Source organism: Trichomycterus rosablanca, chromosome 4 (assembly GCF_030014385.1).
Source record: "Trichomycterus rosablanca isolate fTriRos1 chromosome 4, fTriRos1.hap1, whole genome shotgun sequence".
NCBI classification, from domain to species: Eukaryota; Metazoa; Chordata; class Actinopteri; order Siluriformes; family Trichomycteridae; genus Trichomycterus; species Trichomycterus rosablanca.
The window spans coordinates 32,516,100-32,658,137 of NC_085991.1; the positions used below are offsets into that span (position 1 = coordinate 32,516,100).

General features: G+C 38.0%; 9 protein-coding genes, 1 long non-coding RNA gene and 6 other non-coding genes across 21 annotated transcripts; 3 read left to right on the forward strand and 13 right to left on the reverse strand.

Moving 5' to 3' along the window:
* The first annotated feature begins 1,046 nt into the window (after positions 1-1,046).
* badb (BCL2 associated agonist of cell death b) lies at positions 1,047-10,216 on the forward strand. Its single transcript, XM_062994184.1, has 4 exons — positions 1,047-1,333; positions 4,618-4,766; positions 6,142-6,350; positions 8,624-10,216. The coding sequence occupies exons 2-4, from the start codon at positions 4,628-4,630 to the stop codon at positions 8,762-8,764; spliced, it is 489 nt and encodes a 162-aa protein (XP_062850254.1). The 5' UTR covers positions 1,047-1,333; positions 4,618-4,627; the 3' UTR covers positions 8,765-10,216.
* Positions 10,217-10,230: 14 nt separating this feature from the next.
* On the reverse strand, positions 10,231-13,520 carry zgc:101765 (uncharacterized protein LOC450036 homolog). Its single transcript, XM_062994183.1, has 2 exons — positions 13,504-13,520; positions 10,231-11,820 (listed from the first exon to the last, which is right to left on the reverse strand). Exon 2 carries the CDS (start codon positions 11,785-11,787, stop codon positions 10,921-10,923), a length of 867 nt encoding a protein of 288 aa, XP_062850253.1. The 5' UTR covers positions 11,788-11,820; positions 13,504-13,520; the 3' UTR covers positions 10,231-10,920.
* Positions 13,521-13,607: 87 nt separating this feature from the next.
* On the forward strand, positions 13,608-21,635 carry LOC134311569 (membrane-anchored junction protein). Of its 3 annotated transcripts, none has more exons than XM_062993206.1 (11): positions 13,608-13,647; positions 15,534-15,654; positions 15,880-15,928; positions 16,489-16,564; positions 18,084-18,206; positions 18,298-18,323; positions 18,696-18,838; positions 19,056-19,104; positions 19,441-19,504; positions 20,640-20,712; positions 20,825-21,635. In XM_062993206.1, exons 2-11 carry the CDS (start codon positions 15,554-15,556, stop codon positions 20,862-20,864), a joined length of 744 nt encoding a protein of 247 aa, XP_062849276.1. In that variant the 5' UTR covers positions 13,608-13,647; positions 15,534-15,553; the 3' UTR covers positions 20,865-21,635. The 3 variants fall into 3 exon arrangements, with proteins under 3 accessions (XP_062849276.1, XP_062849274.1, XP_062849275.1); XM_062993204.1 differs by lacking the exon at positions 13,608-13,647 and adding an exon at positions 14,088-14,185; XM_062993205.1 differs by lacking the exon at positions 13,608-13,647 and adding an exon at positions 14,136-14,185 and having other exon boundaries at positions 15,539-15,654.
* Positions 21,636-28,299: 6,664 nt separating this feature from the next.
* ppp2r5b (protein phosphatase 2, regulatory subunit B', beta) lies at positions 28,300-67,971 on the reverse strand. Its single transcript, XM_062994185.1, has 13 exons — positions 67,581-67,971; positions 45,564-45,760; positions 44,962-45,063; positions 42,956-43,048; positions 42,327-42,457; positions 40,789-40,848; positions 36,567-36,675; positions 32,281-32,334; positions 32,006-32,056; positions 31,741-31,860; positions 30,430-30,557; positions 28,880-28,981; positions 28,300-28,691 (listed from the first exon to the last, which is right to left on the reverse strand). The coding sequence occupies exons 1-13, from the start codon at positions 67,774-67,776 to the stop codon at positions 28,523-28,525; spliced, it is 1,512 nt and encodes a 503-aa protein (XP_062850255.1). The 5' UTR covers positions 67,777-67,971; the 3' UTR covers positions 28,300-28,522.
* Positions 67,972-73,648: 5,677 nt separating this feature from the next.
* On the reverse strand, positions 73,649-77,426 carry batf2 (basic leucine zipper ATF-like transcription factor 2). Its single transcript, XM_062993568.1, has 3 exons — positions 77,346-77,426; positions 75,881-75,985; positions 73,649-73,936 (listed from the first exon to the last, which is right to left on the reverse strand). The coding sequence occupies exons 1-3, from the start codon at positions 77,424-77,426 to the stop codon at positions 73,649-73,651; spliced, it is 474 nt and encodes a 157-aa protein (XP_062849638.1).
* Positions 77,427-83,145: 5,719 nt separating this feature from the next.
* On the forward strand, positions 83,146-91,376 carry arl2 (ADP-ribosylation factor-like 2). Its single transcript, XM_062993207.1, has 5 exons — positions 83,146-83,372; positions 89,909-90,019; positions 90,198-90,360; positions 90,442-90,522; positions 90,899-91,376. The coding sequence occupies exons 1-5, from the start codon at positions 83,308-83,310 to the stop codon at positions 91,031-91,033; spliced, it is 555 nt and encodes a 184-aa protein (XP_062849277.1). The 5' UTR covers positions 83,146-83,307; the 3' UTR covers positions 91,034-91,376.
* A 1,397-nt stretch (positions 91,377-92,773) lies between these two features.
* On the reverse strand, positions 92,774-96,498 carry LOC134311571 (uncharacterized). Its single transcript, XR_010011447.1, has 14 exons — positions 96,460-96,498; positions 95,885-95,915; positions 95,381-95,416; positions 95,144-95,206; positions 94,924-94,961; positions 94,696-94,731; positions 94,483-94,525; positions 94,269-94,312; positions 94,046-94,097; positions 93,841-93,870; positions 93,523-93,565; positions 93,281-93,331; positions 93,057-93,103; positions 92,774-92,855 (listed from the first exon to the last, which is right to left on the reverse strand). It is a non-coding gene; the product is annotated as an uncharacterized LOC134311571 (long non-coding RNA).
* On the reverse strand, positions 92,961-93,033 carry LOC134313002 (small nucleolar RNA SNORD31). The gene has a single exon (XR_010011909.1). It is a non-coding gene; the product is annotated as a small nucleolar RNA SNORD31 (small nucleolar RNA).
* On the reverse strand, positions 93,181-93,241 carry LOC134313003 (small nucleolar RNA SNORD31). Its single transcript, XR_010011910.1, has one exon. It is a non-coding gene; the product is annotated as a small nucleolar RNA SNORD31 (small nucleolar RNA).
* On the reverse strand, positions 93,413-93,487 carry LOC134313004 (small nucleolar RNA SNORD31). Its single transcript, XR_010011911.1, has one exon. It is a non-coding gene; the product is annotated as a small nucleolar RNA SNORD31 (small nucleolar RNA).
* Positions 93,640-93,766, reverse strand: LOC134313005 (small nucleolar RNA SNORD22). The gene has a single exon (XR_010011912.1). It is a non-coding gene; the product is annotated as a small nucleolar RNA SNORD22 (small nucleolar RNA).
* On the reverse strand, positions 93,939-94,007 carry LOC134313001 (small nucleolar RNA SNORD30). Its single transcript, XR_010011908.1, has one exon. It is a non-coding gene; the product is annotated as a small nucleolar RNA SNORD30 (small nucleolar RNA).
* Positions 94,381-94,445, reverse strand: LOC134313000 (small nucleolar RNA SNORD29). Its single transcript, XR_010011907.1, has one exon. It is a non-coding gene; the product is annotated as a small nucleolar RNA SNORD29 (small nucleolar RNA).
* Positions 96,499-99,604: 3,106 nt separating the features above from the next.
* On the reverse strand, positions 99,605-104,049 carry sb:cb1058 (uncharacterized protein LOC394209 homolog). 3 transcript variants are annotated; one of them, XM_062993210.1, is made up of 4 exons: positions 103,974-104,049; positions 101,673-102,143; positions 101,506-101,597; positions 99,605-100,454 (listed from the first exon to the last, which is right to left on the reverse strand). In XM_062993210.1, exons 2-4 carry the CDS (start codon positions 102,112-102,114, stop codon positions 100,311-100,313), a joined length of 678 nt encoding a protein of 225 aa, XP_062849280.1. In that variant the 5' UTR covers positions 102,115-102,143; positions 103,974-104,049; the 3' UTR covers positions 99,605-100,310. The 3 variants fall into 3 exon arrangements, with proteins under 3 accessions (XP_062849280.1, XP_062849278.1, XP_062849279.1); XM_062993208.1 differs by having other exon boundaries at positions 101,506-102,143; XM_062993209.1 differs by lacking the exon at positions 103,974-104,049 and having other exon boundaries at positions 101,506-102,447.
* Positions 104,050-111,158: 7,109 nt separating this feature from the next.
* On the reverse strand, positions 111,159-115,739 carry b3gat3 (beta-1,3-glucuronyltransferase 3 (glucuronosyltransferase I)). Its single transcript, XM_062993212.1, has 5 exons — positions 115,524-115,739; positions 114,137-114,293; positions 113,091-113,442; positions 112,314-112,604; positions 111,159-112,211 (listed from the first exon to the last, which is right to left on the reverse strand). The coding sequence occupies exons 1-5, from the start codon at positions 115,609-115,611 to the stop codon at positions 112,113-112,115; spliced, it is 987 nt and encodes a 328-aa protein (XP_062849282.1). The 5' UTR covers positions 115,612-115,739; the 3' UTR covers positions 111,159-112,112.
* Positions 115,740-118,855: 3,116 nt separating this feature from the next.
* naa40 (N-alpha-acetyltransferase 40, NatD catalytic subunit) lies at positions 118,856-131,164 on the reverse strand. 2 transcript variants are annotated; one of them, XM_062993214.1, is made up of 9 exons: positions 130,841-130,844; positions 130,050-130,123; positions 127,862-127,957; positions 127,708-127,760; positions 127,134-127,229; positions 124,486-124,644; positions 124,227-124,310; positions 121,345-121,422; positions 118,856-121,148 (listed from the first exon to the last, which is right to left on the reverse strand). In XM_062993214.1, exons 3-9 carry the CDS (start codon positions 127,898-127,900, stop codon positions 121,004-121,006), a joined length of 654 nt encoding a protein of 217 aa, XP_062849284.1. In that variant the 5' UTR covers positions 127,901-127,957; positions 130,050-130,123; positions 130,841-130,844; the 3' UTR covers positions 118,856-121,003. The 2 variants fall into 2 exon arrangements, with proteins under 2 accessions (XP_062849284.1, XP_062849283.1); XM_062993213.1 differs by lacking the exon at positions 130,050-130,123 and having other exon boundaries at positions 130,841-131,164.
* Positions 131,165-142,038: the final 10,874 nt, after the last annotated feature.

A 142,038-nucleotide genomic window follows, 5' to 3' on the forward strand; every position in this document is an offset into this window, starting at 1 on the left:
TGTGTTGTGCTGGTATGAATGGATCAGACACAGCAGTGCTGAGTTTTTAAACACCTCACTGCTGGACTGAGATTGGTCCACCAACCAAAAATATCCAGCCTACAGCACCCTGTGGGCAGTGTCCTGTGACCACTGATGAAGGTCTAGAAGATGACCGACTCAAACAGCAGCAATAGATGAGCGATCGTCTCTGACTTTACATCTACAAGGTGGACCAACTAGGTAGGAGTGTCTAATAGAGTGGACAGTGAGTGGACACTGTATTTTAAAACTCCAGCAGCACTGCTGTTTCTGATCCACTCATACCATCACAACACACAATAACACACCACCACCATGGCAGTGTCACTGCAGTGCTGAGAATGATCCACCACCTAAATAATACCTGCTCTGTGGGGGTTCTGACCATTGACGAACAGCATGAAGGGAGCTAACAAAGCATGCAGAGAAACAGATGGACTACAGTCAGTAATTGTAGAACTACAAGCGAGTTCTTTTGGCTATGTAGTGTGTATATGTAGTGTTGGCTATGTAGTGAGTATTATATGTATATACAGTATATGTATGTATATACAGTATGTATATATATATATATATATATATATATATGTGTATGTGTGTATGATGTATGTACATTTTGATTTTGTAGTAAATAATATTCTAACCCGAAGAACATCTTAATCTCAAATAATTAGAACTAAACTGACAGGGGAGCAGCAAAAAATAGTTGTACATATACAAATAACTGAGTACATAAAAAACGTAATAAATGCTCAACATATTCATTCAGTAATTCACTTTAAACTCAACTTTAACTTCAAACAACCGTTACTGTACATATTGAACTGCTAATAAAGCACAAAACTGAAAAATAACCTAATACATTTTGTGTTGTCATAATGTTAAGGTCGCAGATGGTTATTTAAAAATGATTGGCTTTTCTAGATGTATGAAAAACGCATCTAAAATTACCAAAGGCATGTATAAACGTGGTTAAATACAACGTTAACACAGCATTATTAAGATACACAGTTATTTAACTGTAATCAATCAAGTACAGCTCATTTAAGCACTTTGAATATTTTTATATAGCTTTTTTTTTTAAAGTCACATAATAACATCATTACATACACTTAAACTTTAAACTTTTTAAAGAATTAAAACGAAACCATACGTTACTAACCGCTAGAACAAATAAATTAGGCAAAGGTAGCACAGAATTATAGGCGTTCCCCGCAACGAGTCAAAACCGATGTGCGCATGCTCAGTAGGACAAATCGATGGGTAGGATAAATCGACAGAACACCTGTGTGGTGTTACTCTCCTGAATTCGGTAAGATATCTTACACATTATATCTAACTTTAAACAAACATAGCATAACCCATTGAGTATTTGAGTAAAATGTGTAAAATTAAATAGAACTCAAAAACAAAACATTACATCAACTAACCGAGCAAGCTAGTTGTTTGTCTTTGCCATTTAGCGAACAAGTTTGCGCGGAACCTGTAGTTTCTGCTTTACTTAGCTTATTAATTGTAAATAGTTAGTTGTAACATATCTGTATTTACGTGTAATGATAACAAACCTTTACATGCATTTCATTTATTTTAAAAGTTAAATAATTTAATGAGACTCGCACGCTAAGGCGGAAGTAGTTCAGCTAGTTAAATGCATAGCAGACATATCAAATGTATTGTGTGATTTTTACCACGTAATGCGTGTTATGTAAACACACTCATATCTACACATTGGTATTATTGATTATATTAGTATGTAACATGTGGTGTTGAATTACTTTACAGCGTCTGTGACTGGATAAGACGTGTTTCCTAATATTGTGTCTGATTTTTATGTGCCACTACATTAAAACAATGCAGTTACAATTGTAAGAAACATGGAGGTCAAAGGCTCATGTACTGTAATATTGATCAGAAGATTGTTGGTTCAAGTCTTCCCGCCACCAAGTTGACTGCTTGGGCCCCTAAGCAGTCCCTTAACCCTTAGTTGTTTGCGTTATATCCCATTTGTAACTGTCTCAAATGCAGTAAATTGATGATTTTTGTAACTGACTGAAACACTTTGAGTGTTTTGTTTTGGATTGAAAAAAGAATTATTTACAAATCTTTCTACCACATTTACTTTAGAGGAGTGGTCTCCAATTTCCTCATTTGTAATTACAGCTTCTGGCTTTTTTGACTGGATATAAATTGGGCTAGTATGACTGAACTTAAAGTACATAGAATCATCAGAAGATTAAGATAGGTTGATAGAAACCAAATGAGAACCTGCTGGTAGACGTCTGACTGTTTACAGTCAAATAAGCTTTACATTACCATGGGTTTAGAGCAGACCTGGGCATTGTACGGCCCGACCATGAGACATCCCCAACCGGCCTGCATGAGGTTCGTGGCAATTAAAAATTAGATGTAAATAAAATAAAACTCTGGTTAACGATCACAATTTAGGCTTTAAATCGTGGTACTAAACAGAAATACAACAACATGAACGATGTGGAGCGTCACACCTGAAGCTTCACTAACTAAACTGCAAAAGCAACAAGGACTTTTATAAAGTTTAACACATCCAGAACTGAAGCAGTCAGGACCAGCTTAGTGATTTTAAAAAGAATATCCAACAATAACAAAGGACTGAAAAACAGCAAATGAGGTAATTAGACTCCAAACAAAATAGTGTAAAGTTTAAAAACCTGCACATTTTGTTCACATTTGTTTTGTTTTTTTGCATTTGTTTGTTTAAATAGTGAAATAATGTTGATGTTTTTACCCTGCCTACTTCTAATATTTTGATTGTAACATCTAAACATTAACAGCTTATTAGAACTGTACAATTTACTGCTTTTCATAAAGAGTGGACAGTTGTAGCCTAGTGGTTAAGGTACTGGACTAGTAATTACGAGGTCGCTGGTTCAAGCCCTGCCACAGCCAGTTTGCTGCTGTTGGGCCCTTAACCCTCAATTGCTCAGACTGTATACTGTAACTGTACTGTAAATCGCTTTGGATAAAGGTGTCTGCTAAATGCTGAAAATGTAATGTAAATAAAGATATAAAATTAATATTGAGCAGAATTAAGTTCACCTTATTGGTCCGGCCCTCCACAACAGTCCCAGTTTCTTATGTGGCCCCTTGGAAAGAGGCTGCCACAGATAATGAATAAGGCCGTCACAACCAAGAGCAACACACTGTGGAAATAAAATGTCTTTTTTTCAAAAACAAATGGCCACTACAGCTGGCAATTAAGACAAATTGGATTAAAGCTGAAATAATAAAAAAGCTGATTTATCTTTTTATTAACATTATTATACGGAAGCGAAGCATGTTCCTGTTTACATTTACCTTCCTGAATTCTTGTCATCTTTTACTTTTTGTTGTAAAACAGAACCAGTTTCACCCTGTCATTAATCAACAAAAATTATTAGAGAATACACAAATACAATAAAACAGAATTGTGTATTTACATAGACACCTTGTATCTACACTCACTGTCCATTTAATCAGCTCCACTTACCACATAGATGCACTTTGTAGTTCTACAATTACTGACTGTAGTCCATGTATGTTTCTCTACATACATTTTTAATGTGCTTTCACCCTGTTCTTCAATGGTCAGGACCATCACAGAGCAGGTATTATTTAGGTGGTGGATCATTCTCAGCACTGCAGTGACACTGACATGGTGGTGGCGTGTTAGTGTGTGTTGTGCTGGATCAGACACAGCAATGCTGATGGAGTTTTTAAACACCTCACTGCCACTGCTGGACAAAAATATCCAGCCAACAGTGCCCCATGGGCAGCGTCCTGTGACCACTGATGAAGGTCCAGAAGATGACCAACTCAAACAGCAGCAATAGATGAGCGATCGTACTCATACCAGCACAATACACACTAACACACCACCACCATGTCAGTGTCACTGCAGAGCTGAGAATGATCCACCACCTAAATAATACCTGCTCTGTGATGGTCCTGGGGGAGTCCTGGCCATTGAATAACAGCATGAAAGCGGGCTAACAAAGCATGCAGAGAAACAGATGGACTACAGTCAGTAATTGTAGAACTACAAAGTGCTCATATATGGTAAGTTGAGCTGATAACATGGACAATGTGTGTAGAAACAAGGAGATGGTTTTAATGTTATGGCTGATTGGTGTATGTACACTAAATTAATTATTCTTTTTAATGGTTGTCACAATGGATCATTCAATCACAGATCTGATTTGGTACAGTTTTATGCAGGATGTTCTTCCTGACACAACCCTCCTGTTTATTAGGGCTTGCGTTCGGCACTAAGGGTACACTGATATGTATCTCAACATGTGCCTTCTGTATATTTGAGCCTAGCTGGGAATTCGAACCCCCAGAACTCAGGCATTGTTTGTAAAATTTGGTATTCTATTTAATATGGTACTATTCAAGTACAGACTAATATTTACTAAGCAGAGAAGTTAAATATCCTCCATTCAAACATCTTAACTAACCAGTCACTATAAAGGTGGGAGGAAATTTCAGACTCTTCTGGTTCACAAAGAACACTTTGATTTTGATCTGGCTGTTACCAGCGATGTAATTCTGACGCTGTCTACTTTGGTTTTGTTTTAGTTGTTCCACAATGGCTAAAATATGCACAATATCTGACAGTGAGTCTGATGCGTCAGAAGATCAAGAAAGCACTGAGGTGGCAGAAGCCAATCATGGAGCTAAGGTGTCTTACGCTAGGCACCACCTACCTGGCTCAGAAAAACACAGAGGTGAGTCAGTGTCTGGGGCCTGTGGGAAGTGTACAGGAACATTCATCTATGTCATACTCTGTATCTAGGAGGCATAAACACAAATCACCATAGTCCCTAATTAAAAACAAGTCGTCTGTTTCTGTAAATAAAGAAACACCTGTGTGGAGAGGTAAGGTACTATTCCAGGGTAGATAAATGAATACATTTCTGATAAATAATCTCCATACCAATATGAAAACCTTGGCAATACATACTTTTTTTACTTACAGCAGTGTAACAAATGGCTTTGATGTTTACAGCCTTTTAGTTGTAGCTAACAGAATTGACATATAATGCACTTGCTTATGTTCTTCCAGACTCAGTTTACCCTGTTACAGTGCCTATAGAAAATCTTCATATCCCCTTGAAAAAGTCACTTTTTGTCTTACAGCTTGAGACCCGTCAAAAACAACCTTTAAAAATAGATTCAGGTAATGAGGAAAAAAAAGGACACTTCTAAATTTATTTTAATGAAAAAATCTAATAAAAGGGTTGGAAAAGTGAACAGTTAATTTCAGCCATCACTCTGTTTGAATGTGACCCTATCAGCGTTACACACCTAGATTGCAGAATTATTTGAGTTTACCAGCAATGCACTGTTCTCTTCAAGTCCATCCACAGGTTTTCTGTCAGATTTAGGTCAGGGCTATAACTTTGCCATTAGAGGACATTCGCCTTCCTATCCTTACTGTTTTGCTTTGTTTTTTTGGCATCATCATACCGTACCTCTTGCACATTTTAGCAGAGGGCTTACTCAAGAATTTGGATGTATTTAGCAGTATCTATTTTCTCTTCAGTCCTAGCCAATTCTTGCTTCAATTCTTCCTAAGGAGAAACATCACCGTAACATAATGCTTCCACCACCATGCTTCACAAACGTTATGGTGTATTTTTGGTGGTGTGCTGCTGTGTTGGTTTTCTTCAAACATACCACAGAAATTTTAGTCTTGGTCTCATCTGACTATAAAATCTTAGACTTAATTCATGTTGATGGTATAATGTGACAAAGCAAGGATTTCCATAAGGTACGCTAATTTTCTACAGGCACTGTGTCTATAAAGACAGATAAAGTTAATCACGTTGCTGAAACAGCTAAAATCACTGTTTTTAAGCACATAGTGTGGTATCTTAAAGCTTAATAGTAAAAAGTTAGATGCATACAATTTTATACACCTGTTAACAATGGGTGTGGCTAAAACCCCTGAACTCAATAAATAGGAGCTGTGTCCACATACCATTGGCCATATACTATAGTTCAATTTCAATTCATTGATCTTGCTGCCACTGTGAATTTATTGATATTTATTTTATTTGGCAGAACGTTCTACTAACAATAAGCTATTATTGATTGTAGGACCACAATCAGCAAGGCAAAGAAAGTACTCCATGAATGAAGTGGTCTTCCATGAGACGGCACCTGGAAGAGATGAAGTTGAAAGTGAAGAGGGATCTCCATTCCGGCATCGTTCCCGCTCAGCTCCTCCATCCCTATGGGCAGCCAAGAAATATGGCAGACAGTTGAGGAAGATGAGTGATGAGTTTGACGTCATACTGGGCAAAGGGGTGAGAGATTTTATTTAAAATAGAAGTAAAAAGACTTGGTTGAAAAATTGGTTACATTTAACCCTTCCTGTTAGCTTGAACCAGAGTAGCCATTCTCTACTCTCTTAACAACAAGGCATTATTAAGAAGAATAAACATTCAGACAAAAACATTCAGTGAATTGCAGTTCTACTGTTGCTCTGATGTTCGATGTGAACCCCAAAGCTCTTGGCTCATGTTTTTTATGATTTCCCTGCATTGTGCTACTGCCACATGAGTGCCTGATTGAATAATCACATAAATCTTCAATCACTCTTTACATTTTTGCCATTTCGCGGACCTGGCAGTAAAGGCTTAAACCAGTGATCTTTTAGTTAGTATTTCAGTACCTTAACTGCTGAGTCACCACTGCCATAAATAAGCAGGTGTTTCCTATTACGTGGGTAGTGAGTAAATATGTAGGTCATAATAGTAGGTAGAACATTTGAGATAACATTTAAAAACTTTTGCATTGTACTTAAGGGTACTTGCAGACACCGTTTAGCCATTCAATGTAAAAATTGCATTCAGCTTTAGTGCTTATCAGTAGGGCCCTACTAAATTCACAGGAAAATGTGCTTAATTTCACAGACCCTGTTTTTCAAAAATCACGGATTTGTAAATTTTAAATTAGTCATTAAATAAATAACCTTATTAGTTGAATGTAAACCTAGAGCATTCAGTGATGGTATAAGTTAACCAGTAAATATTGCAAATTAACCAGTAAACGTTAACCACTTAAACACGTCGCGAATAAAAAAACGTTACATGGCTAAATACAAACCTTACATTTTTAATTTCTCAGCAAATTGCATATTACACAGGAAAAGGCTCATTTCATGGTCCGTAACACGATTTTCATGGCTGTGAATTAGGTAGGGCCTTACGCAAAATGTGTGCGCTCATGTAGTGTAATGGTAAAAGCCACACTGCTGCTAACAGTTTAAAGTTCTGGGGGGTTTGAATCCTGGACTGGACTTACAAAAACATAAGTGCATGGCACCTTTGGGTGATGCCGGTCCCAAGCCCAATTAAATTGGAGGATGGGGTTAGGAAGGGCAGCTGTGCCAAATCAAATCTGAGGATGAATGATCCACTGTGGTGACCCCTAACAGAAGGAACCAAGAGGAATCGCTCATCAGCAAGACAAAATCAAACTTTGGACTCCAGATGTTTTTGATAGCAAACATATTGTGTTGAAACATTTTTATGTTTTAATTAGAGATGGGACGATCGGGGTTTTTGGCACCGATTCCGATCTCCGATCTCCTTTCAGGGACATCTGCGATAGCCGATTGCGATCGGGGTGGGGTGGGGGGGGGGGGGGGGTTTAGCAGTAAATAAAATAAATAAACTTAAAAAGAGCCTCACAGTGAAGATAAACCGGAGCAGCGCGCGTGTGTGTGTGTGTGTGTGCCTTTAGAAGAGACGCTTTGTTCACTGTATCGGTATAAGTGATTCATTGATTCACGAGTCATTTTTCGCGAAGCGTAAGTTTGTCTTCTCAGTTATCTCTCCGTGTTTACTGTTATTAATTAAATGTCGTGGTTTTAAATAAACACCAGCTACTACAGAACATTTTGTGTGACTCTCTTACATTAAAAAGCTTCATTAAAAAGCTTAATTAAACTGCTATTACCACAGAGCGGTCACCGAGTCAGACTCGTTCCGTCTAAGGAGCTAAAAGTTCAGCAGATGATCCTGAACTAACGAATTTGGTAATGAATAAACTTTTGCCTCTGATTGGCTCTGTAACGTTTTCTGTTCTCATCTACATCACAAGTAAGAACCGCTTACGATTTACCAAAGTGAACCAGGAGTTTATATAACGTGCTGATAGAATCGACTCAGATGTGACCGGGTTGTATTATCTTTTTAAAGTAAATATTACAATCAGCAAAATTACATCGTATGTATGATGCACAAAGTTAATGATGTTATTTTAGGTCATGAAGAGCTTTCACTGTGGTTTCTGTACGATGGTTGATGAATGGTGATGTGATGGTTGGTGCTTCGTAGCTCAAAGTCTGGATCAATCCACTGAGCTGTTAACTTAACATGGTCTTTATATATCACACGATCGGATCGGTTACTTTTAGGAAATATCGCCGATCGCCGAAAGCATATTTTGATTAAAAATCGTCCGATACCGATTCATAGCCGATCGATCGTCCCATCTCTAGTTTTAATGTGTATCAATAGCTCCAAAATACTAAAGTGTCTTTCATCTAACTTTCAAATTGCACCGCTGACAGATGAAGAGAGTGCAGAGTGCAGGAACACCCCAGCAGATGCACACCTCCCCCAGCTGGTTGCAGTTTTTCTGGAGCGTTAGGGAGTCTGATGCTGAAAACACTAACAGTCTGACGTCACAAGACTCACGTCCTTCAGAATAAAGCAGTACTGGACAACAGGACTAACAAATTCACTGTACGTGTAATAGTGGATAAAGCATGAAGAACAAGGTCTGAGAGGCTCTTAAGGTCTGATACTCTTTCTGTACCAGCTGTTTAATTAAAGCCTTAAAGTAGGTGGAAAACGAGACCTAAGCTGTCCAGATTCATCAGATCCAACATGCTGCTTTTGAGAGATTTTCTTTCTGGATATCTTCTCCAGGGAAAGACTATGCAAGCCTGTCTGAGTGTGATTGATCAGTCTGTGAGATTCACAATCAAAATATGTGGTGCATGAGGAAGGGTGCAATAATGTTAATTACAGGGCACTAATAGTCGCACATTTTATAGATGACCTAAATGCATGAATGTTTTTAATGATTGCCTTTTATTAGGTTTATAAATGATATTACTTTAATTGTCTGACTTTCTCGATTAAATAAACAAACTTAATGTTAGAGGTTTATTATGAGTGAACATTTGGTTAAATGACAATTTCTTTTACTAATATGAATTAGCAAGCAAACTGCTGTATCTTATTTGTTGTGTGGGTGTTATCTATGTCGGGTTTTTAAAAGGACTTTGAACAGTTTTACATCTTCTTATCTTTATCTTAATACAATAGTACTCAGACCAGGTAACATGGGAGCTACATACCTAGAAGAGACACATTTGTATTCAAAACACCAGCAAATTGTATTTCTTACAGTAGTTTTCCACACTATATGGCCTAAAGTTTGTGGCTGTTCCATTTGCTAACAGATTTGTGGCAACAGATTTATCTTTCACTTTTCCAGCATGACTAAAGTGAAGTCCATGAATACATGGTTTGATGGGTTTGGATGGGTGAAATTCCAGTATTCTGTACCAAGCTTTAACCCCAACCACACTAAACATTTTGGGATAAATTGGGTCGTCGATTGTAGGCCAGGCATTGTCATCCAACATGGTGCCTGACCTCACAAATCCCATTTGTACTGAATTGACACAAATGGCTACCAACACTGACTGCCATTAATAGGTTGTGTGTTTTGCTGCATTTTCGTCACCTACTAAAACAAAAAGAATGTGAATTGGCTGCAAAAATTGCCCCTAAGAGTGAGTTATTGTGTGTGAGGGCCTGCACTGAATTGGAAAACCTGTTTCCAGGTGATGTCAGACCCAGTGAACCTTACCAGGATATACTGAAAGGTAAAAATGTATTCATTTTCCAAGCCATGTTTTAAATGAAAAGAGCCCCATGTGTTTGTGTATATGAGTAACTGTGCTTTACAGAGCAGTCAGCAATCTAAGAACAGAAGATAAGATTACCACAACAATGGATAAAAACCTTTAAAGAAATAACATCAGGGCTGTAATAGTGCTGATATTACTTGAAAATGTGAAATACTTTAATGTTTTATACAAATGTACTGTTAACCAGTTTATAAAATAAAAATACTTAAACTAAAATGATTCATTTTCTTCTCCAGCTTTTATTTATTCTTGTGTTTACACTTCTGTACAAGGCCTAGTGTACATACAAATCTGAATGTTTAACATTTTTACATTGTATAGACAGTATTTAAGCATGCACAGTTTGGCATGGACAACCTTGTTTACTAACAAATGACACTCCCAATTGTGTTAATAAATAAGCTATGTCTATTTGAACCGTTAAACAAAGTCTGTTCTTTTCCAGACCCCACAACTATGTGTGTGTTTGTGCATGTATTTTTTCTGAGACTGATCAGTGGGGACTGGAGCAGTGGTAGCTCAGCAGTTAAGGAACTGGACTAGTAATTAGAAGGATGCTAGTTCAAACCCCATCACTGCTAAGTTGCCCCTGCTTGGTCCCGCAGTGAAACCCTTAACCCTTAATTGCCCAAACTGTATTCACTTTGGATAAAATCATCTAAAAAATGCTGCAAATGTAAATTATCAGTTAAATCATCTTTGATTATTGCAATTTATGTACATAAATAAATGCCCCCGACAGCAACATCAGCCACCATCAGCATTCTATAGCATCAAACACTGAGAACTGCTAAGAAAAATGCAATTTTCCCTTTCCTGACATTACACTTAAATGTGGTTGGTTGACCTGCATGTGTTCAAAAACATGCAATATTAATACAAATACAAAAGATGATCATATTTATTCTTTAATCTAAATATTGTTAGACCACCGATGAGGGATTCCAGCAAAATTTCTCCTCACAGTCCATAGCGGAAAGCTTCACCATGTCGTTTTCACTGAGCTCAAAGTCAAACAGTTGCATGTTATTGTGCACTCGGTCAGGCTGGCATGTTTTTGGTAACACGGGCACATTTTGCTGCACAGCCCATCTTAGAAGCACTTGAGCTGGAGTCCTTCCACACCTTTCAGCAACCTCCTGAACTACTGGATCAGACAGGAGGACGCCGGTCCCCAGGGAGGAGTATGCTTGAAAACACACTCCGTTCTCTTCACACAATGCCCTTAGCCCTCTCTGAGCCAACCGGGGGTGAAACTCCACTTGCAGAACTGCTGGAACCACTCTGCAGCTTTTCAGAAGCTCCTGCATATGCTTCACAGTGTAGTTTGAAACCCCAATGGCTCTGAATTTGCCTTGTGCGTAAAAATCCTCCAAGGTTGTCCAGCTTTGAGCACGACTGGCAGGGTTTCGCTTATCACTTACATCAAATCCTTGTGTGCCAGGCCAGTGGATAAGATACAAGTCAATATAATCCATGCCCAGCTGTTGCAGGCTCTTTAAACAGGCATCCCTGGCTTTAGAGCCCTGGTCCTTGGGACTTAGTTTAGAGGTTATAAACACATCAGCCCTGGAAAGTCCATGCTTTGGCAGCAAGGTATGAAGGGCTTGACCAATGTCCATCTCATTGCGGTAGACTGCTGCTGTGTCAAAGGCTCGGTAGCCTGCTGTTAATGCGGCATCCACATTCCGGTATGTGTCCTCAGCTCCTTGTAAACGGAACGTGCCCAAACCCAACAGGGGCATCTGAGTCCCGCTGTTGAGTTGTATAGTGGAGGTGTGGTCAATCATTTCAAACCAAAGCTACTAACCACTGACACTGATCTGTTTGGAAACACATAGTTACAGAGAAATTAGTTTTAAGTCATATTAACAAAATACATTAAAGTTGTATATAAATTCTATATAAAAAAGAGAATGCAAGGGTGTGGGTAATTAAAAAAGTGTTTTTACAAAAGGTTTAATATATACACTTTATGGCCAAATACTTGTGGAAACCTAATTATTGCATTTAGATGTTTCAACCACACCCAACTACTAAAATGTGTATACAATAAAATATATACAATTAGTTTTATGCTTTCAACCTTGTGGCAGATTTGAAAAATGTGATAAGTTTAGGGTGAAGTACCCAAATCCTAATCTCAACCACATTAAAACATCAAGCTAAGCCTCCACACTGTATAATGCCAATGACATTGAAATGGGATGTACAACAAGCTTGGACAACAAGCTCGGACAACAAGCTCAGGTGACTCAATCCAATGCACCTAGTGTATATGACAGAGAAAAAATTGGAAGTCAGCCTTACATGGAGAAATAAAAATTGCAATTTAGGTTAACAGGTCAAAGGGAAGAAATCAGACAAAGGACAATCCAATAGACCCTCATAACAGGTACAAATAAGTGTACCCTATTAGAATTTGAAATACTGTGTCCGACCCTGAGCCAGGCCTGCGGGTTGGTGTTTGCAGACAAACGTCTACTCATCGCCTGGTGATCAGGCTTTATTCTGCCCAAAATATGTGGCACCATTTTGTGGGGTTACCATCTACAATGTGCAAGAATGGGTCAGGTTCTATGCCTGTCATGGGGCAAAAATATTTCAGACAGGTCAGAATGGACTATAGATCTAGGTTTGGGAATGTGGATTTTCTTTCATTTGGCTGAATTTCTAATGTGCAGTGTGTAGCGCTGTCACCTCACAGCAACAAGGGACTGGGTTCAATTATTTCTGTGTGGAGGTTGCATGTTTTCCCAGTGTCTGTGTTGGTTTCCTCTGGGTGCTCCGGTTTCCTCCAACAAGTCCAAAGGCATACAGTCAGGCCAATTATAGCTACCATGAATTGCTCTAAGTATGTGCCCTGTGATGGACCGGTGACCTGTCTGGGTGTTTCCTGCCTTTCACCCAACTGAATCAGTTATTGAATACAGCAGGTATGAACACCACATGTACGATACAAGAATATCCATTGCTTATAGATTTTCAAACATCACAAGGCATGGAGTGTTATTTTCTGGTAATAGTGTTTACTATAATTTTCATTTAATTTTCATCAAATAATGTTTGCTCTTTTGATCTACATTCTGTTATAGGCTACCATCTGAGATATCTTTCGGTCCAGGACACAATAATGCTTAAAGTGGCATCACTCACACCTATGGGCAATTTAAAATAATCAGTCCACCTTCTGCACTGTTGGGAAGTAGGAGGAAACCAGAATAACCCAATGATGCGCTATTGAGCCTAATAAAACGAAGTCATTTAAATTTCATTTCTATGCCACATTCATACAGTACATGTGGATTCGTTCTACTGCATACACTAGTGCCTACCGATCAATCAGTGGCGCAAAGCAGAGATCACAATTAAAGTTCAAAATACTGATGTATGTTTATTAAGTAGAATAGTACAAACTACGAGTCTGATATGATTATTCAGCACACAGATTAAATGATCAACACAATTACTAAAACATGTTTTAATGACTGTCGTCTGTAACCTACTGCCATGTTAGTCTTACCTCAGTCACGTGTCGGCATGGGCGGAGCTCTGGTGTTCGTCACTTTGAGGTATGCCCGGTTAGTAGGGTCATTTAAAGTGAGCACTTTCCTCACTGTGATTTGGAACGTTTCTTACAAACTGCTGCTGTGAGCAAATCCACTCTTAACATATTTTCGTTATCGGGATAATTCCTTAAAATGTACAAAGCATAAATAATGTGTTAAACTAAATAATACGTAATTCTTTTTGTGGTTGGAACTTCACCACACTATTTATTAAACATAGTGGGGTTTGGGACGCAACCATGGATTATCGTTGGTGACTGCGTCCTAATCCCTCTGAAGGGTACATACTTTGTAGTGAACGCTCTGAGAGGATCATCTTAAAAGGGGAAATAAAATAAACTGAAGAAATAATGCAAGAAAAAATACAAGTTACAATGTAATATTGTTAATACATCGATAATCTCGGCAGAACAACTATTCGCTGTAGATTAAACGATAGCATAATTGAGGTTGTGTCTCAAACCGCATTCTACCATACTACTGTAGTAGTAGCACACTTAAAAAGTATACTAATACGACATACTGTTTAGTACTTTAGTATGCGGTTTGAAACACAGCCTGTTGACGCAATTTAGTGTTCCTGTCACAAACTAGCGACTAAAATACTCGACAATATACGGTATATGTTGTAATATACTTTTATGAAAAGTTTTACTTTGTTTTAATGTTGATGTGAAAATGTGTTTCATGAGTTTTGTCGTCGAAAATTTTCATTCTATTAAAATATGAACATCTATGATGCTAGCTAATATCGCATCATTATTATTGCATTTTGTATTTTAAAATACAGTGTTCCAAACAGTTGACCTTTATTATCAAATTTTATATAAAGAGAAGAACTTCTCTTTTTACATTTAATAATGTTTTTACGTTATGTTAGCAGTTGAGAATACAATTTAAGTAAAATATTATGATATTATGTCATGGTATTCATGGTATTCTTGTATATATACATATATATATATATATACACAAGAATACCATGAATATATATATATATATACATATATATATATATATATATATATATATATATATATATATATATATATACTGTATATATATATACAGTATGTATATATATATATATATATATATATATATATATATATATATATATATATATATATACAACCTTACAACCTTATATATATAGGGTCCTTGAGCAAGGCCCTTAACCCTCAATTGCTCATTGTGTTCAGCTCATTGTGTAAGTCGCTTTGGATAAAAGCGTCTGCTAAATGCTGAAAATGTAAATGTAAATGTATATACAACCTTACAACCTCACCTTACAATCTAAGTTAATTGATTGTTCAAAAACATGTAGTCCAGTGTTCTTCAAGATGCACCAAACCACGTCAACTAGAAAAGTGTGTAACTGTCTACAATCAAGCTTTCATTGCCATAATCTTGACAGACATTTGTTGGTCCAAGAAGAAGCAGGAATGGAGTTTTTTTCTTACACAGCAGTTTCTATGCACATGTCTATGAACTTGGCTATGGGCAGTGACATCTGTGTTCTTGCAGGTCCTAATTCATGGCAGACCTGTTTTTTTTTTTTTTTTGCAGCTCTTGGAAAACAAATGGGCATTTTGAAACATTTCTATTTAACATAAGGTGACAGTTTGGATTTTATGTCTGACCATGGCAAGAGACCACTGTTTCTTATGTTCAAGCTGTAAAATTAACTATATTTATATAAGCAGTGAAAGGACTAACAATGATTTTGGAGCCCATGCCACAAGGTTAAATTGCATTACAAACTGCACAACCTAATTCTAAATCTTAGTTTTTGCATGTATATCTTCAACACAGCATATTTTAGAAACCCACAGTAAACACATGAAGAAGTAGAAACAAATAAAATGTCCTGGACAGGGATATTAGTCACCAGGAATTAGAAACACTACATAATAGTTCTAGATCCATTTTTAAAATACTAATAATGTTACTCTTTTGCTCAACAGACTAGAGCCTAAGGTGAAGTATGCCAATCCAGTGCTTCTCATTTCCTATTCCTGAAACCAGATTCTTTCAGGTTGGCCAACACATCTACAAGTTTAAGATAAGACCAGGAAGCAAAATCAGGCAAGATAAATAACAAACAGCATGTTTTCCTTTTAATGTTAGGCTTGTAAAAAATATTAATTCAGTTGCCTGTTAACTAAGACAATTTTTCACCTACAATGAAGGTTCACAATAATTAATGTTGGTTTTCCAATTAAACTTTCTTCATAAACAAACCCTTGGACATTAAATTGTTTGTAGTTGTAGTTTGGTAGCTTGACCTTGGTTTGTTTTTTCTTTTTTTAGTGGCAAGGATGAGATGTTGGATAGTGAGCTTGTCAGTGAAGAACTGGAGGTAACGATTGAGTGTCTGAGAAAGCGAGAATCAGGACAATCAAAGAAAGGGCATGTGTTAAACAGGGGCAATTTTAATGGAGACAAGCTAAGACTAAGAGATGTAGCTGTAGCTGACTTAAGTACAGTGACCACTGTATTATCAAGCATTTAAAGTATCTCCTAGTAATTGGCATGATTACTTGATTTGCAAAGATCATTAATAAAAATTCATTAAGTTCAGTGTTTAGCAATGATGAGTTGTAATGGGGTGGGTCACACCTTGTCACTGAGGTACCAGATGTAGCCATGTACCTGCACGATTTGAATATCAACCCAGTTTACAGAATGCTTAATCAAGGTAGAACAATACTTTGACTAAACAGCCATTAATAACAAGCCAAGGGGTATTAATAACAAGAAAGTTAATAGAAAAGGCAAGAGTAAGTACTTACATTTAGTTACTATGATAAGTGTTTTACAAGTACAGATGGTAGGTACGATATTATTAGAAAAGCATATTGTGATTGTTAGCCATGCACTGTGCTATACATGGATGCTTTATTCTTTATTCTGTTACAGAATGCTGTACGAGTTGTGCTCTTTAGCCTGGACAGTCTTCACCCATTTGCCACCCAACATTTCATCATATTTCCATGTATGCTGTGTTCATGTATAGTATGACACTATATACACACTGGATTCAGGAAATATTCAGACCGTTTACCTTACCATACTACACTTTATTATTCATAATGATGATATAGAAACGTGTTTTTAGAGTTTTTCAGAGATCTTTTGTGTAAGCCCCTTTTGGCAGCAATTATAACTGCAAGCTTTGGAAAAAATACAAACTTTGAACATTTGGCTTTGGGATTTGGTTCTGGAGAGGGTGTTTCTGTATTTGGCTAATATAATCTGCTGCTCAATTCTTACCAATCTTGCTGTCTCTGTCGGTAGGAAGCATCTCCGTAGCATGATGCCTTTACCGCCATGTTTCACAGTAGAGATGGTATTAGTCAGATGATGAGCAGTGCCTGTTTTTTTTTTACCAGTCATAGTGCTTTTTATTTATAGAGATCAGTGTGGTTCTAGGAACACCTGAAAGTCTTATGTATTGTTTTATTTTCTTTGTCTTGATCCATACATTGCCACAACTTGATTGCAGAGAGCCACACACTGTTTGTGGGACTTCATGACTTTAGTCCTGACAATGCAGTGTTAATTGTGGGTGCTTATAGACCAAGGTGTGTGCCATTCCAAACTATTCCAATTCAAATTGCACACCACACAGCACTAATCAATCTCGGGGTGAACACTTAAACTTTTGTGAACTATTCCCACAAAAAACAGGGTTCCAAAAGAAAAACCACCCAGACACACACTGTATTAAAGGCAGTAAAATAAAGTGCTAATTCAACCCAGGATTTCAAGAACCAATTTGCATTGAGACACCCACACTAACATATGTACCACCACACTGCCCCACACTGTACCACCACACTGGGCTGTGGTAGCTCAGCGGTTAAGGTACAGGACTAGTAATCAGAAGGTTGCTGGTTTAAGCCCCGCATCAGCCAGCTTGCCACTGTTGGGCCCTTGAGCAAGGCCCTTAACCCTCAATTGTTTACGATGTATACTGTCTCAATTGTAAGTCACTTTCGATAAAGGCGTCTGCTAAATGCTGTCAATGTAAATTTAGAGGGCAGTTGTGGCCTAGTGGGTAAGGTACTGGACTAGTAAGCAGAAGGTCGCTGGTTCAAACCCCAACAATGCCAGGTTGTCACTGTTGGGCCCTTGAGCAAGGCCCTGAACCCTCAATTGCTTAGACTATAAGTCACTTTGGATAAAAGCGTCTGCTAAATGCCAAAAATGTAAATGTAAATGTAAAACAACAAAAAACCCTTATGGCTTATTAAACTCATATAAAAATGGTGTTTGGGATCAGCTATAAAAATGAATCTTTAGTGCGCCTCACTTATCATCTTAGCCATTATCATTCAGCCCTGATATATAATAGCCAGTCATCCAATAATATGTGTATTGTGGTAAATCTGTTACCAGCTGGGTTTGAACTTTGTTATAACGTAATAACTGTTATTGTATATGTCTAGTTAGCTTCAGTCTAAAAATGGCTGTGAACTGTATCTCAGAATGAATCATCACCCTGCTTGCAGATAAGAATAGGTGGGAGCGTGTGTCAGAGCTGAGATTCAGGAAGGGAGACAGGAACTTATTTGCTTACCCCTTTCTTATCACACTGTATGTGGAGACAAATATTCCCATTCCTCCACTCATAGGTAAGAAACCCTTAACAACATACACACATTTAAATAAAAATAATAATTATTTATAGAAATGGCATATGCATCTCTTCTTGTGTTCTTGTAGTGCATGCAACGGAGCAGATCCCTCCTGTGAGTAAATTTTGGTGTATACTATATATATACAGTATATATATATATACACACACACACACACACACATAAACATAGATCATTCTCAGAACTGCAGTGACACTAACATGGTGGTGTGTTAGTGTGTGTTGTGCTGGTATGAGTGGATAAGACACAGCACCGCTGATGGAGTTTTTAAACACCTCACTGTCACAGCCGGACTGAAAATAGTCCACCAACCAAAATTATCCAGCCAACATTTCTAAGTGGCAACTAATGTAAATATTCCAAATAAAATGAATCTACTAATGTTGTGTTATCATGGCTCTTCTCTCTCCATGCATGCATGTTCAGTAATGATTTATACTTGTATTAAATGTGTTTACTACTTAGGGTAGAGAATCTGCATTGGACAGTCCACCGCCTACTGCTTTCTTTCCCCTTTCCCCAGCAAAACGCAAAAGAACAGAGCAACCACAAGAAGGAGCTTTGAGCCTAGATGACCATTACGACAACTTGAATACACCTCACAGAGGGTAGGAGGCTTTGGAAGCTATCTGTGTGAAGGTTAACAGGTGTAGTCTGGTGTCCTCTCACTTTCAAACAGGGCAATACTTTACTACTCTATGCACTCCTGCCCTGCCACTCTTATAGGCTACTGTAATTATGTAAACGTGTTGGAAATGGAAAGCTGAGTGTGTCAACAAAAAATGAACATATACATTTCTATTTTTGCCTCTCTTTCTCTCCCAGAGCATCACCGTGCCTGGCTAATGGTGCAGGAGCAGTTTGTGGCAGGGAGGTGGGTATTTACCAAGGGGGTAGGGTTTGTCTATTTAGAATGAATTCTGTAAAATCCTAGTTGGCACCAAATACCGTGTTTTCCGCCAGAATTTTTAGTGTCTTTGGTGTAAAGCAGTAAGTCTTGTCAATTGTCTATTTTTGTGCAGAAATCTTACCTCTGTGTCTAAGTGCTTCATCCTGTAGGGCAAACAGCATGACATATTAGCCCGATTAGCTGATTAGATGGCTTAACAAGCTTAATTACTGAGAAAAAGAAGAAAGCATTAAAGTTTTAGATTTAAGAGCCAAATGTCCTTCATCAGCGATGCATTTTCTCTCAAACACCATCTTACAGATATATCCTGAATCAGAGGAGTCGTTTCAATCTACACCAGGTGCCAAAAACATAGAGTTGGATGGTGAGTCACATAATCAGTACAGACATTAATGAAACACCAGCATTTTATATTCTAATCACTGTCTACCTCAACTGTTATGTATGAGAAATTTACATTAATATTCAGATGTTTGCTAGAAGTTACGCTAGCCCACTACCACTTTGGTCCAGGGTTGAAATCTTCAGCAGTGCTATCAGTCAGTTGGGCGTTGACAGCCAGATATGATTGGCTATGTCTGGTGGGAAAGGGGGATGACTGAGGCCCTGCAATGAATTATAAAACATGAAAATGAAATGCAGTAAAATATCCTAGCCCATTACAGCTGAAATCTGGGGTTCAATGCACTTTTCAGACTTTTCACTTATTGTTTGTGTCTGGAGATGCATACAGCCTAACAACTGGTAAGTTTAATTGTCTGCGCTTTCTGTGTCAGACTCAAGCCCAGATAAATAAAGGAGGGTTGCATCAGGAAGGTCATCTGGTGTAAAGCTGTGCCAGATCAGGTATACAGACCAAAATGTGATGACCCCTAATATGTAAGCAGCCAAAAGAAAAAAAATCTCCAAGAATCATGGGGCAGCCAAGGTGTTTTTTTTTCTGTCAATAAATGTTCAATTAGGGCGGCCGAATGGCAGTACAGTGTGTTAGCCCACCACCTCTGAAATGCCTCTGCTGTCTGATCGAGGCATTTGCACTGTATTTGTTTGTAGTTCATAGCATATCATATCTCTCCGTAAACGTACAATTCTCAAGTTACAAGTTAAATACAGTAATAATGTCAAGACAATCAACACAATGTTTCCAGTCAGTGTCCTTAAAAGGCCCTTAGACTAGAGGAAATTCTTGCATGCAGTCTGTACCTTTGAGTTTGTCAGGTTTTTCCTACACAAGACTCAGACTTATACTATATCAAATGCTAAAATTAATGCAAACATATGTTAAAAGTGCTTGTCTCTTGTACATAATAAAACAGTTGACCATTATAAATTTATTTTGAATAAAAACAAATCTGTACTGTTTTCAGCTCAGTGAAACCTGTTGCTGTGATTGTTCTTGCTTGCACATGCACTACAGATTCATTTATAGAGATAAAATGAACACTTATAACTCTTGTTTTCTAATTTGTAATGGTCAGAATGGTTACTCTATTGCTTAGTTGACCAGGAGAATCCTGATACGCCAGTGTCCACAGACAGTGAAAAACTAGGAGTTTTGGCTAGACTGGCCAGGTGAGAAAACCCTCAGCATCTCAGCACCATATGTGTCTGTGTATGTCCACTGCTTTGTATTAACCGGTTGTACTGTTTTTATTGTTTATGCTTTTGGTTTCTTTTTTTGCAGTGCTGTGTTTCCTTTCTCCTTACTTTTCCACAGGACATAATGAGACGTTATTATAATGCAAAAGTGGAAACATGTATTTACCATTAATTCACAATTTCACATGAGTTCAAGCTTCAAATATCAAATTTCTTTGTTTTTTTTATGTAAATAAGCTGTCATTTTTGACACTGAATTCTGTTGAACTTAGACGAATCCTTAACTGATTCTTTCTTCTTCAAATGACTTTGTTATAGTTTTCAGTTTGTAACTTTGAAACATATTTTGTAAATAAATACTATTTATGATGGAGACTTCACTTGTGCCCGTCAACTAACCAGAATACCCTTGTTATTGTAAATTACGTTGTTTTAAAATAGTCCAAAGCTTAAACACCTTAAATTGAGTGTGTAAGTGTAGAAAACCCAGTCCATAAACATTTACATTTTCAGCATTTAGCAGACACCTTTATCCAAAGCGACTTACATTTCTATTACAGTATACGATCTGAGCAATTAAGGTTTAAGGGCCTTGCTCAAGGGCCCAACAGCAGCAACCTGGCAGTGGTGGGGCTTGAACCAGCAACCTTCTGGTTACTAGTGCAGTACCCTAACCACTAGGCTACCTTTACATTTTAATAAGCATTTAGCATATTTCTCCATAGTCTATTTGATTAAATCCAGAACCTAGTTCAGTGGTCCTCAGAGTACTAAGAGTACAATGTACATTTTAATACATTTAATTTAATACAAGCCTATGTACATTTGCTAACTGTAATTTACTTTTTCTTTTTATTTCAATGTAAATAAAAATAAGTATGCCTCTGTGTTAATAAAAATGCTGTTAGATTACACTAACACTGTACTTTACTACAGCAGTTTTCCAATCTCTATACTTTATAGATGTATCTACCAGTTTTGCCAGAAGAAATGACTTGCAAATGCCAGGAAAAATAATGCCAGCTCTAACAGATCTGACACCCCTGTTAAATGAGCAGGATGACAGCCATGCATCATCCGATGTGAAACTTAACACTGCTGAGTTTGCAAGTGTTGAAAAATGGCTCCATAAAAAAATAATTGTCAAATAATATGCTGTAGCAGCAAAATCTGAATAAGTCAAAATTGAGGGTGGCCCCATTTGTTGGCTTAAAAAATTTAATTAATAAATACGCACACACTTATGTGGCAATTTAAATAAATGATTCCACCCTATGTATGGTTGTGAGAAGCTCCTTACAGTCACTGGAATGAAGGATCAAACCCAGGTCCTCAGGACCAATGTTGCTGTTGCAAGGAGCATTCAAACACACCATGTTTTTTGATAAATTAACACTTTTTGTTCCTTTCTTTTGATTAGTGGGCAAGATGAACATTGTGGGTACACAAATAATGACTGTAACCAATCTAATGCTGTTACCATTTATAGATTTATCAAATGAAAGAGACCCTCCATCAGGTCATTAAGCAGATCTTATCTGAGTGGTGGATCATTCTTAGCACTGCATGACACTCACATGGTAATAAGATGGTAATGTGTGTTGTTTTTGTATAAATGTAGCAGGTGCAGCAGTGTTGGGATTTTTAAACACCTGTGTCTGGGTGTTTAAACCCAATGCTGGGAGAATAGTGATTAAACCAAAAATTTAAAGCCAACAGTATTTAAACATCCCAATAATACTGCTGCACCCGATACACTCATACTGTATTATAACTATGTTGTTTCCTTATATATAGAAACACATTGTTTCACTCTAGCAATAATTAACTTAGTTGTGAATATAAATGTTAGAGCTTAAATGTTAGCAACCTGTCATCATGTTTGTGTTAGTCTACCTAAAATACCTAAACATACAGGAAGGTGGTCGAAATAACAGAAACATACACATAAAATAACTAATTAATATATATACCAGACAGGTGTACCTAATAAAGTACTTTATAGTCTAACCGACAGCCACCAAAATGTATGTACACCTTCAGTGCAGGTCATCAAGCTCTCATCTACAAACCTACTGCCCCACACTCCTCCATTACCCTTTGTTCACCCCCTCTTCCTCCCATTTACTCCCATTCATCACAAACACACTGACATTAAACATATACACATTCAGTCAGATATCTGAGGGAAAATATTTACCCCCACATACATACACTCAATCAATAACATGACCAAAAGTATTCTGCCCCACATTCATACAGTGTATCACAAAAGTGAGTACACCCCTCACATTTCTGCAAATATTTCATTATATCTTTTCATGGGACAACACTATAGACATGAAACTTGGATATAACTTAGAGTAGTCAGTGTACAGCTTGTATAGCAGTGTAGATTTACTGTCTTCTGAAAATAACTCAACACACAGCCATTAATGTCTAAATATGGTGGCCAAGGTCATACAGCGGTTTCCCAGGACAGGTTCCACTCGGAACAGGCTTCGCCAGGGTCGACCAAAGAAGTTGAGTCCACGTGTTCGGTGTCATATCCAGAGGTTGGCTTTAAAAAATAGACACGAGTGCTGCCAGCATTGCTGCAGAGGTTGAAGACGTGGGAGGTCAGCCTGTCAGTGCTCAGACCATACGCCGCACACTGCATCAACTCAGTCTGCATGGTCGTCATCCCAGAAGGAAGCTGACGCACAAGAAAGCCCGCAAACAGTTTGCTGAAGACAAGCAGTCCAAGAACATGGATTACTGGAATGCCCTGTGGTCTGACGAGACCAAGATAAACTTGTTTGGCTCAGATGGTGTCCAGCATGTGTGGCGGCGCCCTGGTGAGAAGTACCAAGACAACTGTATCTTGCCTACAGTCAAGCATGGTGGTGGTAGCATCATGGTCTTGGGCTGCATGAGTGTTGCTGGCACTGGGGAGCTGCAGTTCATTGAGGGAAACATGAATTCCAACATGTACTGTGACATTCTGAAACAGAGCATGATCCCCTCCCTTCGAAAACTGGGCCTCATGGCAGTTTTCCAACAGGATAACGACCCCAAACACAACCTCCAAGATGACAACTGCCTTGCTGAGGAAGCTGAAGGTAAAGGTGATGGACTAAACCCAATTGAGCACCTGTGGCGCATCCTCAAGTGGAAGGTGGAGGAGTTCAAGGTGTCTAACATCCACCAGCTCCGTGATGTCATCATGGAGGAGTGGAAGAGGATTCCAGTAGCAACCTGTGCAGCTCTGGTGAATTCCATGCCCAGGAGGGTTAAGGCAGTGCTGGATAATAATGGTGGTCACACAAAATATTGACACTTTGGGCACAATTTGGACATGTTCACTGTGGGGTGTACTCACTTATGTTGCCAGCTATTTAGACATTAATGGCTGTGTGTTGAGTTATTTTCAGAAGACAGTAAATCTACACTGCTATACAAGCTGTACACTGACTACTCTAAGTTATATCCAAGTTTTATTTCTATAGTGTTGTCCCATGAAAAGATATAATAAAATATTTGCAGAAATGTGAGGGGTGTACTCACTTTTGTGATACACTGTACATACATTTAATCACTGATCTGAGCAAAAGTATTCACACCCCTAAATACATGCTTGCACACACACAATCACCTGTCTGTGCAAAAGTATTCACACACCACCAACTACAATCTTACACACATACAATCACTTACCTGAGCAAAAGTATTCACACCCCCACCAAATACATGCTTGCACACACACAATCACCTGTCTAAGCAACAGTATTCACACACCCCTAAATACATGTTTGCACACACAGAATCACCTGTCTGAGCAACATTATTCACACACCCCTAAATACATGTTTGCACACACAGAATCACCTGTCTGAGCAAAAGTATTCTCACACACCCCTAAATACATGCTTGCACAAACACAATCATCTGTCCGAGCAAAAGTATTCACATCCCTTCCCACAGATACATACTTGGACACACTCTAGCAACTACACACCAGCACCCAAGCAACCACCTAATACACCTTAGTTACTACCTTGCAACAAGAGTAACCCCACTACACCTCGGCAACTACCTAGCTACCCCTTAGCAACTGCTTTACTACATCCTCATAATCAATCCATTACCATAAAAACTGCCTAGGAACACCCTAGCAACCACCCCCTATATCTTACTACCCATCTAGCAACACCTTAGGAACCATCTGGTAACAGCTTAGCAACCACCTGATATGCCTTAAGACACGAATATGGGTGAACAGTGTTATTGCAACTTTAGTCAGGAACTTGGGTGGTACATCCATGAGACATCCACAAATCAGGTACGATCACTGCTACTGTCTAAGGGACGGGGCACACCTCACACAATTTGGTAATGAAATCTTTTATAAACAACTTCCAAGTAGTATTTAGTAGGTTTTGTTGAGTTTAAGGGTTTAGCTTTTGTCCTAAAGAATAATTTGTTCATTTTGGGAATCTTTTAAGCTGAGCAATCACTCTGTAATTTGTTCAGGGATTTAACTTTGCTAGTTATTATCATTATTTTTATGTTTGGGTAGATGCTTGGTTGGCTGATAGCACTGCTATCAAATTTGAACCCAGATCTCAGAGTTGGAGGAACTGCTGCACCACATGAACATCAAGTTTAAATCTTCATATATTAAAATGTTAATTAGCAGAGCTTCTGTGTAGCTAATGCATGCTGTTAATTATTAATCATCCCAATATTACTCATCTATGCAGCTCTGTTCAAAGTTGTGATTTAGTCACTTCAATGTGATGCTCCTTTTTATGCCCCGTTTCTGTTCTTTTGTTAACCACCTGCTTGTATTTTCTTATCTTTAGACCTAACAGTCAGTTTCTGTAAAAGATAAAGTATAACTGAGCATGGATCATCTCACACTAAAATCTAGAGCTAAATAGGTAGGTAGCCATTTCTCTGTGTTCATAGTTGTGTGGCTGCTGCCTGGGTAGCAAACTATTCTCTATGTGAAACACTTCAACATACAATTTCATGTTTATATCCTTTTTATACATTCATATCCCAAAGCCATTGGTCCCCCAAAAATACATTGCTATGTTTAAACACAAAACATCAATCAAGAGGACAGTGCAATTCTAGCTGAAGTGATGCTACGTATGCTTACATTTCCAGTCCATGTATTGCCTTCACTATTCTACTGAGTCTCTTACTCTTGCACATCATGTTCTCATTATGGAAATTACAGCCTTCAAAATTAAGAACAACATGAGTGATGGAGATTTTTTTATACATGATTTCTGTAGTTTGGTGAACAAAGGCAAATGATGGAATGTGCTGGTATAGAACCAACAAACAACATCAAGAATTTTACAATCCAGAATACAATCAATCTCAATTGTATGTTTGTTTCAAACCCTGTTGTTTCTTTAGCCTAGGCTTACATTAACACTTTTTTTGTTTTCATTATCAGTACTGGCAAATGCATACCATACAGACTATATTTCCCAGACTCAAGTCAGACTAAGCATCTAGTCAAGTCCAGTCTTGTTCATCAAGCTTCTGCTCCAAAAAGGTACTTCAAAATAAATATTAATAAATATTAACAGTAAAACTATCATACAAAACTTAAAATAATTAAAACAAAATGTAAAAATACCAACCCCATCTTTATGTTCAATTATCTGTACTGTAATTAGACCTTAAGGTAGCATGAAGTAGGCTGAAATAAAACCTGCTGACACATTTAAAATAGATGAAGATATTGCTAAAGTAACACATTTTGGATGTCTTTTAAACCCCCAAAGAACGGACTAGATTAATGTATTGTGACAGAAGAACAAGTTTAGTCTAGCAGCATACTTTTGTCATGTTTAAGAGGTGCTACACTAGAATACCCCCCACCAACACTATAATCAGACATAGATATTATATTTATATATATGTATATATAAAACCATCAGTTAAAGTAGCAATAGAAGTAGTACTTATAGAATAAGCTGTAGTAAGAACATTATAGTCATTACTTTTACAGAGATTTCTTCATCATAATTCTTCATAATCATCAGTATTTTAGCATTCTGCTTCATCTTTTGGGACTGAATGTGAGTCTATTGGTCAACATGTAACAGGGAACAGGGTTGCAGAGAGTCCTGGATGAAATCAGACCAGTTCCAAAGTTTAACCTATGACAGTGTGTGAGATGTCTGTGTGTATGCTTGTTTAAGTGTGTGTATGTATGTGAATGAGTTGGACTGATATGTCATGTCTTCTTCCAGACTCGATTTATATGTATATGTGTCTTTATTGTGTACACTTTCAGAATAAGATAGTGAACTTAGCATTTTAAGGTAAGAATGATTATTACTAATGTGGTTCTCGATGCTATGTCTTTTGTCCATGATTTTTCAAATGGTTTAAATGGTGATATATGATGGCTAACTCAGATTATACAGATTGGTCAAATAAGTCATTACAACACTAATACTAAACTTACAGAGCCCCACTGGTATAAATAAAAAAAAACGTGTGACCATGTAAGAGATCCTAATGCATGGCCATGGCTGTTGACAATATAAGGCTGCAGGCCTAACAACACACTGAACACTACATAGTACAGTGGTACTTTGTAACTCAATGTCCCCTAAACTCAAAATCTTTGAAACGCAACGCCCTTCGTCGATATATTTGTATCCTTAAACTCAATGTTTCCCTTCAACTCAACGTGTTCAGTTTTTTAAATTGTATTTATTGAATTTCAAATTAACAATGAACATTTGCTTTGTTCAGCACCGTCAGATTCACTCTGAAAGCGTCCACATGTATCTGTGTTTAGCTGGATTTTTCTCACTGTTTTACTGTTAAACTTGCGTTACAGCTCGAAGTTCCGAGATATTGTAAGAATCAGCTTTTTATTTCAGTGTTTTATATATTTGTGTTATTTTCAGTTTAAGTGTCAAAAACAACCCTATTAATTTACATAAGCCTAAAATATTTGCAGGACGGGAACATGGAACGCATTAACAGGTTTTCCATACATCCTTATGGGAAAAACTACCTTAAAACTCTAGGCCTTTTAAACTCAACGCCACTCCCAGAACCGATTGACGTTGCGTTTCAAGGTACCACTGTATATGAGAATTCTACGATGTTCTTCTATACTATATACTTCTTCTATACTATACTGTATAGTAGTGTATTATGCATATAGTATAGTGCAATATGCAGACACATAACTCATGTTATATGATTCAAATGTTATATAACTCAAAATTAAAATGTTTCTGTCCAGTACCATTTTCTGAAAGTGTTATTTTCTGTGTGTATGTGTTGTGGTGCGTGTGTGTAAATAATAGAGAGAAAAAAGCAGACTGACAGGGATGAATAAGAAGTATGAGTAAGACAGAATGAGAAACAAGTGTTTATGATATGATAGTGGATAAGAAAAGGGGGCATGACGAGGTGTCCTCATTGTTCTGCATCATTCAGCTTACTTTTATATGACCTTTAAATCTATGAGTGTAGTGTGTGTGTGTGTGTGTGTGTGTGTGTACTTCAACATCTACATATAGACAACCTGCTGTTCATTTCTTCTGTATAGTATGTGTATATGTGTATCAAGGTGTCTGTGTGTGTGTGTGGGAGGTGAGTATATGTTCCAGAAGGGTGAAGGTTTGTTCCAGAGTAAAAACAAGTTGTAAAACAAATGTGTGTGTTATATCTTTTATGTTTGTATATCTGGGCTTGTGCATTTGTATGTATGTGTTGATATTGATGTGTATGTGTGTGTGTGAGTGTGTGTGTTCTAAGTGGCATTGGCAGCGCTGCTCTCTGGCTCATTCTTGCACAGGTTCTCTCTCTCTTGCAAGTTCTTCTGGTTGCGACTTGCTTCTCCCAAACTCTGCAGCCTCCGCTCCTGCTGCTCCTCCAGCCCCCTCCACAGCTCAGCACGCTCCCTCTCCCTCTTTAGCTCCCTATCGAGGTACAAATGCAGGGAAGAGCAGACAGAAACAGATTTGACAAAGAAGGTTAAATTTATCTAAAATGTTCAAAAATAAACTAAAAATAAATCATGTAAATACAGTGAATACATAAATTAGCAGATAGCTCACTGTGAAAGTCACATATGCAAATATGCTCAAGTAGTGAGAACTGGACTTACTTCTGTTTCTCCACCTTGTAGGAGGCAGTAAGATCATCAAAAAGTTTACTATTCATCTCCATAAATGTCTTCAAAACATTGTAGATGAGAGACACAATCGTTCTAAGGGAATATAAAGTGATTTAGGGAAGAATATATATTTTAGCCATATAGTGTAATGACAGACAAGACATAGAGTTAAAGAGTCTTATTTTTAATGTGTTTTAGTAAACATATGGTGGCATAATTATAGGTGGAGATCGGCTCCTAGTAATCTTGTCTTTTTTCCTGTGATAGTGCAACATTTTTTTTTATTTATTAATAGTTTCAACCTCTTCCTCAGTGGGCCTGACATAGAAATCAGGATTTATATCTATTTTGCCATCTGACTTTCAGAGCTCTTTTAGAGTGACTGTGGTGGTCTTTCCTTGCCCAGTTGTCTAATTTCTAATTTGTCTAAATGTCTGGCAACTCTAGGAAAGTTTAAGGTTGTACCAAAATTATTCAGTTTCAAGATTAAGACCACTATGGGAACAGTGGCAACACTCTTGGGAACACTCAAAGCCTCATATTGTTTAACATTTTTGGCCCTGATCTACACCTTCCTTCTACCCCTCTAACCGACAATTCCTTAGACTTCATGGTTTAGTTTTTGTCCTGACAATGCAGTGTAAATTGTGGGCCGCTACAGACCCAGGTGTGTGTCTTTCCTGTAACTATGTACATTTAATTCAAATTGCAACAGGTGGATTCCAAATGAGGCCTAGACACATCTGAAGGGTAATTAAAGCAAACAGTGATTAAGTGATTTTAGTTTTAGCCCCCAAAAAACATAATTATGTACTTAACTGTGCAAATGTCAAGAGGTCTGAACACTTTCTAAATCCACTGTAGTATTACAGTTATTCTGTCCTTCAAAACTGAGTTCCTCTTTATGAAGAGGGCAGTTGTAGCCTAGTGGTTAAGGTACTGGACTAGTAATCCAAAGGTCACTGGTTCAAGCTTCACCACTGCCAGGTTGTCACTGTTGGGCCCTTGAGCAAGGTCCTTAACCCTCAATTGCTTAGACAATGTACTGTCACTGTACTTTGGATAAAAGCGTCTGCTAAATGCAGAAAATGTAAAAAATAGCTACCCACCTTGTTTCATGTGTCTTTTTGCTAACCTGCACTAAAGCCACACATTCTACCCATCAGGTAGTCCAGGGTAGGACTATTAGGCATCCTTGTAGCATATATGTTCAGTCCTTATCTTCTTCTAACCTTTTTGTTGCTCATTACTTTTCCATCTACAGTAAAGTAATATAACCCCCACACACACTCCCATTGCTAGATCTGCCTCAGCTCTTTGTGACATGGATTTCACAGGGTTAAAAATATTTCTTTAAGATTTTGGTTCATCACACAAGTGCCATTGTAGAAGAATTCAGTTCCAGTTTTTGGGAAGGTCATTGAAGTAAACTTAACCCATTGTTTTGTTAATGGAACTAGTTTGAGATGTGTTTTGAGACATGGCATATTATCATGTTAAACATAGCCATTATAAGATAAGTCACTGTGATGGGTACTTACTGGTTCCAGTGCTCTTTGGAGACTCGGTAGAGTGTGCCGAAGACCAGAGGCAGGATGACCTGACAGTTTTCCTCGATCAGACTGAGAATGTACTCATTATTCCAGAAATACAAAGCCCGCTCTGCAACCTGACACAAACAATGAGCAAGGTCAGCACTTCAAGATACGTTTTACTGTACTAGGTCTTAGCTCACTATGCTACTCAAGGGATATTTTCATATGCAATAGTTTAATCTTTAAGAGATTCAGCAAATAGTGATTATATCTGTAACCCAATTCCCCTGACCCTTCAACAGGCGAACAGTCACTGACCTCTTTTTTTCACCTGCCAAAAACAGAGTCTTACAGAGAGCAGTGTTGTGTACTGAGAGCCCTGCTCCACTATCTGTGAATAAACCATCTCTGGTACAGGCGCCTCGACCAACCTGCAGAGGTTGCAATTGCAGCAGCAATGAGAAGGCCATTCAACTGTTCTTCCCTTAGACACAGCCAATCGTGTCTTTGTGGGCGCTCAGTCGGTTAATAGCACGGCTGAGATTTGACTCATTGACTTAGCAATAGTTATCAATTTCAAGCAGCCATTTAACTTACTCTTGTTCGCTTTTTCTTACTGATTAAAAAAAGATGGCATGGATTACTTAATTTTAGTTGAGATCTAAACATTTTAATTCAGACTGAGCAATAAATCAGATTATTGAGGGATTATAAGACATATAAAAGTAATGGTCAACGAAAGTCTTGAGTGGTCAATGCTGTCAAGACGGTTTTTTTTTGTGTGTGCATTTTTCCCCAAATTTTCCTCCCAATCTAGTCGTATTCAATTACCGATTGCATTAGGCTTCCTCTCCACTTTGTCTGAGGAGAGCCGTGACTAACACACGCCCCTTCCGACACGTGTGCAGTAGCCGAGTGCATCTTTTCACCTGCATGCAGCAAGTTTATATGTGTATCAGCTTGAGAGACACACCCTGATCCTCGTAAACCCTCTTTCCTGTGCAGGCACAATAAGCCAGCAGAGGTCCTAATTGCATCAGTTATGAGGAATACCTCCAGCATCCCCCTTGAACAACAGTCAATCGTTGTTCATGTAGGGGTCCAGCCTATGAATAGCAGAGCTGAGATGTCAGCTCTGGTGTGCTAGCGTGTTTTTTACTGCTGCACCACCTGAGCGTCTATGAAGGAGGTTTTAGATGTATTATGACTCATGTATTATGTATTATGTTCACCCTGGAAGGATTTTAGTTAGTGTAATGAAGATAATAGTTGATAGTTGATAGTGACAAGCAGATAATAATAATACAAGTTTCAGACCTGGAAGTGTGGGCTGGAGATGCAGTTGGCAATCTGCTTAAAAAGTGGCTCCTGCACCCGGATGAACTGGGAAGGCTCAATGACGTCCAGAATCTCCTCAATCTCACCCAGAAACATTACCTAAAACCAAAGTATATTAAAGATCACACATTCATAGTGTATGTATGCATTTTGCAGCTTTATGTAGCTGCAAAGTAAAATTTTCTTTATTTTCCACCTACAGCATCCATGTAGCCATCCACCAATGTGCCCAATTGTCCCTTACCTCTTTTTGGGTGCATGTCTTGGGCCAGTATTTCAGCAGCCCTCTGATGATCTATAAATGTGTAAAAGGAACAGACTTAAGTTAATAATATATATAAAAAACCAAAGGCATATAGTACTGTGCAAAATGTATTTGTAAAATGGGTTTGTTTCTACTTATACTCTAATGCATAATCAACATATAAGACAGATTTATTATGAACAATATTGAGTTTAGATTTAGAATTTAGACTGTAACGTTGCCTTTTTTCTTGTGTATATCATACAGTCACTTACATATTCTGTAACGGTGGCGTCTTTCTCCATAAACTGCACAACACAGTAGGCCAGCTGAAAACAGAATGAATATAAAATAGGTTTGTGTAGGCCTGTGTGTGTGTGTACTATCACGGTGTTAGATTTCATGCACGTGATAGAATAATTGCTCTAGGTTGCTGAGTCGAGCAGTACTGAATGTGTACACTAATTGAAGCACTGCTTCTAACTCACTAAACTCTTGGAGGCTGATTGAATGTCTGAGCCTCATATCAGCCAGTCACTTTTAGCTTCTATTTCACTAAAAGCTTCCTTCCTAACAACACAGCTCAACCCCCACTGCAAAGAAACAGTGTATCAACATTCATCAATAATGAATATTGTAAAGCAAGCAGTCTTTGGTGTTAGCATTAAAACTAAGTCCTGAATTTCAAGAATAAATTACTAATTAACTGTCTGGTATGTATGTAGTTTGTGTTGAAAGTCAAACTTTGATCATTTTTAACTACTCAAACATCATGGGCTATGTCTGGGGGGTAATTGGGAGACTAGTCATTGGGAGGTGCACCTGTCAGTGCGCTCTTAATGCCCGTCTCAAGCCTGAATAAAATAAGGAGAATTGCGTCAAGAAAGGTATTCGACCTAAAACTGTCTCACATCAAGTATGCAGACAAAATGATTCGCTGCAGCGAACCCTAAATACAGGAGCGGCTGAAAGAAAAATAAAAGAAAGAGTTAACACTGTTTAATGCTCCATTAGTGCAAGTCTGTGCCAACAATCTAGCTGGGTGTTTAAAAGACACAGTTAGCTGAGTATAAGGGCGCACTAGCCTAGACCAAACTTCTGCTTTTAGGTCTAGACACTGACACAAGTGGCGTTAAAATCCTCAGGGCATAGCATAATCCTCAGATTTGTAGCTGTAAGAATCTGCTTCTGGCTGGTGTAAAGAAGCAGGTACATGTATCAAAGGAGGCATGAGATAGCATTGCGATGGAATATCGGTTAACCCATCGTATAACCTGTTCAGTCCATGGCAACGTGTTTGGCTAAACCAAACATTTCTACATCCATACTCCTACAGAGTGTTAAATAAGACGCTATGGCTTTACTTGTTGTGCTCTCTAACTCCATCTGTTGGAGTTATAATAATAAGAACAATAATAAGAAGCTGTTGGTTCGAATCCCAGCTTTGCCATGCAGCCACTGTTGGGCCCTTAAGCAAAGCTCTTTTTTTTTTTCCCCCAATTTTCTTCCCTAATCTAGTTGTGTCACATTACCCTGAATGCGTCCTCTATACTGATTCGACCCTTCATCGCTGACTGAGGACGCCTCTCAACTGACATACGCCCCCTACGGCACGTACAGTCAGTACAGACTGCATTTTTCACCTGCACGAGTCGTGTTCATACACCGACGGCACTGTGTGCAGAGGGCCACACCCCCATCAGCATTATTCCTCAGCCCTGTGCAGGCGCCATCAGTCAGCCAGCAGGGGCCGCAGTTGCACCAGTTATGAAGACCTATGATCCGTCTTTTTACCCCTAACCCTATAAACAACAGCCAATCGTTGTTCATGCAGCTGCCCAGCCCAGTCAGAGCTGAGATTCGATACGATGTATTCGAAACCCCAACTCTGGTGTGCTAGCGTACTTTACCGCTGCACCACCTGAGCGGCCAGGGGCGCCGTACAATGGCTGTCCCTAAGAAGCTGAGATATGCTGATGAAGAATTTCATTGGGTGTACATATGTACATGTATATATGACAAATAACGGCATTCCATCTGCCCTACATTAACCTTATTGTTATCCTTATCCATATGAATGCACTTTGTCATGGAATCTCTGATCTAATAAGTCCATTTCTCTCTTGCTTTTATCTTCAATGCCCAAGAGACAAGACAATCAGCCATCAGTGCCATAATGTTATTATAGTTTGCAGTCTGTCATAGCAGAATTGTGTTTAGATTTAGGTACAGCAGTCTTATAAAAGAGAGTGTTTGTCTCAGTAGAACTGATGTCATATAGACTATATCTCTTGAGGGCGACAGAGACAGGTCTAATTAACCATCTTGCTGCTCGCCCTAGTCTCTTCTTAATCAAACTCTCTTGCTCAAACCCTTACTCTTGTTTCACTTAAACTAAAGATCTTTACACTGTAATTACAAACTAGTCTTGAACTCTCGTATATTTATTACACTTTTTCTTATCTTGTTTATTTACTTTGGTTTTCTCTGTAGAGGCTACTTTTGGAAAGCATGTGTGCTTTAGCATTGTAATGCTGACACACTCCCACGGACCAACTGGAGGCAACAAACACCATAACCAGTTCAAGGGTAAGATACATAATATGTAATTGCTAATTGCTCATTTCTAAATCGTTTGTTTAACATTAATTATATAGTATAAATAACTGCTGTTTGGACATTCTATTGTCTACAATTATCATCTTTCTTATACAGTTTTGAGACTAATATACGTACCGATCAGCCATAACATTAAAACCACCTCCTTGTTTCTACACTCACTGTCCATTTTATCACCTAAAGTTACCATAAAGAAGCACTTTGTAGTTCTACAATTACTGACTGTAGTCCATCTGTTTCTCTGAATGCTTTGTTAGCCCCCTTTCATGCTGTTCTTCAATGGTCAGGACTCTCCCAGGACCACTACAGAGCAGGTATTATTTGGGTGGTGGATCATTATCAGCACTGCAATGACACTGAAATGGTGGTGGTGTGTTAGTGTGTGTTGTGCTGGTATGAGTGGATCAGACACAGCAATGCTGATGTAGTTTTTAAACACCTCACTGTCAATGCTGGACTGAGAATAGTCCCCCAACCAAAAACATCCAGCCAACAGCGCTCTGTGGGCAGCGTCCTGTGGCCACTGATGAAGGTCTAGAAGATGACCAACTTAAACAGCAGCAATAGATGAGCGATCATCTCTGACTTTATCTACAAGGTGGACCAACTAGGTAGGAGTGTCTAATAGAGTGGACAGTGAGTGGACACGGTATTTAAAAACTCCAGCAGCGCTGCTGTGTCTGATCCACTCATACCAGCACAACACACACTAACACACCACCACTATGTCAGTGTCACTGCAATGCTGAGAATGATCCACCACCTAAATAATACCTGCTCTGTGGGGGTCCTGACCATTGAAGAACAGGGTGAAAGCAGGTTAAAAAGGTATGTAGAGAAACAGATGGACTACAGTCAGTAATTGTAGAACTACAAAGTGCTTCTATATGGTAAGTGGAGCTGATAAAATGGACAGTGTGTGTAGAAACAATGAGGTGGTTTTAATGTTATGGCTGATCAGTGTATATTTGGTTAGAAATAGATTATGATACTGACAATTCTAACAATACCACTAACAACAGGCCTAATATTTATTCTTGCACAGAAAAAAGCAATCTGTGGAAAGTGAATCATATACACAACAATAAAACACATGTAACAAGTGTTTGATATTTGACTCTAAATCCTAAACAAAACTGTTGTTGTTCAGATAGGGTAAAAAAAATGTCAATTAACATGTGGTACACTATATTAAATGGAGCAGAACTCAGGCAGTAAAATGCCAGTGCAGTGAGATACAATCTGGCTATTTCCAATAATAATAGCACATGAAAGGCTGTCGTTTGCAATTTTTACAGAAAGTTAAACGTGTAGTTCAGCTTTGCAGGATTTTATAAAAGTCTGTGAGTCATTTGTCTACTTAACACTGCCTACAGCATTGAGGCCAATTGAAAGTGCACTCAACATACTTTTAATGATATAGTATATATTATCAATATGCGGAGCTCAGGTAGAAATAAACAATTATGAGGGATCTTCAAAAAGTTTCCACACTTTTATATTTTGGTTGGAAACGGTGAGGGCGGGAGGAGTAGTAATTGGTCGTGTCTGAGAGAGCTTATAGTTTGGATTTAGCACCATCTGATTTCCACCTTTTTGGACGCTCAAAGAAGCTTTAAGGGGAAGAAGATTTTCATGTGATAATGATGTGAAAGCAGTGGTTCATTAGTGGCTACTCAACCAAAAACATTATTTGCCGATGGCATTAAAAAGTTGGTACGATGCTGGGAAAAATGCATCGGAGGGTGACCATGTAGAAAAGTGATGTCATTTGTTTTTGTAATTCTTAATAAATAGAGTTTTAAAAAGTGCAGAAACTTTTTGAAGAACCCTCGTATTAAGGTGTGTGCTGTATTTATAGTTTACAACAGCAGATTTTTAGAATAGCCTTAACAAACTTTACAAAGAACTGTGTGTGTGTGTGTGTGTGTGTTTATCTAACCTGTGCATGAAAGATGGAGAGAGATTTGGCAGTGTGCAAAGGAATCAGGACCCGCACCAGGAACTGCTTGTGCTCGGACTTCAGAGGCAGAGCAAAGCCGTTTATGATACTGAAAAACAGGAGTAAAACAGGAGGGACAAACAGGAGAGCAAAGGAGAGGTAACGAGATGTGAGGAGATAAAAAGAGAGAAGATATGAAAAGAGAGAAGATGAGAGAATGAGACACAAAAAAGAGAAGACGAGAGAAAACAAGATTATAGCAGACAGGTGGAGAGATACAACATGATAGAAGATAAAGTGAGATGAGACAAGAACAGACAAAGAGACAAAAAGGACAGGAGGGGAGGCAGGAACAAGGGACATGAGAAGAAATGAGTTGAGGCAATAAAAGAATAGACACAAATATGAACAAACAGAAGAATAGATGAAAAAAAAGGCAGATAAAGGAAAATGAAAGGTTATGAAATTAGATGCAATGAGATTGAATAAGAAAGGATTAAATTAGGACAACAGGAGACAATATAAAATGAAATAAGAGAAGAAGAAATTAGACCAGGCAAGACAGAAGGAAAGAGAGTAGACAATACAATAGCAAGTAAGATTAGATGGAAGGGAGGAGACAAATAGGAGAAAATAGATGATGAGAGATAAGGATAGATGAGAAGAGATAATGTGAGAGGACATTAAATGAGACATAATAAGAAAAATGATGAAAATAGAGAGAAGACAACAATATAAGATCAGAGGAGACAAAATCAGGTGAAAAGGGAAAGAAGAGAAAAAGAAATGAAATGAAACAAGAAAGACAAGACAAGAAGATAAGTAAGAGAACGGGGGAAATAAGGATAGAAGGATGAATTGAAGAGGTAACAAGAAATGATTGAGATGAAAGAGAGATGAGGAAAGGAAGCATGGAGAAAGGAGAGATGATGGACGATAGATGAGAAATAAAGAGAAAAGAAAATGTGAGAGGAGATTAAATAAGACATAATGAGAGAAAATGATAAAAATAGAGACATGACAAGAGGAGATAGGAGTAATGACAACAAGATTAGATAAGAGAAGACAAAATGAGAGGTGAGAAGGGAAAATAAGAGACAAATAAATAAAATGAAACAAAAAAGACAAGACAGGTTGAGAGGAAAGAAGACAAGATGAGAGGAGGCAAGAGGAGAGAATATGAGATGAGAAATAGGGATAGAAGGATGGATTAAAGGGGTAACAATAAATGATTGAAATGAAAGAGAGATGAGGAAAGGAAGCAAGGAGAAAGGAGAGATGATGAAGGAGAAGCAGAGTCAAGATGTGAGAGGAGAATAAATGAGACATAATAAGAGAAAATGAAAATAGAGACAAGACAAGAGGAGATGGGAGTAATGCCAACAATATAAGATCAGAGAAGGCAAAATGAGAGGTAAGAAGAGAGAAAAAGAGACAATGAAATGAAACAAGAGAGGATGAAAGAAAACAATAAAAGTAGAGGAGAGAAGATGAGATGAGAAATAAGGATAGAAGGATGGATTGAAGGGGTAACATAAATGATTGAGATGAAAGAGAGATGAGGAAAGGAAGCATGGAGAAAGGAGAGATGATGGAGGAGAAGCAGAGACAAGATGTTGGAACAGAAATAGAACATCATGTTCGAGAGAAGACAGCAGACAGAGGGAAGTCAGTAGGAGGCAGGGAAGGAAGAGAAAATAGGATTAGTATCAGAAGACCTGATGAAGCTTTGTACACACATATGTATTTGCTACGCTTATGATCAATAGCTAAGCATTAACGCCCCCCTTCCCATCCAACCAACCCTTGTTCTCCTGTTTCTCATTTCTTTTACACTACACTCTCATCTGATCTGCTCCGTCCTCATTCCTCGTACTTCTTCATCTGGAAATATGAAATGTCTTGTCTTTTGATATTTCGTCCTTGTTTCATCTACGTCTGCTGCAGGCTGTCTTCCTTCTTGTTTACTTCATTTTCATTTGCCTCCTTTCCTTTCGTGTTATTGTTTCTGCTTTTTTCAGCTCGTTTTTCTATTCAGATACCTTCTCTTATTCCTCCAACTGATTACCTATCACGCCTCTTATTTCTAATTAATATTTTTTCTTTGGTGGAGGAGGCTATGAGCAGTGACAGACTGTCACAGTATCAAACTTTTTTCACTCGCCTTGTGTTTTTCTCGTTCGCTTCCTCTCTTTTTTTGTTGCTCGGTTATAAGAGAAAATATGTGGGTGGAGGTAAAAATACCAGCATCAACCTCAATGTATCCCTAGCCCCTCTCTGACTCATCCCCCTGCCTCTTCTGCTCCTTTTCTTTATCTCTTGCTTCCACTCTGCTCACTCTGGCAACGATATACCATGTTTTTGCTTCTTAATGTTCTGAATTAAACCCACATTTTTATGTTTTATGAGGCCAGATTGTAGAATTTGCATCCAAAACATTGTATAGTCCTTCTCATTATAGACGAAAATCCCAAAGTGCAAGGCACTGTGGTCGACTGGACTAATGTTGTTGTTTTTTTCCATTTTATTTATGCATTTTCTCCCAATTTAGCATAGTCAATTAGTCTTCCGCTGCTGGGGTATCCCTGATTGCAGTCGAGGTGGGTATATTGCTCTGACCCGCGCACAGCCCTTAGCCCTTTTTCACCCATGCATTCTGCACAGGCGCCTCTCTATCTGCTAATCAGGGTCCTTACACAGCGTTTGAAGACCCCACCCACATAGTCCGGTCATCCCACCCTAGCAGAAACGTGTCTGCCGCAGATGGCGCCCAGCCGACCTGTGGCAATGCCGAGTTTCGAACCGAGGAGTTCAGAATCTTGGCACTGCTGTGAGGAATATCCCGCTGCGCCACCTAGGCACCTCCACACCGGACTAATGTTTAAATGTATACATTTAAATTTCCTTCCCATATGGTTGTGATACTGTCATTTTAAGCATTTTTGAGGAGAAACATAAATTGTGTGATTAGTCATGTAAAGTTTTGACTCTTGCACAAAATACACAAGTCTATGATCAGTATTGACAGTAGATAATATTCTTAGAAAAATCTCGTTCAAGTCAGGTAGTATTTAATCAGATTATGGTAAAGAATGATGCACACCTGTCTGACACCTGAGACTATAAGACGACTGGCTAAGCTTTTCGACCATATGATATTATACATCATTTGCCATCTGATGTGATCTAGAACTGGTTTTAGCTACTCAACATTAAGTAAGGAAAAGAAGACGTATTTGGATCAGGACTAGGGTGGCAAAGGGACACGGCAAGAATTAGAGGCCAGATCTAGTATGGTCCTACACACTTAAAGCTTATTACTAAGTTACACAATGGCTGCACTCAGGCTAATGGTGTATTGAGCCATGTAGCCTAACCATTGATTCAGAAAGTGTTGCCTAGCATTAGTCATTAACACAATAGACAACTGTTTATTTATTTCAAATGTATCTCCAATGCTTTTTTTTGGTCTGAAAACAACAACGTGAAAGTCCAACTCATTGGCATGAGGACATCACACTCACTTGTAACTGTAAAGGATGGAGTACCCAAAAGAACTCCTCTGTTCTTTATAATATTTATTTAATTAATGTACATTATTACCTATTTATTTAATTTATACTTTACCACTGATTAATACTGATCCATAATTAGAATAAAGCCTTTCAGTCCACGCTGCTTACTTTTATTTAAAAATAATGCAGTGTTTTATTGACTTTTAGTCCCTTGAGTACAAATGCAGTCTTAACTTAATATTTCAAGAAAAGCAATCCATTTACGCTCCAACAAACACAATCTATTACCCACTGTTGCGAAACTTGAAATAGAAAGTAATGAAACAAGTTTAATCAATCAAATAATTTTACAGCCAGTCCTAGAAATAGATTGCTTTTTTTATACAATGCAGATACGTGAAGCAAAAAACAGTTCCCAGAAATACACAAGGTTTTGAAAACAACTTTTCTATTTGTTCAAACATCAAACTCAGAACAAAAGTGCAAGTGTGAAAACGTCTTGTGTCACCCTGATATCTGAGTAATTTCTAAGCAAACGGTCTACCAAGGGCAAAACGAACAACATAAAAGAAAATCGTACAATAAACTCACAACCATTATACCAGTTTTTCTTCTTAATCATAATAATTTTCATGCAAACACAAAAATATGACATATAAACTTAGAAATGCTACATTTCATTTTGTGTGGCAGTGATGAACATGTACCTCCCCAAGATCTCCAGCAGCTCGGCCACTCCGTTGAAGTGCTCAGTTTCATATATGAACCTGCACAGTTAAAATATATATCAAATTAAATCCCATGTAAACTAGTTATAAAGAATATTCATTTAGTCATTTAGTGTATACAATTATTTATTGCACAATTATTTTAACAAGCTCATAAACATGGTCTAAAGGTTATAGATTATTGTTATATATTAATATAACTTTAGACATCCCTGTACAGTTACCTTAAACATCACAGTGCATTTTCATTGCTTTTTTAAAATACTAATTGTTTTATTATAAAAGCATAATTTAAATGATGGTAAATTCAGACCTAAATTGCCACCCCTGTGTCCACTGGTGTCTAATGCAAGCTAGTTTTTTAACACTGGATTCTGAGAAGCATAAAATGCATTATTAAGTAGGTCACAGTAGTAATGACACCATGAGTAGTGCACTTATTTAACATGCTATTAAGCTGTATGTGATTTTCGTTAATTCTATTGCTTTGGACAGAAGTCAAGTTCATAGATGCAAAATACACCGATCAGCCATAGCATTACAACCACCTCCTTGTTTCTACACTTACTGTCCATTTTATCAGCTCCACTTACCATATAGAAGCACTTTGTAGTTCTACAATTACTGTCTGTAGTCCATCTCTTTCTCTGCATACTTTTTTTGCCTGCTTTCACTCTGTTCTTCAATGGTCAGGACCCCCACAGGACCACCACAGAGCAGAGTATAATTTAGGTGGTGGATCATTCTCAGCACTGCAGTGACACTGACATGGTGGTGGTGTGTTAGTGTGTGTTGTGCTGGTATGCGTGGATAAGACACAGCAGCACTGGTGGAGTTTTTAAACACCTCACTGTCACTGCTGGACTGAGAATAGTCCACCAACCAAAAATATCCAGCCAACAGTGCCCGGTGGGCAGCGTCCTGTGACCACTGATGAAGGTCTAGAAGATGCCCAACTCAAACGGCAGCAATAGATGTGCGATCATCTCTGACTTTACATCTACAAGGTGGACCAACTAGGTAGGAGTGTCTAACAGAGTGGACAGTGAGTGGACACGGAATTAAAAAACTCCAGCAGCGCTGCTGTGTCTGATCATCTCATACCAGCACAACACACACTAACACACCACCACCATGTCAGTGTCACTGCAGTGCTGAGAATGATCCAACACCCAAATAATACCTGCTCTGTGGTGGTCCTGTGGGGGTTCTGACCATTGAAGAACAGAGTGAAAGCAGGTTTTAAAAAAGTATGTAGAGAAACAGATGGATTACAGTCAGTAATTGTAGAACTAAGTGCTCCTATATGGTAAGTGGAGCTGATAAAATAGTGTGTGACAGTAAGTGTAGAAACAAGGAGGTGGTTTTAATGTTATGGCTGATCGGTGTATAACATAAGTATTAATGAGCATATTTACATTATGTTCATATTCAGTGATTCAGTTTTGAGATCTTATGATTTTTATAGATCAATACAGAACAAGAAACATATAAGCATGTGTTTATTTGCCTCTAACCTGAGGAAGATGTTGTTGATCTGTTTGCGAATATATGCTCTTAAACCAAGCAGTTTTCCATAAACACGATGCAGGATGGTCTTCAGATATTCCCTTTCTCTGGGGTCCTCACTGTCAAACAGCTCCAGCAACTTTAAATATAACAACATGTTCACACAAGTTATCTACCGTACATAATGACCAAATAGAACTATAGAATTTACGTTGCTAAAAACCTAAAATATAGGCAAACGGGTGAATTAAGTACAAATACGATGTTTCTATATGTGACCCTACACTCACTTCAGGGAGTGACAAAGTGACTGGCGCTTATTCAGCAGCAACTAAATTAGAACAGGGCAGACAGGTTGTGAAAATGTAAGAATTAGTATTTCTACATTCATTTAGGAAATACTAAGCAATGGCAAAATTGCACCAGTCCCAGCCAGTAGTTTTGTGTGTGCCCAAACAGGGTCCTAAAAGCGATTTGTGTGTGTGTGTGTGTGTGTGTGTATTTCTGTTAAAACTCAAAATCACAGTTTGCCTTCCTACTAGTGTGAACTAAAATAAAACAAGTGACATCAGCTACATGTACAGAAAAGCCAACAGACAGACACACAAACAAAGTGGTTCACTCAGATGCACTTTACCTGCAGGACAAATTTCTGGTCCACATAACGTTTGGCCATGGAGGGCTGGAAATCAGGACTCTCCAGGAAGCGTAAAAAGAACTCGTAGACCAACTGAAGGGAGAACAATTTCAATTTTATTGAATTACTAGGCTGCATAATAGTAAAAATACTAGACTATGTGTCTAGCCCTATTCAGGCTGGATTAACTACATCTATTACATACATGGATACACTACATTAATTCCTTTCCAGTAACTGCTTTATCCTTAAAGAACTGAGTACAAAGTGGAAATACAATAATCTATTACAGAATTTCACACTCATTCTTTGCCACATTTATTATTTATTGTAACCATGTTATTTAATTTATTACAACTAGGGATGTGGCGATTAAGGCATTTTTTAACTGATCGGTATCGGCTTTACTAAGGCCGATCCTAAGCCAGATTTTTCGTTTTACGTCAGCATGTCCGCTGTGTGGAAATACTTTAAACTGGAAAGTGAAACAAGTTCAACAGTGAAGTGTAATGTCTGCAATGCGAGCGTTTCACGAGGCGGAGCAGAGCTGCGTTCATTACTGTAGAATTTTACTGTTTATATGGTGTGTGAGTCAAGGATCACTCGGTTTACAAAACAATAACTTTTAATCCGAGTATGAAAACTTCAGGACCATAACATACAGCTTTTACTAGTTTACGTGTTACAAGCACTCTGATTGGCTTAGTTATGTAACCGAGCGTCGTAGTGATGCACTTGCTAAATAAAGAAATAAATACACGGTATATTCACAAATTGTCGGGAGCAAAACACTTTATTAACTTCTTCTGTTACGATACCAAATAGCGGACAGCTAGAGTCATCGCGTTAGCCAAGCACGCTATTCCATGCACTATGAAAGCCCCAAAGGGTCAAAACACACTCACTTCGCGTAGAAACGTCCATCAAACCATTGTCACAATACAACCACAGAAAAGTTTGTTACAGTTACAACACGCATACAAGTACGGTGGCTCATAAGAAACAAACCAGATATCATTTAACCAAACGATCTACAATTACTACCAATTTGATACGGCACCTAAAAAATAAACACTCAGCCGAATACAGCGAGTTTATTATTATATGATGAAAAGAGGAACCGGCTGTCCGCTAACACGGCAGAGATGCTGATTTTCCTCAAAAAGAACCTTCACTTCATTTTGAGTGTTCTAGTTTTACTACTACAATGCTGCACTAAGTTTGTTTACTTTTATTTTGTAAAAATAAAAGAACATTAAGCAATAGCTTGGATGCAGGCAATTTTTTTTCCTACAGCACTGTAGAGCTATTCAGTTGTTAAACATATACACTGGATTAATTTGAATAACTGTAATGTACTTGAAGTGTGCACTATGTGAACAGTATTATCTAGTTCTTATCTAGACAATATCTAGAAAATACAAGTATCGGTTTGAAACTCGGTATCGAATCAGGATCAAAATTAATGATCGGGATCGGGAATAAAAAAACTTGATCGGGACATCCCTAATTACAACCATTTTATAGTCTATTGCAAGACATCACACACTCACTCACTCATTTACACTCCAATTTATGGCCAATCTGATGAACTTACTATCATGTAGGTGAAAAAAACAAAGCACAATAGAGCAAACAAACATGAGAACATACTACGTCCACAAAGATAGCAACAGGAGCTAAGGATTAAATCTGAAGCTACAAGGCATTAACTTTAGCAGCTGTACCACCATGTCATCTAGGAAGAAAATGTGATTGGCAAGTAAAAACTCTAAGAAAACTACTATCAGTATTTTGTCAAGACCTTTGCAGGTACAATTAATCCAGCTCAAATGTGATGATATTCATATCATATGTACTGTCAAGTTGGCAGTTTGTTAAATTTGGAGTATTTAGTCACTGTCATAGAGAACTCATCAGCTTTGCTACTAAACCAAGATTTCAACATTAAAAACAAGTCCAATCCCACTAGGCAATTACTTTTATTAATTAACATGAGTAAGCACCTGTAGATGTGGCCAAGAGGCCTCCAGTGTGGGTTCATCCTCCTCAGGATCAAACTCTGGATTCTCACTGGGCGGAAGAGTACGAAAGATGTTCACTGAGATCTAGAGACATGAATTAGAGAGAGAAAATTAACTCACCCGAACCTTCCGGCACAGGTAAAGTAATCGTTTACAATACATTTCTGTTGTGTGATCATACCAATGTGTCACCAAACTTTACAAATAAAACATTTTAATTACATTTCAGTTCATTTGGACAAGGTTAAAAATTTCTGCTGCAAATACTTTTCTCAAGCCAAATTTTATGTACATTTTAAATTTGGCGAATTATGATTCATGGATTGCATTAAAAACCAATACCCAACTGTTTGTGGCATTGACCTTTGAGCAGAGTATATGTGAAATACAACAAGCACCAACTTGAGCACCATACAGGCCAAATTTTGTAAACAATACTGATTAATACTGGTCTCCCAGTCTCTTCTTTGTCATTGTAGTTTCATGAGTAGAGGCAACTGGTAAATGTTTAGTATGACTTGTAAGTTTCTTTTATCTAATGAAATATTCTAGCCTGCTTATTTCTACTGAGATGTAAAGCTTACCATCTTGATGGCCTCTGGATAAAGGGGTTCGATGAGGATTCCGCGGCTGGTGGCTACGCTTTCTACCAGTTCATTCAGTGCTGCACGTTTGATCTCTTTCCCCTTCAGGTCTGCCACACAGTCCAGAAAATCAAAAAGTACACAGCACTGCTGCAGCTTCTTACAAAACAGATCATGCAGCTCCGCCACTGGGGCATCTGGAAAAAAGACAGAGATTAATTAAGAGATTGATTATAAACGGATCATAATAATGCAATCATTAAATAATTTATCAAAGTGACCAAATGCAACCCAAACAATTAAAAGCCTTGCTTAAGAGCCCAACAGTGGCAATGAACCAGAGACCTTCCAGTACCTTAACCACTGAGCTATCACTGCCAAGTTAACTGGCACACAAAAAGTGCACATGGGGGTGTACAATTCATTTTGGTGTAAAAATATATGTTTCTACATAGGCTTACACCAGCATTTTCTGAGAGGACATTTATCATTAACTACATTTCTAGTCTTAACTTTTTACATCTGTGACAGAGCCTGACAAATAGGCCATTTTCTATTCTATTACTTAAACTAGCATTATTGTGTACATACTTACAGGGCTTTTTATGTTAGGATTATTTAAATTGTGCATATTTAGATGTACTACAAATTATGTCAGGTATAAATAGGGTAGACTGTAATCTGAATATACCAACAGCATGGTGAGACATACTATGGCTTAGTAATGGCAAAAATAGATTAGAAGTAAAGACCACACCTTCAACTACATTGGTATGAGTAGTGATTGTGAAAAAGTTGAGAAGGATTTTGTGGCTTCGCTAATGCTAGAAAGCTTGCAAGTCAGCCATTAACAATTCTAGCTTGTCAAACATCTAGATCTGAGTTGCCCGACTGGCAATGAGTGCTATGTCGAACAGCCAATGAGAACGCAAGATACGGTGTGCAAGGAAACGTGGGGGAGGAGTTGTAAAAAGGTGGGGCAGGGGCCTAATATAGTTTATATCAGAATACATCGGCATACATTTACATTTACATTTACATTTTCAGCATTTAGCAGACGCTCTTATCCAGAGCGACTTACAGAAGTGCTTCTATAGTGAACATTTCATTTCTCAAGTTTAGGAAAACAACAGTCAAAGAACACAACTCTGCTAAAACCTGTTAAAACCAAAGTGCTGCTTTTTTTTTTTTTTTTTTTTTTTTTTTTTTTTTTTTTTTTAATGGAAAAGAATGGAACAAAATGTTAGTAAATAAGTACAAGTCAGCCTAAGTGTTTAGTAAAAAGGTGGGTTTTTAATCGTTTTTTAAAGACAGCAAGAGACTCAGATGTTCGGACAGACAGAGGAAGTTCATTCCACCACTTCGGCGCTAGAACAGAGAACAGCCTTGATGCTTGTCTTCCTTTAGTCCTGGATGGGGGCTCAAGTCGAGCGAGACTAGAGGCTCGGAGGTTGCGTGGTACAGAGCGGGGTTTGATAAGGCCACGAAGGTAGCTTGGGGCTGGTCCATTTTTGGCTTTGTAGGCGAGCGTCAGTGTTTTAAACTGAATGTGGGCAGCTACAGGAAGCCAGTGAAGAGAACGCAGCAGTGGGGTGATGTGGCAGTGTTTAGGTTGGTTAAAAACCAGACGGGCAGCTGCATTTTGAATGAGCTGTAAGGGTTTAATCGTGGACATGGGAGCTCCAGCCAGGAGGGAGTTGCAGTAGTCCACACGTTTTACAGCATACACACGTTTTACAGTATTTCTGACCTCATCGTTCTCTACAAAACATAACACCAACGTTGCATTGCAAAAATATTTATTAACCTCCAACTTACTACAGAACAATCCATGCTGTTCGTGTTGCCAAATCCACTCAGATTCATTTATTTTTCCTATTTGATTTTACGCTGCACATCAGCACACAAACTTTGATCGCTCGCTACTTGTTGACGTGCATTTTTGGACGTGATATCATTAAACCTTTCGTCACTTCTCGCGTTTGTTTTCATGACAAAACGTAGTTCAGGAGACCAGAGAAGCTCGCCTGTGATTCCAGTTGGTGATAGGTCGTGTAGTGTGAAACCCCCTATCGCTGATCAGTCGTGTAGTGTGAAAGCCACACCCACTTGAAATACTCCCGATTACAAGAGATCCAGTTGTGTAGTGTGAACTGTACAGCGACCTGACGACTTGGCATTACATGTCTTTAGACTGAGGGAGGGCAGTTATCGGTTAACCGTCACATAATTTGGGATAATTTGCATTCCTAGTAACACCAATGTAAAGTAAAAAGTAATTACCAAATTTGATCACAAAACAAAACTACTAACTACTGCTAACCACTCTTATGTATATATGTGTATATGAATTATAAATTAAAGTGTCAAAGGTAACTCCTTCAAACACAAACTTTTACACAGTGGGTATTGGAGTTGTGGAGTGTTACCGTTTCATGTTAGGGTTTAGGCTTAGTTAAACAATGAGCTGAAACTGGACTTGGAATGGAAGTGTAAGTGTTATTTAGTGTGATGCACATGGGGAGTAGAAATGTTTAATCATCTTAGGTTGTATCTAAAAGGCAGAGTCTCAACAGTCAGTAGGAACATTGCTTTAGGTCCATGTACATATAGAACCTTGTATTTCATTCAGTTGTGCATCGCAGTTTAATGGTTTCCATGATAAAACAAACCAGATTTAATTCACCAAGTAATTACCACATTCAGTTGGGACATCACTGAACTGTAGCAGACTGTCCCCCATTTCTTCCTATAATTCATGAGAAAGTGACTACCATAGGAATACTACTAGCTATTGTTTGAGCCTTCTTTACTAGCCTTCATGTCCTCTGGCAATAATAAGTCTTGGCTGCCTATTGGTTTGTGACTTGTACTGCTTGTACTCTGTTATTGGGTACTCAAGCTGACTGCCTGTGAGCACTCCGGTTTGAGACAACCCAGTCTCTTGTCCCTTTATAGCTGCCCGTATCTGCAGCATTCCATATGTGAACTATGAGTAATTCTCACCACTCCCAACATTTTATAAATTCCAGACTGTGACACGCACATTTTTAAAAATAGGTGTTGTCATGCGGTCCTTATATTTTGGCCGATCAGTGTATACACACACAGCCAATATTCCAAACATTTCCACATCTACACTCACAGTCTATAAACCCAACATGTACGCTTATAGTCTATAATCCCATCCAAAGTATTTAAATATGCAAAACAGGGGCATTTTAATTAGAAATCTTTCCACTGTACTTACACATAACCCATAATCCTAACATCCACATAGAACCCAAAATCTACACTCACAGCACACAACCCCCACTAAAATAAGTCTCTTACCACTAGGGCTGTCACGCTAACCGCAATTTTGAAATATCGCGGTATAGACCAGCCAACCGCAGGGCATGCCAAGCAACCGCATCACCGCGATATTCACGTTTTTTCTTTCTTTCTTTTTTTTTTTTTTTTTTTTGTTGCAGGGTCCATCTTGTTTTACGCTTACATTCGGGCGTAATAAATGTTAAATAAATTCATAATGAAAATGAGCTAAGAGCGACATTTTCCTGCCAACTGTTCGCATCCGTTGCTGCTAAGTTTCAGGCTTTGTGTTTTAAAATGTAAACAATCGCAACATGAATTATAGGCAAGTTTATTAATGATTAAATTGAGTTCACACTCAATAAAATACTTGTAATTTAGACTATATTCAAACAGCCTTGGTGTACTAAAACACTTAATGACAGTTAATATGGCATTGCATCCTGCAAATATTCTCTTGCTGGCTTGCTGGAATGATTTAAATGAATTTTTTCGTTGAATAAAAATGTATTGAAACGAATAATAACTTAAAATGTTATATATATTGTTATGTTAATTATACCTACTAAATAGATAGTTAATAGTGGCGCGATAACCAGGCTAGATTTCCTCTGCTGTGTAAAGTCGCATGCAGGTACAGTACACGTGTATTAGTGCAACATCGGTAACGTCGGGAACATCACTACCCCACTCAGATCCTCTCTAAACCACATCAGGTGAACATGTTGGTTCTTCTAGCGCGCATGATAACGCAGGTTTAAACTCTTACAGACTTTATTCTTTATTCTATTTTTTTTACCATATTTTGATTAGATGTGCATTTAAAATATTTAGCCTAAACTCTTTTTTTTTTTTCGTTTTACAGTGTATATCTAGCCTAGGCTAGAAGCTTAATTGAAAGCTTTTTTTTAGCTTGTCACGCATGGGTCTAAATAGGATTAGGATGTGCCTTCTATTTAAATAAACCTACAGTCTGAGCCTTACTGAGACACTGAGACCTTGGAGCTTTGGACCCAGGCCTTCAGGGAACCACCCATTTCTTAATTAGCTCACTGCAGAAACTCTCTATTAGCAGATCAACAAAACATTATCTGCTGATTATAACAATGTTATTTATTCTTTATTAGCTCTGTTTTGCTTTCTCTCTTGTCCACTCTTTATACATGTTTCTGTCTTGTCCTAGCATGACAAATCACCATACAATTACAGTTACAATTAAAATAGAGTTAGAGTTAACCTGCATGTTTGCTAGTGAGTACAGAGTGAATGTGGAATGGAGGAGACATGAAAGAATAGAAGTGAGAAAGCATGCATTTTCACATATGTAATCATCAGATGTAATCTTTGTAAAAGCATTAACAGGACAGAACACAACTACAGAATGTAAGCTAAGGTGAGTGCACAGAAGTACTGTTTTCCCACTGCAGGCTGTGTTGCCAAATGCATGTTTTTATCTGCAAAATCAAGCCAATTCTGTACTACTGTGTCATGGCTGGACAAGGTTGGATGTTTTTTGGATGTTTTGTATTCTAAATACACATTATTTATATATATATATATATATATATATATACAGTATATATATATATATATTTACATTTACATTTTCAGCATTTAGCAGACGCTTTTATCCAAAGCGACTTACACAATGAGCTGAACACAATGAGCAATTGAGGGTTAAGGGTCTTGCTCAGGGACCCAACAGTGGCAACTTGGTGGTGGCGGGGCTTGAACCAGCAACCTTTCGTTTACTAGTCCAGTACCTTAACCACTGAGCTATCACTGGCCCTATATATATATATACCGACAAGGCATAACATTATGACCACCTTCCTAATATTGTGTTGGTAGACCCCTGAAGGTGTGCTGTGGTATCTGGCCAGGCCACCTTCTTCCAGTGCTCCGTGATCTAGTTCCAATGCTCATGTGCCCATTGTTGCCGCTTTCGGCGGTGAACAGGGGGCAGCATGGGCACCCTGACTGGTCTGTGGCTATGCAGCCCCACACGCAACAAACTGTGATGCACTGTGTATTCTGACACCTTTCTATCAGAACCAGCATTAACTTCTTCAGCAATTTGAGCTAAAGACCACATAGGCCAGCCTTCACTCCCCACGTGTATCAATGAGCCTTGGCCGCCCACAACCCTGTTGCCAGTTTACCACTGTTCCTTCCTTGGACCACTTTTGATAGATACTGACCACTGCAGACCGGGAACACCCCACAAGAGCTGCAGTTTTGGAGATGCTCTGACCCAGTCGTCTAGCCATTACAATTTGTCCCTTGTCAATTTTCATGAAAATTGTAATAAGATGTAATAGGCTTATCTGTATTAGCAACCCTGCCAATTTTATTGAAGAATATTGCAGCAATGTTTTACGTGCGCTTTTTTAAAGATATAAATAATTTTTTTTGATTTTTTACTGGAATATGTTATTAATAGATTCAGAAAAGCACAACATTAAGTTATCTGTTTTAGCAATAAATACTTTTTTAAAGCTTTCTGCTCAACCCTGATCATGAACATACAGCATTCAAATGCGGAAAAAGACAGAAGGCTGAAAGCATAAGAGCATGACACTGCTTTAGACACAAACAGAAGAGCTGAGCTCTCCAGAGACAATGAATAAGAAAAAAAAGGCAAAGCGATAAGGAAGTAAATGATAGTTACATTTATTAATGTCCAAAACTAACAAATGGAAAACAAATCACATGAATTATTAAAAGACTGACAGGGGCTTAAATGTATATAATATTTTAAGATCTGAACTTGACAGCTGAATATAATTTGACTTATTAATGTGTTAAAGGTAAAGTCTTTGTGCAGCAAAACTAGCCATTACTGAATTAAACACCCAATAATATCTACAACTCAACCCTGGAACTAAATATAGTGCAGCCAATAAGCAACACAGACACTGAGAGAGGGAGCAGTATGAGAAAGAGAGAAAGCAACCAAGGGAAAAGAACTGTAGGAAAAGCCGGTGCAGGAGAAAGTGGGGTGGAGAGAGTACCATGGATGATGTCATCCCTCCACCAGATCTCTCTCTTCCGCTTCTTCCACCACCCCACCCTATCTCGCATTCCCTATAGGTACCTCTCTCACACTGCCTCTCTCAAACCTCTTTTCACACAGAGAGTCTTTCTCTCTTTCCCTTGTTAAATAACGTTTAAAGTGTTTGGGTGGCTGCAGAACTGCTGCTCTATTTTCAGGGTTGCCAAAACTGCCTTCTGTTTAACTGTAAAAACAACATCACTGCATAACTACTAAAATAAAACAATTTTATACATAAAAAACATAAAAGATAGAATCTTTATGTAATTAAGATATCTCTTCTAATTATTGAATTCTGGTGTTCAAGCCATACCCTTTGCTACCATTGCTTAGTTCAGTTATACAAAATACATTGTATGCTTTTAACCTTGTGAAAGATTGGAGAAGACCACGTCCTGTTCCATCATGACTATGCCTCTTTATTTTTGCCACTTAGGGCATTTTGCCCATCCCTTTGCAGCTACGATGAAGATGACTGGGACTGAGGTTAACACTTAGTGAACACCAACATTGTTTTTTTTGTAGCCCTCATTTATCTGGAACTAACTGTACAGTATATACAGTGTATCACAAAAGTGAGTACACCCCTCACATTTCTGCAGATATTTAAGTATATCTTTTCATGGGACAACACTGACAAAATGACACTTTGACACAATGAAAAGTAGTCTGTGTGCAGCTTATATAACAGTGTAAATTTATTCTTCCCTCAAAATAACTCAATATACAGCCATTAATGTCTAAACCACCGGCAACAAAAGTGAGTACACCCCTTAGTGAAAGTTCCTGAAGTGTCAATATTTTGTGTGGCCACCATTATTTCCCAGAACTGCCTTAACTCTCCTGGGCATGGAGTTTACCAGAGCTTCACAGGTTGCCACTGGAATGCTTTTCCATGACGACATCACGGAGCTGGCGGATATTTGAGACTTTGCACTCCTCCACCTTCCGCTTGAGGATGCCCCAAAGATGTTCTATTGGGTTTAGGTCTGGAGACATGCTTGGCCAGTCCATCACCTTTACCCTCAGCCTCTTCAATAAAGCAGTGGTCGTCTTAGAGGTGTGTTTGGGGTCATTATCATGCTGGAACACTGCCCTGCGACCCAGTTTCCGGAGGGAGGGGATCATGCTCTGCTTCAGTATTTCACAGTACATATTGGAGTTCATGTGTCCCTCAATGAAATGTAACTCCCCAACACCTGCTGCACCCATGCAGCCCCAGACCATGGCATTCCCACCACCATGCTTGACTGTAGGCATGACACACTTATCTTTGTACTCCTCACCTGATTGCCGCCACACATGCTTGAGACCATCTGAACCAAAAAAATTAATCTTGGTCTCATCAGACCATAGGACATGGTTCCAGTAATCCATGTCCTTTGTTGACATGTCTTCAGCAAACTGTTTGCGGGCTTTCTTGTGTAGAGACTTCAGAAGAGGCTTCCTTCTGGGGTGACAGCCATGCAGACCAATTTGATGTAGTGTGCGGCGTATGGTCTGAGCACTGACAGGCTGACCCCCCACCTTTTCAATCTCTGCAGCAATGCTGACAGCACTCCTGCGCCTATCTTTCAAAGACAGCAGTTGGATGTGACGCTGAGCACGTGCACTCAGCTTCTTTGGACGACCAACGCGAGGTCTGTTCTGAGTGGACCCTGCTCTTTTAAAACGCTGGATGATCTTGGCCACTGTGCTGCAGCTCAGTTTCAGGGTGTTGGCAATCTTCTTGTAGCCTTGGCCATCTTCATGTAGCGCAACAATTCGTCTTTTAAGATCCTCAGAGAGTTCTTTGCCATGAGGTGCCAAGTTGGAACTTTCAGTGACCAGTATGAGAGAGTGTGAGAGCTGTACTACTAAATTGAACACACCTGCTCCCTATGCACACCTGAGACCTAGTAACACTAACAAATCACATGACATTTTGGAGGGAAAATGACAAGCAGTGCTCAATTTGGACATTTAGGGGTGTAGTCTCTTAGGGGTGTACTCACTTTTGTTGCCGGTGGTTTAGACATTAATGGCTGTATATTGAGTTATTTTGAGGGAAGAATAAATTTACACTGTTATATAAGCTGCACACAGACTACTTTTCATTGTGTCAAAGTGTCATTTTGTCAGTGTTGTCCCATGAAAAGATATACTTAAATATCTGCAGAAATGTGAGGGGTGTACTCACTTTTGTGATACACTGTATGTATACCTTGATATATACTGTATATAGATACCTTGAATCAAAAGCATCCTTGCCAGCAAAGCAAAAACAACAGTAAACAAATTCAGATACATTGTTACATTTACTTACATGGAAAAAAAACTGGTTCATATACTCCTAGAGTAATCTCACTTAGTTACAGCTCATCACCATTACAGCTCCAGATCACATACCAGGCTAAGTGTCCCACACGTGACATCAATCATAATGGCTTTGATTACTTCACAATAAAATTAGCTGTTCATTCCACTACTAGTATTGCTGTTAATACAAAGACCTCACCATGGTTGAATAGGTGAATTTAAAAGGCCTCCTGAATTGGGTTTTGATTTAATATCTAGTACTTGAATGCATCCATGATATCATGTATTCAAACAAAAAAACAGCCCCACATAATATTACAGCTCCACCATGCTTCACAGTGGGGATGTTCTGTTCTGTTTGACTTAGATGATCAAATAGAACACAGTCCAAGGTGCTCAGGTGGCAAAGTGGTAAAACACACTAGCACACCAGAGCTGACATCTCGAACTCACAATTTCGAATCTCAGCTCTGCTACCGCCAGCTGACAATGATTGGCTCGTCCGTTGGATTGGATGCCTCACAACTGGTGTAAGTACGACTTCTACTGGCTGATCGATGGTGTCTGCACTGCGATGGGGGATAATGGAGATCATTGTTTGACTCTCTGTACACGAGACTGAGCCCCATATGAACTCACCTCGTGAAGGTGAAAAGAGGCAGTCGGCTACTGCACACATTTCGGAGGGGGCGTGTGTTAGTCAGTGTAGACTGAGAATAAAATTGGAGAAAATGCAAAAAAAACATTGAACATTGCTTGAACATTGTTTGGCAAACTGAAGATTTGTCTTCTGGTAACCCTCACAAGTAATGGGAAAGATCTGAAGGATAAGCAACAAAGAATGTTACCACAGCTCATTATGTTCATGTTTGAGAAGCAGAATAGCAGGAAGCAGTATAAAAGTAAAGCACTGAGCCACTAACTAAGGGAGGCTTGATCCTAAACTGATCAATCAAATTACAATTACTCTGATTACATGAACAGAATTATACTTATAGTCCTTGTAACTAAAGGATGGATTAAGACGTGTAGGGGGAAGTGATGTAGACATGATTAAGACATCACAGATCCCCACATTTGTGGTGAGTGTGACATAAAGAGAGATTTTAGAAATCTCAGTTTAACAACGGACATTTGTGAGAAACATCTTTAGTGCTATTAGACATTTCTGCAGCAAAGCTTCTTCTGAATCCACCAGCTGTACCATCTTTCTCTTTCTGCCTTTGTATTGATTCGAAAACAGCAGTGAAAGAGCAAACCTTCTGTCTGCCTGTAACCCTACACCACCCTGTCCAGCTGGGTCTATAAGAACAAGCAACACTGGTATATACTTACATTCATGCTCACTCTCTCTCACACACACACACATCAACACACACATGCTTAAGGGGGTTAGCAATATGCACATAAAGCATTGCAGATTCCACTGCAGAAGAACATTAAGAGTCCCACAATTCACTCAAAGCAAAACAGCATGCAAAAGGGGTTCTTGCTTTCTCAACCAATTACTGACACTTCACAGCACCAATTAGGCAGACCAAATAGTAAAAAAACTACACTGCCTAAAAAACCTGACTTTATGACTCCATGAGCAGTCAGGAGTAAAGTAAGAGAGAGTTCTGTGTAGTTTATTGTGAAAGAGAAGCTTAGCTTCAGGCTAGAAAGGCTATTTACAGGAACACACTCGCTCACGAGGGTCTGATATGGCCGAGTCACAGCTGGTGTGGAAATAGCACTTATATCAATACATACCATATAGGATCTAATTCAGTCGATCACTATTAACAATTACTCTGCACTTATGCTCTCTATCTCAGTGGTATTCAAACTGTGGGTTAAGGGCATAGGGAAGCTGCCAGGGGAAATGAGCAAAAAAACCTATTCACTTAGCTTTTCTTAAACTTACATTTCAACATTTAAATTATTCTAATAATGTATAGACAATTTGTATTATTCGTCTATGCCTCGAATTACATAAAACAAGCCAGTGCACTGTTTAACTCCCATGATTGTAGAATTAATAGTAAAACATCAGTCATTTTAAATTGATTGTTGTAGCTTTTTTGTAAGAAAACTGTGGATTTTATTAACTTGTTGCTTATAGACACATGCATATACAGGGGTTGGACAATGAAACTGAAACACCTGGTTTTAGACCACAATAATTTATTAGTATGGTGTAGGGCCTCCTTTTGCGGCCAATAAAGCGTCAATTCGTCTTGGAAATGACATATACAAGTCCTGCACAGTGGTCAGAGGGATTTTAAGCCATTCTTCTTGCAGGATAGTGGCCAGGTCACTACGTGATGCTGGTGGAGGAAAACGTTTCCTGACTCGCTTCTCCAAAACACCCCAAAGTGGCTCAATAATATTTAGATCTGGTGACTGTGCAGGCCATGGGAGATGTTCAACTTCACTTTCATGTTCATCAAACCAATCTTTCACCAGTCTTGCTGTGTGTATTGGTGCATTGTCATCCTGATACACGGCACCGCCATTGGATGCACATGGTCCTCCAGAATGGTTCGGTAGTCCTTGGCAGTGACGCGCCCAGTATAGTCTAGCACAAGTATTGGGCCAAGGGAATGCCATGATATGGCAGCCCAAACCATCACTGATCCACCCCCATGCTTCACTCTGGGCATGCAACAGTCTGGGTGGTACGCTTCTTTGGGGCTTCTCCACACCGTAACTCTCCTGGATGTGGGGAAAACAGTAAAGGTGGACTCATCAGAGAACAATACATGTTTCACATTGTCCACAGTCCAAGATTTGCGCTCCTTGCACCATTGAAACCGACGTTTGGCATTGGCACGAGTGACCAAAGGTTTGGCTATAGCAGCCCGGCCGTGTATATTGACCCTGTGGAGCTCCCGACGGACAGTTCTGGTGGAAACAGGAGAGTCGAGGTGCACATTTAATTCTGCCGTGATTTGGGCAGCCGTGGTTTTATGTTTTTTGGATACAATCCGGGTTAGCACCCGAACATCCCTTTCAGACAGCTTCCTCTTGCGTCCACAGTTAATCCTGTTGGATGTGGTTTGTCCTTCTTGGTGGTATGCTGACATTACCCTGGATACCGTGGCTCTTGATACATCACAAAGACTTGCTGTCTTGGTCACAGATGCGCCAGCAAGACGTGCACCAACAATTTGTCCTCTTTTGAACTCTGGTATGTCACCCATAATGTTGTGTGCATTGCAATATTTTGAGCAAAACTGTGCTCTTACCCTGCTAATTGAACCTTCACACTCTGCTCTTACTGGTGCAATGTGCAATTAATGAAGATTGGCCACTAGACTGGTCCAATTTAGCCATGAAACCTCCCACACTAAAATGACAGGTGTTTCAGTTTCATTGTCCAACCCCTGTATGTTTACAGTAGGGTGTGGCAGTTGGTATACCCTAGCATTTAGTGAAAGGGTCACATGTCTTACTGGGCACATCTATTCCACACCCTTTATGCTTTCTGCTGGCTCAGTTGAGTTAATGGACTCAATGGACAAATCATTTTTCAAGGCGCCATTGGGAAGTCACATGGTGTCTTTGTCATTATCAGCAGCCAATCAGGACTCTCTTCTTCATTTAGAGTCACCTGAATACTTACTCTCACATCTGTTTCCCATTTGCTTGTCAGTAGAGAATTTAAGCTCAGCCTTACATTTATAGCATTTAGCAGACGCTTTTATCAAAAGCAACCTACAATTATATTCGAATACAGTTTAAGCAATTGAGGGTTAAGGGCCATGCTCAGGGGTCCAACGGTGGCAATTTGGTAGTTGTGGGGCTTGAACTGGCAACCTTCTGATTACTAATCCAGTACTTTAACCGCTGAGCCACCACTGCCACTTTAGCTAACTTCTTTGTACAGTGTGGTTGACATCTGCTTGTTGGGTATTTGGTGGTTTCTTCATTAGTTTACCATCCTGGGTATGATCTGATATGTAAGACACTGATTTTCTTCCTTTGTTTTGTTTAACTGAGTTACTCATCTCTGGTAACTGATTTAGCTTCTGTGTAACTAATCTTTCGGACACCCCTTGTAATTTGCCTTTTGCTTTTTCTGATTTTATCTTGGCTTGAGCCAAGTTTAGGATTGCTCTCTATTCAAGTAAAGCCATTTGTTGTTAATTTGAACTCACAAATATCTTGTTTGTTTCCTCAGCCTAGCATATTATACCCAATCTAGATTTAAAATAGTTTAAGATTTCCTGTGTACCAACAGTTAAACAGGTTCTAAGTCAATGGCATTCTAAGGCAGACACTATGGGTTTTTGCCAGGCAATTCGTATGGCAGGGTGTATTTGCCTTGGTGTTTTATATGTTAAGACTGAGCCAGTAATTGAAATCGATACACAGCTGACTTTTTAAAAAGTTAAATAAACCTCAGATAAGTGGATGATGAAAAAATGCAAACGTAAAACTGCTGACAGATTTCTTAATCACTTAAGCCTTATAAAAAAAAAACACTTATACATGGGTTGCGAGTGCAGAGCAGGTTTTCAAAAATACTGGTGTGTCTTTTTTTAATAAACAGTTAAGACTTTGGTCTTTTCACACTGTGGCAACAAGCAGTATTAAATCCTGCCCCACAGGTCTAACAATACTCCATAATCTATTTTGTCATAAACGTCATGTTTAAAATACTGTAGACTGATAGCTGTAATAAAAAAGTTTCAATATTTTGTATAATTACTTAAGCACTATATATTGTCAGTACATCACAAAGCCATGCTTCAGCATACTTTGTTTTATTAATTTGCCCAATCTAAATTAGCTAGTAAAGCTATAATTCAAGTTTAACATTTTATTGTAGCTGTACGTATTTGTAAATTCTAGCTATAAAGGCTTTTGTTTTGCTGTGTATGCTAAATAGTGACAAACAGAATTGATATCCAGTAGAGAGGTTCTAATTCTAATAAAGCCTTTATTTTGTTTTTGAAAACGAACTGTATAATGATTATTACCTTACACAATAATTCATTCTAGGGCTGGGCGATATGGATCAAAAATTATATCTCGATATTTTTTAGCTGAATGGCGATATACGATATATATCTCGATATTTTTTCATCCCATAAGGTAATAACAACAAGACACTTCTGAGACAAAGCTACATGTTCCAAATTTTTTACAGGCACTTTTATTAATATTCATGCTGGGGAAGATTTACACAATAACTATTTTTCCTTAAGAAAAAAAATAACTATTGTAAGAAAAAGTTTGTTGTTTTCTAACGTCTCACCTGTCCTGTAATGTGAATTACAAATATATTGTCTGGCCCTTTAAGAATGTTAAGCGTACTATAGGGCACAGGGAGCGAGTGTGTAGGGAAGATAACAGAAATTGACCGTTTCCGGTTGTGCTTGTGTGAGCTTGCATGTTTTGCACTGAGCTTGTATGACATTAAAAGTCTCGTTAAACCCCCCCTCACATGTTTGAACTTTATACATTGTTTTACATCAGTCGCCACAACATTAACATTTACATTAATATTTTCTTTTACCATATAGAACTCAATTCTGTAATCCAGGAAGAACTAATCGTACATGTTACTGTGTAAATATTACAATATATAATGCATTTTAATCAGCGTTCTGCTTCATGCACTTTATCATTATTTAACAGCTTTATTTGTTGTTTAATTGCTGTTTGCTCCTTGTTTACTGCAGAGTTAGTTCATGCAATTTTATTAATTTTTGGATGTTTATTGGCTGAGAACAAGAAATACTATAATAGAAGATAAATAAATAAATGAGTCTCGGACGTCGGGATATCCTCCAGTATAAACTAACGTGCATGTCAGCCCGTGCATGCGCTTGTATGTTTATATTGGTTTTTGAAACGAAAAACGACTCGTTTTCTTGTTTTTCAACTTTGGGATTTGAAGTGAAAAACGAATGGTACACGGAGCTCGAAGATTTTATCTGGACTTGTTTTCGGTTTTCTCTACAGAATACATTATTCTGCTGCTCATCTGACACTTTGAATCCGAACCATCTCCAAATAATTGAGTCATTATTATTCTTTTTACTAAGCAGCTCCTCTTCGATAGCTTCTGTCATGTCTTTATCCGTCTCCATGCTATCGCTGCCTGCAGGACTTACTGGTGAAGCGATGGGGAGGGGTGAGTTGTGTTCAGTGAGGGAGAGGGGCGGGGCAGGTGAACATGTGCAGAGACAAACTGGGAGAAGAGAAAGACGAACTGTCGGATCTAACTGGAACGCAACATCTATATCGATATACGCGATATTGTCTTATCTTATATCGTGTATGAAAATATATCGATATATTGTAAAATCTCGATATATCGCCCAGCCCTAATTCATTCCATAAATAATCAGCACTATTGGTCTTGCTTTCTGGTGCTGATGGTACCCTAAGATATCTGTGTGCTTAGTAATGATACCTGTTCAGGCGGGTGCTTGTTTTAAATGAGAAACTGAGGTGCTATTTCTATACTTGCGATCTGAGAGAGATTCACCAGGGGAAAAATTGGCAACCTCAAGGTAGTTAACTGTATGCAGGAAATGTTTATCTGAATAAGCCACAAAGAAAGGAACTTTACACTGATGCAGACTACAAGTCTAAATATGAACGTCTTTTCCTAAATATATATTAAATTTTTTTTATTTTTAGGTGATGACAATGACAAAAGCTTATTTTTATGGTCATGGACAAAAAAAAGTGGTGGATAGGCATTCTAGGTTTTCCATTTGACCTACAAAGACAGTATTTTGGAGCATCGGTACACAGCTCACAGTGTGACTCATTACTCCAGAGAACATGCTTAAAGACTGAGAGTCAAACTGGCCATGATGTGCCAAAAATTTAAGTCTATCAGCAAAGTCCTTTTTGGACAGAAAAGGATTTATTGCACACCGTTTTTCTTGAGCGTTCTTCTATTAGTTCTTCTTGAAACAGCTTGATGTTCTAAATTCCGGAACTCTTGAGCTAATTTTGTGAGCATTCTTACATTTCTTCAGGACAGTCATTATTATTATTATTTATTAGGATTTTAACGTCATGTTTTACACACTTTGGTTACATTCATGACAGAAACGGTATATACTCGTTACACAAGATTCATTAGTTCGCAAGTTTAATGTTAAACACATTTGTCATGGACAATTTTGTACCTCCAATTCACCTCACTCGCATGTCTTTGGACTGTGGGAGGAAACCGGAACTCCTGGAGGAAACCCACGCAGACACGGGGAGGATCGGACCCACCCAAACCACTCCTCAGGCTCAGCATGACAACACACAGAAGTCAGAAAAGTAACTTACACTGATCAGACATAACATCCACTGACAGGTCAAGTGAATAACATTGATTATCTCATTACAATGGCATGTGGCAGTAGGTGGGGTAGATTAGGCAGCCAGTTAACATTTTGTCCTTGAAGTTGATGTTTCGGAAGCAAATGTAAGAATGTGAGTGACTTTGACAAGGGCCACAGACAAGTAATAATGATGAAAACAAAATATAACGGATGGAGGGTACCTCATTTTTGCCTAGAAGTTTACAGAAGCTCACTTATGAAGGCCAATAGTCTTATGGGGTGGTGAGTGCCTCATGAAGAGAGGCATCAGGTGCAACTCAGCTGTGATCTTGTGAACTTAACCAAGGCAGAATAATACTGTGGCTAAAAGCCAAAAACAAAGGAGAGGAAAGTTAAAGCTGAATAATAAACAACCAAAAAACACAAGAAAGCTGTCACGTCTCAAACTTGAGAACACGAATGATGCCAGTGGAAGCTGCAACACAGGAATGCTATCACTGTCCACCGACTGAGCCCTCAAAAACCAGTACAAAAGAACACCAGTCAAAATGCCAGCAGGGAAAGCCAGTCAGGTAGCAAGAGTCTGACTCTCAACCACGCATGTCAGACAGACATATAAACAAAGGACTCAACATCATAACGTAGACATGCTTATAAAGCATTGACCCCAAGGGTTGAAAGTAATATTTGATTAGTCATAGGAAATGCCGTCAACCTGCACCTCCGATGGAATGGCAGGTGGGTACATTACAGAACTCTTTACTAAAGAAATGACTCCCAACATTTCAAATACTGTCCAAGAACCACTGGGAAACATCCTCATGGAAGCTGGGACCCAAGAATTCAAAGATGGTGTGGAAGGGAATAGAACAAGCACTGCCACATTTGTTGCACCCAAGCATTTGCTTTTAGTTGCTTTCCTGTCAAATGCTTGGAGGTAATGAGGTCGCCTGTCTTTTCTATTCTCGATTCCTGCTTTGAGCTGCGGCTTTGGTTTTGATTAGTTGTATTAATTTCTTGAGTTTTATTACTTTGTAAAGCCGTTCACATTTATATTAGGTTTATATATTTATAGTTTAATTTTGTGCCACAGCATTGTGCTGCTTTGGTTAAGCCTTCTGCACTTGGGTTTATAGTTTTATTTTGCAGGCGCAGGTTTACACCTACCTGGCTCAGTTGTCATGAGGTGTTTACCCATGAACAGTAATACTAGTTAGTGTTGTATAATTATGTAATTAGGGTTTAAATGTTCTGTAGTAGTATTAACTTGTCTAAAGTATTGTATTTTACATACCTAAGATGTTTCCTTTTTGTGAAAATTTCAAGCAATATTTGTCCAAAATTGTTTTTTAACAGGGCGGCACGGTGGCTCAGTGGGTATCACTGTCGCCTCAAAGCAAGAAGGTCCTGGGTTCGATCCCCAGGCAGGGCGGTCTGGGTTCCCCCCGTGTCTGTGTGGGAGCTCCGGTTTCCTCCCACAGTCCAAGAACATGCAGTCAGGTTAATTGGAGAAACTGAATTGCCCTATAGGTAAATGGGTGTATGTATGTGTGCGTGTCTGCCCTGCGATGGACTGGCAGCAGGGACTGGTCCAGGGTGTTACTGTCTGCCTTGCGCCCACATACTGTGCCCCCCCCCCCACAACGACCCTAATTGGATAAGTGGTTAAGACAGTGAGTGAGTGAGTGTTTTTTAACATGTATAGGTAGCCATAAATCTTTAAAATGACTTTAAAATGTCACTTTAACTTCTGCAGTCTAACTTTATTAAGTACAATAGTCAAAATCTGAGCCATGAGTGCAGGAAGTAGCATGAGGCGCCTTGTTGCACTCAAAAAAGGGTCAGCCAATAGTAGAGTATACTGGGCATTATTGTTCAGAAATATTTGAGCTTATTAATTCCTGCCAATCAGACAAGGTACCAATCCATCAGCCCATCATGTCTGAGTGGACACCCAACAGGCACTGTTGAAATTTGTGCCATGATCTCAGCTTTAGTGGGCAAGTGTAAAAGAATGCTGTGCCATCAAGCCCCCTAATAGCAAGAAATTTTTATCATAATAGGAAAAAACAGCCATAACAGACTTATTTAGATGTCATTAGTGCTAATTTTAAAACATTAGCACTGATCGTTTTACCAGGCCTGCCATATAATACTGAAGTCAGATATAAATAAAAACGAGAATAAAGTACAGCAGATCAAGTGAAGAACTGATCTATCTTTTATCTACAGTGTTCGCCACTAGAACAAGGTGATAACAGTGGTTAAGGACACAGGTTCAATCTGAAGCTCCAGAGTAACATACACTGACAGCACACTGCAGCACATCTACACTTTCACAGTAATACTGTCAAATTCTGCTGCACTAAAATCTAACTAAAGCAAATCCCAAACGATTTCATATAGAGCTGAAGTGTGAATCACAAGTGTACTAGAGGTTGCCTAAATTAAAAAACGCCCTTATGATCAAACTTATGATCAGTAAAAAAACTTAATTGTATTAATCCAGTCATGATTTGGTGAGTCATTGACAAATATGTTTAATTTCCTGTGGAAAGGGATGCTATTTCCTGTTTTATAATTCTACCCCAGAGTTCAGAGCAATGACGCTTTTAAGCAACAAAGATGGCGAACAATTAAAGGGTGGTTTTATACAGAAACTTAATAATATGGTGATCTCCTAGACTAAAACAGTCTATACACCAACCAGGCATAACATTATGACCACTGACAGGTGAAATGAATAACAGTGATTATCTCTTCATCACGGGACCTGTTAGTGGGTGGGGTATACTTTCCATTACCAAAAAAAAACTTTAAAAAAAAGAAAAGAAAAAAAACCCACTTTGGTTCTAACAGGTTTCAGCAGATTTGTGTTCTTCAACTGTTGTTTACTTAAGCACAGTAAGCACTAAGCACAGAGAACATGTTAATCTAGTTGTGAATTGGTAAGTGAATGAGTGAGTGTATGCTTTTTGCCCAGAACATACATATACACCGACCAGGCATAACATTAAAACCACCTCCTTGTTTCTACACTCACTCTCCATTTTATCAGCTCCACTTACCATATAGAAGCACTTTGTAGTTCTATTACTGACTGTAGTCCATCTGTTTCTCTGCATGCTTTGTTAGCCCCCTTTCATGCTGTTCTTTAATGGTCAGGACTCTCCCAGGACCACCACAGAGCAGGTATTATTTAGGTGGTGGATCATTCTCAGCACTGGTATGAGTGGATCAGACACAGCAGCGCTGCTGGAGTTTTTAAATACCATGTCCATTCACTGTCCACCCTATTAGACACTCCTACCTAGTTGGTCCACCTTGTAGATGTAAAGTCAGAGACGATCGCTCATCTATTGCTGCTGTTTGAGTTGGTCATCTTCTAGACCTTCATCAGTGGTCACAGGACGCTGCCTACGGGGCGCTGTTGGCTGGATATTTTAGGTTGGTGGACTATTCTCAGTCCAGCAGTGACAGTGAGGTGTTTAAAAACTCCATCAGCGCTGCTGTGTCTGATCCACTCATACCAGCACAACACACACTAACACACCACCACCACCATGTCAGTGTCACTGCAGTGCTGAGAATGATCCACCACCTAAAAAATACCTGCTCTGTGGGGGTCCTGACCATTGAAGAACAGGGTGAAAGCAGGCTAAAAAGGTATATAGAGAAACAGATGGACTACAGTCAGTAATTGTAACTGCCAGCTGATAAAATGGACAGTGAGTGTAGAAACAAGGAGGTGGTCAGAATGTTATGCTTCATTGGTGTATGTAAAACAGGCACCACTGAGCGTCACTCACTTTTACACACACATTAAATAATAGTAATATTTTTAGGGGGCACTTCTAGCTGCCTAATATACTGTAGATCATTTTAACATGTAAGAAAAACATAACAGAATTTCAACCAAAGCTCAGGGGCTACATCCAGACTAAACGTTTTAGTCCCAGAAATAAAATGGGTATAAATGACTGACATTACCTTGTTGAGAGAACCATGAGATATGCATTGATTGATTTGCTTACTGGATTTCTTAAACCTAACGCTGGTTCAAATTCCTGAGAAGATTTGGTTATATATAGAGCCTGGATGGGTAAATACATCAGTAGTCATGCCTTGTGTATTTAATAGGTTTCTCTGAAGCATTCATTTCCAAATACACTGTTAGAGATTTTAAGCCTTTATGATGTTTTTATTGTAGTTGAAATCTTATACAAAAGGAAATAGGAAGAATTAACAAATGGGGACAGAAGCAGGGTCTGGCATCCCATGGCTGACACAGTAGGGCAGCCATGCACTAAGGGCTCTAGGCTATCCAGACCTTGACTATACAAAGAAAAATATGGGTGTTTATCAAAGAGTAATGTCTTATACTAACAGAAGATTAGTATTCCAAATACAAAAATTAAAAATTCTATTCAGAATGCTAAGATTAAACAATTATTCCGTTTAAGATACAATTAAAGGCAATACTCACAATATAGTTTATTATTTAATGCATAATTTAATATGCACATTTTCCATTTCTAATCATTTTCCATACTTAAATAATTAACCCTTTAATAATCCTTAGCCTAGTGGTTACAGTACTGGACTAGTAATCGAAAGGTCGCTGGTTCAAGCCTCACCACTGCCAGGCTGTCACTATTGGGCTCTTGAGCAAGGTCCTTAACCCTTAATTGCTTAGACAAAATACTGTCACAGTACTGTAAGTGGCATTGGATAAAAGCATCTGCTAAATGCTGAAAATGTAAATGTCTGTAACTATTGAACTGGATATTAGCCTGTGACAGACTAATGCTGTAAATAATGGGTTAGACTATTAGACCATGTTAGTGAAAGTGAAGAGATGCAAATCACAGAAGGTCTGATTTAATCCAGCACACCAGACAAGGTTGCCAGATGCACTGTTCGTGCAGAAATAAACTATTACAGAATTGCTATTACGGGTAATTGTTGTCCATGGATTAAAAATGGAATGTACATATTTCTTCATGTATATGTTTTCATTTACGTACAAACCCCAAAGTTGGTACATTTTGTACAATGCAATAAAATCAAAAACCTCTGACTTGTTAATTCTCTTGAACCTTTATCTTTAGTTTGTAAGGTTTTGGCTGATTGTGTTTTGTAATTATAAATAATGTTTGAATTAGATGCCTTCAATACTCCTAAAAAATTGAACAGGGCAAAATAAATTTGGAAAATACTCAAGTTACATTGTTTTAAAACATTCCACAATAAGCAGATGAACTGGAAATAGATGAGGGTATCAAAAAAAACATTTCTCCTGCAAGTGTGCAAATATGCCTTTCACTATCTACAATACATAATATTGTGAAAAGATTCTAGATACTCCGGAGAAATCTTAGTTCAGAAACCACTTCTGAATGTGCAGATCATCAAGTTCAAAGGCCCTGCATGGTAAACCATCATGCTACTGTGATAAATGTAGCAACATGGGGTGCAAAGTACTTTGGAAAACCATAGTCACTTAAGATAGCCTAAAACAAACAAAAATATACCCCCTAAATGTACAAACTACATTTGGAAGTGTACCACTGCAGTGACTAAGTTGTCGCCTAGTGGTTAAGGTACTGGACAAGTAATCCAAAGGTCGCTGGTTCAAGCCCCATCACTGCCAGGTCGCCACTGTTGGGCCCTTGAGCAAGGCTCTTGACCCTCAGTTGCTTAGACAATATACTGTAAGTCGCTTTGAATAAAAGTGTCTGCTAAATGCTGAAAATCTAAAAAGGTACACTTTGGTACTTCCATTACTGAGAGTGTATGAATCTGGTTTACTTACTGAATCATTAACCACTCACAAACATACTCATGTTTAGTAGGTAGAAAATTCTCCACAAGGAGTAGCACATAACTAGATTTGTGCACTTTGGAAGCAGTCCAACTGGTGCTTCCCATCAGTGACCTTGGTATGTACTGAAATGGAACACACACTGAATACACCCCGAACAGTGAATATAGAATTCATCCATTTGTCAACTAATTCTGCCCAACTGTGAATATGACCCACACAGTGTGTCCAGGGCGGCCTACCTTTGAGCAGCGGCAGAGGTGTGAGCTCCACCTGTGAACTCTGATAGCGGAACTGCGATGAACTGTGGGACCTCCGCTGGCGAGCCCTGCGCATGGAGCGGCGTGGAAATCCATCCACCTTCTCGGCGCTGGGCACGGAGAAGGCCGCCGTGGGTGAGGACGGGCTGGAAGGGGGAAGCTTGGTGGGCTGATCCATGGTGGCCGAACGGAGGAGGCAGATGTCCTTAGAAAGGAAAGAGGACCGGTCCTTCAAGAAATGTCTTCCTTTGCAATTTTACCTAAGGGGTGGTAGGCCTATGAAACTGAAATGAAGCTTGCTCGGTCAGGATGCGGATGGAATGATCAATGCTGGATTTGAGAGTGTTTTCCAGAGAAATCCAGTGCACACAGATTCAGTGTTGGAAATAAGCACATCTCTGAGACAATGAGCAGTGAAGAGGAAATCTATACAGAGCTACTTACAGAAATATGGGGGTGTACATAAAGAGCTACTAGAAAGAATGCACTGTCTTATTGGCGTCATTGATAAGTCATCAGTCTAAATTTGGTCCTTATTTGAATGTTTACAACTCGTGTTTACAGATCGTCGAAGGAACTTGGCATTAACTATTCGTTTTGATCAATCAATGTCGCTTCATACTGAAGATCTGGGAAACTGGGTGCGGGGGGGGGGGGGGAATCCTTATAGAATGAATTGCATCAGTTATTGATACAATCTCGTGTTCTTCAGTGCTAATCCTGTTCTCCACCTTGTTGTTTTTTCCCCCTGATCGTAGTGTGATCCGGTTCAGCTCTGCGATCCAGTCAAAGAAACAGGGAATCCGCGCTGCAGGGCGGAGAATGGCGCCGTTACACCCGCCGACATGTGTGCATCAGCAACGGCAAGCGCCGTTCCAGCCCTGCTACCTCCTATCCGTTCTTACAACGACTGCAGTAAATATCAGCAAAATCTATATATACATGTATATAAATCTTGCGGATCTCCGATCGACCGATCTCTGTTTCTTTTTCCTCTGATGGCTTGTTTTTGAGCTTCTCCTCCTATGCCAGTGTCCGCCGCTGCACCGTCGCTCAGGTGCTGCTGCTGCTGCTGCTGCAGGAAGATGTAGGCTAAGCTAACACACTGCGGATGACGCTTTCCTCCCGCTTCTCCTCATTTATTTATTTATTTACTATTTAACGCGTTTGCGCTATCGACCGCAATATGGTTTAATCTTAATTGTTTGTGCTTTCCCGTTCGATCTCTCTTCCGATACACCGAATTAGGCTTTTTTCTAATTCTCTGTAATAAATTCGAGAATTCGAGCTGCTGATGATGCTGTCTGGTATGGTCTCAATCTCTCTCTCTCTCTCTCTCTCTCTCTCTCTCCCTGTCTCTCTCTCTCTATCTTCCCCTTTCTCTTTTTATTTTCTCTCTCTCTCTCTCTCTCTCTCTCTCTCTCTCTCTCTCTCTCTCTCTCTCTCTCTCCCTGTCTCTCTCTATCTTCCCCTTTCTCTTTTTATTATCTCTCTCTCTCTCTCTCTCTCTCTCTCTCTCTCTCTCTCTCTCTCTCTCTCTTCTCTGACTCACTATTCCCTCTTCCACAAAATCCAAGAAACACCATATCAAAAGTTGTGTTATTTACTGCAGAGTTACATTCGATTGGTTGACAAGCATTACCAATTGTATTGCATTATAATACACTGTCTGGCCAAAAAAAGGTCACCACCTGTATTTAACTAAGCAAATAGGTAAGAGCCTCCCATTGGATAATTACTGCATGGGTGATTTATGTTTCAGCTGGCAACAAGTTATTTAACCCTAACTGATGCAGTGAGTAGCTTCTCATTTGTTAAACAACCATGTCGAAAGATACATCCTGTGGTCGTGGAAAAGGGTCAAATTATTGGCATGCATCAAGCAGAGAAAACATCTAAGGAGATTGCTGAAACTACTAAAATCGGGTTAAGAACTGTCCAACGCATTATTAAAAAGTGGAAGGACAGTGGGGAAACATCATCTTCGAGGAAGGAATGTGGTCGGAATAAAATCTTGAATGATCGTGATCGGCGATCACTTAAACGTTTGGTGAAATTAAATCATAGAAAAACTACAGTAGAACTCAGGGATGTGTTTAATAGTGAAAGTAAGAGCATTTCCACACGCACAATGCGAAGGGAACTCAAGGGATTGGGATTAAACAGCTGTGTAGCCTTAAGAAAACCACTTGTCAGTGAGGCTAACCGGCAAAAACGGCTTCAATTTGCTAGGGGGGGTTGGTAATTTGCCCAGCACAAAGAAGGAGCCACCCTAAACTTCATCCCAACATTCTGCTGCATTTCCTTACAGTCTAAGAATTTCTTTTAATACAGTGGAAGGTGTAGCCTCTACTTGTAAACTTTTTGATGGATTTAAAGGTGACAGGAATTCATGTGTGTTTTTATCTTCGCCTCTTACTGTAAATAGAATATCATATAATATACTTCGTATCATGGAGAGTAAAATTCCTAAAATCCCTACAATCATTATTTTTGAAAGATTTGGTCCTAAACATATGGATTATTTACCAAGCCATTTTTGGCAGCGTGACAAGGCTCGACCTATCCTTGCTTATAAAAGGCTATGCATTTCCTGGATGGTGCTTTATACCCAAGCATAATTGCCTGCTAAATTTTTTAAACATTTTGCAGCTTCTGTTTTTAAAATGCACTGTCCCAGCTTTTTTTTTAATTAAGCATATATTTGTCTTTGTATTGCTTTGTTTTAATACAGGACAGAGGTTGTTTTATTGTTTAATCAATAAAAAGTCTAGATGAACAAGTGACAAATCCAAACATCTCAAAAGTAAAACATTTTTAATAACATCAATATTATTTAATACACAACTTTCTATTTACAAATGCTGGAAATACAGTGCTGTTAATGTTTTATTTAAAATCATTGTGGACAAAGCATCATTGTTTAGAAGAGGTTATTGCTGGTAAACGTAGTTTAATATTTATAGGTTTATAGTGATTAGATTAGGGGGTTACATACTGCTTTATGCTTCTGCCATAATTTATTAAAAGTGATTGCAATGTTTATGATAAAGATCAGATCACTTGTATCAAATTGGAGTAGTGAGTTCACAAGTCAAGGTCCATTTCACACATCCTTCATGTGACATTGACAAAAACATGTTCAGTGAATCACAATGTTATATTTTCAAGTACAGTACAGTAAACACTTAAAGTAAATATGTATTAATTAAATGTATAAAATTTGATTATACAGGTATACACAGATGAGGCATAACATTAAGACCACCTTCCTAATTTTGTGTTGGTCCACCTTTTGCTGCCCCATACACAACAAACTGTGATGCACTGTGTATTCTGACACCTTTCTATCAGAACCAGCATTAACTTCTTCAGCAATCAGTAGCTTGTTTTTTGGATCGGACCACACAGGCCAGCCTTCACTCCCGACATGCATCAATGAGCTTTGGCTGCCCATGACCCTGTCGCCGGTTTACCACTGTTCCTTCCTTGGACCACTTCCTTGACCATTTTTCCTGCTTCTAACACATCAAGTTTGAGGATAAAATGTTCACCTGCTGCCTAATATATCCCACCCACTAACAGGTGCCATAATGAAGAGATAATCATTGTTGTTCACTTTACCTGTCATAATGTTATGCCTCGTCGGTGTAAATTATACGAAATTCATGTTCCTTATTATAAAGATTAGCAGCAAGTTGATTTCCATTTAAAATAAAGGCATTTCTGTGTCGATGTGTTACTTGAACACATCACATTTCCTCAGTCATCTGTCATTCTAAAGCTATTCCAACTTTTAGCCAGGCCCAACTTGAAGACACATGAAAGGAGGAGAGTAAGAGTGGGATTTTAGCTACACATCAATTCGATTTTTGTATTTAGTTTTTTTCATTTATCAAGTAATCTTTAAGTAAATAAGTATTTATTTAAAAAGCAATCTGTACTGTACATAGTAATACATTAAATTACATACACAAAATCATAAACATACCAAAAACCATCACAATCATTCAGAATGATCCAAGTCTAACTAGTAAAAATAGATTTTATTTACATTTAAAAGCAGCAGTGGAAGATACAGACTTAATGTTAAGGGGTAGGCTGTTCCAAAACTCAAACCAATATCCAGGCAACAGTTTAGCACCTAACAATTTCACCTTTTAATTATTAAAATAATCCATACAAATGTTTATAAATAATTTCTGTACAGTATACCACACAGATGTTTTGTTAATAAGCAGTTGGTGCCTTTTCTGGGGTGGTATATTTTATGTGCGTACACACTATAATGCTACAGTGAGGCATAAGAAAAGTCAGCAAAGCTATAGGGCTCTATCTCTGGCATAGTCTATACAAAGAAATACTTCAAAATACTTTCTAGTCTTTCTACATCACATAGTGTTTTGTGTGATTATAGAGGAAAGCAGTTTCAACAAACCGATTACTTATAATTGATTTTATCGGCATAAAGAATGATTATGCGAAGTATTTTCCTTAAAATTTCAAAGCTTGTGTATGTTATTGGGTGATAGTGCATACAATTTAAGCATGATAATGCATCGTTGCATACTGTATGATCCATCAACACAGCACCTTGGCTGAGATCATTAAAAACAGGCCATTTTTAACAGATTCCAAAAATTTCCATGTAAAAACCATGTTAAAATCAAAGTCTAAGTGTAACCACATTGTTCATTAATTTTCTCCCTTTTAGCACATCCAGTTGCCTAATTGCGTCATGCTTCCTCTCCACCAATGACGATCTCCGCTCTGATTGAGGACAACGAAGCTAACCCACGCCCCCTCGGACACGTTGGCAGCAGCCGTATGCATTTTGTCACCTACACTTTGGCAAGTGCAATGTGGATCAGCACTGTGTACGGAGAGACACACCCTGACAGCACTCTTTTCCCGTTTCTGTGCAGGCACCATCAATCAGCCAGCAGAGGTCATAATTGCATTAGTTATGAGAGAGTCCCTATCCAGCTTTAATATCCCACCCCTGTCTGAACAACAGGCCAATCATTGTTCATGTGGCTGCTCAGCCCAGCTGGGAGGCAGAGCCGAGACTCGTTATATACTAGATGTATTCAAGATCCCAGCTCTGGTGTCAGAGTGTGTTTTTACCGCTGCGCCACCTGAACGGCTTGGCACCAAAATGATTAAATGACCAGAAATGTAAATGTTTTTAAGTAACTCATTTTTCCAAGGCTTCACAAATCTTTTTGGGTAGACATAATTTTAAGCATGTAGAGATGTGAGATATAGAGATATATAGAAATTGGGTTCTACAGAGGTGATGAATGATTCTGTTCGGCTGCTCCCGTTAAGGGTCACTATAGCAGATTATTCTTCAGCATATTTGATTTAGCATAGTTTTTACAATGGTTTCCTTTTCTGATGATACCCTCCAATTTATCTGGGCTTGAGACTGGTACTAAGGGTGCACTGATTTGAGTCCACCCTCCAACAGCTAGGTTTATGTAATGCCATGCACTTTCAAAATACGAAACTCAGGCACTGTTGTTACAAGCTCTTACCATTATGCAATATTAACTCAAATGAGACTGAAAGAAGTACATATAATGAGTTATAGACCCATTCATTTACATTTAGGTATTTAACAGGTGCTTTAATTCAAACTTATAACTTGTGACTTAATCAAATCCAAGCAATTAAGGGTTAAGGGCCTTGCTCAGTGGCCCAACAGTGGTAACTTGGCTCTGGTGGGGCAAAAACAATTTAGTCACTAGTCCAGTACCTTAACTGCTGAGCTATTACTGCCTTCTTATTTCACTAATATAAAAATATAGATTTTGTATTAATTTCTTAAATACAAATGTATAATGCTGAATGTTACTACTAAAAAGTATTACTCATCCAAACCTAAAGAACCACCCAACTGTTCAAGCCATGTTAGGTTTAAAAAGAAAATATGTAGGCACTATCACATTCTGCAGCATTGTTGACTGTTAGTTGTCAAGCTTCAGTTTTCTGCTGTAACATACACTTGTTTTCACAATGGTGTCTTCTCATATGCCCACTGTGTCTCATGGCAGCCACTCATCTAGGATTTCAGCAAGGGAAAAGTCCTCTGTTGCTGTATCTTGTGTAGACAATAAAAAAAGCTCTTCACTAGGGTTTGGGTTTTGAATTAAATTTGAGGTAGACTTGCTTGGTCCTGATGCAGTGACAGGCACTGAAGGTGTAGGCCAGTGTAGTAGTGTACAGTGAGTTTCATGTTCGTTTAAGGCTGTGGTGTAGTGCTGCAGTTCTTTCTTTAGTTCAGCAATCTCTTTCACAAAGGCAGCATTGGAACATTCCAGTGTCTGCAGTTCCTGTGTGAAAATGCAAAAATGAGGTTATCACAACTAGTGAGTACAAGAAAATATGTTTAGTTTAGTGGGTGGAACAGAGGAGCTAAATGACTTTAAAGTGGCACTGTTATAGGACACTCTTTTTCGACAGGACTAGTTAACTGCTGCTTTTGTGAAGTGAAATCAGCTTGGCTAAGTAGCAAGTAAGCCACAGAGGATCAAAAAGGTCTGTCTCACTCATCACTAGGTTCCAAATCAGAGAGTTTACAATGCTGGAGTATAATATATTAGGTTTCTGTGGCCAACCCTATGCAATGTACAGTAAAGCGAAGTGCCATTAAACTCTGGGTTAACAGTGTAAATATGTCTATATTAATGACTATGGTTTTGAATTTTGTATTTGGGTCAAATTTTGAAGTAAAGTGTACCTAACAAAGTAATAAAAATTATAATTTGTTATAAATCACTTTGGGCAGCAGTGCATAATGCTGTCACCTCACAGCAAAAAAGGCCAGGGTTCGATTCCCTGGGCAAATAGCCAGTGTTGTGTGGGCTTCCCCCGGTGCACTGGTTTTCACCCAAAAGTCCAAAGACATGTAGTCAGGCCAACTGTGTAAAACATGATGTTAAAATCATAATAAATGGTGCCCAGGTGGCGCAGCGGGATATTCCAGTAGCACACCAGCACAGAGATTCTGAACTCCTCGGTTCGAAACTCGGCATTGCCACCGGTCGGCTGGGCGCCATCTAGCGGGCATAATTAGCAGTGCCTGCAGGGAGAGGTGACTGGAATATGTGGGCGGGGTCTTTAAACACTGTGTAAGGACCTTGACTGGTGGATAGAGGTGCATGTGCAGATTGCATGGGTGGAAAAGGGTTCCGTTAAGGGCTGTGCGTCGGAGGAGGAGGCGTGAGCAGCAATATATCCTCCTCAACTGCAAAATATCAGGGATCCCCAGAGGTGGAAGACAAACTGACTACACTAAATTGGGAGAAAATCGGAGAAAACGCATAAAATATATATTTAAAAAAATTATAACAAATTAAATAAATAAAACAGGCCAACTGGAGCTACTGAAAAAGAATCACACCCACTGCAGCCCTGACCAGGATAAAGAACTGTTAAAATAGACAATTAATAAATGATTGAACAAATTATTCTGTTACATTAACCACTTTATCCTGGTCAGTGTCAATCACCATCAGAAAAACTAGGCACAATGCAGGAATATATACTTGACTGAGAGCAAATCCACTGCGGGGCATCACAGACTCATATGTTCACTAATTTACTCAGACTTAAGGTAAAAATGTTTTTAAAAATGAGGAAAAAGACTGAAGAACCCAGAGAAACCCCACGCATACTTGATGATGAAATCAGACTGAGTGGAAACTCCAGGATTTGAATGAGCTCAAAACAGAAAGTAAAAGTAAAACAAAGTAGTACTTTAAAAACAATACACTCTTGTCCACTAAGATCTCACTCACAAAATGTAAATAAAAAAAGCGAATCATTTGGTAAGTTGACAAAAGACTTTACAAATACTTTTTTGTAACTGTTGCCCCCTGAGGACTCAAATGAGCCATAAGTGACGCACACAGATGAATCTGAACTTTTTTTACCCTCACCCTTCCCTTAACAGAGCAGGCTTCCAAGAAATGCCTACCAGGGCAGGAACAGTTTATTACTCTCTCTCTCTCTCTTTCTGACACACACACACATTCACACACCTGCGCACACACACAATTATTACATGTGCAACTCAAACGTAAAGCAGGTATAAGTTATAAAAGTTAACTGTCTTCATTTTACCCACTCAAATAAATTTACAGTTGATATTTAAGATTTATGTGAGTGTTTTTGAAAGATGACAATGAGACTAGTGCTCAAATGAGATAAGTGAACAATTATATAGCAGTAATATTAAGAACTGTAAATAATTATATGTACATATGCATACTGACCTCATGGAGAATGTCTGCCCTCTCTGTCTGCTTTTTTCGACTTTTGCGGGCTGCATCTCTGTTTCTTTGTCGTTGCTGGTATACTCCTTTACCCGTCTGATTGCCCTAACATTTCAAACAAGGTGCAAATAAGCATATAGTAAGCATGCAGTTCTTAAGAATTTACTGATTTATTTATTACAAAAGCAAATAACTTCAGCTTCTGCTACTACAGTTACAACTTATTATAGGAAGTATTTCCTTAGGGCAATTTACTACTACTCCTCCAGGAGTAGTGACAACTACTGCTAGTAATAATAATATAAGTTTTCATTAATGATGGAATCTGTAGATTAGTATTTGCCTCTTTCCAAATATACAGCATACTGTACAATATTGTGTTAGGTTAGATATTGTAGTTTAAATGTAATAGTCACATCACTGTCAGGTGCACTACTAGGAATCTTGGACACACTTGCATAGGGTTCCTTGCCTCATCACCAACAACCAAGACTTACTATATTTTATAGTTAACTCACAGCCACCTTACAGTTATATAAATGTGTTTTAAATATAAAAGAAGAAAAAGAAGAATGCCTTTTTTTGAAGCCATTGTATGCACTCAAGAGCCCAACCTTAGATGCATAGCGGAGCCCAAAGCTCTACCCACTAGGCTATCACTGTCCCAGATAGATAGATAGATAGATAGATAGATAGATAGATAGATAGATAGATAGATAGATAGATAGATAGATAGATAGATAGATAGATAGATAGATAGATAGATAGATAGATAGATAGATAGATAGATAGATAGATAGATCACTTTATTAATCCCAGAGGGAAAGTAAAGTATTACAACAGCTCAAGGTACATCAGAAAAATAAAAATAAATAAAATATATATATAAAATATGGGGCGGCACAGTGGCTCCGTGGGCACTGTCGCCTCACAGCAAGAAGATCCTGAGTTCGATCCCCAGGTGGGACGGTCCGGGTGCTTTCTGTGTGGAGTTTGCATGTTCTCCCCGTGTCTGCGTGGGTTTACTCCGGGTGCTCCGGTTTCCTCCCACAATTCAAAGACATGCAAGTGTGGTGAATTGGAGATACTAAATTGTCCATGACTGTGTTCGATATAACCTTGTGAACTGATGAACCTTGTGTAATGAATAACTATCGTTTCCTGTCATGAATGTAACCAAAAGTGTAAAACATGACGTTAAATCCTAATAAACAAACAAACATATAAAATATAAATCAGTAAGCAGTAGAGAATCTGCAGGTTTTAAAGCATGAATGAATTATTAGTCATTATTATTATTATGTTTTGTCAATATTGTATAACTGGTGTATAAAATTACATCATTTTAAACCAAATTATTAGTAAAACTGGTCTTAATATTAATATTGCTGTTAATTCACACTGGCATTCTCTGCACATTACAGTATGCTTATATTAAAATAAAGTGCTTTAATAGTTGCATTACCCAGTCCTGTGGACTTTGAGATTCACTTCCATAACAGGAATTTGTTTCCTCGTCTAGTCCTTCCATTACAGCAACCGGCATTTCGGAAAAAAACCCCAAAACAATTCACTCTGATATTTTAAAGCAGATAAAAGCTGTTAGGGCGATGCTTCCATGTTACTCTATTCAGTGAAGAACGTTTCTTGTCTGGTGTCCTTATAAATCCTCCAGGCTGGCTGCTGTTTCTGTGGAATGAGTGAGTAGGTGCAGTGCTGATGCAGCATACAGTAATGTTAGCAGCATGTCAGACTGCACTGTTAGTGCTGGGAGCTGTGATTGCGCTTTATAACACTGGGACCAGACCCAGCAGAGATTCTTTCACTTTCACATTATTTGAAACGGGCGCGTTCGCGGAGGTGGAAGGAGGGAGGAAGGACACATTGCGCCAGGTCGATTTCCCGTACTCTTTAAATCTTTCCCGTCCTTATGCTTACATACACACACCCACCTCCTGCCCCCTGGATCTGTACACACACACACACACACAACGCAGGGAGAAACTATTTTAGCTACAGAACAGGCTCAGTCAAATACTGCTGCACACATAAGAAACACCAATGGTTAAGATACTATTCATAAACATGACAAGCACCAAATGAATAATAACCAGACACATTCAGAAAAAGGGCTAGACAGACAGTCGTCAGATAAATCTGAACATATAATTAACAAGGGAGTTTGTTTGTTTGTTTATTAGGATTTTAACGTCATGTTTTACACACTTTAGTTACATTCATGACAGGAACGGTAGTTATTCATTACACAAGGTTCATCAGTTCACACAAGGTTATATCGAACACAGTCATGGACAATTTAGTATCTCCAATTCACCTCACTTGCATGTCTTTGGACTGTTGGAGGAAACCGGAGCACCCGGAAGAAAACCCACGCGGACACGGGGAGAACATGCAAACTCCACACAGAAAGGACCCGGACCGCCCCACCTGGGATCGAACCCAGGACCTTCTTGCTGTGAGGCGAGAGTGCTACCCACTTAGCCACCGTGCCGCCCCATCAAGGGAGTAACACTGAACATAGAGTATAACAAGGATTAGATGGATGAAGCTAAATTATATACATTAGACGAATAAAATTATACATACAGCTGGACGAAAATGAAAATGCTTCAAAGCAGAGCTTTGACATCAACACACCAATGGTTTTAACCAGATTTAAGATATTACATCACATTTTAGGCATTTAGCAGATGCTTTTATCCAAAGCGAGTTACAGTATACAGTCTAAGCAATTGAGAGTTAAGGGCCTTGCTCAAGGGCCCAACAGTTGCAACCTGGCAGTGGTGGGGTTTGAACAGGCAACCTTTTGCTTTCTAGTCCAGTACTGTAACCACTAGGCTACAACTGCCCTCGTGCCCCATATTAATTGTGTGCACATAGTATTATTGTCCCTGTTTGCATTAAATTATTAAAATATACCTTTTCAAATATTTATTTTTGGTCTGATTACAAATAGGTGTAACAAATAATGACATCCCTTTATATTTTCGCATCGTATTCAATTACCCAATTGCATTGCGCTTCCTCTCTACTGATGCCGATCCCCACCCTGATTGAGGAGAGTTATGACTAACACACGTCCCCTCTGACAAGTCTGTATCTTTTCACCTGCACGAAGCAAGGTCATATGCAAATCAGCTTTGTGTACGGAGAGCCACACCCTGATCAACACATTATCCCTTGTCTCTGTGCAGCCAGCAAAGGTGATAATTGCTTCAGTTATGAGGAGTCCATATTTGGCTACCACCCTGTATGAACAGCCAGTCGTAAGTTCATGTAGGCCTTCAGCCTGCCAGTGTGGACGTGATCCTTTTAAATAAATATACTTAAATAAAACACCAGTAAAAATTTATTGCAGTCGTTCAGAAAAATAAAAAAACTTAAAATAATAGTGATAATGTGCATTATAATATGGATAAAGCTGGACATTCTACAGACACATAAAGTTGGACAAAACAGTGTCAATATAACACATCAGAACAATAAAGCTGCACATGCACTAGACACCGGACAAATAAAGCTGGAAATAGACACCCAGCTTTATTGGTTTTATGTTGTTATATGACCAGCTAGCTTTATTTAATTTGTCAGCTATATAGGTTTTTCTTGTATGCCTTGAAATGAGTAACCTGCTTTATGTCTTATAACCAACATAAGATTAATAATGCTGTACATATCACAGGCATCAGACAAACAAAGATACAGCCTACATATAACAGACATAAGATGAATAAAGCTAAACAAAGTTATAGGCTGTGTTATAGACTCTCCTATCTTCTTTGCTTCCTCCTAGTTCTGTATTTAGTTACTGCCTGCATCAGCACAACTGTTCACCTGACTCTACACTATTCATGTAAATCGTTTTTATTCATAAAAAACCAGGCATGTTTAAATTTGGGTGATGTTCCAGAGAACTGAGAAACAGAGGGAGAGGTTAAGAGGTTCCAGACCTGGAAATTTCCAATCCGTTCTGTTATAAAGAACACATTTAATTGAAAAAAATCTGATTAGGAATTCATGTATTAAAACAGCCGGTTAAAACGACTATGAATGATGACTCGATGTCTGGGATTATGGGCCACGGCTGCTGCTTTTCAAATTCCGCTTCCTGTTACGTAAGATTATGGGAAACAGGGAAAACCCTCGGAGCTGAGCCAAGAAAGAGAAAGACTTTTTTTCCTTTCATTTCTGGTACCAAATGTTATTTTATAACATTATTATTGGGTTTTAAATAATTGTGCTATTTATTTTATTTACAGTGTGACTTAACCATCAATCTTCACTTAATCACCCATAATGACAAAGCAAAAACATGTTATAAAAGGATTCTCTTAATCACAAAATTATTTTTGACTTTAATTGGAGTCCTGTTGCATTTTGGAAAAAAATGAAAAACAGATGGAAAACAGGTACAGCATATTAATTTGCTAATACCATGAAGAAACATGATGGTGTCAGCATTATACTATGTGCATGTTTTTTAGCGCCTTGGACAAGGAGGCTGTTAAGAATTTAGAGGTGGATTAATGCAGCCAAATACTGAAACATCCTTGAAGAAACCTCCTTCAGAGCACACGCAAACTCATACTAGAGCATACTTAATCTGAGAAAGTGACCTGAGAAAATATTTAATACCCTGGACCTGGGGCCACCTGATTATAATACTAATATTACATTAGTTCAAAGGTACACACACTTTTTTTGGTACTCTAGCACAACAACTGTATCATGTGGACGGCTGCTTAAAACATCAGTCCACATGAGAACTCTCTGTGCAAATATATGCAATGTGATATGATACTTGATGCAGAGGAATTAGTAAAAGGTAAGGGTATTATGAATGCATATAAAAGAAGGTTCCACCAAAGGATTATTATTTGCAAATAAGTCTTTCACAATCTGCTGTGCATAATATTGTGAAAAGATTCAGGGAATATGGAGAAATCTTGGCCATGTAAAGAGGGAAGGCCTGAAACCACTGTTGAATGATGTGTGACAAAACCTCACCTTGCATTGCATGACAAAATCGTCAACTACTGTGATAAATATATCCACATGGCCTCGAAAACACAGTCAATTAAGAAATGCAACCTGAAACTCTATTACACAAAGAGAAAGCCAGACATTATGTCTATGAAGCAATGCATAGTTCTCTGGGCCCCAAGCTATTTTGAGAAACTAACAAACATTGATTTCACAATGTCAAAGAAAAAAAAGCAGCAAAGATGCTATGTCATGGTATGTGTGTGCATCAGTGGCCACAACATGGGCGATTTGTTTATTTGTAAAGGTGCCATAGAAACAGAAGATTTTAGAAAGACATATGCTGCCATCAAGCTGACATATTTTTGTGGGAAGACCATGATTATTTTAGCATGACAATGTCATGCTTGTGTGAGCTCCAATTAACAATGTAGCTTTGGAGACACAGAGTGCATGGGCTTGACTGGCATACCTGCAGTCCAGATTTGTCTCCTAATGAAAATGTATTGTGCATAATTGAGAGGGGAATTAGACAGAGGTGGCCTTGGACTGCTGAGCAGCTGAAGTCTTGTATCAAACAGAAATTGTCAAAAAATTTAGTATATCCTCAGTTCTCAAACCATTAAAAAGTGTGATGAATGGCAAAGGTGATATAAGAGTGGTAATATGCCTCTGCCTCAGTGCTTTTAAGTGAGATGTAGGCATCAAATTCCAAAATTTCTTTTTATTTACAAAAAATAGTTACGTTGGTCAGTAAAAATATTGGATATCTTTTTTGTACTTTTGCCAGTTATATGAATGGTCAAGTTAATTAACAAATCACAGATTCTTGTTTTTGAAAATGAGATTTGTATAAAAAAGTGTAATCCATAATTATAAATAATAAGTTATTAATTCATACTCAATAAAAACCCATGTTAAGTGATAAGAAAAATATTTTTTTGTTAAATGCTGCTGTCATTAATCTTTATATGTTAGAAGTCTGTGTCTACGTTTTTCCCCATTATTTTTTTCCAATTTGGTCTACCCTGACTAGGTTTTTAACCACAAGTCACGGTGTGGCTGTCATCTTTTGTTTTTGTTATGTTTGCTTGTTTGTTTATTAGGATTTTAACATCATGTTTTACACTTTGCTTACATTCATGACAGGAACTGAAGTTACTCATTACACAAAATTTATCAGTTTACAAGGTTATATCGAACACAGTCATGGACAATTAAGTATCTCCAATTCACCTCACTTGCATGTCTTTGGACTGTTGGAGGAAACCGGAGCACCCGGAGTAAACCCACTGAGACAGGGGGAGAACATGCAAACTCCACACAGAAAGGACCCGGCCCGCCCCACCTGGGGATCGAACCCAGGACCGTCGTGCTGTGAGGCGACAGTGCTACCCACTTAGCCACTGTGCCGCCCGGTTTTTGTTATGTAAATTATATACATTCATAATTTATTCGTACTTTAATGCTACATAATCTCATCGTTTTATTTATTACTATTCCCATGTACCATTTTGGTGGTAAAGCAAGAGGTTCATTAAATAAAACTACAAGAAGACCCAACATTTCTTGTGGTCCAACACTGTACATAAATGATGACAAATGACATTGTGTGGACATATCTCCCAATTGTTTATACTCATTGCTATCCGGTGTAAAAATCAATATTCTTAGTATAAATTATATGCTCCCAAATGTGTGTCAACGGTTTTTTTATTATTATTATTATTATTTAGTCATTTCCAAGTGGGGGACCTCTGCACCATTTCCATGGACTTGTGTACTTTGGTTGCGACTGCTCATGCCTAGGACTACAACTCTTAGTGCCTCTAGATGGCAATGTAGGCAATTTTTACCACACTAAACTATGATCAAAGGCCTATTTAAAATCTATTTAATATTTACTGCACCAGCTACTAGTTTCTGAATCACAGTTTAATCAAGTAAGAATATTAAATTAACGCCGGAAAAATTCTGAATGTACTTATGTTGTTTTGTGCAAACGAGGTAGAATGACCCACGTAATGCACTTGGAAGTGTGTAGGGAATAGGGAGTAAAACGTTATTTGAATCGCAGCCAAATGATGATTGACATCTGCTTTAACCAATCCTCTGTATCAACTCGCCCAAAAGGGTTAATATGGTTGGTGGAGTTGAGATTATAGCCGGGTTTAAAAAAGATAGCCAATCATATAACTTGATTATTTTCCAGAATGGTCTTTGTGACCAATCGTTTTTAAGAATGTTGGACTTAACAACAACAACACTTCCTAGTTTTAAAGCAGGCTGTAATAGCGGGAGTGTGAATGGACTGCTGGCATCTCTATATTGAATATGGCATGTTAATAGTTAGCTATGTATTTATAGTTACCAGTTGATTTATATTAACATTGATAACATTGATTGCTGATAAAGAGTTTACAATGGGATTATTAACCATATTAAAGAAGTTGAAGCATAAAGAGCGAGAGATGCGCTTACTCATGCTGTATCCTTTCAAACTGCCTGTTTCTCTACTGCATCTGTATCATTCTATAGGTTATCTGTACCTTTATATAGGTTATCTGTACCTTTATATAGGTTATCTGTACCTTTTATATAGGTTATCTGTACCTTTATATAGGAGGTTATCTGTACCTTTATATAGGTTATCTGTACCTTTATATAGGTTATCTGTACCTTTATATAGGAGGTTATCTGTACCTTTATATAGGTTATCTGTACCTTTATATAGGTTATCTGTACCTTTATATAGGTTATCTGTACCATTCTATAGGTTATCTGTACCTTTATATAGGTTATCTGTACCTTTATATAGGTTATCTGTACCTTTATATAGGTTATCTGTACCTTTTATATAGGTTATCTGTACCTTTATATAGGAGGTTATCTGTACCTTTATATAGGTTATCTGTACCTTTATATAGGTTATCTGTACCTTTATATAGGTTATCTGTACCTTTATATAGGTTATCTGTACCTTTATATAGGAGGTTATCTGTACCTTTATATAGGTTATCTGTACCTTTATATAGGTTATCTGTACCTTTATATAGGTTATCTGTACCATTCTATAGGTTATCTGTACCTTTATATAGGTTATCTGTACCTTTATATAGGTTATCTGTACCTTTATATAGGTTATCTGTACCTTTTATATAGGTTATCTGTACCTTTATATAGGAGGTTATCTGTACCTTTATATAGGTTATCTGTACCTTTATATAGGTTATCTGTACCTTTATATAGGTTATCTGTACCATTCTATAGGTTATCTGTACCTTTATATAGGTTATCTGTACCTTTATATAGGTTATCTGTACCTTTATATAGGTTATCTGTACCATTCTATAGGTTATCTGTACCTTTATATAGGTTATCTGTACCTTTATATAGGTTATCTGTACCTTTATATAGGTTATCTGTACCTTTATATAGGTTATCTGTACCTTTTATATAGGTTATCTTTATATAGGAGGTTATCTGTACCTTTATATAGGTTATCTGTACCTTTATATAGGTTATCTGTACCTTTATATAGGTTATCTGTACCATTCTATAGGTTATCTGTACCTTTATATAGGTTATCTGTACCTTTATATAGGTTATCTGTACCATTCTATAGGTTATCTGTACCTTTATATAGGTTATCTGTACCTTTATATAGGTTATCTGTACCATTATATAGGTTATCTGTACCTTTATATAGGTTATCTGTACCTTTTATATAGGTTATCTGTACCTTTATATAGGAGGTTATCTGTACCATTATATAGGTTATCTGTACCTTTATATAGGTTATCTGTACCTTTATATAGGAGGTTATCTGTACCTTTATATAGGAGGTTATCTGTACCTTTATATAGGAGGTTATCTGTACCATTCTATAGGTTATATGTACCATTCTATAGGTTATCTGTACCTTTATATAGGAGGTTATCTGTACCATTCTATAGGTTATCTGTATCATTATATAGGTTATCTGTACCTTTATATAGGAGGTTATCTGTACCATTCTATAGGTTATCTGTATCATTATATAGGTTATCTGTACCTTTATATAGGAGGTTATCTGTACCATTCTATAGGTTATCTGTATCATTATATAGGTTATCTGTACCTTTATATAGGTTATCTGTACCTTTATATAGGAGGTTATCTGTACCATTCTATAGGTTATCTGTACCTTTATATAGGTTATCTGTACCTTTATATAGGAGGTTATCTGTACCATTCTATAGGTTATCTGTACCTTTATATAGGTTATCTGTACCTTTATATGGGTTATCTGTACCTTTATATAGGTTATCTGTACCTTTATATGGGTTATCTGTACCTTTATATAGGAGGTTATCTGTATCATTCTATAGGTTATCTGTACCTTTATATGGGTTATCTGTACCTTTATATAGGAGGTTATCTGTACCATTCTATAGGTTATCTGTACCTTTATATAGGTTATCTGTACCTTTATATGGGTTATCTGTACCTTTATATAGGTGGTTATCTGTATCATTCTATAGGTTATCTGTACCATTCTATAGGTTATCTGTACCATTCTATAGGTTATCTGTACCTTTATATAGGTTATCTGTACCTTTATATGGGTTATCTGTACCTTTATATAGGTTATCTGTACCTTTATATGGGTTATCTGTACCTTTATATAGGAGGTTATCTGTATCATTCTATAGGTTATCTGTACCTTTATATGGGTTATCTGTACCTTTATATAGGAGGTTATCTGTACCATTCTATAGGTTATCTGTACCTTTATATAGGTTATCTGTACCTTTATATGGGTTATCTGTACCTTTATATAGGTGGTTATCTGTATCATTCTATAGGTTATCTGTACCATTCTATAGGTTATCTGTATCATTCTATAGGTTATCTGTACCTTTATATAGGTTATCTGTACCTTTATATAGAAGGTTATCTGTATCATTCTATAGGTTATCTGTACCTTTATATAGGTTATCTGTACCTTTATATAGAAGGTTATCTGTATCATTCTATAGGTTATCTGTACCTTTATATAGGTTATCTGTACCTTTTATATAGGTTATCTGTATCATCATATAGGTTATCTGTACCATTCTATAGGTTATCTGTACCATTATATAGGTTATCTGTACCATTCTATAGGTTATCTGTACCTTTATATAGGTTATCTGTACCTTTTTATATAGGTTATCTGTATCATTATATAGGTTATCTGTATCATTCTATAGGTTATATGTACCATTCTATAGGTTATCTGTACCATTCTATAGGTTATCTGTACCATTCTATAGGTTATCTGTACCTTTTATATAGGTTATCTGTACCTTTATATAGGTTATCTGTACCTTTTATATAGGTTATCTGTATCATTCTATAGGTTATCTGTACCTTTATATAGGTTATCTGTATCATTCTATAGGTTATCTGTACCTTTATACAGGTTATCTGTACCTTTATATAGGTTATCTGTATCATTCTATAGGTCATCTGTACCTTCATACAGGTTATCTGTGTCATTCTATAGGTTATCTGTACCTTTATATAGGTTATCTGTACCATTCTATAGGTTATCTGTACCTTAATATAGGTTATCTGTATCATTATATAGGTTATCTGTATCATTATATAGGTTATCTGTATCATTTTATAGGTTATACAGTGGTGTTAAAAAAAATAGCAGTCCAACACCATTAACCTGATAAATCACTGTTTTTAGTAGAAATGCTATTTCTACATAGCAAAAAATTTACTTGAAATTGTAGTAGAGTATTGAAAACAAAACAAACCCAACAATTAGGACATGCATGTCGTTCATTCTGAGTAATCGAAGCATTGATTGAAAGGGGCTTGTTCAAAATAATAGCAGTGAGGAGTTCAATTGGTGAAGTCATTCATTCTGCAGAAGAATGGGTGTCAATTTTGGCCCTTATTTAATTTAGGAGGGTGGCAAATGTTGCACAGGTTGGTCATAGCGCATTTCCTTCTGAAATACTGGGTAAAATGGGTTGTTCCAGACATTGTTCTGATGAACAGCGTACTTTGATTAAAAAGTTGATTTTAGAGGGAAAAAAACATACAGAGAAGGGCAGCAACGATAGGCTGCTCAGCTACAATGATCTCAAATGCCTTAAAGTGACAACCAAAACCTGAAAGATGCAGAAGGAAGCGTGGAACTACTGTTTGAATGGATCAAAGAATAGCCAGAATGGCAAAGGTTCAGCCAGTGATCACCTCCAGAAAGATCAAGGAACATCTGAAGTTACCAGTGAGTACAGAAGATGATTAAATGAAGCCAAATTACCAGCAAGAACTCCTTGGAAAGTCCCGTTGTTAAGAAAAAGACATGTACTGAATGGGTTCAAATTTCCCAAAGAACACATTGACTGGTCCAAAGAGAAATGGCTCAACATTTTGTGGACTGGTGAAAGCAAAATTGTTCTTTTTGGGTCAAGTGGCCATAGACAGTATGTCAGATGACCCTCGAGCACTGAATTCGAGCCAAAGTTCACTGTGAAGACAGTAAAGCATGGTGGTACAAAACTATGATATGAGGATGTTTTTCATACCATGGTGTTACACCTATTTATCACATACGAGGGATCATGGATCAGTTTGAATATATCAGAATACTTGAGGAGATCATGTTGCCCTATGTCAAAGAAGAAATGTCCTTAAAATGGGTGTTTTAACATGACAATGACCCAAAACATCTTGGTTACAGACAAACAAGATTGAGGTAATAGAGTGACCAGCCCAATCCCCTGACCTCAATCCCATAGAGAACTTGTGGGCTGATATTAGGCAAAACCCAAAATTGCAGAAGAACTGTGGAATGTAGTCTGATCATCCTGGACTGGAATACCTGTTCAGAGGTGCCAGAAGTTGGTCGACTCCATGCAACACAGATCTCGGAAACAATTGTTCTGCCACTAAATATTAGTTCAGTAATTTAAAGTAAAGTGAAACCTCAAACATTGCAGCTTTTAATTCTCTTTGCTCGTTTGTCAACCTCGGCAATCAGTTGTCCAGAAGGCTTTGATTAAATATTAAATATATTTGAGTAATTAAAACACCAACTGAGAAGAAACAGGCATTTAACCACCTTTATTTGTATTATTTAATACACATCCAGTACATCCAGTGGGTCTGAGGGCACTATTGCATATGCTTCTGTTTTGCATTTTTCTTAATATTTTGTACAAAAAAATTACATTTACATTTTAACAGACACTTTTATCCAAAGCGACTTACAGTGTACAGTCTTAACAATTGAAAGTTAAGGGCCTTGCTCAAGGGCCCAACAGCTGCAACCTGGCCGTGGTGGGGTTTGAACTGACGATCTTTTGCTTACTAGTCCATTACTTTAACCACTGGGCTACAACTGCCCTTACAAATTACTGACATAGGTTTACAAAAATGCCTAGTAGTGGCAAATACTAATAAATGTTTAACTTTTATTTTCAATTGTCTTGCTCATCATATGTTTTGTCAAAGGAGAAAAACCTTTAAAATTCAAGAGCCATGCACTATAAATTCATGTTTACTAGTGGTCTTAGGCCCCCATGTACAGTATATACTGTGTAGTAAACAAATACATGTTCATAAAAATAAATTAGTAGGGGAAAATTCTTTTTTTATGCATTTTCTCCCCCTTTTCTCCCGATTTTTTAGCATGTCCAATTTTTACCCAGTTGCGTTATGCTTCCTCTCTACTGGTGCAGATCCCCGTCCGACTGAGGAGAGCAAACTGACACATTCCCCCTCCGACACGTGTGCAGTAGCCGACTATCATATATAATTGATTATTTTTAGATGACCCCAACCATCAGTCTATACAATTGTACATCATATTCATTAATTAAAGATTTTATTAATGCAATCATATTTTAAATCTCTTTAAATTACCAGTTTCCATTATCACTGATCAGCCATAACATTAAAACCACCCCCTTGTAGCTACACTCACTGTCCATTTTATCAGCTCCACTTACCTTATAGGAGCACTTTGTAGTTCTACAATTACTGACTGTATCCATCTGTTTCTCTTCATACTTTTTTTTTTGCCTAATTTCACCCTGTTCTTCAATGGTCAGGACCACCACAGAGCAGGTATTATTTAGGTGGTGGATCATTCTCAGTACTGCAGTGACACTGACATGGTGGTGGTGTGTTAGTGTGTGTTGTGCTGGTATGAGTGGATCAGACACAGCAGCGCTGCTGGAGTTTTTAAATACTGTGTCCAGTCACTGTCCACTCTATTAGACACTCCTACCTAGTTGGTCCACCTTGTAGATGTAAAGTCAGAGATGATTGCTCATCTATTGCTGCTGTTTGAGTTGGTCATCTTCTAGACCTTCATCAGTGGTCACAGGATGCTGCCTACGGAGCGCTGTTGGCTGGATATTTTTGGTTGGTGGACTATTCTCACTCCAGCAGTGACAATGAGGTGTTTTTGACTCCAGCAGCATTGCTGTGTCTGATCCACTCATACCAGCACAACACACACTAACACACCACCACCATGTCAGTGTCACTGCAGTGCTGAGAATGATCCACCACCTAAATAATACCTACTCTGTAGTGGTCCTGGGAGAATCCTGACCATTGAAGAACAGTATAAAAGGGGGCTAACAAAGCATGCAGAAAATAGATGGACTACAGTCAGTAATTGTAGAACTACAAAGTGCTTCTATATGGTAAGTGGAGCTGATAAAATGGACAGTGAGTGTAGAAACAAGGAGGTGGTTTTAATGTTATGGCTGATCAGTGTATATCAGTCATGTTTAATCCTTTGCCAGTTGGGCTACACCACACCAGGCCACACATGCACAAATGTACAAGAGTGTTAGGTTCATAGTATCAAAGTGCATGCACAGTTTAGGAACCCCTGCTGTATGCAGTCACGCTTTGAAATGAAAAATGCCCCAAATAAATAAAGTTTTTTAATTATTTGTTTTAATATCATTTTTATTAAACATGCATAGTGATGTATACATGCAACCTTAACAGTAAATTTAGTGGCCTGGACAATGCAGGAAAAACAACCATTTTAAAGAAGTTCAATGGTGAGGATGTCAGCACCATTTCTCCAACACTAGGATTCAACATAAAGACACTAGAACATAGAGGGTAAATATCAATCTTACATTAACCCATCGGCAAGTTTGTCAGGGTAAATACATAAATACAGGCTTAATACATTTGATTTGTTTTGCACATATACATTGTCTACGTCAGAGGACTAGTGTGTGTGCTGCACTTTATATATTTATTAGTTTCTTTCATTTTTGTTCTTATTTGTAAATAGGTTCAAGTTAAACATCTGGGATGTAGGGGGTCAAAAGTCTTTGCGGTCGTACTGGAGAAATTATTTTGAGAGTACAGATGGACTTGTGTGGGTGGTGGACAGTGCAGACCGACTGAGACTGGAGGACTGCAAGAAAGAACTCAGTGTACTCTTACTGGAGGAGGTGAGAAAGTAAAGTCCATAGAATCTATGATTGTATAGATATATTTTGCATTTTCTAATTGTTTTTCTTTGTTTACACCAGAGACTAGCAGGAGCCACACTTCTAGTTTTTGCCAACAAACAGGATCTGCCTGGTGCATTGTCAAAAGATGCCATCAAAGAGGTAACTATTATTGTTCTACAAAGCCCCAGCACTGCACAGATTATTTTTGTTTTCACTGCCTTGTGCCCAGTGTTTTTGGTAGAACCGGACCCTAATTAGGATAAAGCGGTTAATAAAAATAACATGTATAAATAAATAAATATGTTGGGACATTTTAATCCAAGACGAGACAATTCTCTTGAACCTTTAACTGACAAACAAAAGCAAATAATAAATTCAGAATGTCTTGTGTTCAGATTAAACTTTTTAGCTTGAATTCGATGTGTTATGTCTGGTGTGATGATTTCAGTCTTGCAGTGTACCTTTAAATATAATGAATTACTATACATGTAGCACTATGTCTATCCTTGTTCATATAGTAATTTGTTTTGGACAGGCTCTTGCTCTGGATGACATCAAGACACATCATTGGTGTATAATCGGCTGCAGCGCAGTGACTGGCGAGAACCTCCTGACGGGTGTAGACTGGCTCCTGGAAGACATTGCTGCACGGATTTTCACAGCAGACTGAGAGAATGGCTTTTTACAGTGTTTCGGCTTTGTGTACTTCAGTTACAGTAAAAGTCCAGCTCTTTTGGCACGTTTGAGCATTACATTTCAGACTAAATTTGCTCAGTCAATTGAGGCCCATCATAGTTATCATTTTGTACCAGATATGATCAGTTGTGACACATCTACTCTCAACAGCTGTTCTGTAGTTTCAGTTGAGTGGATGAGAATATTATTGGTCAAACAAATTGAAACCTTTGGTTTTAAATGTTTACAGTAATACCATCAATATAAATTGTAGCAGATCTGCTTGTAAAGGTCATTATCATTTGACGAACTGTATAAAAATGGTAAAACACATTGTACATACTCTAGTCATGCTTTTTAGTGTTCTTTTACTTAAAGCTCTAGGTGGTGTGATCTAGGTGGGTGATGTTTTATTTACATATACTATCCATGGTATACTTAAGGATTTTCAACAAACATGTCCACAGTGCAGATTACAGCTGACCAAAATATAAACTGTGAAATACTAATAGACAAGTCACTTTTTAATTTACTATTTAATCATACATATGCTCTAATATTGGGATCCCAGTTAACACTCATCTAAAATGCTCTGTCAGCAGATGTTCTAGCATTATTTCACTATACTACAGTGCTTCATTATCAGTTTTTCTGATTACACAACCGTTCAGACTGTTGCTTGGCATTATGTTGAAGGGCATTGATTGCCCTTAAAACAAAGCCAAAGTTGCTCTAAAATGTTTGTCCTTAAAGAACTTATTTATGCCTTTCCATATGACCACAGATCTGTTTTATACTTAGAATTTAGATGAGTAGTTGATGTAGTTTTCAAAGGATTCCTGAGTCTGAGGATTTCCACATTTAAATTGTTATGCAGTATAGAGAGAAGTGCCTGGACTTTCACTAAATATACTTTACAAGTTGGTGCTCATCCTTACTTATATGACCCCATTATGCATTTTGTAAAAAAAAAAAAAAAAAAAAAAAGTTTTTCAAATACCAGTTAAAAGTGATTCAAAGAATTGCATTGCCCTCTTTTTATATGCTGCCCTAAACTTGAAGAATTATAGCCAACAATGAAGGGTCTTGATTAAAAACACCATTTGCTGTTAATGACTAACTCATGTTTAGTGTCAAACTATAAGAATCAACCAGTGAGACAAATAAGTTTCCTAATCTGAAATTTAAAATGTTAAATACTAAGAAAACATCGGCATTCTACTCATGCCATTGGCCTCTAGCTTTAGATTAAAAATAAAGCTCAACTTAAATTGGTTAAGTTGTATGAAAACATGCAAATTTGTGAATGAAGCATAAACAAGTGTGAATTTTGTGCCCAATCCAAGCCCACATTCACATCAATTTGCAGTTCTTGTATAATTCGACACTATCTAAATATTTGACCAAAGCTGTACAACCAACAGGTGCATTTCATGCAGATTACTGTTAGACTATAGCCAGGCATAAGCAATTAATAAAAGTACAACTTAAGCTAAAAAAATTGGGATCATCCTGAGTCATTTTCAAGTATGTAGGTTACAGTACTAGTTAAAGCAGAGCCTATTCATATTCTGTAAATCCAAGTCAAGCAAATTTTGGTAACTAGTCTTGGTCACTGCATTTTTACCTCTTTTAGCAACTTTGACTCATATGCAGTAAAAGTCATGACTCATTAACAAGGGTGAAACTGAAAGAATTACATCCTATAGATAAATCAAAGAAGTGGAAAACAAACTCATTTCACAAAATAACTTTATTAGCATTTTTCATCCACATAAGTCTTGGAGAATAAACTGGCTGAATGAGTCCATCAGCTCCTACAAGAGTCAAAAGATAAAAAACATTAGTCTACCTGGCCAATGTACAGTATTTCAAATTTATTTATTTTTTTTAAATGAGAACTTTAGATTGTAATATTCTGGAGTGCATCAGAGAAATACCAATCAGTCATTAAACATCAGACTGGGGCGGTACAATCAACTCATCATTTACACAGCTGAGTGCAGTTAAACACAAACCTTGCATTTCTGCTTAGTTCTAAAACTTCCAATCAACTCCAAGAGTTCTAGTAAAGAAAAGTTAAAGTTAGTATCACCAAATCTGTAAAAACAAACTTCACAAAAAAATTGCACACTAAAATGGCAGATCAGAGGGGTACCAATCAGTCACAAAAATCAGACTGGGGCGGTATATCACTATTCGTCATTTCAGCCAAGTACAGTAACCAGTACACTAAACCTACCCTTTTTAGGTTTTCCAGGCCAGTCGTGTGACTCAGGTTTAGAGGGGGGACCTACAAAACAAAAAGCATGTCATTAAAACATGGAACCAGATAATAAAAATCAAAGTTTACAATTTGTTCACCACAGCTTTGGATAGATCAGAGGGTTAACCAATCAGTCAGCTTTAAATCAGACTGGGGCGGTAATCACTGCTCATCACTTCTATTAATTTTGCTAATAGGATTGTCAGCTTCCCACTCACCAGATTCTAAGTTTGTTCCAGAAAGCCAGACAGCTCATGCAAGCTAGAAGGAAAGACAGATATAAGCCATTAACATACAGAAATAACAGTCTTACTAAAATGCCATCACTATAGCTGGGCCCTCAGACAGTTGGTAACCCCAACAAGTTATCTCCTTGTTGCCCTGGCAACACCAGTGGGTTCACCTTCTCAGGTTCTGGCATAGACACAGGGCATAAGACATGTGCTAGAGTCATCATAAGAACCAGCCAATACCAATCAGGGACATGTACAGTTTGTGTATGAAATTTGTATTAAAGTGTAGTTTAAGATCCTTACCCATTTGTAGCGCCAAGCTGGCACGTACACCTAAAATAAAAGGTTTACACTTAATATTTGCCAAACGATTTCCAAACAATTTAGTTAAAACATCTATGCATCATCAGAAGTAATAATTCTCAGCAGGGCTTCAGACGAACGAGATTCCAAGTTAAATCATCATAAGATGCAGAATACTTAAGATACAAGTAGCTAAAAGAATTACCTTGCCTCTACTGCAGACTGTCCAGTACTGAACCAAGGACTGGCAGATTTACCTAAAAAAAACCTAAAATTACTTCTTGCTCAATTTTACACTTTCAGCTATGAAAATCAATGCATCGTCAGCAGTAATAACTCTCAACAGGGGTTCAGACGAACGAGATTCCAAGTAGAATCATCATAAGATGCAAAAGCTACCATTACATTTAAAGACTCTTTAAAAATACCTGGCAATCATGGTAGAATGATCAGTTGCCCAGAGAATACTGCCCTGTAATCAAGAAATAAGCAGGTTTTACAAATAGATCAAACCAAGAGGGTGCACATAGCAAGTGCGTGATCTCTCAGGAGTTCTTAACTTTTCACATTGGTTCAAAGTGAGCTTAGGATCTTCATCACAGAGATCAGAATCAAAATGAACTATTGGGTATTGATATTTACCTTGAACAGAGGACATCAGTCACTTCCAGACAAAGAACAGAGCCTAAAGAAAGCAAAAGTAGTGTGTAGAACCTCATACAACAATGATAGAGAAATCTAGTACAATGATCTCTCAGATATTCATTCGTTTTCACATCGGTTCAAACTGAGCTAAGAAAAAAATACATCATGGAAATGAGTAAACAGAAAAGAAAAAAAAAGCATCACACTTACTAGGCCATGGTGCCATGCCTTCAAATTGGGTATGACCTACAATGGTAAAATATATTAGATGGAGTATGGCATTTAATAAACCATTTCATATCAAAATTTGAGAGCTGCCTGATCAGTGCTTTGGTGACTGAAATGCCATGGGACAATAATGCCGTCCAGTTTAATGGGTAAAACCCAGCTCATCCTTTCAGACAGCTCTAAAGAAGTTAAACTTAAAAACACACTTACCAGCTAAAACCTAGTCAGGGAGGTGGCACAGGAGGTAGCTGAACATGGAATAAAAGAAGTTAAGAAACTAACAAGCTAAAGTGTAGCCAGCAGACTAATTTGGCTATAGTATAAGGTCTGTGTTTAGACTTGTGACAAGAATGCCATCGGACATAGTCGTCCAGAAATTTTAAGATTAACTCATCAGCTCGGACAGCATTATGGCTAACATTAGACTCACCAGTAAGTACCCACAGAATACTGGCCAGTCTATAGGTTTGTCCAAGGGCAAAAACATCTTTTGCTGAAAGAAAACAGAAACTAGTATCAATATTTTAAGTGTCCAGAACACTCGTATCGTCACATGGTAAGGGTTCAGATTAAAAAAAGTAAGCATCACTGAAAATCAGACATATGCTTGTCAATTGATTCATCACAAACACCCAGACAAAGAACAATAAAGCAGCACACGGCTTACCATTTAAGATGACCACCAAGCCAAGCAGGTCAGAAACTGTAGAGAATATTTTACAATTTAGTCAAAGTATATTGTGTTGCAATTACATGCATCAAGATAAAGCTACTCAGAATAAAACATTTGAATCCTCAATAGAATTCAGTGAGAGAGAGTTCAGGGATCATCCTTGTAGCACAAGAATCATGTTAAAGCATAAGAGTGGCAGTGCCTCAAAGGGGAAGTTAGGCCAGACATTCACCACACCTACCCACCCCTTGTATGTGGCATTCCCTTTGGGCAAATTTTTTTTTTTTAAAGATTTAAATAATAAGAAATTTCCCCCTTACATTTCTACTTGTAAATCACATTTTTAAGTAAAGCAAAAACCACAACAACTCACATGCTTACAACTGGCAGTATTTTATCAGAATGGTAAGCAAGCTTCTAGTTGAAACTACAAGCTTGAACCGAATGATGTTTGGCCACACTTTCTTTGAATGTCAAAAAGATGATTAAAATACTCACCAGTGCATCGCCTGCACTTATTGACCTGTAACTGCAAAAAAAACAGGGCATGGTTCGTAAGAAGGAAAGAGAACATGAAGACCCTAAATACACTCCAGAATAGCCGTACAGTCCAGAAACACGACGCATTAAATAAGTAGCCTCTCGTCAGATAATATAGTTGCAATCACAGTGTATCAGTACAGGTCTGTGAAAGTTATCATCACTGAGAGGGCTGATACCGCTATTCATAAAGATGCACCATTATGTTAAGCCAATTTATCAATCCACAACGAAAATGTAGAAAAATATCCCCTTCTAGTAATACATTACTAAGTTTACGTCCATTTTGAAGTAAAAATTAGAAGAGCTGGACACAACAGGACTAGGATGGCTGCAGATTTAAAACGGACCACGAGTTGATCAGGTCATTACCGACGGATTATTTGCAACGTAATATTAGAATATAAAGATTGCATTTTTGCTATTACATCTATACAGCATTTCTAAACACCGGCTGTACAGAACATTGAACATACTTTATTAAAAAAATAGAGCAAAACATAATTCTTAAAACTCATGACACAACCACTCACCTCGATAAACCGCAGCAAAGTGGCCGATGGGAATGTGGCGACGACTTTTAAGCCCCTGAAACCTGAAGCCCCGCCCCTTTTCTGTCGCCATATAAAGGTCTTGATGAAATTTTATTTAGTAATTTATTATCCAGATGTAATAACCACTATAATAACACGCCGTTTTATATTAATATAACATACAAATTGTAATTTGCGATCATTATGTTTAACCGCTATCAAACGTCACTTCCTGCAAAATTCCCGCTCAAAGTTCTGTTGTAAATCTGCTCTCTATAGGAGATGCAGTGAACTACACACACAGTGTTGAAGCCATTATATTATACAGGTATATAGCCCACGTAATGCACTTCTATAGATAAAAGTAAGTCGTTTCCATATTCTTCAGTGTTCCTGCGACCCTGAACTGGATAATGCAAGGCCCTTAACCCTCAATTTCTTCCATTATATTTAGTCACAACTGTAAGTCACTTTGGATAAAAAACATCTAAGCACCATAAATGTGTTGTCATATATTATTGTTATTGTTATTACTAATTCTGTTGTTGTTTTTATTTAAAGAGTTTTTTAATCTTTAATGAAAGAGTGTTAGAGACTACATTATGGGGATCAATAAAGGAATCTTATCTTAATACAGTAGTACCTTGTAACTCAGCATCCCCTAAACTCAAAATCTTTGAAACTCAACGCCCTGCGTCGAGAAATTTGTACCCTTAAACTCAACGTTTCCCTTAAACTCAACGTGTTCCGTTTTTTTTTTCATGTATTAAAAGATTACAGTATTCCAAGATCAAGCATCTCCATGATTAAGAAGCGTAAGGAAACAATAATGAAGTAAAGGTAAAGTGCAGGTTTTAATTAATTTTTAACTGTTTTTAATTGTATTTCAGTATTTTCAGTGTATAGGTGTCAAAAACAACCCTATTATTTTACATTAGCCTAAATATATGCAGTTCCACAGGACCATGGAACGCATTAACAGGTTTCCCATACATCCTTATGGGAAAAATACTGTACCTTGAAACTCAACGCCTTTTAAACCCAACGCCACTCCCAAAACAATTGACGTCGAGTTTTTAAGGTACCACTGTACCAGGTTACAACAATAGCTGTAATAACAACAACAATAATAATAACAACAAAAATAGCGATGATAATTAATAATTATAACTATGCCTTATTCTGTTTTGTCTGGAGTCTGAATCCTAAAAACAACGGCCACATGGCAGAAACAAACCCTGTACTAAGCAGTATTTCACATTCACTTAATCAATCACTTTAACCACTTATTTGCATGTCTTTTGGGAGCTATGTAAGTAAAGGGTACATAAACAAAATATATCTTATTATACACAGCATGGTAGTAAAGCATATAGTTTTGCAGCCCCACATATCTAAGATCTCAGGTCCAATCTGGTTATTTTTTGCAATTTGGCATGTTCTCCATGTTAAAATAGATTTACCATGGTATTTAGCTTCGTTAATAGAACAGAAAGTGTAATGTGTACTTTAAATTGCTACTAGGTATGAATGAGTAAGTGTGTAATGCTTTGTAATGCCCTTTCTGGAGTGGATCCTCTTCCCCTGATTAGTATGGCATAGTTATAATTATTCATTATCATTGTGTTATAACCATTGCAGAGAATGTGTGCAAATCATAGGTGAACTAACTATGGTTAATGTGTAAGCCCAAAGCATTTGAGCAGGCCTACCTGACATGTAAGCCATGCTTTATGGTTTGGTACTGTATTTGTACAGTATCTGCTTCTCCAGTTTAATAATGTTGGGTGGGGATATTTATCTATACTGGGTAGTGATAATAGATTAAAATAAATCATTATGTTTAGTGGTAAATGTGAAAGTCTTAGCGAAGACTAGTGCATTTGTGTATATACAGCATGTATTCACACACTTGTAACCTGATCACTAAATGTCTGGCTGACAATGGAAGGTAAGGTATTGACTGTGTTGCCAATGTTCAGCTCTTCATGTTCAGTTCCATAACATATATTACATTTATACTTAAATATATGAATTTATTACATTTTAAACAGATAGTGCAGATTAGGTACAGATGTGTTTTATTTGCATTTTTGATATTCTAAACAAGATAAGTGTATTGGTTTTGTATGCCCATCATTTGTCTGTTAATATTGACTTAGTTTGTACTTCATAAATGTAGTTCCCAGTGTAATAGTAAACCATGCTGAATAGATAGAGTTAAACTCGTTGGTTTGGTTAAACTCATTAATCTAAAACATTGATCCTTAGCTGCTAAAGAACTGTGCAGCACGTTGTGTGAGTGTAGCATAGCACTGGGGCCCTAAGACCTGGGTTTGTTACTCTATTTTAGTTCATGTCTGTAAGGAGCTTGCCATGATCTTTATGTATTCAGGTGGATTTTCTCTAGGTTTGTTCCCACCCTCCAAAAACACATAGTATAGTAATAATAATAATAATAATAATAATAATAACTGAAGTTTTATTTTCACTACAAAACGATACAATAAAATAGGTGGCTTCAAAGACTCAGCCTTTTGTGGATACTGCTTTTGTTCTAAATCATGATTACAATCATCAGTTTAAAATCACATCATTATTCATTTTTACCTCATTACTGGTTCTGAATTGCCCCCTCCCAAATTTTTTTGGTTGTTGCAGGTCTTAAATGCAGGAATAACCAACAAATGAACAAATGAAATTATGTTTACCAGACAAAACATGAAATATCTTGAGTTTATACTGTGCAGTGAAAAGTCAATGGAATAAAAACTGCTTTTTTACTTTGCATTTTTCATACTGTCCCACCATTTTCCGATTTGGGGTCGTATTTCAAAGAGCTGCAGTGTAATAATTTTCTTCTTGAGGAATGGTCCAACCCAGCACCACAGACTATTTGGAACTTGTTTTACAGCATTCCAGAGATTTAATCTGTTTTAGTGGCAAAAGGTGGAGGTAGCTCTTATTAGCTCTTACAAGCTTCTTCATATTTATGTTTTGATACAAGATTCTGTAATTTTATCTTTTATTCTGTATGACATTATGCTTTTCTTTTTTTTCTTTTTATTCTGTATGACATTATGCTTTTTTTTATTATGTATGACATTATGCTTTTTTTCTGCTTGAAGTTCAATTAATGGAAACATTTTGTGCATTACATTTTTATTTATCTTGCATTTGGATTTACTTGTTTTAAAACAACCAATGCAGTTGCAAAAATGACTATTTGTAATGTTTTGGACCATGATTTAATGACATACTCATTATTACATCATAAATTACCAATAATAAATACACATAACTCAGTCAACTGGCTCAGTCTTAGACATCAAGGCCAATAAAATACACATTTAAGACAAAGATTTCTGAAAAGATAACATAAGAGCTCCCAGTATCGTGCATTTAAACACATGTTTATAGCAAAGGCAATTACTGCTTCAAGTTAATGCCTTGTAACACTGTTCCCAGCTCTTTAGTTACGTAACATTTAGAGCAAGTCAGAAAACACAGCATTCGGTGTTGTCAGAGGATTCTTGTTCCATAGGCCAATAGCCTATTGTTTACCCATGTGGCAACAACATATTAGTTCATCATCATATTAGTTCATCAAGTGCACATGTTAACCTTGCTCTCTGGTTGTTTACCGCACACCATTCTAGATCAAAGTTACTGCTGAATTTTATATAGCTAAACAAATACAATTCTGCCAAATAAAAATACAGTTTGCCTATGTTGTCATAAGAATTAAATTAAAATGGAATAATTATTATAACTTAGATTAACGTATTTGCATTACATTAATAAATGAAATGAATATTACATTAAAAGCATTATTATTAAATTATTAAATATTATCTAAAATCTGCCAGAGCAGACTTCCTGTCCATTTCAGACTTGCTTGGTGAAGATGAGGAGGTAGAGACAGGAGCGAGAGTCACACTGTTCAGGTTGGCAACAAACGTCTCCCATCCTCGACGAAGGGCTTTATCCAGCACCTAAAGAACAAATAAACAAAGTGTTTAAACCAACTGAAATTTATTTATTAGGATTTTAATGTCAAAGATGTTAATGTTTTACACTGTGGTTACATTCATTCATTCAGGACAGAACGTTACAGGTTACACATGATTTACCAGTTCAATGTCAAACACCATCACGGGCAATTTTGTATCTCCAGTTATTAATTAACCTGGAGAGTATCCTGGAGAGTATAAATGCTCACAGAAATAGTACTGTGAAATGTAAAAGGGGATGTGTGGCTAATTCAAGGAGAAATGTTAAGGGAATAAAAATAAAGAAACGGCAAAAATTTAATTGTATAACAGAGTAAGGACAAATAACTGAAACAAAGATTTAGGTAAAAATGAACAGGTAGAAGTTACACTATTTGGTCTTGTCAATCATTCTTCAATTCTTTGGAGGAATTTATATATCACATCCTCTTTTACACTGTACATTATTAGTTTAATTTTGACCAGTCACATTTTATTATCTGATAATTTGCTCCACCTAGTTCCATGGGCCACACTTGGCACATGTAATTTTGTGATGTATCTGTGAGAAGGATGTTCATGTTGGTGTGGGTGTCTGTTATTGGCTGTTACCCTACAATGGACTGGCACTCAGTCTAACGTGTATTCCTGCCTTGCAGTTGTTATTTTCAGGTGGCGCCAGGCTCAGTGAATAGTATTAATTAGTTACAAAATACAGTACAGCATTAATAAAGCTCATATTTTAACGGCATTAAGTAACAAAACTCTAGCCTCCGGGGAAATGTTTGATCATTAACAGATTACATCATCGAGTTAAACTACAACTGTGTCACTACCTGTTCAGGTACAGCTTGTGCTGGCCCTTTTAGGTTTTCTTAAATCAAGGTAAAACCTCACTAATGTAAAATGTAATTATAGCAAAAGATATGTATATTGTCCGACTCATACTGAGTTATCAATTTCATGGTGAAAAGCAGGCAATACCAGCTTGGTAATTAGTGGCATGACTTAAAAGTTATTCATTATTTTATGTTATAATTTCATGGTTTCTCACCTTGCCATAATGCCTAAATGAGCTCCTTTTCATGACCTTCATGTTTTCTGGGTTTGTTTTTCCTTCCATCTCCCAGTGTTCCTCCTTTCGTTCTGTAATGAGAATCTTATCATCAGCGTACTCCGTCACAGAAAAGTGGACCACCATCAAATCTGAAGCTCTCTTACTAGATTGCATTTCAGACTGAGTTTCTACTTGTACTTCCAAGTTCTTTGAAGGAGCCATGTCATTCTTAGTACTCAAACTCTTGCTCCCCAAATCCACAGAGGGTTTGTCAGACTTAGACCTTTTGGAGCCTTTTCTGCTCCAGCGCTGGCTTAGTCGGCTTGGCTTTCTTTTCAGCAGGGTCATTCCATCGTCTTCCATCATACCCTCTTCAAAGTCAAGAACACCATGATCCTGTTTATCTGGCAAGCTTGAGCCTGTGCTGCCCTCTGTTCTGCTTTTTCCGACTCCAGGCTTAGATGTTGGTAGTTTCTCTGTGATCTCCACTCCTGTCCTCAACTTCATGTCAAATTCATCTAAGCGTTCGTAGAATCCACTGGCACAGTCCAAAAATGGAGGGGATTTGGGAGCCTTGTTCTTTTTAGAGCTCTTTCCGATTGTCATTGTTTTGTAGATTTTAACTTTTCTGTAGACTGAGGAAAAGATACAAGAAAGGAAATATACAAGATGTTAAACAATGCACTTTTGCCTTTAAAGTTATGACAGCAGGATTGCAGTTGATACATTAGTAGTCTGGTGTAAAAACCTGATGTCTGATGTCAAACGATCTTGGAAGACTGTGGTTATTAACCTGTCATATCTGTCATGTTTATCTGCACCATAATCACAGTAACACTGTTCAAAGTTCAATGCTTACCAATGTTTTTGTTATCTGGGAGCCTGGATCACTGTTTCCCCTACATTAACAGATAAGAAGACCTCATCTTGACTGTACTCTGCCTGGTCGTGTTGGAACTAGGATCTGTGCCAAGATGGATTACAAAGTATCCACGAATCTATTTTCTTTAGCCATCTAACCTAAATGAGCTTTAGATCCACCTCTAGTAAAAATGCTTCTATCTTGCTTTTCTTTCTCAAATTTAATTTAATATTTTCATTATAAATTATATAATCAGCATAACAATTTAGGTGAAAAGATTACATACATTTCCTAGCAAACATGAAGTTTGTGCAAAAAAGTTCTTGGCTTTCTTTGTTTCCTTATGCTCCAGGATCTGGCTTGTACCTCACTCAGTGTCTCATGTTTAACAGACTGAGGGGCGGCACAGTGGCTAAGTGGGTAGCACTGTCGCCTCACAGCAAGAAGGTCCTGGGTTCGATCCCCAGGTGGGGCGGTCCGGGTCCTTTCTGTGTGGAGTTTGCATGTTCTCCCCGTGTCTGCGTGGGTTTACTCCGGGAGCTCCGGTTTCCTCCCACAGTCCAAAAACATGCAAGTGAGGTAAACTGGAGATACTAAATTGTCCATGAGTGTGTTCGATATAACCTTGTGAACTGATGAAACTTGTGTGAAGATAAACTCCCGTTTCCTGTCATGAATGTAACCAAATGTGTAAAACATGATGTTAAAATCCTAATAAACAAACAAACAAACGAACAGACTGAAGATCCTCCACAAGATGAAGATGTTATCACAGGTTTTAATGTATGTTTACATATTTGTTTGTAACTTTTCAACTTCTATGTGCATTAAATTTCTTACATTCTTAATTATAACAAATTACATTCTAATTACTAATCACATTCTTAGACCACTGGGCCAAAATGTGTTTGTTTTAAAAGTACGGTATTTATCCATATTAATAAAGAATTTTAAGACATTAGTAGTTTAGTGTGTAAGATAGTGCACTAGTAATTGGAAGGTTGCTGGTTCAATCCCCATCACTGCTGGAACCCAACTGTTGCCCCTGTTGGGTTCTTGAGCAAGGCCCTTCACACCATTTCCAGATAGCACTGTTGCATCACAACAAGAAGTACCTGGGTTCAGTTCCCCAGCTGTGTGATGGACTGGCAACCTCTTTGGGACGTTTCCTGTCTTTTGCCCAATGAATTGGACCCCCCATGAATCTGTCCTTCAGTGCACAAGTATGACTAACTGAATCCACATTCCTCCTATTTGGCAAATGTAGATATTTCTCTAGACTTGGTAATCTGGCTATTTAAAAATGACTAACTCAAACTCAAGCGATAACAAGTAATGTTTGTACTGCCCAGTGTTAAAAAATCATTTGATAATTTAATATCATTTTAAAAACCACTATCCTAGTGTAAGTTAATGTTTTGACACCAACTGAAAAATTGCTACAAGTAAACATATTTAAATTATTATTTTTTTAACAGGAAATCTGACAAATATTGTCTGGTTAATAACGATTTCATCAAGAAAATAAGGAGAATTCAGGTAATACATTTTACATACGTCGTTTTAGGAAAGTTAGAAAAAGGAGATGAGAGGTGAAACTTACCTGTAGTGTGTCCTCTTTCTCTGAGCTCGACTCCTTCTGTGTGCTCTGCTTACCTTCAGTTCAGCTTATACATTCACTCACTCACTTACTCACTTACTCTCGTCATAGACTCTGCCTAAACCTGCCGTCTCTAAAACAAACATAATCACACAAACACACACATGCCTCACTGTTTTTTTCTCTCTTAAAACACCACTAACCATATGCAGAATAGTTTGCTTTGACACTAGACCTCTTCAGTTTCAGAAAAAAAACATTATAAAATCCTTGAATTTACAGTACTTATACATGTGATTTAATATTCATGTCATAGTACATTAATTAATAACAGAAAAAGAGTTATGCTATACATAACAACTGTCATGTATTATGAAAAGTATGTGTATATATTTATATATATATACTGTATATATACAGTGTATCACAAAAGTGAGTACACCCCTCACATTTCTGCAGATATTTAAGTATATCTTTTCATGGGACAACACTGACAAAATGACACTTTGACACAATGAAAAGTAGTCTGTGTGCAGCTTATATAACAGTGTAAATTTATTCTTCCCTCAAAAAAACTCAATATACAGCCATTAATGTCTAAACCACCGGCAACAAAAGTGAGTACACCCCTTAGTGAAAGTTCCTGAAGTGTCAATATTTTGTGTGGCCACCATTATTTCCCAGAACTGCCTTAACTCTCCTGGGCATGGAGTTTACCAGAGCTTCACAGGTTGCCACTGGAATGCTTTTCCACTCCTCCATGACGACATCACGGAGCTGGCGGATATTCGAGACTTTGCGCTCCTCCACCTTCCGCTTGAGGATGCCCCAAAGATGTTCTATTGGGTTTAGGTCTGGAGACATGCTTGGCCAGTCCATCACCTTTACCCTCAGCCTCTTCAATAAAGCAGTGGTCGTCTTAGAGGTGTGTTTGGGGTCATTATCATGCTGGAACACTGCCCTGCGACCCAGTTTCCGGAGGGAGGGGATCATGCTCTGCTTCAGTATTTCACAGTACATATTGGAGTTCATGTGTCCCTCAATGAAATGTAACTCCCCAACACCTGCTGCACTCATGCAGCCCCAGACCATGGCATTCCCACCACCATGCTTGACTGTAGGCATGACACACTTATCTTTGTACTCCTCACCTGATTGCCTCCACACATGCTTGAGACCATCTGAACCAAACAAATTAATCTTGGTCTCATCAGACCATAGGACATGGTTCCAGTAATCCATGTCCTTTGTTGACATGTCTTCAGCAAACTGTTTGTGGGCTTTCTTGTGTAGAGACTTCAGAAGAGGCTTCCTTCTGGGGTGACAGCCATGCAGACCAATTTGATGTAGTGTGCGGCGTATGGTCTGAGCACTGACAGGCTGACCCCCCACCTTTTCAATCTCTGCAGCAATGCTGACAGCACTCCTGCGCCTATCTTTCAAAGACAGCAGTTGGATGTGACGCTGAGCACGTGCACTCAGCTTCTTTGGACGACCAACGCGAGGTCTTTTCTGAGTGGACCCTGCTCTTTTAAAACGCTGGATGATCTTGGCCACTGTGCTGCAGCTCACTTTCAGGGTGTTGGCAATCTTCTTGTAGCCTTGGCCATCTTCATGTAGCGCAACAATTCGTCTTTTAAGATCCTCAGAGAGTTCTTTGCCATGAGGTGCCATGTTGGAACTTTCAGTGACCAGTATGAGAGAGTGTGAGAGCTGTACTACTAAATTGAACACACCTGCTCCCTATGCACACCTGAGACCTAGTAACACTAACAAATCACATGACATTTTGGAGGGAAAATGACAAGCAGTGCTCAATTTGGACATTTAGGGGTGTAGTCTCTTAGGGGTGTACTCACTTTTGTTGCCAGTGGTTTAGACATTAATGGCTGTATATTGAGTTATTTTGAGGGAAGAATAAATTTACACTGTTATATAAGCTGCACACAGACTACTTTTCATTGTGTCAAAGTGTCATTTTGTCAGTGTTGTCCCATGAAAAGATATACTTAAATATCTGCAGAAATGTGAGGGGTGTACTCACTTTTGTGATACACTGTATATATATATATATATACATATACTGATCAGCCAAAACATTAAAACCACCTCCTTGTTTCTACACTCACTGTCCATTTTATCAGCTCTACTTACCATATAGGAGCACTTTGTAGTTCTACAATTACTGACTGTAGTCCATCTGTTTCTCTGCATACTTTTTTAGCCTGCTTTCACCCTATTCTTCAATGGTCAGGACCCCCACAGGACCACCACAGAGCAGGTATTATTTAGGTGGTGGATCATTCTCAGCACTGCAGTGACACTGACATGGTGGTGGTGTGTTAGTGTGTGTTGTGCTGGTATGAGTGGATCAGACACAGCAGCGCTGCTGGAGTTTTTAAATACCGTGTCCACTCACTGTCCACTCTCTTAGACACTCCTACCTAGTTGGTTCACCTTGTAGATGTAAAGTCAGAGACGATCGCTCATCTATTGCTGCTGTTTGAGTCGGTCATCTTCTAGACCTTCATCAGTGGTCACAGGACGCTGCCCATGGGGCGCTGTTGGCTGGATGTTTTTGGTTGGTGGACTGTTCTCAGTCCAGCAATGACAGTCAGGTATTTAAAAACTCCATCAGCGCTGCTCTGTCTTATCCACTCATACCAGTACAACACACACTAACACACCACCACCATGTCAGTGTCGCTGCAGTGCTGAGAATGATCCACCACCCAAATAATACCTGCTCTGTGGTGGTCCTGAGAGAGTCCTGACCATTGAAGAACAGTATAAAAGGGGGCTAACAAAGTATGCAGAGAAACAGATGGACTACAGTCAGTAATTGTAGAACTACAAAGTGCTTCCATATGGTAAGTGGAGCTGATAAAATGGACAATGTGTGTAGAAACAAGAAGGTGGTCATAACGTTATGCCTCATTGGTGTGTGTATATATGTATGTGTATGTATTGTTCTGACAGTAACACAAACAGCATTAATACTTTATCTTCTCTATTGCTACATTTAAAGAGGCCATAACTACAATGTTCTTTTGCATGCCTTTGGGATGTAAGTCGGTTTTGGGTGGGTACAAATTGCAACATCAAAGGTTTCTGCCACAAAATCTGCGCAATTGCACTTACAGTCATTTTAACACAGAAAACAGTAAACAGTTACTCAGATACACTTAATACTCAAAATAAGAAGACTCGTCTACATTCATGTGTGATTTAGTTGTTCAAAGAAAGGTTTAGTATTTTATATGTTTTACTAATTATTAGGTCAAAAAAAGAAATAGGACCCAGTGATAGTTTGGTCATACATTTCCTCAGCCTAATTTATTTATTCATTTTCATTAAGCATTTTAAACTGGTCTTGGTTACAGTGTGTCTTGTGTCTTTCTGAAACACTGTGTCCTAGAACACCTTGGACAAGGCACTAGTCAAACAAAGGTCATAACACACATTCCTTCCCTCACTCCCTTACACTTACTCTTTCTATATGCCAGTTAAGACCCTTCTGGGTTATCCAGAGGAAACCCATACATACAGGGAGAATATACAAATCTACTCCCGGACAGTGAACAGAGAAAAGGATCGAGTTGCATTCATTTATTCAGGTGAAGGAGAGAGGGAGAAATAAATGGAAGGAATGTGCCAAATCCTTTCGCAACTGTAGGTGTGACGTTCAGCAAACAATGCCTGATTGGCAGTCACAGGTCAATCATTTATAATGTTCCCTTAGGAGTTTATGGCTAATCTTGCTTTTGGCAGTTCCGAGTCAGCTTATGGCTTATGCCCCCTCAGGTCCTTACCTCAGCCGAGAATCATCAGCCAGTATTCACGCAAACCAAAGCAGATGTTTTCCAGGTGTTCATGTCAGTACCTGTACTAATGTACTAATGAATGTGAGGAAACGGTGCACACTGTTTGGATGAGATGAGGTTATGAGTCATGATTAGGAGGGGTGTGTGATGTGTGTTTTTAGAATTCATGCAGTTGGCATAGTTATAATTCACCTATAAACATTGCTATACTGAACCAATGAGTACCACCATTCCATAAATGGTCAGGATGGGTTCAAGAGATAGATAAACAGTCACACTGAAAACAGATGTGTTTAAAGATTCATCACTCATAGCCTTATGTCTGAAATCAGTGTTGAAGAGGTCTAAGCTTAAACAAACACAGATGGAGAGGTGCTGGTTTGAAATCAGTAATGTATAAGAGTGTATACTGACATTTCTATTTTCACAAAAATGAAAAGATCTAATATTTACAATTTGCTCCAGGTGTTACAACTTCTATTATAAACCGATCAGCCATTAAAACCACCTCCTTGTTTCTACATACATTGTCCATTTTATCAGCTCCACTTACCATATAGAAGCACTTTGTAGTTCTACAATTACTGACTGTAGTCCATCTATTTCTCTGCATGCTTTGTTAGCCCCCTTTCATGCTGTTCTTCAATGGTCAGGACTCTCCCAGGACCACTACAGAGTAGGTATTATTCGGGTGGTGGTGTGTTAGTGTGTGTTGTGCTGGTATGAGTGGATAAGACACAGGAGCGCTGATGGAGTTTTTAATACCGTGTCCACTCACTGTCCACTCTATTAGACACTCCTACCTAGTTGGTCCACCTTGTAGATGTAAAGTCAGAGACGATCGCTCATTTATTGCTGCTGTTTGAGTTGGTCATCTTCTAGACCTTCATCAGTGGTTACAGGACGCTGCCCATAAACACCTCACTGTCACTGCTGGACTGATAATAGTCCACCAACCAAAAATATCCAGCCAACGGCACATAGGCAGCGTCCTGTGACTACATTCTATGATTTCTTCACTGTTATATTGCCCATCTTCATTTTTTTGAGTGTATTGCTGGCATTAAATTGTAAACCTATTTAGACTAATAAACTCAAAGGTCTTTGCCAGCATCAGAGTTCAAAGTCATTGATATTTTTCCTGTTCTGCTTTTTCACTGTCCAGCTTTTACATCCATAAAAAACCACAGAGAAGACTATAGTCTGGATGATTCTGATCTTTGTTTGGAGAGACAAATCTTTATATCTGATTACCTTTATATCTAAAGTTCTGTCATTCTTGTTCCATTTTCTTACTACTGGATCATTTGTTAATGGTTGATCTTAGTTGGATCTAGTAGTCTTCTTCATATTGTTAAACGCAGTGACAGAATGCATTTCTGTCATGGCTGTGGCTTGTTGATCATAATTTTGTGTGGTCAGCACAGTTGAAAGCTTTGCTGCAATTAATAATGTACATGTTTACCTCCTTCTAAAATTTCTTGGCTCTTTCCATAACTTGGATACTGCAGTAATATTTCTTGTTTCTCTGACTTGTCTGAATCCTGTCTGTACATCTGGCAGTTCTTCTCTAGTTTGCATTAAATAATCTTCAGCGTAATTTTACTGGTGTGTAATATGAGGAAGATTGTATGATAATTTGTACACTCCTTTATGCTCGAGATATAAAATGACCTTCAACTCAACAGCCATTAAGTGGTTTTCTATATTTGTTGCCATGATTTGATCATTAATTAAATTTTCTTCAGAATCTTAAAATATTTCCATTGTAATGTTATCAGTTCCTGTGGCTTTCTTTTTTAATAGTGAGTTCAGGGCCTGTCTGATTTCATCTTTAAGCACTGCAGGTTCTTCTATGCATTTAAGATCAGCAAAAGTGTATTGGCAACTGATGTTTGTAGAAATCTTCTGTGTATTCTTTCCATCGCTATTGTGTTCGCATGGGTTTCCTCCGGGAGCTCCGGTTTCCTCCCACAGTCCAAAGACATGCAAGGGAGGTGAATTGGAGACAAGAAATTGTCCATGACTGTGTTCGATATAACCTTGTGAACTGATGAATCTTGTGTCATGGATGTAACCAAAGTGTGTAAAGCATGACGTTAAAATCCTAATAAATAAATAAATAAATATCCATCGCTATTTGATCATTGTTTGGTCAGTTATAACCTCTCCATGGACATCCTTTAGCATATCAAACCAGGGTTGAAATGTATATCTTTTTTTTTTTTTTTTTTTCTTAGATTTACTTTGAGTAGCACATTAGAATTGTGGTCTTCTCAACAATCAGCTAGTATGGGTCTGCTTAAATAGGAAAACTAGATGACGCTATGGCGAGTTTAGTTCAGGTCATCATTTAATCACCACCATAATAAGTACAATAGGTAGCACAAGGTGTGCCTTTTGTGAAATCTTACCAGACACTGGAATAAAGTGGCTGCCATGCATGTAGAGCTGCTGATGTAAAAACAATTTGTTCTCTTAAATTTTTCGCAGAGCTGTATGTATACACACATCCATGCACTTCTACTAGAACATGCACCATTTTACCATTTTCCCCAGAACATAATTGCAATTAGTTTTTTTTTTTTTTTTTTTTTTAAACCTTTTTTGCATTGTAACAACACAAAAAACATGAGGGAAAAAATACAGTAATGGTCTGGACAAAATGAATGGCAACCTTCATTTAATATTTGGAAATCAATCTCTTCCTGTAAACCATAAATGAGTTTCTTCCACCTCTCTAGTACAAATCTGGACCTCCCTTCTTTTGCCATCTGCTCCAGGTATCTCAGATTTGAAGATTGCTGTCTCCCAAGTACAGTTTTGAGATCTCTCCACAAGTGTTTAATGGGATTTAGATCTGGCTGGACTAATTGCTGGCCACTACAATTTTCTAAGAGAAGTGGTGCATTTTCTAGTGCAGGGGTGCAACTATTTTGACCATGACTGCATCAACTTTGTTCACATCCTTAAGACAGCTGGTGACTTTTTGTGACAAAATAAATAGGGCTTTTCATTCATTCATTCATTGACTGTTTTACCGGCGCTGTATCCTGGTCAGGGTCACAGTTGGTCCAATTAGTCCAAGTTTGGCAGAAAGTCAGGAAACACCCTGGGCAGGTCGCCAGTCCATCACAAAGCAGACACACAAACACACACATACAAACACTTTCTCTCTTACACACACACACAGGGCAATTTTAGTAGCTCCAATTGGCCTGACTACTTGTCTTTGGACTTGTGGTTGGACAGGGAGTACATCTTTAATGATATTAAAATGCACCATGACCATAAATGTGATCATACAGATGGCCAAAAGATTAAACTGCTAAATAATAGAATTGACAAAATTGCATGACTCCTTTTATTTTATAAGCATTAAAAAAACCACAAATGCATAAACATAATCTTATCGTCAATCTAAAAACTCAATTTTAAAAAAGTTGTGACAGTTTCCGAATCACTGTTTTTTGTTTTATTTGCATTTTACCCACTGCCTTTACATGTATTAATGTGAAAACAGCACAAATAATAATCATTTAATGTTTTGCCTAATTAACTTTATTGGTTTTGTAAATGTACACTAATTTGATGCCTGCAAATCATTTAAAAAGTTCAAACGTCAGCATTGATCATAGTATGGGGGTGTGTTAGTGTTAAAACTTAGATGACTTGGACAGCACCAATAATACTGATGCATTAATACTGCACATTTTAGATACGCATCTGCTGCCTTTAGATAAATCCCTGCTTGTTTTTGCAAGCCACTTTCTGCACACTGCAAAAAGGAGTGCATGTGCTAGACTGACCTGCCTGTTGCCAGACCGGTCTTCCATTGTGACCCTGGACTGTGAAACAGCTGAAATTTGTATAACGATCAGGAATGGTAAAATTCCACTGTTAAACCTACAGTGCCCTCAGTTCCCAAATGATTACTAAACACTGTTAAAAGGAGAAGTATATAAGACAGTAGTAAACATAATCCTGTTCCAAAAGTGATTGGATAAAACATTAAATATCTTGTCTTTATAAAATATTGTCTTTGTATTACTGAACAAAAAGGATTTGCAAATCATATCTGCCCATTTGTTATACTGCCCCACTTCTTGGAATTGGGTATGTACATTCTACACTGTACCATGAACTATAAATAAAAACATAAATAGTTTATATGCAAATACATACACCCAATCACAATAAACTGACATATAGTTGTGATTTCTAGTCAACATGAAACAGCTTTCCTGTACAAAAGAAATGGGAACATTCACAGTTTGGCACAATGGGAAAATACATTTTGTGTAAGTGTGTTCTTGGCTCACACCTCCACATTGGGATCTGATCCTAACCCCTGTTTTATAAGTGCATCCTCCCTCTTCATCTTTGGCTTTTCAGTACGTGTGTGCCACACCAGCACCTGAGAAATAAAAATGTACATCACATGTATTACATAAATAAACACTATCGCAGTTGAAATTTACAGCTCTAATTATGCAACACACTGAGCAGTCAAACCTACCTTAGTGCACATGTCTGCTTTAGGCTCCAGCTCTTCCATGGTAACCAGGTCTTGTAAAAAGCTGCTTTCCAGAAAGCCCATCTGTGCATTGCCATCAAATCGAGCTTTGGGATTGGCCAACACTAGCTTTAGGGAGACTGCAAAGCCAGCCATGTCGATGGGAAAAGGGCGACTGGGTTGCCAGCCTGTGTGGAACCGAACCACTTTTCCATTTTCCACCACAGGCCGCTCAAACTTCATTGCCCCTACCAAACCCACCGGCCAAACTGAGACTTTCTGTGTATATCGCATCTAATACAGAGAGACACATAAAAAAGAAAAACAATAAAACATTGGAGATGCTGTAGATGATTGAATTACAGTGGGAGGGGGTGGATTGGGAGTTCCAATGTTTAGAGTTTGTAACTACAGGGATGCTGTAATGGAGATAATGTTTGGAGCATTTCAGGAGCTCTACAATCTTTATATTTTGTGTGTGTGTGTGTGTGTGTGTGTATATATATATATATATATATATATATATATATATATATATATATATATATATATATATATATATATATATATATATATATATATATTTATATTTTTGATTGCACATGTAGGTATAACAATAACAGTGAGATGATGAGTGAATCTGGTGTACAATACAATGGACCAAAACTAATGCACACATTTAAACAAGTCTGAATCATGAATCTGAGAACACTTAGGACACTGAAGTGAACCATTTGGTAAAACACACAGAGAAAGAGACTTGGACAAAAAATCCCTCACCTCCTCAAAGAGTTGCAGGCTGTATGTGTTGTCATCATCTGCGAAGTACACAACAGCTTGCTCTAAAGCTAACCCATTCCTTCCATCAGCATCTGCCCTTTCCCTGAGCCAGCGCAAAGCCTCGTTCCTCTGCTCAGCCCCTCGAGGCTTCAGCCAGTGTGGGTCACCCTCCTGTAGTTTACGCTCTTTGGGAGTCATTGTGTGTAGGTGAGTGTAGGTCAGACCAGATGCAGCTAGAAAGTTACTAACTAATGGTGTTGGACTGGGAGAATCCTCTACCAGGATCCAGTGGAGCTGAGGAACGTGCAGGAAAGTGTGGGACAGACGTGTCAGCTCAGCTTTCTGCACCAGCCTGAAACAAACATTGGGAGGGACAGAGGGAAAATGTCAAAATCTGGGTGAGTAATAAAGCAAAATATCACTGAGTTTAAGGAAATACATTGTGATCTTACATCATTCATCAGTGTAATTTACTGATCTCATTGGGGCCTTAAAAAGTATAAATCCATATTTTTTGATAAACCTTTTTTTTTCATTCAATGTTTTACCATCCTGCTGCTTTCCTGGTGTTCACCCTCCTGAAAGCTTTCCATACACCACTCTTCTTGATGATGAGAGCCCATTAGAATTGCCAGCTGCAGCCTCGAACTTGTACGCCAGAGACGTATTTGCACCCACCAGTCTGGAGTGTGAGCTTTTATAATTCGTGATTGTTCTTTGTCCATGCCGCAGGGATCTAGGACCACTCTGCTGAAGCTGAGATTCTGTTTTTCTCCAGTAGCGTCACTAGTGTGAGCCCTGCAGTAGAATGCACCTCAGTAGGATGCAGCTTTGTACTCATACATGTTCCCACTGATGAGCCCCGTATTGTAGGCAGCGGTGCGAGAATTCAGAGCAACATGGATGGTTTTATCCACCCACGGCTTCTGGTTGTATTTTGGACCGTATCGTCTACTACCACTTTCAAACATTTTATAGGTTTCAAATATTTTATACATTTCAAATATTTTATACATTTTAAATACTTTATAAGTTTACATACATACCTTGCATAGGTAGGTGTAACTACATAGATGGTAGGTAAACTAGATTTCTTGGAAGCTTTTGTTGACTCTGGTTTTATTTGTTTTTGAAGTTCTTCCCTTAATCGGGAGATAGTCCGGTCCTTTTGTAGCTCAAGTTCTCTGCAGTCACAGTGCTGACCTGAATGATAAACAAGTGACAGGTTTTATAGGAACGTGCACACAAATTTCCAGGACTTCCACAATTACTTATATATTTTGGTCTGATTTTTAGACGTTATAATATGACAGGCACATACCACCTTCTTAATGGAATGGATATTTACTCAGATTTGACCAGTTGCATTGGGTGTGAAAAATGTTTTTAATTATAATATTCTCCAGCTCAAAATTTTTGTAACTATTTCCCCATCGTGTTTTAGAATTTATGCAGCAATCATTAACTATCATGTACCAGCTTAAGGATGACAGCTTAGTAGATGAACATTTAGACCTCTTATTCAAGCAATGCAAAGCTGGGAAATCAGCAGCATTATTTTACCAAGCACACCCACATAAATAGGGAAGGATTTTTAATGTTTAATGCATCTGTTATTCTAAAGAAAGTCCTGATGAAAAATCTTATATTTTGAGTAAGCTTTTACTAGATGCTGCTTTTGGACTCCTCCATCATTACTTTAACTGGCCCAAGGGGGGTGGCGCACAGTGGCTCGGTGGGTAGCACTGTCATTATTTGCATGTTCTCTCCTCGTCCGTGCGGGTTTCCTCCAGGAGCTCCGGTTTCCTCCCACAGTCCAAAGACATGCAAGTGAGGTGAATTGGAGATATAAAATTGTCCATGACTGTGTTTAACATTAAAAACTTGAAGTGATGAATCTTGTGTAACCAGTAACTACCTGTCCTGTCATGAATGTAACCAAAGATAAATAATTGGCCTAAGGGCCATTTTCTGACCACTGCTGATTGGCTGAAGGACAGATTAACTTTATTTTCCCCGTTATTTGCTCAGGGTAAGATTATCCAGCCTCCATTGGGCTACATAAAAGACACTCCAGAGTCACTTCACCAAACTAATATTATGGATCAATTAATAGACTTCAATTTATAATTATTCTATAAGATATATTAACAAAAATGCAATTCCTTCTTCAACCATAGAGTCACCTTTCATTCCATTTAGTCTTTTTCACAGTTCGTATGATATGTTGCTGTTGATTTGTGGTGCCTTTTTATGTTTAGTAAAGACACAAAAATGCACTTCAGGTTTATTTTAGGTTGATAAGATAAGGGTTTGTTATGACAAAGACTCGATGATGCTTATTCAGAAAATTAATTCAGACAAACCCAGCTTTTAAAAAATGCAATGAGGTTTTAAATAATATATGCTATATGAGATAAATGTACGTCTTACCTAACTGCATGAGTGCATAGATGAGTCCCAGCAGGGAGACCACGAAGTAAAGAAGGAACACATTCTTAAGCTTAAGCTTCATTCTCATTCTTTCAGGTAAAGCCAAAAGAACTAGTGATGTTAGAGCTTCAGTATGTTTATCATGGAGAACAAAACGCCATTCAGTTCAGATACACTGGGGTTACATTTAGCAACCGAAACATGATGAACAGTCATGAAATGTTCTGTACATGGCATAAAAATACTGCCATAGAACAATCGGCAAATTCAGTCCAGTTGAGACCAGTGAAGTGCTTTTCGTTTTAGTAATAACATTGTGTAAAAGTCATCAGTAAAGAATTTGGATCCACGTAGAGGCTTACATTACAACTCTTCCATTTAAACAGCATGAACATGGCTGTGTCCCAAATACAACCTTAATCCCTATCCCCTACAAACTCCTGTGAGTAATCCTTTTATTAAATATATATATATATATATATTTTTTTTTTTTTTTGCATCGTTGGGATACTAATCAATTATAGTAAATCATATGATATCACAAATAGACTAAATATTCTATCTAATTCTGTAAAACATTTCTCCTTAAAAAAACAACACTCTTTACCTAGTTCCCTACATAATAATTCAAGTGTGGATTCGGACATGCAAGATTCTCTGCAGTGGAGTAACATCAACAATGTTCCCCTCAAACTGGACAGGATAACTGTAGTTCTGTTTTTAGATCCTCCGTGCACAAGCCTTATGTCTGTCTATTAGCGGAAACCGAACGCCGTGGAACAACTACATAGACAAAAGTATGCAGACACCCTGCAACCACACATTACATTCAAATACATAAGCATTAATATGGAGATTGTACCTCTTTTACCATAATCACATCTCAGTTTTCTGTAGTCTTAAAAAACTTTAAACCAGATTTCGGTTGCCTGAATCTACTTCCGTTCAGCTTCAGGAACATAGGTCAATGCACCCTCACTCTAGTTCATGCAAGTGTACAGCCATGTTTTTCCACTCCAAACCATTTTTAAAAATTTATTTATTAGGATTTTAACATCATGTTTTACACACTGGTTACATTCATGACAGGACATGTGATCACTCGTTACAAAAGATCCATCAGTTCAAGCTTTAAAATACATCAAACACAGTCATGGACAATTTAGTGTCTCCAATTCACCTCACTTGCATGTCTTTGGACTGTGGGAGAAAACCGGAGCTCCTGGAGGAAACCCACGCAGACACAGGGAGAACATGCAAACTACACACAGAAAGGACCCAGACCTCTCCACCTGGGAATTGAACTCAGGACCTTCTTGCTTTTTAGGCGACAGTGCTACCCACTGAGTCACCGTGCCGCCCCCATTTATTTACCTTGAATTGTTACATTATGAATTTGATTGAAATTGATAGAATGCTGATGAATGACATTAGTGGTGAAGAGGGTACCCAAAAAGGATAGAGTTGTGATTGGAGTTGACTTCAATGTCCATGCTACTTAGAATAATGGAGGTGATGAAGTGGTGTTGGGTAAATATGTTAAGGACAGGAGTGTTATTTTCCTACAGAATCAATAAAGTATACATCTCTTCATCTATAAGGTAGGACGAATTGTGGTAGATTTAGTAGAAATGATAGAAATGGCTGTAACGATCACACATTTCTAAAAGAATGAGGAGGAACTCGGGAACCTATAAGGGTGTAAAGTGCACACAGGTGAACAATATACAATGCAGAAGACAGAACCTGAAAGAGACCTGATTTAAAAAAAAAAAAAAAAAAGAAGAGAGAAGGTTGGATGTCTGAGATAATGAGCCAGGAAGTGGATTAGCAAGGAGGAAATGAGGGCAGCTTTAAAGATAATGAAGAGTGGAAAAGCAGATGGCTCAAATGAAGACATGGAAATGTTTTAAAAGACAACAGTGAAATTTTAACTAGATTGTTTAACCAAATTTTGGAATGTCAGAAGATACCTAAGGAGTGGAGAGAAAGTGTAATAGTTTAAATTTTGATGAGCAGAGCAGCAACTACAGAGAAAAGAGGTGGGGATTTGTGAGCAGCAATGTGGTTTCATGCCAGCAAAGTGCACCACAGATGTGATGTTTGCTTTAAGCATGCTGATGGAGAAGTATAAGGAAGGCCAGAATGAGTTGCACTGTGTGTAGATCTACTGAAAGCTGTGCTATTGAGCTGTGGTATTGTATGAGGAAATAGGGAGTGGTAGAGAACTATGCAAGGATGGTGCAAGATGTGCATGAGGACAGTGTGACAGCAGTGAGATGTGCAGTAGAAATGACGAACGAGTTTAAAGTTTAAATGGGACTGCATCAAGGGTCAGCTCTGAGTCCTTTCTTGTTCGGAATGGTCATGGACAGGCTGACTGATGACGTTGAGCAGGAGTCTCCATGAAATACGATATTTGCGCATGACATGATTTGTAGTGAGAGTATGGAGCAGGTTAAGGAGAGCCTCAAAAGATGAAGGTATACATTGGAGAGAAGGGGAATGAAAGTTAGCAAGAGTAAAACAAAGTACATGTGCATGAATAAGAGGAAGGGCAGTGCAAAGGTTATGTTGCAAGGACTTAAGGTGATGAAAGTGGACGAGTTTACTTGGAGTTGAGTGTATGAAGTAATGGAGAATGTGGTACAGTGGCAAAGAAGAAAGTGCAGGCAGTGTGGAGTGGGTGGCATAAAGTGGCAGGAGTGATTTGGCAGAATAGTACCTGCCAGAGTGAAAGGAAAGGTTTACAAGACAGTAGTAAAGCCTATTATATTATATGGCTTGGGAGCAGTGGCACTGAGAAAAAGACAGGAGAGGGAGCTGGAGGTGACAGATGAGGATGCTATGATTGTCATTGGGAATGACGAGGATGGACAAGATTAGCAATGAGTTTATTGGATGGACAATGCAGGTAGGTTGTTTAGGAGACAAGGTTAGAGTGAAGAGATTGAGATTGTTTGGGCGTGTGCAGAAGAGGGATGAGATTTCTATTGGGAGGAGGATGCTGGAGGAAGACAGGAAGGCCAATGTTGAGGTTTATGGATGCAGTAAGGGAGGACAGAACAGGGCAAAATCAAGACGAATGATCCGCCATGGCGACCCCTGACTGAAACAGCTGAAAGTAGTAGCTGGATCATTAGGCACACAATTTTTTACAACGTCACGATATACTGTAGTGTTAATGGTTTCTATTATTGAAAAGTCAACTAAGAACTCGATTTATAAAGTCATAAAAACAGCCCAAGCCTATTTTTCTTTCTTCATTGTAAACTTTGAATTCATGAATCCAGGAAATGAATCTGTATTTGCAATGCACATGGTAAAAAAAGTCAGAGTCAAACAAGTTTATTTGTTGCAAACAAATAAAACACAAAGCTGAGATAACATCCCTTTATGCATCAACAACAAAGCATGAAAGGAATATTAATTAATCAAACAGCCTTTCATTTCTTAACATCATTCCATCAAAACCCTGTGAAGGCAAATAAAATGAAAATGCAAATAGATTATATACAGTTCTGGAAAAAAAAAAACACAGAAATGATAAAAGGTTATAATACTTAAAAAGAAGTACTTTTCTACACTAAGGGTCCATCATAACTCATATTAACCCTTCTCACCTTTCTCATTTTAATTGGGAACAGGAAAATTATCCTTAAACACCAATCCCCTGTATACAGCTGTTATAAAACGTATAATATAGTCTTGATTCAGTTGAATGACCTGAGACTGACTAGTTTGAGTGATTACAAAGAATACAAAGCCATTCACCATTTTTGTTCCTTTAAGTAATATAACACTAAGGTAAGCTCATTGCATTTTCTTAAAATGTATGTACAAGTACCCTGACAGAAGTAAAAACCAATGTGACATGCACTTGGACTCATTGTAATATTCAGCAGCTTGAGAGGAAGAAAATGTAAGGATGAAAGTGTAGCCCTGAAAGGTTTCTGATTATCATGATGGATAATGTGCGGATTTCCAACTCACCCTGCTGTTCCTGAGGTGAGGGCTTGAGTTCATTACACAGAGCTGTCACAATGGCCATTACTGCCATCTGTTACTCTAACTATGTGAAACTGGATATTATGGAATTATTTTCCTCTGGTTGTGGTCAAGGTAAAACTAGTAAGCACAAAGAGGTAATACAGATGCAGTGCTACGATTATTTCTAGGGCTTAGTTCAGTCACCTCTTCACAGCTTTAGCTTTAATATGCCAATAAAAATACACCATCAACAAGAGCACCATTTGTGTCGCATCTTTAAGAAAAAAGACCTGCACTTTAGAGCACCAGCAGAGCACCTCTTTCTAATGCTGCACTGTAATTCATTTTAATAAAAACTAAAATATGTTACAGCATATTCTGTAAAGACTCAGACAGGATACTACCAGGCTATATTAACAAGAAAATTGTTGCAAGACATCACATTATAATGTGGCCAATTCAGACTGCAGTGGTAACTTAAGTACAGCAGTTAGGTACAGTGCCACTAATGGGAAGGTTGAAGGTTCAAGACCCACCACTTCCAAGTTCCCACAGGGAAAGGCCCTTTAACCTAAAATGCTGTTTAAAGCTGCAGCGTCAATTTTGGGAATTTGGATACTTCTCTGGTATAAATATTGCATGCATGTTGTGCAAAATCTAATCTAAATGGAAAAAAAAAATCTTAATGGAATAATTCGATGCAATATGTCCAGCCTTAAACTTTAGTACAGAAATCTTATTAATGGCAATTATTTAAACATTAAAGGCACACCCGTCAGTTTATTACTTTTTCTTACAGTTAAAAATAAGGTGGAAATATTTGAAGAAAATGATGACATAAGTTAAAACAAAGTGAAGAAAGCAGGTGTACCAGTAGCATTAAACAACAGTATCTGTAAAACACACACACAGACTTATTGACATTTGTCCTGCTACTTGACCTATACCCCTAATCTGCTGCTGTACTTTGTAACCGTTTTACTCAAAAATGTACCCCATATGCCTTTAAATATGATTTCAAATAATTGGCTATTATAATGAACTTTAAGGTGTAATTTAAATATAATATGACACAAAATGAGGTATTTCTTTCCTATTTTAAATATAACACAACCTGTATCACTACAACCCTAAATCACCTACTTTACTCACATCATTACACGTGACTGAACAATCTGCAAAAAAAAAATCATTTATCCACCCTCAAAAGTGTATTTTACAATTCTTGGATTCATCTTTTATCTAAGTGCCTCATGAGCTTTAAACTTACTGCAACCTTAGTCTGAATACTTTCTTAAATACTTGCTCCTGAAAATAGGGATGCTCTGACTGGCTCTTTGTTCAGACTTCTTTGTTCTACACTGTGTGACTGAACCAAGCTTAAGGGGATTTTATATGGAGCTAACATGGAATAACATGGGCCAAAAGGTGATTACTGGCAGGGGTTTCTAATGAGGAGTGTTTGTGTAACAAAAGAGGAAGGCCAGCACCTAATGGCAGCAGCCTCCACAATGGCTGCCGCCGTGCGCATGACCCGACGCCTCGCCGTATTTCGTCCGTCGACTCAGAATCTCATAGGAGTACTCGTCACCACAGCAACCAGACATACTGGGCGATGTTTCGTCAATCTCAAATCTGAAACAGACAGTGATTAGATTAATCACACTGAAATGGTGTTCAAGCACTGCCAGGATATTAGATATAACACCCCCTACACATCTATTGCAGGCTATTTCATACCATCTTCATTTCATGAGAGATTTGATACTTGTTTATTCATACAAACAACTCATAAAGGAAAGAAAAACAAGGTAAAAGAGCTTGAACTTACTGCAGGGCCTCCCTGAAGAACTGGTATGCTCCGTGATTGTGTTTGAATACAGTCAACATGACTTTTTTCATCTGTGTACTAAAGCAAGACAGAAAGTGTGTAAATGTTTTATGTTTAAATGTTTTATATACTACACATACACAAACACATGTACATACACACACATATATATACAGTGGTGTTCAAAAAAATAGCAGTGATTTTTAAAACGTGAATAAAACGCAAAATCATTATAATAACTTTTATTTCCATAAATGCAAATGCACTGAAAATACTACACATTCAATTCTAAATCAAAACATTAACAAAATTTAGCCAGTTTGTGTTAATCCTTTACAGAAAGATGAAAATAAAAGAAAGAAAGAAAGAAAGAAAGAAAGAAAGAAAGAAAGAAAGAAAGAAAGAAAGAAAGAAAGAAAGAAAGAAAGAAAGAAAGAAAGGAAAAATGAATATTAGGCTGTTAAAAAAGATAGCAGTGCCAGCATTTTTCTTTAAAAACTCAAAAAATTTATCTATAAACTGAAAAAAATGTTTGAGGTTTCACTTTACTTTAAATTACTGAACTAATATTTAGTGGCATAACAATTGTTTCCGAGATCTGTGTTGCATGGAGTCGACCAACTTCCGGCACCTCTGAACAGGTATTCCAGTCCAGGGTGATTAGACTACATTCCACAGTTCTTCTGTTTTTTTGGGGTTTTGCCTCAAAAAAACACGTTTCAGATATCAGCCCACAAGTTCTCTATGGGATTGGTCACTCTGTTACCTCAATCTTGTTTGTCTGTAACCAAGATGTTTTGGGTCATTGTCATGTTGAAACACCCATTTTAAGGACATTTCTTCTTCGACATAGGGCAACATGATCTCAAGTATTCTGATATATTCAAACTGATCCATGATCCCTCGTATGTGATAAATAGGCATAACACCATGGTATGAAAAACATCCCCATATCATTTTGTACCGCCATGCTTTACTGTCTTCACAGTGAACTTTGGCTCGAATTCAGTGCTCGGGGGTCGTCTGACATACTGTCTACGACCACTAGACCCAAAAAGAACAATTTTGCTTTCATTAGTCCACAAAATGTTGAGCCATTTTTCTTTGGACCAGTCAATGTGTTCTTTGGGAAATTTGAACCCATTCAGGACACGTCTTTTTCTTAACAGGACTTTGCAAGGAGTTCTTGCTGGTAAATTGGCTTCACTTAATCATCTTCTGTACTCACTGGTAACTTCAGATGTTTCTTGATCTTTCTGGTGGTGATCATTGGCTGAGTATTTGCCATTCTGGCTATTCTTTGATCCATTCGAACAGCAGTTCCACGCTTCCTTCTGCGTCTTTCAGGTTTTGGTTGTCACTTCAAGGCATTTGAGATAATTTTAGCTGAGCAGCCTAGAATTTGCTGCACTTCTCTGTATGTTTTTCCCTCTACAATCAACTTTTTAATCAAAGTACGCTGTTCATCAGAACAATGTCTGGAACAACCCATTTTACCCAGTATTTCAGAAGGAAATGTGCTATGACCAACCTGTGCAACATTTGGTCCTCCTACATTAAATAAGGGCAAAAACTGACATCTGTTCTTCTGCAGAATGAATGACTTCACCAATTGAACTCCTCACTGCTATTATTTTGAACAACCCCCTTTCAATCAATGCTTCGATTACTCAGAATGAACGACATGCATGTCCTAATTGTTGGGTTTGTTTTGTTTTCATGACTCTACTACACTTTCAAGTAAATTTTTTGCTATGTAGAAATATCACTTCTATTAAAAACAGTGATTTATCAGGTTAATGGTGTTGGACTGCTATTTTTTTAACACCACTGTATATATAAATATATAAAACAAGAAATTTGTTTTTGAAATTCCTAATAAATAGAGTTAGTCACCTTCCCTTGCAGCAAAAAAATGTTTTTGGGGTGGCCAGGTGGCACAGCGGGATATTCTGCTAGTACACCAGCGCAAAGATTGTGAACACCCTGGTTCGAATCTTGGCTTTGCTACTTGTTGGTGCAATTGGCAGTGCCGACAAAAATTGGCCACCGTGTCTGCTGGGTGGGAAAATGACCAGACTAAGTGGGTGGCAATGACTCTGGTTAGGAGACATCTTTCAATGGTCCAAAAAGGTGGCATTAAATCCAGACTATAAGCTTTCTCAGACACGACCAATTACTACTACTACTGCCCTTACGGTTTCCAATGAAAATATTAAAGTGCAACTTTATGAAGATCCCTTCTATATAAGTGTGTGTGTGTGTGTGTGTGTGTGTGTGTATAAAAGTAACAACTAAGCTATTTTAACAAAAGGGCTCACACAGACTCGATTACTTGATTTCACAATCATAGCATTCCTATGCTGGATTAATATTAGACTGGACTTTTCTGAAGTCTGTAAGTAAGCATGTTAGTTCCCTACAAACCTTTGTGAGAATGCATCAGTGTATCAGTATCAGAATGTTATCAAGTATTGCCCAACACTCAGTGGGGTCTTTACATTTCTATGCAACCATTTGTAGAGGCCCCCCAAAAATTTCAAAACATTCAATACGTTTTAAGCCATCAGATCTTATGGTTTATATTGAGAGTTAGCAAGCATCCAGTTATGATTAAACATTTAGCTTCCTAAAGGCCACCAACAGTTGATACAGCTCTTATCTTGGCATTTAAGTATACAAACTCAAAATCTATGAGAGCCCAGAGACCTCCTTTAAGTCTTTCTTCAAAATCTCAAAACATAAGACAGCAGACTATATTAAATGTATGGTATTTAGAAAAATATTGCTATTTTTGGAACCTTATGTAAAAATTATTTGAAAATAGTACACAAATTACAACAATAAACAAATCATTAATTAGTAAATATGGGACGTTGTACCTGTTGGCGATGAGCTGTAGGATTTGAACAAGAAACTTTCCTAGACCTTTCCGCCTGGCTTTGCTCTCCAGCTGCAGTTCATAACTAAAAAAAAAAAAATATATATATATATATAACCATTTAGTTAAACACACTAATGATTACTATAGCTGTGTTTCCATATTCACACATTAAACAGACTCTGTATCTGACTGCAATAAAATCCAAGCATGTAACGATACAATTGATTTCTCATGGCAGTAAAAATAGCTGCTCTTACCAGTATAACACCTCGTCACCACATTCAACATCAAATCGAAAATGAGAGAAAGCAACAGGAGCAGAGTCAGCATCACGGGCCAGTAGATACCACGCTCGTTCATCTTTCATCTCCTCTCTCTTCTCTCTTTCTTTCCATCCCCACTCACTTTGTTCATATCTGTAACACAGAAGAGCAGGCAGCCATTATCAGCGGGGTTCTCACTGACATTATAAACATAAGGGATGGGCTGTCCAGATTTTTTTTTTGTTTTATCCAGATGTATTTATTTTAATGTTATTGTTTTATGCCATATTTATTCATTACATGGCAAAAATTGGTATCATGTTTCTGTCTATTTTATCTTGTCTTCATATTTTAGTCTATTTTATATTTTCATTGTTATGGTTGCAAGGTAGGTTAAAACTGTTCTTGTGTTGTTTTGTGTAAGAGTTTCTGTTATGGTTTCAGGCATATGTACTTGTTTGCTTTCCTTAGTGTATTTGGTGCATTCTATTAAAATGTGATTTATTGTAATAGGTGTTTGGCAGGTTTTCTCCTTTTATCAGGTGTTGGTGGGTTACTCTGCTGTGGCCTATTCTGCATCTTGTGTATACGACCCGGTCTATGCGCCGTCCCTGGTGTGTTCTTGGTTTACCGTCAAGGAGTTTTATCCAGATAAATGCACATTTTAACTTTGTTATCTTATAAATCTGTAATGTTTGGCAGTTAAAAACAATGTACTAGAAGGCCTAATGTGCTAGCCACCACCGTTGGGATCAGAATTCAAATCATAGCTGTGCTAGTGACCGGCTAAGAGTCTACACCCAGACGTGATTGATCCATTTGCGGATGAAACCAATTGTCCTGACAGGAGTTTTAGGTCTTCTTATCATCCCAAAAATTTATTTCTGTTCATTTTAACAACATGGCTTTATTGGCTGGTTGTATAACTCAATTACAACTCATGAACATAAAATTCTTGAGAAATAAGTTTAATGATAGATTAAGGAAGTTATGTTTGACAGGAGGTATAGTGTTGTTACCATGAAATGCAATGCATTCACTTTGGCAGATTGTTTGTACACAAATGTCCATTGTGCAATTTTAAATGTGTCTATCTATCGAACATTTTTAATAAGGACTTGGGAATGACTATTTTTTAATGTAAATCTGAAATAAGTTCTCACATTTTCACCAATTTTGTCAAATATGTTTGTAGTGTGAGGTCGTAAACAATGTACCTAGCTGAGGATTGACTTCCACAGTTCTTTAAATCTATGGAAACTGGGATTGCTGAGCCCTTGGAGAAATTTCAGACCACCCACTCCTTGTTAGATTTACAACGGTTCCATTTTTTTTCTTCCATTGGCACTTACTGAGGTTTGCCTAAGTGCTATAGTCTTAGAAAATGCATGGCAACCATTTTTGAAGCAATACTTTTTAACCACAGTTATTCTATAATGTCTTTAGTTCGTGGCATAGTGTTTCAGTGGCAATTTGGTGACTGCTTGACTTTATCGTAAGGTTCAAAATGAGTCAGATATACACAGATCAGCGATAACATTAAAACCACCTCCTTGTTTCTACACACATTATCCATTTTATCAGCTTCACTTACAATATAGCACTTTGTAGTCCTACAATTATTGACTGTAGTCCATTTGTTTCTCTGCATGCTTGGTTAGCACCCTTTCAATGATCAGGACTCTCCCAGGACCACCACAGAGCAGGTATTACTTGGGTGGTGGGTCATTCTCAGCACTGCAGTGACACTGACATGGTGGTGGTGTGTTGGTGTGCGTTTTGCTGGTATGAGTAGATAAGACACAGCAGCGCTGATGGAGATTTTAAACACCTCACTGTCGCTGCTGGACTGAGAATAGTCCACCAAGCAAAATATCCAGCCAACAGCACCCCGTGGGCAGCGTCCTGTGACCACTGATGAAGGTCTAGAAGATGACCAACTTAAACAGCAGCAATAGATGAGCGATCGTCTCTGACTTTACATCTACAAGGTGAACCAACTAGGTAGGAGTGTCTAATAGAGTGGACAGTGAGTGGACACAGTATTTAAAAACTCCAGCAGCGCTGCTGTGTCTGATCCACTCATACCAGCACAACACACTCTAACACATCACCACCATGTTAGTGCCACTGCAGTGCTGAGAATGATCCACCACCCAAATAATACCTGCTCTGTGGGGGTCCTGACCATTGAAGAACAGAGTGAAAGCAGGCTAAAAATGTATGCAGAGAAACAGATGGACTACAGTCAGTAATTGTAGAACTACAAAGTGCTTCTATATGGTAAGTGGAGCTGATAAAATGGACAGTGAGTGTAAAAACAAGGAGGTGGTTTTAATGTTATGGCTGATCAGTGTATACAGGGCTGGTATGGTTTCATGAAATCAAGCATGGTTTTGTTTAGTTTAATTAGCTGATTCAGCTTACCAATTAATTTTGGCAAGCTGGTTAATTAAGTATACAATGGATAAAAAAAATTTTTTTTCCTTTGTAAAATATGCTTTATTTTAAGCTTTAAATAATTTAGTGCTACACATATGCACACAAAGTAAGACTTTTTTACACCACTGTACATATTTGTGTGTTAAAAGCTAAGTTAATACAAAGCTGAAGAAAAGGATTTTGTTGTGTTAAATACCTACAGTGTCTGCATGTTAGCTCTGGTCAGCTCATATGCCCACTCCACAGTGATGGAAGACAGCGCAGTCACCCGCTTGCACTCAATTTCTAAGTTCAACCTGCCATGCAAAAAAAGTACATTTTTAAGAATCACATAGAACTAAATACAAATGGGAAAAAATGGAATCTGAACACAAATGAAAACACTTTTACTGACCCGCTAGACCTATAATTAAGTTTCTAAGACCCTATCCAGAAAACACGAGATACAGAGGATCATGTCGTCTTCACAGACCTTTACATTTGACAGTGTTAAAAAAAAAAAAAAAAAAAGACATATCACAGCCCAAGAATCTGGCATTTAAAAAGCTGAGTATTTGCTCCACATCTGCATTATGGACATAATCATCTGACTTATAAATGCTGTCCTGCATTCTCCTTGAAAGGTTATATGACTTGCTGTGCAAATTGACTCACAGATGCTAAGCTTGTGCAGACAGAGAAACACTTAACAAGTCAATATGAGTTCAAATGTCACATTCATAAAGCTGGAAATGCTCAGAGATCTCAGAGATGAGCAAATGACAAATCACTTACCCATTTCTATCATACTTTTTGAACACTGGAAATGCTGCGAGAGGATCATCAAGCTGCAGAGACAAAATATGTGACAGTTAAAATGACACAAAAAACAGCTTCCACATATAGTTCTGAATACTTTTATTTTGAAGGTGTGAGGGAGAATTTTGACCTTATTAGCTGCAACCACTTTAGCACACACAGCATCCATGGCTGCCCTCTCCTCAAGCCTCCTCTGCTTCTTCTCTTTCGCTCGGCTTGATTTTCTCTGGAGGAAACAGGTGGAAATAATGTTAGCGGTCAATCAACACTGACATTTCAAATGACCTTAAGGAAAGCACTAATTTAATGTATTGCTAATTCATGATTTTGGAAAATTGATTATTGGTTTGGAAACCAGTTCTGTAATCTATACAAACTCATATGCAAGGAGGCTGCCATGCATTTCCTGAATTTATTAGACACAGTGTTAGTGCCTCAGTACACATTGTACAGTACCCGTAGTTACAGTGGTGGCAAATGGTAGAGCAAGCTCAACAGGATATTAGAAGCAGCCTGAACTCAGGGGTACTCGAGGACCAAGGTTGAAATGTTTAATATAGGTCAGTTATCACCAGAAGGTGGAGGGTGTGCAGTATTCTAGCACCAGGATTGCTGTCCTACATAGGCAAGGTTGTACAGCAGGGGCTCTATTTTAAGAATTTGTTAGCAACAACACATTTCTGATGATTCAGTTGAGGACGAATTCTGATTAAGTGTGCACATTTAACTTTTAAAACTCCCTCAGGCCTAACAGTATGTGCAAATTTCCAGACATTTTTTTATTATTATTATAACAGGAATGTGTACTGTAAAGAACAATGATAAGGAGATAAAGGAGAAGAGTGACCACTATAACTGAAGGAAAAAGGATGATGTAAAGGCGAAAAGCACTGTACTGACTAGGGATAAAAAAATTTTTAAACCGAAAACAGACCGTCATTAGTAGACGGTTAACTGATAACCGTCAAGTTTATAATGTCCCATTAAAATATAAAAAATCAGTTTCATATCAACACATCTTTATACTTTATTTAATAAAAAAAAAAGTCTAACAGTGAACATGGCAGTAAAGAAGAACAGTAACATGAACATAAAAACAGTAAGCAGTAGCAGTTCAGCTTTCAGAATGATTTTATACAATCAGGAGTAAACATTTCATTACAATAACTAAACATTCTAATACACAGATAGTAAAAGTTTTAACTGACTGATTATTTTTGCAGTTATATGATGAGCAAAATTCTGCCTTTATAACAGGACAGGGTGATTGTGTTTGGTGGTGCACTGCTAAACATTAAAAAAGTTAAATATTATGATTCATGTAAAGATTTTGAAGGACATTTTAATATTATTGTACACTCCTACCAAAAAACAAAAATGCATTTGAGAAAGAATTAAGTAATTAGATTTATTATGTGCTTATATGTACTCTCTATTTATATGGTTGTCTGAGCAACATGTGTAAATTATGTATTACATATTTTCAAATAACGCAATGTTTGTTATATTGCCCTATAATTTTTATTTATTTAACATCGTGCTTACATATTGGCCTATAAACAGAATTATTTATAAATGAGATTTTGTAAAATTGATCTGTAATTTTCCTAAAACACAATGTACTGGTTAGACAGAAGTTCATGTAACAATATGTATTGATAAGCATAGCAGTCTTCTTTAGGTATCCATATATTTTAGTCAATTACCCTCCAGTTAAACAGTATAGACAATAGTAAAAACATATCCTTGATGATAGCATTAATGCTATATTTTACAATAATTGTCAGTGCTGTAGTGCTTCTGGTGCCACCTGTAAAGAGAGCCAATTCAACAAACCCACACAATCCCTTGCTCTCTTACACCTAACAGCATTTTACATCAGCTAATTCCTTCTACATTATTTCGGGTGGTTTAAAGAAACCTAAAAACACCTAAGAAACCTAAGAAATATGCAGACACAGACAGTGAAGAAGCTTGGCACACTTAAGTTTCCAAGACTCAAGTTGCTGTGTGCCAGCCTTTCTATCAGCTGTGATGTTATACCACCTGTTGCAGTGTATAATTATTACTGCACGTATTATAATTATTAATGCACGTTAGGGAATATTTGGTGGAAACCATGCATACATTTATAGACCTGACCTACCGTGTGTTAACATTTTAGGTGTGGAAAACCTTTTTACACATTGGGCCCCTCTACTACGAACTGAGTATTATTTGAATGGCACAGATTACCACAGTATTGTTACTGACCAGGTGCATCCCTCTATGGGCACAATTTATCTAGCTTATAAAGGGTGATATGCCATGTTACAAACCACAAGTCGTGTTAATCTGGTTCTGTGAATATGACAACAAGTCCCAGCCACCGGATCAGAATCCAACAGAGCATCTTGGAAAAATGAGAAAGCTCATGTTGATACTAAAAAACATCATTCAATCAACTGGTTTTAAAACTGTACTAAGAATTTGGAAATGCCTCTAATATCAGAGCATTTAACAGCATCTTACAAGAAGGAAATAAAAATAAAAGAAGAGCAACATGAGGATGGATGTAAAATTAACTTGATGCCAGAATCTGACCTAGACTTTTACTAATAATGATACTTTTATCATGACTACGTTTGCCTGATGAATAAGAGCAGTTGGTTGAGCTGTTGTAGACACATGTCCGGCTTGTTTCCTCCTGCCATGCCACATGTTAGCTAACACAGCATTCCTCCACTGGCTAACGCACAATAGACTGGTGCAAGTACAGCACTTTTCTATTCACCCTGCAGTCATTCATTCACTCAGGACATACTTCAACACTGACCGGTCTAGTTGGCTTGCATTATATTATAAAGGTTGGGTGAGAGACACAAATGTGATAGACAGACGAAAAGCAGTTACAGAAGCACAGAACAGTTGAGTGCCCATGATACTTGGTAGAATTATGCAGCGCCAGGCCAGCTGTGATCAATGTCACTACCACATCTCTCCATCATACCCGCTCACTTCAGAGGGATCAGGATTCATCAGCGTCTTTGTTCAAACTGCCGCCCGCATTTTGCACAAGCAAAGTAACCCATAGCATCAATCAATCCATCAATAAAACACATCAACTCACCCCCATTTTGCAGGATTTAAGCAATCACTGAGCAGCGTGGATCTCTTGGAGGCTTTATGAATCTTTCAGGACGCGTGTTTTGTAGAAAGCAGCGTCCCCGAATTCTGCTAATGCACACTAATAATAATAACCGAACAGGCCTACGGGAACACAACTATTAACCCGTTAGCACCACCATAAATCCTCAATAAATAATACTATACTCATACTACGGTTATGCCTCTTTTATCTGTCCGGCAGGTTGGCGCCAAACAGCAGAAGCGACACCTAATTACGCATACAGCAACCTTACTCTTTCTTCCTTCTCTCCTCTCCTCTCCTTTCCTTTCCTACCCCCCTCTCTCTTTCCCCTCGTCCACAGCAACCAGGCGACAGGAACTGACGACATAGCTCTAATCTCTTTTGCCTCCTTACACCCTATTTAAGTGCACTACCTAGGGTCTGAAATAACTACTTACGCACACTATCTAGCATGCTAGATTTTCAAGTTGCAGCAATTTGCAATTCAGCCATTGGTTTTAAGGTTATAGGTTTTGTTCAGGTTTTCTTATTTTGCGTCTACAGGTAGAAACAAGTATCATTGAAGTAATTAAAAATCAAATACATTAGGCTGTGAGCTGATACATCGGCTTATTAAATTAAAAAAGTCAAAATGCTAAGTAAAGATCATTGGCCCTAAGGCATTCATCCATGCTTATGGACGCTACACATTGTAAATGTAATACTATATATATATATATATATATATATATATATATATATATATATATATATATATATATATATATATATATATATATATATATATATATATATATACAGTATATATACAGTGGGGTCAAAAAGTAACTGATTGTGCAAGTTCTCCTACTTAGAAAGATGAGAGAGGTCTGTAATTTTCATCATAGGTGCACTTCAACTATGAGAGACAAAATGAGAAAAAAAAATCCAGGAAATCACATTGTAGGATTTTTAAAGAATTTATTTGTAAATTATGGTGGAAAATAAGTATTTGGTCAATAACAAAAGTTCAACTCAATACTTTGTAACATAACCTTTGTTGGCAATGACAGAGGTCAAACGTTTCCTGTAAGTCTTCACCAGGTTTGCACACACTGTAGCTGGTATTTTGGCCCATTCCTCCATGCAGATCTCCTCTAGAGCAGTGATGTTTTGGGGCTGTCGCTGGGCAACACGGACTCCACAAATTTTCTATGGGGTTGAGGTCTGGAGACTGGCTAGGCCACTCCAGGACCTTGAAATGCTTTTTACAGAGCCACTCCTTCGTTGCCCGAGCGGTGTGTTTGGGATCATTGTCATGCTGGAAGACCCAGCCACGTTCCATCTTCAATGCTCTCACTGATGGAAGGAGGTTTTGGCTTAAAATCTCACGATACATGGCCCCGTTCATTCTTCCCTTAACACGGATCAGTCGTCCTGTCCCCTTTGCAGAAAAACAGCCCCAAAGCATGATGTTTCCACCCCCATGCTTCACAGTAGGTATGGTGTTCTTGGGTTCTTCTTCTTCCTCCAAACACGACGAGTTGAGTTTTTACCAAAAAGTTCCATTTTGGTTTCATCTGACCACATGATATTCTCCCAATCCTCTTCTGGATCATCCATATGCTCTCTGGCAAACTTCAGACAGGCCTGGACATGTACTGGCTTAAGCAGGGGGACACACCTGGCACTGCAGGATTTGAGTCCCTCTCGGCGTAGTGTGTTACTGATGGTCCCTTTGTTACTTTGGTCCCAGCTCTCTGCAGGTCATTCATCAGGTCCCTCCGTGTAGTTCTGGGATTTTTGCTCACCGTTCTCATGATCATTTTGACCCCACGGGATCGAGGGAGATTATCAATGGTCTTGTATGTCTTCCATTGTCTTACAATTGCTCCCACATTTGATTTATTCACACCAACCTGCTTGCCTATTGTAGATTCACTCTTCCCAGCCTGGTGCAGGTCTACAATTTTCTTCCTGGTGTCCTTCGACAGCTCTTTGGTCTTGGCCATGGTTGAGTTTGGAGTCTGACTGTTTGAGGCTGTGGACAGGTGTCTTTTATACAGATAACGAGGTCAAACAGGTGCCATTAATACAGGTAACGAGTGGAGGACAGAAGAGCTTCTTAAAGAAGAAGTTACAGGTCTGTGAGAGCCAGAAATCTTGCTTGTTTGTTATTGACCAAATACTTATTTTCCACCATAATTTACAAATAAATTCTTTAAAAATCCTACAATGTGATTTCCTGGATTTTTTTTTCTCATTTTGTCTCTCATAGTTGAAGTGTACCTATGATGAAAATTACAGACCTCTCTCATCTTTCTAAGTAGGAGAACCTGCACAATCAGTGGCTGACTAAATACTTTTTGACCCCACTGTATATGTATATATATGTATATATATATATATATGTATATATATATATATATATATATATATATATATATATATATATATATATATATATATATATATATATATATATATATATATATATATATATATATATATATATATATATATATATATATATATATATATATATGTGTGTGTGTGTGTGTGTGTGTGTGTGTGTGTGTGTGTATATATGTATATATATATATACAGTGTATCACAAAAGTGAGTACACCCCTCACATTTCTGCAGATATTTAAGTATATCTTTTCATGGGACAACACTGACAAAATGACACTTTGACACAATGAAAAGTAGTCTGTGTGCAGCTTATATAACAGTGTAAATTTATTCTTCCCTCAAAATAACTCAATATACAGCCATTAATGTCTAAACCACCGGCAACAAAAGTGAGTACACCCCTAAGAGACTACACCCCTAAATGTCCAAATTGAGCACTGCTTGTCATTTTCCCTCCAAAATGTCATGTGATTTGTTAGTGTTACTAGGTCTCAGGTGTGCATAGGGAGCAGGTGTGTTCAATTTAGTAGTACAGCGCTCACACTCTCTCATACTGGTCACTGAAAGTTCCAACATGGCACCTCATGGCAAAGAACTCTCTGAGGATCTTAAAAGACGAATTGTTGCGCTACATGAAGATGGCCAAGGCTACAAGAAGATTGCCAACACCCTGAAACTGAGCTGCAGCATAGTGGCCAAGATCATCCAGCGTTTTAAAAGAGCAGGGTCCACTCAGAACAGACCTCGCGTTGGTCGTCCAAAGAAGCTGAGTGCACGTGCTCAGCGTCACATCCAACTGCTGTCTTTGAAAGATAGGCGCAGGAGTGCTGTCAGCATTGCTGCAGAGATTGAAAAGGTGGGGGGTCAGCCTGTCAGTGCTCAGACCATACGCCGCACACTACATTAAATTGGTCTGCATGGCTGTCACCCCAGAAGGAAGCCTCTTCTGAAGTCTCTACACAAGAAAGCCCGCAAACAGTTTGCTGAAGACATGTCAACAAAGGACATGGATTACTGGAACCATGTCCTATGGTCTGATGAGACCAAGATTAATTTGTTTGGTTCAGATGGTCTCAAGCATGTGTGGCGGCAATCAGGTGAGGAGTACAAAGATAAGTGTGTCATGCCTACAGTCAAGCATGGTGGTGGGAATGCCATGGTCTGGGGCTGCATGAGTGCAGCAGGTGTTGGGGAGTTACATTTCATTGAAGGACACATGAACTCCAATATGTACTGTGAAATACTGAGCAGAGCATGATCCCCTCCCTCCGGAAACTGGGTCGCAGGGCAGTGTTCCAGCATGATAATGACCCCAAACACACCTCTAAGACGACCACTGCTTTATTGAAGAGGCTGAGGGTAAAGGTGATGGACTGGCCAAGCATGTCTCCAGACCTAAACCCAATAGAACATCTTTGGGGCATCCTCAAGCGGAAGGTGGAGGAGCGCAAAGTCTCGAATATCCGCCAGCTCCGTGATGTCGTCATGGAGGAGTGGAAAAGCATTCCAGTGGCAACCTGTGAAGCTCTGGTAAACTCCATGCCCAGGAGAGTTAAGGCAGTTCTGGGAAATAATGGTGGCCACACAAAATATTGACACTTCAGGAACTTTCACTAAGGGGTGTACTCACTTTTGTTGCCAGTGGTTTAGACATTAATGGCTGTATATTGAGTTATTTTGAGGGAAGAATAAATTTACACTGTTATATAAGCTGCACACAGACTACTTTTCATTGTGTCAAAGTGTCATTTTGTCAGTGTTGTCCCATGAAAAGATATACTTAAATATCTGCAGAAATGTGAGGGGTGTACTCACTTTTGTGATACACTGTATATATATATATATATATAGCGAGTAAATTCACCAAGTATAGGCGAAAGTTTCTTCACGAAATAAGCTATTGTCAATGTAATCATTGAATTATTTTGACTTTCTTTGTTAATAAGAATAATAAATCACCTTTACCAATCAGTTTATATAAGGAGGGCACCGGGTGGCTTGGTGGGTAACACTGTTGCCTTACAGCAAGAAGGTCCTGGGTTTGATTCCCAGGTGAAATGGGCTGGGTCCTTTCTGTATTAAGTTTGCATGTTCTCCCTTTGTCTGAGTGGAAACTGTGGTTTCCCCTAATAAAAATACAAGTACAGTAGAATTTACTGTGGAGGAAGTTGTGGTCATTCATTACAAGGAGTATGTGGCTGTGCTAGAAGTTATAGAATAGTGCCAGCATCTTTCGGGCTTTGGGTACAAAAACAATCAAATAACTACTGACTCAGTCCTTTTACCAACTGAGCTACCACTGTCAACAATACCCTGATAAAAGGACATAAATACTTTATTGTTCTGGGAGCTTGGTGGCCCCACCTGCAATTCTCCAAATGTTAAAGCATGGACATTTTTCTTTTAATCCATCATACTCAGTGTGTGCAGAGGAAATACACACATTCATTACAATTAAATAGTAGGAAGTTATTTTCATACATGGTCTTGGGTGGAAGATTTAATTTATTGAATAAAATTGTTGTCCAGCCTGAATGTGGAAATAAAAGAGCTTTATCAGGGATTGCCTAACTTCATTAAGTACCTTTAGAATGATTTGGAAAGTCGATTGGAACTTAGGCTTTGTTGTTCAACATCAGTGACTTAAAAATTTTGATGGAAGCCCTGCAAAGTAGCACAGACTTACAGGTACGCTAATTTACAGACTTACAGAAGAAGCCTGGCCTCTGTGGTGTGGGGACAAAGTCTATACTGTACTTCTACTTTTACTTATAATAAAAACTTTGTCACTTTAAGTCATGGTTAAGCTGGTTAATTTCATAATGTAATGGATTATGATGGCAACATGATACAGTATATATTTGTATATATACAGTATATATATATATATATATATATTAGGGCTGTCAAACGATTACAATTTTTAATCGCGATTAATCTCAGAATTTCATATAGTTAATCGCGATTAATCGCATAAAAAAAAAATCTGTGTAAATGTTATAGAAAACAAGGATTTTTAAGTGAAATGTTACAATTAAAATGGTGAACACATTTTATGCTAAATGTACTTATGTTAAAAACTGCTGGGACAAGAGAAAACTGTAAGGGAGTTTTATTCACTCACATACTAGGCAGTAAATGTCAGATTGTAGGTTAGAATTTCTCCATCAGCAAACATTGTAGATCAGCGGTGCTTTAGGTGGGATAAGGCGTAGTTATTGTATCAGACTTTTCTGTGGTTGTATCGTGACGATGGTTTGATGGACGTTTCTACACGAAGTGAGTGTGTTTTGACCCTTTGGGGCTTCCATAGTTCATGAACTAACGTGCTCGACTCAGCTTTCCGGTATTCGGTACAGAAGAAGAAGTTAATTAAGTGTAATAAAGTGTTCTGCTCCCGACAACTTGTGAATATAGCGTGTATTTATTTCTTTATTATGCAAGTGCATCACTACCACGATCGGTTACATTATGATAACAAACCGCAAATGAAAAACGGTGGCAAGTCCGACATTAAAACGTTTGTTCTACCAGTCAAGTGTCAACATGAACTAGAAATTGCGTTAATGGCACTAATTTTTTTAATCGCGTTAAATTGAGGTCGCGTTAATGCGTTATTATCGCGTTAACTTCGACAGCCCTAATATATATATATATATATATATATATATATATATATATATATATATATATACAGTATATATATACAGGTATATATATATATATATATATATTAATATTGTGAGGTTGATAGATGAAACTATTTGAAATATTTACAATCAATAAACACATTTTTTATACAAAAAAACATGTTCCCCTTTAATCTAAAATATTACTAATACATAATTTAAAATTATGCATTTGTATAGTTTTGATTACCACTTACAGTTGCAATTGAAAATATTTAACCCTTCTAAAATAAGGATTTACAGCTTCAAATTATATTTAGATTTTGTCTTTACCAGTTGTCTTTAGCAGTTGAATGATTCGGCAAATGAACAAAGAGAATAAATGATAAAGTGAAGTAGCAGGATATTTAAATACCTTCATGATACAATCATTAATCCCTACACATATTATTGTTATATTAAAACCTACCCCTACCTCTAATCTGTATGATCTTAAGTTGGGTTACAACGTAATTAAACCTTTGAAAACTCAATAACCACCCTTAATTTGTTTCAGATGTTATGTACTATATAAACACCACCCAGTGATGTGTTCAAGGTGTGTTACAACCAAATGATAATTGGACCTTTCGACCAAAGCATACATCTAAGTCAACCAAAGCAGGTGATTCAGTCCTGCAAAATCCTTTTAGAAGGTGTCAGAAACTTATTTTGTGTTTTTCTAGATGTGAACTTAATAAATTTTTTGTATTGATCAATAACTATTCTTTTTCTGTTTATATTCAACACACATTGCCATAATGCAGTAAGTGGGGTTAAATGGTTCCGATTGCAACTGCAATTGGCATACAAATAATGTATAACAAGTCATTTTTGTTACGATCTTATTTTTACTGTGTATGAGACATGTGGATAACTGCCTCTTGTTTCTGTATGTGAAATGTTTCGCATGTTCTCCTCTTGGGTTCCTATAGAGCATTTGGCCTTTTACCACCTTCCAAAAGCTGCAAAAGAATGGACTACCTTATGTTGCACTTAGGTGTGTCAGTAAAAGAGTTTGTAATACTTTGTGATAGACTAATACTTTATCCAGAGTGTGTTCTTGCCTTGTATCGAGCGTTGGACCAACCATAACCCTGACCAGGATTAAGCGGTTAGTAATACAATAATTTCTTAAAATTAAATATTTGTATATTTACATATAAGTATACAGTATTGCAACAATACATACTATTTGCCGTTCATAAAATGTAGCTATTAAAGAGAATAATCACATTTGCTGTTATTTGTTACAGCAAAAAAAAAAAAAAACATAACAAGAAGCCAGTAGAACAGTGAAAACTAAATAAAAGTCCAGTATTTATTATGACACAGTGAAACTTGTCCAATTTTTTGGACTTCTTTCTCATGAATTAATTTAAGAAAAATAATGCAAATAATGCAAAGCTCTGACTGTAGACAGTCTCTTTTTACTGTGAGAAATATAGCCAAACGTTATATATATATATATATATATATATATATATATATATACTGTATATATAGCCATTACCCATTAATCAACAACTCTTGTTTCTCAGCCTTTGTCCCGTTTTTCAATTATGGGGTCAGCATTTCCGGCTTCTTCCCGTTAGGGGTCGCTGGTGGGACTTGGCACAGCTTTTACACCAGATGCCCTTCCTGACACAACCCTCTCTATTCATCCAGGCTTGGGACCGGCACTACAATGCACTGGTTTGTGCATCTAGCGGCTAGGTATGTATAGGACAATTCAGTGTTTTCAATTAGCCTGGTGGCATGTTTTTGACTGTGGGAGGAAACCGGAGCACCCGGAGGAAACCCACGTGGACACAGGGAGAACATGCAAACTCCGCACAGAAAGGACCCGGACCGCCCCGCTTGGGGATGGAACCCAGGACCTTCTTGCTGTGAGGTAACAGTGCTACTCACTAGGCCACCGTGCCGCCCACCCATTAACCAACAACATAAACTAAAATACATTGCACAGCATTAACATTAAACTTTTGTCTAATCTTTAGCAAATAGAGCTGTGGTATACACTGACAAAATAATAGTTTTAAAAAGCAATGCATGAAAATGTGAAAAGTGATTGTTGTCATATCAAATCATTTTATATGAACCACAAAATATATGCCTAAAAACTGTAAACACCCCTTGTAATTAGTAAGGTTAGGCGTTTCGGCCACAACTAGCAGTTACATAAAATAAAAATATTAAATGTATTATATGCTTCAAAGTGTGTGCCAACAGTATGGGGAAGGGCATTAACTGGTATTGAAGATTTTTAGGATGAACAGGAACATCAATTGTGAGCAATCTTTGTTTTGTGTACTATTTATCAGATGCCTTCTCATCCAGTCTCAGTGCCTGATCTCCCAACTGCTCCTTTGACTAAGTGGTAGGGTGGCCAGATTCATAGTAACAAAAAGGAGGACATTACACCCAAAAGACGGACCTCATATTAGGAACAGGGGGACATGCTACTGCAACACACAGAATGAATCCAGAACCCATATAACAGAGTTTTTGACCAATTTAAGCAAGAATTCTATAACAAATTACTGTTTTACTCACTAAATGTTTTGTCTACTTTTTATATTTAAGTCTGTTTCTCGCTGCCTCCAAAAGTTTACTTTTTGGCATTTTCACCGCGTTCCTGATCATGAGAGCTGAGTGATTGACTCAGGTAGCGGTGTTTACAGGACAGAGGGGGCGGGCGAAATTCAACCACCCAATCACAGACTAGCATTTAGAGGGCGGACCTTCTCCGATTGGCCAGTGGTAGCTCTATAAAGAGTCAAATGAGGCTGTTAAACCAATGAAATACAAAGCATTTGTTCTGACATGTACCTGAGCCAATGGCAAATAATATTGATCAAAAATGAAACCAGTTCACTCCAAAAGGAGGATTTTTAAGCGTCCGTCCTAGCGTTGCGTGAATGGAGGACTGGCAGCTGAAAAGCCGGACTGTCCGGCCTAAAACCGGACGTCTGGCCACCCTACTAAGTGGGCACAAGTTTTCACAACCACAACAACCCGAATTCTTGTGGAAAGCCTTCTTGAAGGGCATAGGCTGGTATAGCCATAAATACAGGCAAATTTTATTTAAATGCTTGTGGTTTTAATATGATATGTCCAAAAACGAGCGCTCGAATACTTTTAGCCATAATGTATTACAGAGCCACAATCAGATAATCGACCAGCAATACCACAGTTGTCCACCAGGTGGTACTGCTATCTGTCTGTATACAAAACTAACGCCTTTAAGTTATAACTGTGTTCGATATGTTGTACAGGTTTATGTGCTACTCAGGCCTATATTAGCACGCTTACTTAACATTTTCTCTGGTTATGTGTTCAAATCTTAAATAGGTAAAGAAGCTCATCGCCCTGCAGACTTTAAGGCTTTTCTGGGGTCTTGTGGAGCTCAACATGCCTTTGTTTACTTTGGACATAAACGACATGGAGTGATATTGTATGGTGTGGTCTTGTGTGCATCCTTGTGAAGCCATGATGGCTGTATGGTTGTCCCCTGTTTTAACGTGCCCCCCTCCTACTGCAGATGGCTGTAAGCATGGCTCCGCCTCAACCCTTTTGTCTTGGGGTAATCTGTAGCACGACTGCGAAAGATGGAGCAATTTCGGGAGGGGGTCAGAGAGTTCAGCGCCATTTGAAAAGAAGAAACAGCTTCCAGTGCACTGCAACTTTTCCTTCATCTGGCTCCCAGTAATATTGCACTAGTTAATTATTAACTCAATGATATTCCCAACCCTCACGACTTATTCCTGAATGATGATGCCTCCATTGTGATGTGGCACATCCACGGATGAGAACAATGGGTGCCACTTCATGAATTTTTTGATCTTATAAATATATACATATACACCTCTAATATATATAATGTATATAATGGATGGGTAAACTACACAGGTCATGATTAACTGATTAACATCCATAGAAATTAGGACTGTGTGTGGGATGGTGGTGTGTGTGGGGTTGTGGTGGTTGGAGTTGCAGTTGCAGTTGCAGTTGCAGTGAAGGCAGTACAGGATGAGGAGAGAAAGAGGGGGAGGGGAGGAAAGAGGAACTCAGAGGTGAAGAGGATGAAGGAAGTCTAAAGCAAGCCAGTGGAGAAAGATCATGAGCAGAACTGATAGATCAGGAAAATCAACAACAAAATAGGGTGAAAAGAGGTATCTTTTGCAAGATTGGAAGGAGATGAAATGAGGGAGAAACCAAGACATGACTGAAAGACACCACACCACACATGGGAGGGGTTCTGTGCCACAAGTCCTGCTGCTATCCATGTCTGCCTACACTTGTTTGTCTCACAATCCAAGATCACACATAGGATGGTTATTCTTACTCATGTGCATGGATCTGGGAATTAGGGCCTACTGACATAATGGTGGACAGGATTGAGTGGGATATGTGATTGGAGTAATTTTGTAACATTATCTGTACCTTTTTTTTACAATTAATATATTGCTACTATTTTGTTAAATCTAAGCATTTAAGTATTAAATCTGAATTTGACATTATTTATTCTCACCTGGGCATTAGCACTGATTAAGATTGATTAGAATAAATTAGGCTATTATATACATTCAGAATTACTCCATTTTAAATGAGATATGACCAGTATAATTAGTCTTATCAATAACATTTTTTTAAATGTAAAATGATGAACATTAATACAACAAGTTCTGTATCCTCAGTCTTTTCTTTTCATGCATACATTAGTGAAGGTCTGGAGGACCGCAGCACCGCAATGCACAGCTGACATATTAATGCGCGCTTACAGTTGGAAGTAGTTCCAGTTGATATTCTGCTGTGTGAGCCGCGCAGGTGAAGCGGGTTAGAATTATTTATGTGTGTGTGTGTGTGTGTGTGTGTGTGTGTGTGTGTGTGTGTGTGTGTGTGTGTGTGTAGACACACAATAAATTAAAAATAAAGCCACAAAAACAAATCAGTTCCACCCTCTAACTATGCCAAACAATTTGGATTATTTAAATATGATTTTTTTGTATCTATCTAATATAGATCTTATATAAATGTACAGCAAAAATAAGTTATATATGATCATAACGAGCGAATTATTACAATCCGAGTTGTGCTTCGACATCTATATGA

Excerpts from the sequence above, each read along its gene's own strand:
- LOC134311569 (XM_062993206.1), top strand. The coding sequence starts at position 15,554 with ATGCCAATCCAGTGCTTCTCATTTCCTATTCCTGAAACCAGATTCTTT. Across the intron at positions 15,929-16,488 it reads TTGTCAGTGAAGAACTGGAG|AATGCTGTACGAGTTGTGCT; the intron begins GTAACGATTGAG and ends ATTCTGTTACAG. Across the intron at positions 16,565-18,083 it reads ACATTTCATCATATTTCCAT|ATAAGAATAGGTGGGAGCGT; the intron begins GTATGCTGTGTT and ends CCCTGCTTGCAG.
- batf2 (XM_062993568.1), bottom strand. The coding sequence starts at position 77,426 with ATGCCGGTTGCTGTAATGGAAGGACTAGACGAGGAAACAAATTCCTGT. Across the intron at positions 75,986-77,345 it reads CTCAAAGTCCACAGGACTGG|GGCAATCAGACGGGTAAAGG; the intron begins GTAATGCAACTA and ends TTGAAATGTTAG. Across the intron at positions 73,937-75,880 it reads GGGCAGACATTCTCCATGAG|GAACTGCAGACACTGGAATG; the intron begins GTCAGTATGCAT and ends ATTTTCACACAG.
- sb:cb1058 (XM_062993208.1), bottom strand. The coding sequence starts at position 102,114 with ATGACAATCGGAAAGAGCTCTAAAAAGAACAAGGCTCCCAAATCCCCT. Across the intron at positions 100,455-101,505 it reads CATTTAGGCATTATGGCAAG|GTGCTGGATAAAGCCCTTCG; the intron begins GTGAGAAACCAT and ends TTTGTTCTTTAG.
- badb (XM_062994184.1), top strand. The coding sequence starts at position 4,628 with ATGGCTAAAATATGCACAATATCTGACAGTGAGTCTGATGCGTCAGAA. Across the intron at positions 4,767-6,141 it reads TGGCTCAGAAAAACACAGAG|GACCACAATCAGCAAGGCAA; the intron begins GTGAGTCAGTGT and ends TATTGATTGTAG. Across the intron at positions 6,351-8,623 it reads ACGTCATACTGGGCAAAGGG|ATGAAGAGAGTGCAGAGTGC; the intron begins GTGAGAGATTTT and ends CACCGCTGACAG.
- zgc:101765 (XM_062994183.1), bottom strand. The coding sequence starts at position 11,787 with ATGATTGACCACACCTCCACTATACAACTCAACAGCGGGACTCAGATG.
- b3gat3 (XM_062993212.1), bottom strand. The coding sequence starts at position 115,611 with ATGAGAATGAAGCTTAAGCTTAAGAATGTGTTCCTTCTTTACTTCGTG. Across the intron at positions 113,443-114,136 it reads GTTACACCTACCTATGCAAG|GCTGGTGCAGAAAGCTGAGC; the intron begins GTATGTATGTAA and ends TGTTTGTTTCAG. Across the intron at positions 112,605-113,090 it reads GCCTGCAACTCTTTGAGGAG|ATGCGATATACACAGAAAGT; the intron begins GTGAGGGATTTT and ends TCTCTGTATTAG.
- arl2 (XM_062993207.1), top strand. The coding sequence starts at position 83,308 with ATGGGATTATTAACCATATTAAAGAAGTTGAAGCATAAAGAGCGAGAG. Across the intron at positions 90,020-90,197 it reads AAGACACTAGAACATAGAGG|GTTCAAGTTAAACATCTGGG; the intron begins GTAAATATCAAT and ends ATTTGTAAATAG. Across the intron at positions 90,361-90,441 it reads GTGTACTCTTACTGGAGGAG|AGACTAGCAGGAGCCACACT; the intron begins GTGAGAAAGTAA and ends TGTTTACACCAG.
- naa40 (XM_062993213.1), bottom strand. Across the intron at positions 127,230-127,707 it reads AAAAAGTATGATAGAAATGG|GTTGAACTTAGAAATTGAGT; the intron begins GTAAGTGATTTG and ends TTTGCATGGCAG. Across the intron at positions 121,423-124,226 it reads CTACAGCTCATCGCCAACAG|TACACAGATGAAAAAAGTCA; the intron begins GTACAACGTCCC and ends GTCTTGCTTTAG.
- ppp2r5b (XM_062994185.1), bottom strand. The coding sequence starts at position 67,776 with ATGGATCAGCCCACCAAGCTTCCCCCTTCCAGCCCGTCCTCACCCACG. Across the intron at positions 43,049-44,961 it reads CCTCTTGGCCACATCTACAG|TTGGTCTACGAGTTCTTTTT; the intron begins GTGCTTACTCAT and ends TTCTCCCTTCAG. Across the intron at positions 31,861-32,005 it reads AGACATGCACCCAAAAAGAG|GTAATGTTTCTGGGTGAGAT; the intron begins GTAAGGGACAAT and ends CTTTGGTTTTAG.